The sequence below is a fragment of the Tachypleus tridentatus genome, chromosome 4 (genome assembly GCF_004210375.1).
Source record: "Tachypleus tridentatus isolate NWPU-2018 chromosome 4, ASM421037v1, whole genome shotgun sequence".
Taxonomy (NCBI): domain Eukaryota; kingdom Metazoa; phylum Arthropoda; class Merostomata; order Xiphosura; family Limulidae; genus Tachypleus; species Tachypleus tridentatus.
The window spans coordinates 30,083,633-30,204,310 of record NC_134828.1 but is presented as its reverse complement, the minus strand read 5'-3'; the positions used below and the strand labels follow the sequence as shown (position 1 = coordinate 30,204,310).

General features: G+C 33.4%; 5 long non-coding RNA genes across 10 annotated transcripts; 3 read left to right on the top strand and 2 right to left on the bottom strand.

The window, feature by feature from the left end:
• Positions 1-11,706: 11,706 nt before the first annotated feature.
• LOC143248783 (uncharacterized) lies at positions 11,707-80,570 on the top strand. Of its 4 annotated transcripts, none has more exons than XR_013027177.1 (5): positions 11,707-12,034; positions 12,562-12,620; positions 14,701-14,805; positions 17,075-17,142; positions 17,611-17,779. It is a non-coding gene; the product is annotated as an uncharacterized LOC143248783 (long non-coding RNA). The 4 variants fall into 4 exon arrangements; XR_013027176.1 differs by lacking the exons at positions 12,562-12,620; positions 14,701-14,805; positions 17,075-17,142; positions 17,611-17,779 and adding exons at positions 77,348-77,406; positions 78,189-78,293; positions 79,491-79,558; positions 80,321-80,570 and having other exon boundaries at positions 11,853-12,034; XR_013027175.1 differs by lacking the exons at positions 11,707-12,034; positions 12,562-12,620; positions 14,701-14,805; positions 17,075-17,142; positions 17,611-17,779 and adding exons at positions 76,688-76,871; positions 77,348-77,406; positions 78,189-78,293; positions 79,491-79,558; positions 80,321-80,570.
• LOC143248289 (uncharacterized) lies at positions 33,560-34,355 on the top strand. The gene is made up of 2 exons (XR_013026877.1): positions 33,560-33,841; positions 34,297-34,355. It is a non-coding gene; the product is annotated as an uncharacterized LOC143248289 (long non-coding RNA).
• On the top strand, positions 35,428-37,889 carry LOC143248288 (uncharacterized). The gene is made up of 3 exons (XR_013026875.1): positions 35,428-35,523; positions 37,134-37,201; positions 37,716-37,889. It is a non-coding gene; the product is annotated as an uncharacterized LOC143248288 (long non-coding RNA).
• On the bottom strand, positions 54,001-57,992 carry LOC143248287 (uncharacterized). The gene is made up of 5 exons (XR_013026874.1): positions 57,813-57,992; positions 57,277-57,335; positions 56,109-56,213; positions 54,855-54,922; positions 54,001-54,522 (listed from the first exon to the last, which is right to left on the bottom strand). It is a non-coding gene; the product is annotated as an uncharacterized LOC143248287 (long non-coding RNA).
• On the bottom strand, positions 64,548-118,477 carry LOC143248782 (uncharacterized). Of its 3 annotated transcripts, none has more exons than XR_013027173.1 (5): positions 118,290-118,470; positions 67,714-67,772; positions 65,814-65,918; positions 65,397-65,464; positions 64,548-64,725 (listed from the first exon to the last, which is right to left on the bottom strand). It is a non-coding gene; the product is annotated as an uncharacterized LOC143248782 (long non-coding RNA). The 3 variants fall into 3 exon arrangements; XR_013027172.1 differs by lacking the exon at positions 118,290-118,470 and adding an exon at positions 68,907-69,094; XR_013027174.1 differs by lacking the exons at positions 64,548-64,725; positions 65,397-65,464; positions 65,814-65,918; positions 67,714-67,772 and adding exons at positions 114,683-114,792; positions 115,304-115,371; positions 116,606-116,710; positions 117,776-117,834 and having other exon boundaries at positions 118,290-118,477.
• Between the last annotated feature and the right edge of the window lie 2,201 nt (positions 118,478-120,678).

Genomic DNA, 120,678 nt, shown 5'->3' with positions numbered 1-120,678 from the left:
ATGTTCATCTCTCCTTTTTCTTTTCTTTCTTTCTTTCCTTGTATAATAATCAAAAAAAGAGAAAAATTGTGGTGGGAGGATACAAAAAAGAAAGTGGACGGGTCACTTTTTTTTTTAATCTGACCGTACATAAAATTACTATATCATCACTCAATTATCTTTACGTACTGGGAGAGCTTATGAGGTTTATTTAAGCAACCTAAATATAAAGAGTATTTTCGAAATATAAATTTATGAGTGTGCATCATACGGTATTGTATCTCGTAACAGGTTTTGCATATAGCTGATTCCAAAGAGTTTCCCTTGGGTACGTTCCTGGCACCGAATTTTTTATGCAGATAAAATCGTGTAAAGATGAATAATCTTGGTCTTATGCTTCCACTTTAATACGGAATATACACACCCACGCATGTCTCGGGGGAGGGGTTAGGTCAAGAAATCGACCCCTATCTCATTTCATGGGAGCATATGAGAGGTATGAGACAATCGGTTCAAACATTCGTAAATTATTAACGGACACTGACAGACATATAGGTTTCCAACAAACTCGCCAGTACGCAAGTAGTGCTGTCGTTTGAGCTAATGGGGGGTGGCGGCAAAGTTGGTCCCTAATTTCCATAAAATTCACGAACTGTCGATGATGTAGCATTTTTCTGTGCTCGTGCATCAATTGTAATAACTACGTAAAAGCAAGGAGAAGGAGTAGGAATAGTAAAAAAAAAAAAAAAAAAAGGCATATAGAAACTTCAATTTTGTATTATTAGTGTAAGTAATATCCCCTAAACCATACATTTTATATTTCTCAAAAACAAGTTTTTGAGATTAACGAGATTCCCACTGTCCCTATCTACTATCTAGCGAAACCACAGCCAAGGGAACGGGCTTGGAGAAATCAGCGGATTTCTGTAAGGAGAACTGAGTTACGTTGTGTTGTATTTCATTACATCTACCAATTTACTTTTGTAGTTGTTAACACAGTCCACGTGAAAGTAGGAACGTAAGACCAAGAAAGTGTTCTATACAAAATTCCATCTTTGTATAAAGTTCTGTTGTTTAGAAAATTAAGCTATAATCTGAGATTATGTTCAGCGAGATAACCATTAGACGTTTTTTGAATTCCATACCGCTATACACACACGGTTAGCTAACTTAATCTGACGCTGTTGTTACCTCTAACAAACGTGACCACTTGCTTCAGAACTTTGAACTTAACGCCATCTTCTCATGCTATAAAGATAAATGGTGGCATGGAATAAAGTGTAACGAAAATGGAGTAAAAAATGTAACTGGTCAAATATTCATTCGCATGATTCCACACAGCGTAGGCACATTTAAGAACTTACCTTTGTTTTTTGTAATGTTTTGCTTCCTGTGAATTAGCGTTTTTGATAAATGCGTTCTGTACATTTCCAGGCTTGAGTACAGCTTCCATGTTGGTTCCACACTTTTAAAACTAAAGTATTGGACTTGACGCTAAGAGTTTTGAAGAATTCAATTTGTTGCTATCGTGTTTCCGCTTTTGCTATACACTGTTGTTAAGTGTCTCTAAAGGCACAGGAAATCTTGGCCGCTTCCTATACATATACAGACCACGTAAACTATGAACTTGTCGTTTTAGAATGCAGTCTGTTTGTTCAATCAGTTGTAGAAAACGTCAAGCTTCATAAACCGAAACGAATTTGTCAGAATTATTCGCACATGGTAAGGTAGGGGCTCGCGAAAATTCATTCAATTATGAACTTCCCCCTTCTTGCTCGATATGATTTCTTTTCAGTTGCATTTTGTTCTCGTGAGCTCTCCTTCCCCGCGTTAAAACATGTGACGAGCAAGCAGTGTACAACAATACCAAGACAAAGCAGCGACATAATGGTGCTGTCGGTTGATTATACGTGAATTAGTTCAATGCAGATATATATCATGATCGTTTCTGTATGGATTCACTTTGCTGTTGATGGCCGATGAAGATGGTTATTCACTCGTGTAATGTTTTCACTGTGCACAGTTGTCACGTGTTGCGTGGTTTTTGTTTACTATATGTACCGTGTTTACTCGCTTATAAGACGGGATTTTTCCTCGAGATTTCGGGCTCAAATTGGGAGGGCCCGTCTTATAGGCGAGGTCTACAGACATAGAAAATAAATTTAGTTCACTCAGTTTATCAGATCGTTCCTCAAATGCGGAATTTCGAATTCCATTGACGGCAGTGAGGATGATGAACTTTTCAGTGAGTTTATCGGCGGCAGAGATGACGTAGAGCAGGAGGAGAACACGGAGGAATGTGACCTCTACGATGATGGATTGTCCGAGGAGCAGTTTTATGAACTGTTTGGAGATAGCGACAACGAATAATTTGAAGGCTTTTGAATTTCATAACTTGCATACTGATTTGCTGTGTTCTATTAAAGTGCAGTTTACGTAAACTCTTTTAATACTTTGAAGAAATGTGGTTTAAAAGTTAGCATAAACGTACTTTGATACTGAAATATGTTGTGATAAGTTTTGTGCGTTAGATTGTTCTTTGTTATGTGTTTTAAATATGAATATTTATCATACAGTAAATAAAATAGTTGATGAAATTCCATTAAACGCTTGAACACCGAGTTTGGATTTATTCATTTATTTTCACTTGTCTATCTCTTCTATTTTTCTCCTTCTAATCTGAAATCGAAATATCGTATACGAAACCCAAAATTAGGTTTCTATTAATTTCCATTTTTTTCACTTTTCTCTCGTTACCTGCTTTCCTTCCTTCGTCTTATAAACGAGTCTAAACAGAATATCGACAATCTCTCAGGTGAAGTTGGGACCCGTCTTATAAGCGAATCGTCTTATAAACGAATAAAAACGGTACACATTGTATGCATTGTTCTGTGTAATCTAGGAAATACGTGTACAAACAGCAGAGAATAAATGTGAGTAATAAACACCATTGTCGTTTAATGTCACTAATGACACACGTGAAAATATGTACTAGATGTTTAAAGATGATTGAAATTCCTGTTAAAAGTTCAGATGTGAATTTAGTCTGTACAGAACGTATATGGTATTTTGAAAGTTCACGAGGAAAAATTTTAACCAATTGCATCGTCCTCATCCACGTGCTTTGTACGTAGTAGCAGACGTATCCATGCCATGTTTGGTGAGAGGTTTATGAAACCGTCAAATCATTTATAATATTATTTTATTGATTTTAAAGAGAGGGCTGCAAGTGGTTTATATGCAGAAACTTGCCTTAATTATTTAGATAATATTATTTTTTATTTTAATTTTTTATTATGTGAGAGTAATGTGTAAAATGTGACGTAAACATTTCATTTAATATAAGTGGTTCTATCTTGAAAGTATGTATGGACTAGGTGTCTAAAAGTAATTACTCAAATGAGTGATGAGATTTGCAAATGAAATTATATTGTAGAATTAATGTTTTTCAGTTATGAATGTGACAAGTGTTTCTGTCTCAAATATACTAGTAATGATTCAAATACATAACCTTTATGTATATCGCAAGTAATTGGAGAGAAAATTGGATAAATCTTATTATTAGCCCTAGTTTTCACCCCTACCGATTGACCACGATTTAACGATAACTGTAGCTATGTAGTTTATGCAGCTTAAAATAAAAATAACTTCTTGACTCATACTCAATGATTCCTACTTCATTAAACAATTTTAACAGGTTAAAATGTAAAAGTTCAGAAATTGGAAGATAAATATCTGTTAAATTATGGTAGGATTATTTATTGTGATCACAGAGTAAAATAATTTTGGCGTGAAAACGAAGTAAATCTCAAATATAACGAGTTTAAAATTAATTTATATTTTTCGTAAGACAGTATATCAGGCCTATTATATATTTTAATACATATAATATTGTTAATGCACCCGTTTTACGATTTTCAAGAATTAGAAGAGTATCTACATAAACATAATACTACTGCCTGTTTGATGTCCAAGCAGCCCCCTAGGCCCGATATGGCCAGGTGATTAAGGCACTCGACTCGTAATCCGAGGGTCGTGGGTTCGAATCCCCGTCCCCTCGGTATGGATTCCTGTACGTGGTGAGGGGACCTCTCAGGAAAGGTTCTGTTCTTTCAGTTTACTTCCTCTGGGATTTAAACATTCACCCACGTGTTTTCTGTGTGTGGTGACTCGTGAAGGGGAGGAGAGGATCCTGGTGGTTGAGGGGTCCAACCCTAACATACCACTTTGGCCTTGAATTCCTGTAGACGGGTGGCCCCCTCGGCTGGTCTACTTGGGCCAGGGTCAACCCAAGTACTAATGTTGGATGTTCTCAACAAGTGTTGTGGACATTGTATCTGATGCTAGTGTATGGGTATAGAGCTCACGAAACCCTGGCGTTGCTGCAATTCTTGTTTGGCATTGTAATGCATACCCTCGTAGGGCTCCATGGTGGATGGGGGTCAGTGGGCACCGATATATTCCTTTTTTATTATGATCCTCCAAATGAAAACTTAAAATAGGGAAAAACAGTCCATAGGTAAACAACCACGTCTTGGAGATTCTGAGCAGCAATCTTCAACACTTATAACACCTGTTGTGCGTCATTTTCTTATACTACATCCTCTTTCATACAAACCTTTGAGATAGATGTCTCCCTTTTCATTAGGAAGGGACTAGAGGGACATGCTGGCTCTCCAAAGTCAGTAACGAAGCTTTGCTCTGGTGACATATTGGTGGAAACATCCACATCTCAACACAGTGAACTCCTCTTGCATTCAAAGGCGATTAGGGATATGTACCTATTGAGGTTACACCTAATGCTACTTTGAATTCATCACGAGGAGTTATTGTTGAGAGGGATTTGTAAAACATCCCCGAGTCAGAGATTCTCGCTGGTTTCTCCACCCAAGGAGTTTCTGTAGTGAGGCATATCTCCACTCGCAAAGATGGAATTATGATGCTGACCAGTGTCCTCATTCTGGCATTTTATCACTACGTTCACCTTCCACCATCAAGACAGGTTATCTTAATTGCAAGATACTGCTCCAAACTCTCTCGGATGTTTCCAATGTCAGTGGTCTAGTTATTTGAAGAATATCTTGTCGTGGTTCCTTGATGTGTGCTCGTTGCAGTGGCAAGGACCACGATGCCTATGAGTGTGAAACAGATCCTCATTGCATCAATTGCAATGACTCTCACCTGTCATAATTTCGTTCTTATTTACCCTGAGGCTCGAAAGTTGCTGCCCACCACTTTATTTCGGGTGTATTCTACTGATCTTCATTCCACTACTACAGTGGGAGTGCAGATAGATCTCTCTGTCCCTCCAAAAGAATGGTTCTCAAACCAAATGAAAAGTCTTTTGACCTCCATGGTTAAAAATGTTGATGAATCAAATTCAACACCCATTTCTGTCCCTAACATACATTCCAGCAAATCCCAAGATTCACTTCATTTGGTTCTAGGTACGGGCATTTCCTTGGGTACATCTTCTCTCACCCCAAGATGCAAAACAATCATTCGTTTACGTCTTCAGTCGCTAGAATCCTCCTTCAATAGCAAAGACCTGCCCAATTGACCCAGGACAGGATCCATGGAGGTCTATAGATCTCCCTTGAATAAAGATAGTAAAGAAAAAAAGACATGGTCTTAAATAGAAGGGTTCTCAATCCAGTTTCCTACACATAAATAAAAATGACCACCTGGATACAATGGAACTGTCGAGGTTTACGTACTAATCTGGATGACATCAAAACATTGATTTCTTTCTGCAATCCTGTATGTCTTTCCTTACAGTCACCTTTTGGCAGTTTTCTTTGTACAGAAGTGGCAGGTTGTGTGATGGATGAGTGCATAGAGGCGAAGCACTATTGGTTGACCAGCATGTGCCCACCCTGTCGTTGCCACTCGACACACCCTTGGAGGCCATAGCCATCTGTGCTTCTTTGGGTCATACCATCACTGTTTGTTCTCTCTCTACCTGTCACTTGGAGAAACGTATGATCAATCAGACCTTGATGCTCTCAGTGAACAGTAGCTGTCTCCCTTTTTAATCCCGGGGACTTTAATGGAGATCATTTCCTCTGGGAAAGTGCTGATATTGATGGGAGAGGTCGGTCTGTAGAGCTTATGCTCTCTGATTACAACCTTTCTCTTTTTAATAGCGGTTCTTCTACTTATTTACACGCATCTAGTCAGTTCTTTACTGCTTCAGATCTTTCAATTTGCTCCCCTTCTATATTCTCTCACCTTTCCTTGGATGGTTAACAATAATCCACGAGGCCGTGGTTGAAGCCACCCGACCCGCGTAGCCCGGTGGAATCTGGATCAAGGAAACTGGCCCTCTTTCACTGCTCTCGCAGAACTTGATCCTGCCATTGTCTGTAAGCCATCAGTAGACGACTGTGTAGCATTAATAACTGACTGTATTATACAGGCAGCTGCTCAATGTAATCCTAAAACCTCAACACGTTTTCCACGATATCCTGGGATGCTTTTCATAGGTATTCCACACTCTCACACTGCATCACTTTCCAGCAGGTCCAAGCGGTGGGTAAGGCGTCAAAGCCGGAAGGAATGTTGGATTAAGTTTACAACCAGCATATCTTCTACCATCAGTTCCAAAGTCATATGGGTCAAGATTCGAAAGGTCAGTGGGCAATATAATTTTGTTCCCCTCTTGATCCTGCTCTCTGATGGCCAGCAAATAGCTGATACCCAGAGCATCACCGATACCCTAGGTATCCTTTTGCCGGGTATCTAGCACTTCTGCTTCTTCCTCCACCTTCTTAGCCATCAAGACTCAGGCAGAGCCATCACCTCTGTCCTATCGAGCTGATTGTCTCTATGACTATAATAGTCCCTTTACACTGGTGTAACTCAAACTGGCTCTTCATCAATCTGGCAGTACACAATTCAGACCTGATGATGTTTACTATGAAATGCTGTGCCATCTATCTTTTGCTATTCTTCTGGTTGGTTTTAACTGGATCTGGTAGGAGAATGTTTTTCCTGATGCCTGGCACGAGGCTATTGTCCTACCTTTCTCTAAGCCTGGGAAGGATCCTAAGGTTCTTTCAAACCACTGTCCAGTTGCTTTGACGAGCTGTCTCTGTAAGATCTTAGAGATGATGGTTAATGCTCGTCATGTTTGGTTCCTAGAATCAAACAACCTCCTCTCGCTCACCCAGTGTGAGTTCCAACGACAGTGATTCTCCATGGACAACTTGATTTGATTTCAAACATCAATCAGAGAAGCCTTTTTGAAATGACAACATCTTGTATGAATATTCTTTGACATTGAGAAGACTTATGATACAACATGGAGGTTTGGCATTTTGCGAGTCAGTCGTCAAACAAGAGGTATATTGAGTGGCAGCTACAGACTGCTTTTAATCGTTTATTGAGGTGGACCACAGCAAACGGCTTTAACTTCTGTCTCTAAAACCGTTTGCATGCTGTTTTGCCATCAGTGGTGTATTCACCCTGATCTTGGACTCTGTATGGGTGAAGTTGTGCTGCCTGTGGTCCCTGAGACAAAGTACTTGGGGCTAATCTTTGACCATAAGCTCACGTTTATACCACACATCAAGCAGTGGGTAAAATGTACAAGAGCACTGAACATCCTCTGTGCCATTTCTTTCACCACTTGGGAAACAGATCGATGTTCTATGCTACATATATATTGTGTTATTATTCGATTGATCATCATCAAGGACTTTGGTTCTGCACTGGGGCTTTTTGCACTTCCCAGTTCACTGCTTATACATAGAGTCTCATGAACCTCCTTTGCAACTTTCTTTATTATGTGCTTTGAAACGTCATTCCTTACTAAAGCATCCCACCTGGGGATGTGTTTTCCTTCCTTGGTGGACCATACTTTTCCTGAACAGATGATCTGCCATTGCTCCTTTTGGCCTTCGCATCCAGGTGCAATTGGATGAATTGGGTCTGTCTTTGGATAACATTGCAAAATCCACTGGTCAGCCCATCCAACCATGGCTTATTACAGCCCCTTTCTTTAAGTCATCTGAAAAAGGCAGATACTCCCGATTGTAAGTACCGTCTTTTATTTACTGAACAACTTTCGAGCAATCATTCCATTCCAATTTATACAGATGGTTCGAAATCAGATGACTTTGTGGGCTCTGCCATGGTTTGTTGTAGTTCAACGGTTTTGCAGCTTCTGTGTTCACTGCTTGATTGTATGCCATTTCTCTTGCCCTGAATTATATAGATGCTAAGCAATACTCAAATTGCACTATTTATACCAATTCGATTAGTTTTCTACTGGCCCTGGAATCGCTTCAAGTTAGTTCACACCCTATTCTCGCCAATATTCAAAACCAGCTCGCTCATTTCTCTTGATCATCTACTTCTACCCAGTTTTTCTGGGTACTGGACGACGTTGGTATTCGCGGGAAAGAGCTCACCGACACCCCAGCTAAATCTATCTGTTCTGGAACTATCACCACTGTGCCTGTTCCATACATAGATTATGGTCCTGTAATCAAGGCTTGGCTCTGTGCCAGTTGACAGTCGACTTGGAGTGAGCAACGTGAAAACAAGCTTTTCCAAATAAAGCTCTATATTGGACTTTGGCTGTCTTGCTACCGTAAGGATCGGAAAGAGGAAGTTGTTTTAACTAGACTACACATTGGTCACAGTTTTTTAACTCGTCGTTTTCTTTTATCTGGAAGTGGTGCATCAGTGTGTAGTCTGTGTAACACTCAGGTCACACACAATAAGCCACATTTTACTGTCTTGCTGTCGTTATGACACTCAATGACGGCACCATTTTAAACAAGTTCTTTCCCAAGGTTTGTCCGTGACGTGAGACAGTGTTATTGGTGATGGTGACACTGTTCACCTTGGAAATGTTTTTTTAATTTTTGAAAGCCATTAATCTTTTTAATGCTATTTAATTTTTTAGTTTATGCATTAAACCTTTTTAATGTGATTCCCTTTTAAGAATCAAAGAATATCTAGTTCTATTTGAAATAAGAAAATGGCCGTAACGTCAAATAACTCGGAACAAGGACTAGAAAGCCCAACTTCAGGTGACTAACACTGCTGTTTGAGCTACCCGTTAGTCATCCTGGTGAAGTTATGATAATTACAATTATGCTACAGAAAGTCCTGTACAACTTATAGTACTGTAGTTTTTTTCTTACCGTTATGTACTAGATGTAAAAATTGGTTTTAATGCTATTTATATTTTTTAAAACTTTGTTTTACCTTAATTTAATTTTATAAGTTTTACTAGTTTTAATCTAATTTTAATTTTTTACCGGATGTTTGGCACAGAAAACCAAGTTGTTTTTTGCCATAAAACACCAAACCAACCAACCAACAAATCCCCGTCACACCAAACATGCTCGCCCTATCAGCCGTGGGGGCGTTATAATGTGACGGTCAATCTTACTATTCGTTGGTAAAAGAGTAAACCAATAGTTGGCGGTGGGTGGTGGTGACTAACTGCCTTCCGTCTAGTCTTACACTGCTAAACTAGGAACGGCTAGTTTGGATAGCCCTCTTGTAGTTTTGCGCGAAATTCAAACCAATCCAAGTAGCCCCCCCCCCCCAGTGACACAACTATAAACCGGGTTTCGATACCCGTGGTGGGCAGAACACAAATAGCCCATTATTTCCAAGTAAATACTTCAGGGTGTCGAAGGACTTCACTATAATTTGTGTGGAAGCTCATTAGGTCCATACGGATGTAAAAACAAATTTTTAGTTTTGCATTTTGAACTTTTCTGGTTTTCTTACCATTACTTCGTCCCTTTTCGATAGATCTTTACTAAATTTGGTATGAAAGTTTACTGGATCCGTGCAGGATAATACATGAAATTATACAATTTTTATACAATTGCATGTAAGGGGAGTAGCTTTTCATGTTCTAAGATGATATTTCACTAATCGCCAATTTGCATAACTTCCCGATACTTGGACGAGTATTCCAGCGATGTAATAATAGTATTTCAATCACACTGTGTTCATCACATCCGTTCCCAAGTACGCGATTCTCTGAAATCATGGCTCTTTAGGCCGTTAGGAATATAATGAACTTCATAGCAGTCGAAACACTATTTGTATATTCCATTTGTTACCGCGAAGCTGGCCAAGCATGATCGTAATTATACTCGTTACAATAAATTATGTTAGGACTATTATGTAAGCGAGCAGATCAGGCCTGCTATTTGGGTTTAGGTGTTAAGTCAAGTACTACAATATAATTTTGTTTTCTAGAAAATTACAAACCAAAATTATCTGAACTTCTTTTGATGAAACATGTAAAAATGACGTCATAAAATGGTCAACATTGTTTTTTGTGTTTTGTATTTAGTTTTAATGGTAAGTGTTTATCAAATAATACTTAAATACCGCAACCACCCAACTAAATACACTATGGTTGTATGATAGAGGTACCTATGGGATATCTGTGGATGGCGGAGTTATATATGAGACTTCAAAGGTATTCTAAATTATTTAAAATGTTTAATTTGACTTCGGCTGTTAAGTAAGAAACTTAACTGTGTGTGAAATGAGAGATTTATTTTTTGAAATTTCTCAAATGATAACAAGACAAGCGTGACCTTTCTTTCATATAAGGCTTAAAATTATCTATTTAATTTATAACAAGGCCAGATAGAATTCTAGTTTGATTTCTGTAACAATAAATTAGCTTCTTAACCCCTAATAAAGCTAAATTAAGTTGTAAAACTAATAAACTTAATTCATGTATCTAAAGCTGAAAAGTATGTAAACGTTATGGATTTTCTTATAATTAGTTTAAATGTCAACTTTATCAAAACTAACATTAATGCTCTTCGGTTTTTATGTTGAGTTCAAATAACAGAAGTTCGGTTCATCTGAAATGTAATTACTCATTAATGTTCGTAACGTTATTTTTATCTTGAAGGGACGCATAAATTATTGATAAACTGAGTTGAAATGAATCACTGAAAACCATCGTTGAATCGAAAAGTCACACGGACCTTGGCATGTAGTACAATTATAAACTGATCTATAAACTTAAGTAGTGTTATCTTAAGCAGCTCACATTATTAGTAATGCTATTATGCAGTGAAATTATAAGGGGAAAGTAAGGTATTCTTTGTACTTAAAATGCATGAACCTTATTTATAAGCTTTCTATGTGTTGTTGTTTCGAATTAAGCACAAAGCTACTTAATGGGCTATCTGTGCTCTGCCCACCACGGGTATCGAAACCCGGTTTTTAGCGTTGTAAGTCCACAGACATAACGCTGAGCCACTGGGGGCATTCTGTATGTGAAGAACGTCTTTGGAAATAACAAAAGTTCACTCCATTAAAGTCTGGACATTTTATTAATACAAGACACCGTTAAGACGACTGTAAACTCTATATAAGGATGGTGACAAAGTTTTGAAAATGCTTTTAACCAAAGCATTTTTTCTTATTATTTTCGGCAAAATTAATATCGAACATTTTTGCGAACCCTATAATTATCATTCGTTTGTTTCAGATATTTGCGCAAAGCTACACAATGGATAACTGTGCTAACTAACCCTAACTTTAAACTGATAGACTATTCAGGCTAGACCAAAAAAAAACAAACTTGAATTTAACCGTTACTCTTATAATGCACACTGGATTGTTTTCTGCAAAACATACGGAGCTCTACATGCAAATAACATAAACCTGAACAAACAGTGAAGCGATAAACAAAAGGCTGTGGTGATTCATCAGTTATGCTGTTTGAAGACAACGTTCCATCAGAAACACTAGAATAAAGAGTTCCTTGGTACTAGATCAACATGCTAAGGAAACTTCTTACTGTAATGTACGAGTCAAAATCTTTTTTCTTTTCCTTCTATTGTTAAGATTTGTATAAAAACGCAACAATTTCACCAAAATATTATCATCCGTCTGACTCAGAACATCAGCTGACAGTTTGAACACTGTAGACTTGTTCTTCTAAAACCATCAGAAATGAAGAGTCTCGCGGTATTGCTTCTGGTTACTGTTTTTATTGCGGTCGCTTGGGGCAAAGGAAAAGGACATGGAAAATTACACAAGTTAATGTGCAGTAAGTGACTTTATAATATAATTCATGTAACAGGTTATAGGATATTATAGAATAATATCATTCACACTAGTTCTGGCTAGTTTCACGAACTTCCTTGATATAACGTAATAATGAATAAAGATGAAAGGTCAATGTAAGTGTTTGTATTTTATCGTATTTATATTTACAATAAGTAACACGTTAATTGCATGTTGTTGGTTGCAAAGCCACACAATGGATTATTGGTTCTGGGTCCTCAGCGGAAATTTAGGCCAGAATATGTTATACGCTTACAAAAGAGTGACTGGTGAATAGGAATAGTAACCACAAGAAAATTTAATCACCCCATGATTTTTTTTGAGGGAATGAGGGTAGAGTTGAGGAGTGGTTTTGCTTGGGCCACGAAAGGAACGAATATATTCATTTGGAAATTTTTTATTTGTTTCAATTTTCGATGATTTTTTTCTCTTTCAAATAGCCTATAACAGAAAGAAAGAATTAATAACAGAGCTTTAGCATGTTTGTTCATTAACTTTTAATTATTACAGGCGATAATATAGAAGACAATAAAGAAGCAATGGCCATTATTGAAAGTTTCCCACAGGAGGTAAGTACTGTCGATAATAGTTATTTAAATGTGAACTAATGAGGATCATTAAATAACAATATTTTATTATTTGTGTTCACGATTATCATTATTATTATAGAAAATTATTTATATGGTTGTTTTATTTAAATATTTCATGACATGTTCTGAACAACTCGGTCTAGGAAGTTGTATATTCGTTTGTTCACTCATACAAATGACATGTTCTGCACAGAATTACCTGAGTAGACAAGTAAGAAACTTATTACAGACAGGCATAGCTGTTCCTAACTTTAAAGTGGGATCAGCAGATAATTAACCAGTCACTAAAATCCTGTACGTTGGTTAATTTTAACTGAATAACAGGATTTACTGTCACGTTTAAAAATTACCCACAGATGGAGGTGAGAAGGTTATTTAGTAGTACCGCGTCTCGAACTCCAAATTCTAGGGTTCCCAATTCCAAAAATTAACCACTGGGCCACATTCTAGTATAAACATACATCCATAAGAATAGCATGTTTCAATAAATTTGTTTCTAAGCGTAGAGCTACACGGTTGGTTGACTGTGGTGTGCTTGCCACGAGTATCTAAACCCAGTTTTTAGAGCCATCGTAGTTACTGCTGAATCACTAGAAAATTATGTCTATTTGTACTACACAAGGGGACATCTTTACTGCGCCTATTACGGTATCTAAACTTAGTTTGGTTATAAACCTTTAACCTTTCTCTTCAACTTCTAGGGGGCTTTGTATTAGTGAGCTATATTAACGTTCCATCGCAGAGCAGTAGCAGATCTCTTATATCTCTGTATACTAAATAACTTAAAAATTGAGGGCTATCTGCCCTAACCGTTCCCAGTTTGCTGGTTATTGATTAGAGTGAAGGTAGCTAGTAAACATCAAACACCCACAACTCTCGAGCCACTTTTTTACCAAGGAAAAGTAGGATTGATCGCAATTTATAATGCCCCCAGAGTTGAAAGAACGAGCATGCTCAGTTAAACTCACAACCAACAGCACATGGCCAGTCGAGTACCCTAACCATCATGCCATGACAGACCATTTTCTTCAGTCAAATAATGCATTAATATAAATAAAACAACTAAACATTAGTGCCATGGTTTGATTTTACAAATGCGTTAGATTTTACGTCCAAACATTGAGCCGAAATACAATGAACAATATGCCACACCTTGTAATAAAAATAATTGGACTCAACTCTTACAATTGTAACAGAAAAAAATCATTTTGTTTGTTACGATACATTATTGAAGTACTACTTTTATTGTAAAATAGTCTAGTAAACCATAATAACACGATGTTTCAGATTCTTCAGTGTCAACATTTGAACTAAATTCTTGAATTATATTAGAAATTCACTCCTTCTTTTTTACTTGCTTTCATATAGGTCTTTCAATAATCAGTGTTTTTGAAATTAACTATGGAGTTACTGTCGAAGTAGTAATTTACTACTTTGGCCCGGCATGGCCAGGTAGGTAAGGCACTTGACTCGTAATCTGAGGGTCAGGGGTTCGAATCCCCGTAACACCAAATATGCTCGCCCTTTCAGCCGTAGGGGCGTTATTATTGTACGGTCAATCCCACTATTCGTTGGTAAAAGAGTAGTCCAAGAGTTGGCGGTGGGTGGTGATCACTAGCTGCCTTCCCTCTAGTCTTACACTCTAAATTATTGACAGCTAGCGCAGATAACCCTCGTGTAGCTTTGCGCGAAATTCAAAAAACAAACAAACAATTTAATATTTTTGCTTTTGTTTGAAGTTAAACACAAAGCTACAAAATTGACTATTCTCGTATTGTAAGTCCGCAGATAAACCGATTTGCCACTGGGAGGCAAGTTATCTTGTCAAGTTAAGATAAAAACTTCCTGGTATTAATAAATCACACTGCTAGTGAAATATTTAAAAACGTAATAACGTTGTTTGAGCAGACAGCAACAACCTGAATCAGATGTGAATTCAGTTACTTTAATCACTTGTGGTGGGTAGTAATAAATTATGTTTCAAGTGGAAATCTATAAAACGTAAATAATCCATTGTTTTTATACCATCAGAGTATTCACGATACTTCTCGTCTTTCAGAAAAAAGATGCCTTTGAACAGTGCATAAACGAAAATAATCCAGACTCTCTGAGCGGCGAGGAGATCAGGCAGAAGATGTGTGACGACACAGAATTTGCAGAAACGGTAAGCTGTTTATAAATCAACCAATTCCTCCGAATTAGAGACGCTTTATGAAGATACCAGTCTACTGCCACACTTCAGAAACAATTCATCGACTGAACATTGTCATTGTGACATATGTTCGTGCAATAATCTAAGATTGTGTTACATTTTGAAATATTTAGTAGTATTGTCAGGATGAACATTGTACTTCAAAAACAGTTACTATGAATAGGAACTAAAATGGCGCCGTGTATTACGTACTACATATATTAGAAATAGGTACTAGTTATAGTAACTTGTGTATGTAGGTTAAATACACCGTCTCTACGCTACATAGTTCACCCCACAGTCTTTCTCTGTTACCATCTTTTATTTAAATCTGAAGATGTTTGTATATGTGTGCATGGCCAGGTGGTTAAGGCTCTAGACTCCTAGTTTCAGGGTTCAAATGCTAATCACACCAAACATGCCCGTCCTTTCAGATGTGGAGACGTTATAATTATAGGTCAATCCCACTATGCGTTAATGAGAGAATAACACAAGAGTTGCAGGAAGTGGTGATGACGACTAGCTGCCTTCCCTCTAGTGCTGCATCGTTAAGTTACGGACGGCTACCCCTCGTAAACCTTTGCGGGAAATTCAGAACTCACAAACAAACTTTACTAGTGCCACCTTTGATGCCTTTAATTATTAAATAAATAACATTTTTATTTACTTAGTTATTAGAATTCTCTTTTTGTCTTTAGTAACGTGTGTCTAAAAAGAATGAATGGTTGTGTTTACAGTATCGTATTTACAACATCTATTCATTATTCAGATCATTGTTATCGAATATAGTTCTATATAAATTGTTTATTTTCTTTCACTGTCATATTTATAATCTTTCCGCTGTTCCTTCAAAGACACTAATGTTGTACTTCATAATTAATTACATGCCACTTGTTACATCAACCTGAATTTGTTTTAGACAATATTATATAATTTTAATTGTAAGAAGTTTAAAGTTAACTAAAATTCGGTTGAAATATTTTCAAATTAATATTCAAAATTTAAGATGTTTTATATTAATAATAAACATATTGATTTTATTACATACCTATATCTCAAATAAATTACTTAATATACCACTTTTCAAGACTGAAACAGGTTATACACTGTGTCCTACATATGCGTCAATAGCAATGAAAGAGTTAATGTGGACAGTTAATTTGAACTCCAACATGGTTGTGGGATTGGGATGGATTTGGTTTTATTATCTAACTTCTCTATATTTATGTCTTCATTAATTCTATAAAGCTTCTCTGATGACAACAGTAAAAATATAGTTGTGTTTGCCTAGAATAAAAAGTTAAATGCGTTGTTACATAATTTCGTTTCTTTTAATAAGAAATTCTATAAGTAAAATATTATTTTATTTATTTCTTCCTTTTCATCATATGTTTTTTCTATATAAAAACTGTATGTATGTAATTAATTATAGTCTAACTATTACATCACATCAATATGTTAGTTCCTGTTCACACACTTTACTTTAAATGCTCATTTCATATGCACGATCCTTGGAAGAGATTTTACGGTCTGCACTTTATCCATGTAAATTATAAACATAATTCTGATATTCTATAAACCTTTTATCAGTAAAAGTAAAATAAAGGAGCAGACTAGTTAAATTCATTGTGTTTATATATGTTACCGTGGTGGTAACATATTTATTGGAACATATTCATACTTTGTGAATGTTATAAACATTGTTATAACTTTCCTAACTTTTGAAGTCTGTATTATTAATTATTATATTTTCACACTAAGTTTCTTCGAGTTTAAGATCAAAGCTACATGATGAACTGTCTTCGCTATGCAAATTACGGGTATCGTACCCTAATTTGTGACGATGTAAGTATATAAGGTCACCTTTCAGTCATAGTGGGAGTAACTGACCTCAGACACAGCGACACTAATATTGTTTATCTATATAAAGTTACAGATGTTTTCGTTCTCAATCTTTAGAACACTTAAATATTATGATAGATTTTATGTTAAGCTACAATATAAAATATTTCCTGATGAGCAGACTAAGAACAACATTGTTACTGAATGTTACATTATATACAATATGTTATTAAATATCTTTGAGTTTTTACTATTATCAAAATATAAATTCCAAAGAATTCTATAAGATTAAAATAGAAACAATTTTTTATTGTAACACCTTCCTAATAGACTGATTTACGATAAAATCTGTTTACTTGGCTTTCATAATATATATATATAATTTTCTTTTTACTTGTAGATTAAAAAGTGCGCGATGGGCAAGATGGGAAGAAACTGACGGATTTGTAGAAAACCTACATTTATCTAGTAAGTGTTAGACATGTCTTGGAAGATAATATGACATGTTTTATTTAATATAAGTTTATAATGTAAACTCTATTCACTTTAATCTATTGGAGCAACTTTTTTTTGTTTTCTTAATATTGTATTTAACCAATGTTTGAATAACTCAAATTCAAATTATATTTTCTAAGAAATTTGATCTAGAAGTTTCTCTACTTTTACCAACGTCTAATAGAATTGTTTTGTAGCTCTAATTGTAAATTTGGTTGTAATAATTCCCTAGATTTTCCAAACTTCTTACAATATATTACAGTAACTCAAGAACTGGTTACTCCGACGACAAGTAGGAGTTGAATTCGTTTAATTAAAGTATGAATCTCCAAATGTTAGAAGTTTTTAACATTCATACCATTAATACTGAATTATTTATGGAATGTTTATGTAACACTATTAATGCTGCAATAGCTTTAAAAACAAACTTTTTTATTTCAGAAATGACTTAACATCCAATGAGGAAGTCTTCACTTGATTTACGAAAATCTGACTATACAGTTGTTCTGTCTTTATTCTTCTACGTGTTATTATAAATAGTTTAATTGTTTCTAGTGTACTGGTCTTCATTCAATTTGTTTTTATCTTTCAGTGAAATAAATTCATGGATAAAAATGATTGTTATAAATTGTGTTTAATAAACATTTTGTTTGAAATGACGAATGAAGAGAAAAATTAAAACCAGGAAAAACTAATAGAAATAAATTTCGATTAATTAATCCATAAATCATACAATAAAATTAATATTTATTAATCTAATTGTGGCCAAGAACGTCTTTGCTGTAACTTAGAACTTTAGCGTCACTCAGTTTGTAATAAAACAGTTAAAATTAATCTATATCGTTTCAAAACAAGTTAAAATTATAACTGCAGTAAAACGTTCAAGTAAACTATTAAATAAAACTAAAAGAATGAATTTTCTAGAACCAGTTAAAATTTTCACTTATTATTGAAGAAGCAAAGAAATGAAATGTTTTATTTCTCATATTTTCTCTTTCTCTAAGTTTTTGAAGATATGTCGATGGCACAAAAAATACACAAAAAAAAAGTTTGGTAAAATTTTCCTAATTATTAAAGATAGAAAGAAAAGAAATGTCTTATTTCATGTATTTTTCATTTTCTAGCTTTTGAGAATATGCTGTTAGGCACTGTCTCTCTGTTTAATATTTTTAATGTTAGATTAGTCCACACTACAGACTTTAACATATATATATAAGCCCACCACAATAATCTGTGTCTGACCGTTTTTCTATTGCATAAGTACTTCCAGATCTCTGAGACAATCTCAAACAAACCAATATTTTGGCATTTTCATTGGGGATTCACAACCCTATCCATTTGTTTATTACTATTATTGAATAATTATTATTTTAAACGTCAACTACTTTCGGATATAGCGCCACCTTCCTACAAAAAACTTAAAAACATCTATTAAATTTTCTATAACACAACATACATTCTGTGCAACACAAACAGTGTGCCACCATTCTCCAGGAGGATTACAATGACAATACAATGGCCGCCACTTTTGTAATAATGCACAGATGCACATGAAGTTTCTACTACAACAGCCATCATGACACTGACATGACTGACACTTCCAACTTTACCTTGCAGCGTCATCACATGATTATTAACTTACTGATTAACTAGTACAAGGTGGAAGGACATCAAAAGGTCGGTGTTAAAAGTGGGTAACAGAAAGCACCACTACCACCAGTAGTTTTGTCTCTGTCTCTTAGTAGAAAATCGTCCTAACTTTCACACATTGTTTTAAATTTATACAAATTGACTGATTATAGGTCAAACAAACTTTTCGATGAGGTAATAAAGGATACTATAATAATTCTTTATAAACAAGTTCCATGAAACATAGGCTTTTCACTGTAAACTCCACATTGAAAAAGGCTTCTGTAAACATCTCGGACAGTGAGATAAGTATTACAAGAGCATACAATGTCTCTCACACATTGGGCATCGTTCAACCAATTTATCACTAGAAAATTATTGCACTATTTTGACATTAGTGCAAAGATAAAGCTACAGTTCTTATCCCTTTTAGCCTTGGAAAATACGGATTTTTTTTGCCTTCACAACGCTGTCCCAGATGTGATGAATGATAGCCATTCTCTGAAATTTTTTATGTACATCGCAATAAATACTAACAAAATCATTCAACGAATCGTTCAGATGATGTTTATATTACAACTGTTTCGTAAAGTCAGTACCGAAGATCGTTAAATCCCATGCAAGTCTTCTTGTGGTTTGATGAAATTATGTTCCTGGCAGCATACTCTCAATTGTTTCAGGAACACCCAAACAGATTGGTATCTCGATACCTAGCAACTTCAATGAACAACTTAGAAGGTATTCATATGCAAGAATAGTTGATTTCTGAAGATCTTGACATATAAAAAGCCGAAACTTCATCAAGAGAGAAGAGATATCTGATACACTTGAGGCTCTAATCGAGTATGTTGACAATTTTACTTTGTAAAATACCTTTCTTTAGCGTTGTTCTGTTACGTACGAGTAGTTTCAGAAAGAGTGCAGCACTATACACTTAATCAAATAGTTCCCGTTCTGGTCACTTCAATGTCAACATGGCTTCATGGAATGCCTTGACAATCACCACATTCCCTCCTAAAATAGAGACATTAACATTTATTTTGTGTGCTGTGTATATGACACTGAAATCATGTAAATATTTATTTTACAAATGTGTTCTCGACTGCCATGTTTATATATTTAATCAATAATTATATGCAGTAACTCACTTGGTAAAATGGAGAAGTTTAGAAAATTTTCCTCCTCTTGTGATAAACTTTGGTGAATTTCATACCCAGTCACCTTTCACTGGAAGCATTGAAGACATCTAAGGTGACGCCATATTGAAAAGTTTCTGAACCTGATAACATATCTATCAGGCTGGTATCCCTTTCTAATATCTCTTGTTCATCTATAATCAGGGTTTGCTGAATCAAAGGCTCCTTTGTCAAAAAGCCTTTCAAGGGCTATTTGAATTGAGTATGATACAATATTAGTTGATACATTGACATAACTTACTTAATCATTTGAGTACTTAGTTGTTACTTTTATGTATGAATGTGTGGTATTTATTTATGTTTAATACATTCTTAACATACAACAGTTGCTGTCGTCCTAAAGTGTATTCACATGAAAATTCGATTTGAGACTTTTAAATATAATAAATTAATTCTCTTTTTAATACATTAAGCTATTAACAAGAAGGCATTCCAGGTTTGTAATAATACTATTTCAACCACACTATGTTCGTCACATTCATTGCTCAGGACGCGATTGTCTGAAACCATGGATCTTTAGGCTGGGATACAATAATCTTCATAGCAGTCGAAACACTATTTATATAACCCATTTGTTACCGCGAAGCTGGTCAAGCATGATCATAATTATACTTGTTACAATGAATTACGTTAGGGCTATCGTATAAGCGAGCAGATCAGGCCTGCTCTTTAGGTTTAGTTCTTAGGTCAAGTACGACAATATAATTTTGCGGTCTGAAAAATTACAAACTAAAATTGTCTGAAATTTCTTTGATGGATCATGTTGAAATGACATCATTAAACGGCCGACATTGTCTGTTTGTTTGTTTTTGTATTTAGTTTTGATAGTAAGTGTTTATAAAATCATATCTAAATTTACTCCCCAAAAAACTAAATACACTATGGTAGTATGATAGAGGTACCATTGAACACTTAGAATTATGTGTTCGGCCTAATTTGTATATAATCTTATGACTATCGTGAAATCATAAACTCTGTGAACTATATAGAAAGTCTGTTAAAGTTAGGTTTCAGCAATTAACAGATGCTGATTTGGAAATAGATTAACCTCATTCTTTATTTAAAATTACGATTGCTTGATAGAGGACACTTTTCAAAATTGCATCTATAATAGCTTAAAATAACCAATTTTTAAAGTGTATAGCTCAATTAAATTTTCTTTCTTCATCTGGTGTGTATATATATTGTCCAAAAACTCCATTTCAATACATTTGTTAAACTATATTGTATTTGTATTCGCAAAATTACGCAAATATACACACTTTAATTATCTTACTGCTGTTCAGACTACCAGAAGTACTTTGTGCAATTTCTTCATAGTTTTTTGAATATCCACATTGTCCATCACCTTCCCAGCAGCACTCCTTCAAACAGAATAGTCCATTTTCACAGCAAAGGCAATTCTCTTTGATCGAGCATTTAGTGATACCAATGTAACCACAGTAGAAGTTCAGCATCTTGTTTAAAGCTTTTGGTTCATCAAAAGAGACAGGAACCGTGATGTTAATCCTTAATGTCGAACTGGTCTGGAAACTTGTGATTTCTCGAGATCAACTAATGTCAACGTCTTTGCTTCCATGATCTATGTTTAACGTGCTGTACAAATGAGGCTGTACAACTTTGTTATAGGTACAGTCTGCGTTGCGGCCAGGCGAACATGGAGGTCGTTAAGAGATGATTTTTTTTCTTCTAAATGTGAGTGCTTGAAGACAAATTTTGTGCCAGGTATTGTCTGTATTAGCTGCAGCACTGTCTCCTTGCCAGCATAGAATGAAATCTTAACCAATGAGAGCATGAACTACTGGCAATACAATATATACTTTTGTTGGTCTGATAGTCTGTGCAACGTCATAATGTGATGAAAACGATTCATTCGACGCATATCAAGGGTCTATTAATCCTACCACATGTGGAACACAGTGTGCTAAGAGAACCACAATCTATGTGCCTGATGACTTTACAGTTAGCTGAGGTGTTGAATTCTTGGTCAGGTTTAATGGATTTAATATTTGTAAGATTAATTTAAGTCATACTTCAAACTTGTATATATATTATATATAAACCATCTGGATATTTAAATTTTTCACTCCCAGAAACCTACACACTACCGTTGTTTAACATCTCAGATATATTGGTATGTTTAAAAATGCTCAGAAAATTTTCTATAAAGCAATTCAAGGTTTGGAAATTCAATCAATTTCTGAACAGTGGCACAAAGACTATATAACAAAAATACCTTAACAAGAGAGAATTTAAGTTATTGAAGACTGTACAAAAGTGAGAAAAACTTGAAATAATTATTATCAGAACTTTAGGTTTATTAAAATTGGAGCCTTTAAGAATGTTCATACTGAGCCATAACCATGAATTTGATGACGTGCATTTTAGGGTTTCAACGCTATTATTTTATTAAATTTCGTAATTGAAGTGTCATCAAAATATATATCAATTCTTACGTCTGATAAAAAGACATCTGAAACCATATCTATCATTCGATTCGCCACTTTCACTGAAGTGTAACCCTAACACCAGACTGCACCAGACTCGAGAAAAGAAAATGTAGTTGTAATCTGAAGTAAAACTTATTTCTTGTGTTAATTTTCTCCAAAACAGTTTCAGAAACATCATATTGTGATATTTTTCTTCGAATATTTTCCCTCAACAACTTCAGTAAGAGAAAACTATTTATGTTGCAATCTATTTTACCTTAGATTTCACAATCTAATACAAATACACATCCATATGAAAAGTATGTTTCAGGAAATTTGTTGCTAAACATAAAATTACACAATGAGCTAACTGTGCTATTGCTTGCCACGAGTATCGAAACCCAATTTTTGGCGTTATAGACAATAGTACTTACTGTTGAATTACTGGAAGGTTATGTATATTTTGCTATGTAACTGGATATATTTACTCTGCTCATTACGGGTATTCAAACCTAGTTTGGATATAAACCTTCAACCCATCGCTTTAGCGTCTATGGGACTTGATATTATTAGATTATGTTAACGTTTCACCACATAGAAGAAGAGATCTCTAATCTATTCATACGTTTATACCAAAATAACTTAAAAACTGAGTTCTATTGCACTAACCGTTCCCTGATTAGTGGTGATAAGTTACATGAAAGGCAGCTAGTAAACATCAAACACCATCAACACTTGACCTCCCTTTTTTACCAACTACATTATTATGACCCTCTCAAACTCGCACCCAGCCAGATGGCCAGTCGAGTACCCTAACCATCATGCTTTGCGAACCATTATTTTCACTAAATAATATATTAATATAAATAAATCGCATAAACATTTTTGCTATGTGTCTTTCAGAAAAAGATGCATTTGAACAGTGCAAAAACGAAAACAATCCAGACTCTGAGGTGACGATGAATTCAGGCAGAAGATGTGTGACGACAAAGAATTTTAAAAAACAGTAAGTTACTATTAACCAGTTATTAGAATTCTGTTTTTTTAAGCCTTTAGTAACGTCTGCTTAAAGTAAATAAATAGTTATGTTCACAGTATCGTATTTACAACATCTATTCATTATTCAGATCATTGTTATCGAATATAGTTCTATATAAATTGTTTTATTTTATTTTACTATCATATTTATATATAATCTTTCCGTTGTTCCTTCAAAGACACTCATGTTTGTACTTTATAATTAATTACATGCCACTTTTAATATCAACCTGAAGTGGTTTTAGACAATAATAGTATATAATTTAAATTGTAAGAAGTTTTAAGTTAACTAAAATTCCGTTCAAATATTTTCAGATTAATACTGAAAATTTAAGATGTTTTATATTAATAATAAACATATTGATTTTATTACATACCTATATCTCAAATAAATTACTTAATATACCACTTTTCAAGACTGAAACAGGTTATACTCTGTGTCCTACATATGCGTCAATAGCAATGAAAGAGTTAATGTGGATGGTTAATTTGAACTCCAACATGGTTGTGGGATTGGGATGGATTTGGTTTTATATTCTAACTTCTCTATATTTATGTCTTCATTAATTCTATAAAGCTTCTCTGATGACAACAGTAAAAATATAGTTGTGTTTGCCTAGAATAAAAAGTTAAATGCGCTGTTACATAATTTCGTTTCTTTTAATAAGAAATTCCTATAAGTAAAATATTATTTTATTTCTTTCTTCCTTTCTCGTCATATGTTTTTTCTATATAAAAACTGTATGTATGTAATTAATTGTAGTCTAACTATTACATCACATTAATATGTTAGTTCCTATTCACAAACTTTACTTTAAATGCTCATTTCATATGCACGATCCTTGGAACAGATTTTACGGTCTGCACTTTATCCATGTAAATTATAAACATAATTCTGATATTCTATAAACCTTTTATCAGTAAAAGTAAAATAAAGGAGCAGACTAGTTAAATTCATTGTGTTTATATATTTTACCGTGGTGGTAACATATTTATTGGAACATATTCATACTTTGTGAATGTTATAAACATTGTTATAACTTTCCTAACTTTTGAAGTCTGTATTATTAATTATTATTTTTCACACTGAGTTTCTTCGAGTTTAAGATCAAAGCTACGTGATGAACTGTCTTCGCTATGCAAATTACGGGTATCGTACCCTAATTTGTAACGATGTAAGTATATAAGGTCACCTTTCAGTCATAGCGGGAGTAACTGACCACAGACACAGCGACACTAATGTTGTTTATCTATATAAAGTTACAGATGTTTTAGTTCTCAATCTTTAGAACACTTAAATATTATGATAGATTTTATGTTAAGCTACAATATAAAATAGTTCCTGATGAGCAGACTAAGAACAACATTGTTACTGAATATTACATTATATACAATATGTTATTAACTATCTCTGAATTTTTACTATTGTCAAAATATAAATTCCAAAGTAATTCTATAAGATTAAAATAGAAACAATTTTTTATTGTAACACCATCCTAATAGACAGATTTACGATAAAATTTGTTTACTTGGCTTTCATAATATATATATAATTTTCTTTTTACTTGTAGATTAAAAAGTGCGCGATGGGCAAGATGGGAAGAAACTGACGGATTTGTAGAAAACCTACATTTATCTAGTAAGTGTTAAACATGTCTTGGAAGATAATATGACATGTTTTATTTAATATAAGTTTATAATGTAAAGTCTATTCACTTTAATCTATTGAAGCAACTTTCTTTTGTTTTCTTAATATTGTATTTAACCAATGTTTGAATAACTCAAATTCAAATTATATTTTCTAAGAAATATGATCTAGAAGTTTCTCTACTTTTACCAACGTCTAATAGAACTGTTTTGTAGCTCTAATTGTAAATTTGGTTGTAATAATTCCATAGATTTTCCAAACTTCTTACAATATATTATAGTAACTCAAGAACTGGTTACTCCGACGACAAGTAGGAGATGAATTCGATTAATTAAAGTATGAATCTCCAAATGTTAGAAGTTTTAACATTCATACCATTAATACTGAATTATTTATGGAATGTTTATGTAACACTATTAATGCTGCAATAGCTTTAAAAACAAACTTTTTTATTTCAGAAATGACTTAACATCAATGAGGAAGTCTTCACTTGATTTACGAAAATCTGACTATACAGTTGTTCTGTCTTTATTCTTCAGCGTGTTATTATAAATAGTTTAATTGTTTCTAGTGTACTGGTCTTCATTCAATTTGTTTTTATCTTTCAGTGAAATAAATTCATGGATAAAAATGATTGTTATAAATTGTGTTTAATAAACATTTTGTTTGAAATGACGAATGAAGAGAAAAATTAAAACCAGGAAAAACTAATACAAATAAATTTCGATTAATTAATCCATAAATCATACAATAAAATTAATATTTATTAATCTAATTGTGGCCAAGAACGTCTTTGCTGTAACTTAGAACTTTAGCGTCACTCAGTTTGTAATAAAACAGTTAAAATTAATCTATATCGTTTCAAAACAAGTTAAAATTATAACTGCAGTAAAACGTTCAAGTAAACTATTAAATAAAACTAAAAGAATGAATTTTCTAAAACCAGTTAAAATTTTCACTTATTATTGAAAAAGCAAAGAAATGAAATGTTTTATTTCTCATATTTTCTCTTTCTCTAAGTTTTTTGAAGATATGTGGATGGCACAAAAATACACAAAAAAAGTTTGGTAAAATTTTCCCTAATTATTAAAGATGGATTAATTATTAATTATTATTTCATGTATTTTTCATTTTCTAGCTTTTGAGAATATGCTGTTAGGCACTGTCTCTCTCTTTAATATTTTTAATGTTAGATTAGACCACACTACAGACTTAAACCTATATATATAAGCAGACCACAATAATCTGTGTGTCCGTTTTTCTATTGCATAAGTACTTCCAGATCTCTGAGACAATCTCAAACAAACCAATATTTTCGCATTTTCACTGGGGGTTCACAACCCTATCCATTTGTTTATTACTATTATTGAATAATTATTATCTTACACGTCAAATACTTTCGGATATAGCGCCACCTTCTTACAAAAAACATCCAACACAGGCTTTTCACTGTAAACTCCACATTGAAAAAGACTTCTGTAAACATCTCGGACAGTGAGATAAGTATTACAAGAACATACAATGTCTCTCACACATTGGGCATCGTTCAACCAATTTATCACTAGAAAATTATTGCACTATTTTGACATTAGTGCAAAGATAAAGCTGCAGTTCTTATCTCTTTTAGTCTTGGAAAATACTGATTTTTAACCTTCAGAACGCTGTCCCAGTTGTGATGAATGATAGCCATTCTCTGAAATTTTTTATGTACATCGCAATAAATACTAACTAAATCATTCAACGTATCGTTCAGATGATGTTTATGTTACAACTGTTTAGAAAAGTCAGTACCGAAGATCGTTAAATACCATGCAAGTCTTCTTGTGGTTTGATGAAATTATGTTCCTGGCAGCATACTCTCAATTGTTTCAGGAACACCCAAACAGATTGGTATCTCGATACCTAACAACTTCAATGAACAACGTAGAAGGTATTCATAAGCAAGAATAGTTGATTTCTGAAGACTTTACCATATAAAAAGCCGAAACTTCATCAAAAGAGAAGAGAATATCTGATACACTTGAGGCTCTAATCGAGTATGTTGACAAATTTCACATTGTAAAATACCTTTCTTTAGCGTTGTTCTGTTACGTACGAGTAGTTTCAGAAAGAGTGCAGCACTATACACTTAATCAAATAGTTCCCGTTCTGGTCACTTCAATATCAACATGGCTTCATGGAATGCCGTGACAATCACCACATTCCCTCCTAAGATAGAGACATTAACATTTATTTTGTGTGCTGTGTATATCACACTGAAATCATGTAAATATTTACATTAGAAATGTGCTCTCGACTGCCATGTTTATATGTTTAACCAATAATTATATGCAGTAACTCACTTGGTAAAATGGAGAAGTGTAGAAAACTTTCCTCCTCTTGTGATACACTTTGGTGAATTTCATACCCAGTCACCTTTCACTGGAAGCATTGAAGACATCTGAGGTGATGACATATTGAAAAGTTTCAGAACCTGATAACATATCTATCAGGCTGGTATCACTTTCTAATATCTCTTGTTCACCTATAATCAGGGTTTGCTGAACCAATGGTTTTCTTGTCAAAAAGCCTTTCAAAGGGCTATTTGAAATGAGTCTGAGACAATGTTAGTTGATACATTGACATATCTTACTTAATCATTTGTGTACTCAGTTGTTACTTTTATGTGTTCTACATTTCTCTTGAATATGTTGACAACTTTATGAAGTAATTGTTTCTCATTCTGAAGTATATGTGGGTCAATATCGGATACTAATAATTCCCTATTTTTTTTAGCAAATACCTTACTGAAATTGAGTTTCAATAGACTATATCTGCCATTTCTTCCTGAACGTAAAACGATAACACTGTCAAATGAACAAGTTCTAAGTAACTTATTATTTAACATGATACTGGAGGTGCTTGAGAAAGTATAATGTAGTATGATATCAACTGTGCGATACAAGAAAGTCAGTAGTTACTGCTTTTAGGTTTTCGTAAAAATTCATCACAACCAGAAACAGTGCAACGTAATTTGTTTACACCTACAACTATAATTCACGTTGTCGATTCCGAAATGTATGAATGTGTGGTATTTATTTATATTTAATACATTCTTAACATACAACAGTTGCTGTCGTCTTAAAGTGTATTTACATGAAAATTCGATTTGAGACTTTTAAATATAATAAAGTAATTCTCTTTTTAATACATTAGGCTATTAAGAAGAAGGCATTCCAGGTTTGTAATAATACTATTTCAACCACACTATGTTCGTCACATTCATTGCCCAGGACGCGATTGTCTGAAACCATGTATCTTTAGGCTGAAATACAATGATCTTCATAGCAATCGAAACACTATTTATATAACCCATTTGTTACCGCGAAGCAGGTCAAGCATGATCATAATTATACTTGTTACAATGAATTACGTTAGGGCTATTGTATAAGCGAGCAGATCAGGCCTGCTCTTTAGGTTTAATTCTTAGGTCAAGTACGACAATATAATTTTGCGGTCTGAAAAATTACAAACTAAAATTGTTTGAAATTCTTTCGATGGATCATGTTGAAATGACGTCATAAAACGGCCGACATTGCCTGTTTGTTTGTTTTTGTATTTAGTTTTGATAGTAAGTGTTTATAAAATCATATCTAAATTTACTCCTCAAAAACTAAATACACTATGGTAGTATGATAGAGGTACCATTGAACACTTAGAATTAAGTGTTCGGCCTAATTTGTATATAATTTTATGACTATCGTGAAATCATAAACTCTGTGAACTATAAAGAAAGTCAGTTAAAGTTAGGTTTCAGCAATTAACAGATGCTGATTTAGAAATAGATTAACCTCATTCTTTATTTAAAAATACGATTGCTTGATAGAGGACACTTTTCAAAATTGCATCTATAATAGCTTAAAATAACAAATTTTTTAAGTGTATAGCTGAATTAAATTTTCTTTTTTCATCTGGTGTGTATATATATTGTCCAAAAACTCCATTTCAATACATTTGTTAAACTATATTGCATTTGTATTCGCAAAATTACGCAAATATACACACTTTAATTATCTTACTGCTGTTCAGACTACAAGAAGCATTTTGTGCAATTTCTTCATAGTTTTTTGAATATCCACATTGTTCATCACCTTCCCAGCAGCACTCCTTGAAACAGGAGGGTCCATTTTGATAGCAAAGGCAATTCTCTTTGATCGAGCAATTATTGATACCAATGTAACCACAGTAGAAGTTCAGCATCTTGTTTAAAGCTTTTGGTTCATCAAAAGAGACAGGAACCGTGATGTTAATCTTTAATGTCAAACAGGTCTGGAAACTTGTATTTCTCGAGATGAACTAATGTCAACGTCTTTGCTTCCATGATCTATGTTTAACGTGCTGTACAAATGAGGCTGTACAACTTTGTTATAGGTACAGTCTGCGTCGCAGCCAGGCGAACATGGAGCTCGTTAAGAGATGATTTTTTTCCCTCTTAATGTGAGTGCTTGAAGACAAATTTTGTGCCAGGTATTGTCTGTATTAGCTGCAGCACTGTTTCCTTGCCAACATAGGATGAAATCTTAACCAATGAGAGCATGAACTACTGGCAATACAATATAAACTTTTGGTGGTCTGATAGTCTGTGCAACGTCACAATGTGATGAAAACGATTCATTCGACGCATATCAAGGGTCTATTAATCCTACCACATGTGGAATATAGTGTGCTAAGAGAACCACAATCTATGTGTCTGATGACTTTAAAGTAAGCTGAGGTGTTGCATTCTTGGTCAGGTTTAATGGATTTAATATTTGTAAGATTAATTTAAGTCATACTTCAAACTTGTATATATATTATATATAAACCATCTGGATATTTAAAATTTTCACTCTCAGAAACCTACACACTACCGTTGTTTAACATCTCAGATATATTGGTATGTTTAAGAATGCTCAGAAAGTTTCCTAAACAGCAGTTCAAGGTTTGGAAATTCAATCAATTTCTGAACAGTGGCATAAAGATTATATAATAAAAATACCTTAACAAGAGAGAATTTGTAGTTATTGAAGACTGTACAAAAGTGAGAAAAACTTGAAATAATTATTATCAGAACTTTAGGTTTATTAAAATTGGAGCCTTTAAGAATGTTCACACTGAGCCATAACCACGAATTTGATGACGTGCATTTAAGGGTTTCAACGCTATTATATTATTAAATTTCGTTACTGAAGTGTCATCAAAATATATATCAATTCTTACATCTGATAAAAAGACATCTGAAACACAATCTATCATTCAATTCGCCACTTTCATTGAAGTGTAACCCTAACACCAGACTGCACCAGACTCGAGAAAAGAAAATTTATGTTGCCTTTAGGAAATCTTCCTTGTTCTGTTACTAAACTCGAATTTTCTCAAATATATGACTATTTTTTATCTTTTGGACTTCGTATCTTAGACACACCCTGAGTTAGATTGGCATTTAATGACCCCGTTATAGTAATTTTAATATCATAATCAGCGTACCAATTGAATAAATTAGAACTATAAATATGTTTCTCAACTTTAATGGACCGCAACTTCCTGTTAAACGAAAAAAACCGTTTCGTTTTTTGTACTGAGGTCTTCTTTATGAGTACTACGCACCTTTCAAAACCTATACGTGTACAAGGACATCGTTGAAATGTCATATTCAATACAAACTGTACATTGCTTTAAATATTTAGATTGTCATAACACGCACTCGTAAAAAACAAACAAACAAAAACATGCAGTTCTTAATTGTTTGTGCACAGCTTTCGTTAAATTAACGAACTCGAGCGAGACTCACGCATATTTGTGAAAGTACCAGTCCACAGATCAAAGTATACACAGCCACATGGCCGTAATTTTACAAGCGACATTGTATTTTATCTATAAAATCTGATACGGAAAACTTGAATGGATGCAGTTTTCAATTTGTAACAGACTTTTTAAAAGTTTTTATAAAGCCTCTACAAGGCACAGCTAATTTGAACGTCCACTTTCAGGTTCTTGTTTCCTTTGTTATAAAGCAGATAATTACACTATGGGTTAATGTTATTCTCCTCACCGCAGTAGCCGAAACCAGATATCTTTTAGTGTAAGAAGCTACCACCCAGCTACAGAAGTAGACACCACATTATATCCGCTGTTCTTTTAAGGTTTTGATTAATATGAAACTGGTAGAACGAGACAGTGCTTTAAAAAGACAGTGCACCAATGTTGAAATGGTATTTCTAGACCGTGCCCTGAAAGTTAATACACCAGTTGTAACTGTTTAGAGTATCCCGAAAGCTAAAAATTAATCTGTCCTAATGAATAGTGCTCCAACTATAAACGGTGTCCTAAAGATTAATGTATTTTACGGAATATAAAATTTATTTTAATAACTGATATAAACACATTCTGTATCGAAATAAATATTATGATTTAAAGACTTGTATCGCAACCTGTCTCAAATTATACCATATGAAACAAAACAGACGTAATAGAGTCCTGAGTTACGTCATCGTAATTAAAACAAACGATTCTTTATTGAGTTTTAAGGCTGTCATACAATAAGCAACAAAGAGAACAATTTCTCTTACGGGTTCTTCGCAAACGAAACAACGATTTAATTGATTTGAAAAATATACTCAGCTTCGTGAAACAAATTTTTATTGTGGATCAAATGGAAGATTATTTGTTTGAAGATCTTCTAATAAAGACAATCGATACAAACATGACATTTTCTTATAAGGCTTAAAATGATCTATTTCTGTTATAGTAAGACCAGGTAGAACTCTCTTTTGATTTTTGTATCAGTGAATTGGCGTTTCAACCCCAAAAATGCTGAATCAAGTTGTAAAACTAATAATCTCAATTAGTGTATTCAAAGTTGAAAATTGTGTGAACTTTATGGATTTCTTTATAAGTTGTTTTAATGGCAACTTCTTCTGTTGATTTATCTGTGACGAGATACAGACATACATGATGCCAGTAAGTCATTGTAGGAAATTATATAGCAGGAAAACTCATTAATGTATAGAAAATATATATAGAACTCAAATTCATCATTTTTCTCATCACTTATTCTTTTACATATCAAGGCCTTTTAAATCTGGGAGAAAAAGGTTCTATATTGAACTCTTCTTACAATTCATCACTGGTCACTTTATACTGTTTTTTTTTCTTTTAATTTCTCGAAAACTTAATTAAAAATACCAAGTTAGTAGTTGCGAAATTTGTAGTGATTGACTAGACATAAGGCAGCTTGTTAACACTACCAACAGTTTCTAATTATGATGTGTTAGAATAAACGCAAAATAGCTACTTAGCTCCACCTATCATCCGTTATCGAATACTCTTTACCAACCAATAATTGAATTGAACATCACTTAACAACGCCCTCGTGGCTGAAAGGACGAGCATATCCCACGAAGATATTCAATACCGCGACCCTTAGATTGCGAGTGGAGTGTTATCAACGCCATGTTTGTCAAGCTTACTGAAAACTGGTTTCTGAAAACTTCCCGCACCATTATCCCTGAACAAAGGCTACTCGAGAGAACAAACCTTAGCTTCATAACTCGAAATACCATAGAAACAATTCATATTACATTACCATACGAAACCTACCTATGTTATTATTTGAGTTTTTTCAGAGTTACTGGTGAGGGATGGAATTTCTCGAAACCAGTATAAATTAATGACAGCTTGAGGTTTATTTGAAATTCTCGATGTTTGGTTCAGATTTTTCCAGAATTTTGTCTTCTCGTTCGTTCTAGACACCTTTTACTTTTTTGTTTTGAAGAGAAGTGTATTCAAATACACCTATTTTGGATTGTTTTCTGTACAGCCAAACGGAGTACTACATGTTAATAACGTTCTCTAATTCCAATTAGAAGTAATCAATTTTCATCACAAACTCATGACTGACGGAACAATGAGATTTCACCATTCTTGGAAAGAGCTACAAACAATGAATGTTTCGATTACTAATACCCCACGTTCCGGTCCTGAAAAAAATAGAAGAATAAAAAATTAACATTTTCTTAACGAGCAGTTCTTCAGTTAACTGTGTGTATTCGTCCTATTTTGACTTTGTGTGACTAAACGAGTATGTAACAACAACACACCGAATTTCAGAAGCTTTGGGTGCATGCGTTAAAAATCACGTGACAGTTTTTGTTAGTATAAATACAGAAAAAACAAACAAATATTCTTCTGTAAACATCAGTTTGGTATAAAAGAATGATCTAGCAGCTTAACATAGTTTGGTTTGTTCAAACACGCAATGTTTTACTTCATAATTTTAAAAACAGCGTTTCTTAACAGTGAGTAGTATATGAGTGATTCTGTGCATAAACCTGAACAAACAAAAAAGAGATAACACAAAAGGCAAAAATGATCCGTCAAATATATTGTTTAAAGGCAATGTTTCATCAGAGATACTAGAATAAATAGTTTTCTAACAGTAGATCAACATGGACATTTCTTACTGTAATGTACGAGTGAAAACCTTTTTTCTTTTCCCTCTATTGTTGAGATTTGTATAAAAACGCAATAATTTCACCAAAATATTATCATCCGTCTGACTCAGAACATCAGCTGACAGTTTGAACTCTGTAGACTTGTTCTTCTAAAACCATCAGAAATGAAGAGTCTAGCGGTATTGCTTCTGGTTACTATTTTCGTTGCGATTGCCTGGGGCAAAGGAAAAAAACATGGAAAATTACACAAGTTAATGTGCAGTAAGTGACTTTTATGAAATAGTTCGTGTAGCAGATTATTCTATAACATCATTGACACCGGTTCTGGCTAGTTTCACGTGCTTCAATGATATAACGTAATAATAATTAAAGATGAAAGGTCAGTGTAAATGTTTGTATTTTCACAAATTTATATTTACAATAAGTAAAATTTTATTTGTGTGTATTTGTGAGCAAAGCCAACACAATGGGTCATTAATTCAATGTTTTCAGTGTTGAGTTAGAATATGTTATAAACTTACAGCTAAGATAGTGGAGAACGGGAATTGTTCATGTTTTTCTTGTTAAAAACTTGCTTTCCAAGTAGTTATTAGGGGATTTAACGGTTTTCCTCTCTTCTTTTTTTATAACCTATAATATTATATATTAACAAAGATAAACAAATAATAACAGAGCTTTAGAACGTTTCTTCTTTCATAAACTTTTCATTGTTACAGGCGATAATGAAGAAGACGTAAAAAAAGCAATGGCTATTGTTGAAAGTTTCCCACAGGAGGTAAGTACTGTTGATAATAGTTCTTTAAATGTGAACCACTGAAAAACATTAAATAACAATAGTTTATTCTTTGTGTTCACGATTATTATTATTATTATAAAAATTATTTATATGGTTCTTTTATTTGAATATTTCATGGCATGTTCTGAACAACTCGGTCGTTACTCTCAGAGTTTGTTTGTTCACTCATACAAATGACATGTTCTGCATAGAATTACCTGAGTAGACAAGTAAGAAATTTATTATAGACAGGCATAGCTGTTCCTATCTTTAAACTAGGATCAGCAGATAATTAACTAGTCACTAAAATCCTGTTAGTTGGTTAATTTTAAATGAATAACAGGATTTATAAATTACCCACATCTGGAGATAAGAATATTGTTTAGTGGTACCATATCAAGAACTCCAAATCCTTTGGTTCCAGCTTCGATGCACTAACCATTAGGTCACAATCTAATACAAATACACATCCATATGAAGAGTATGTTTCAGGAAATTTGTTGCTAAACATAAAATTACACAATGAGCTAACTGTGCTGTGCTTGCCACGAGTATCGAAACCCAATTTTTGGCGTTATAGACAATAGTACTTACTGTTGAATTACTGGAAGGTTATGTATATTTTTGCTATGTAACTGGATATATTTACTCTGCTCATTACGGGTATTCAAACCTAGTTTGGATATAAACCTTCAACCTTATCGCATAGCGTCTATGGGACTTGATATTATTAGATTATGTTAACGTTTTACCACATAGAAGAAGAGATCTCTCTAATCTATTCATACGTTTATATCAAAATAACTTAAAAACTGAGTTCTATTGCACTAACCGTTCCCTGATTAGTGGTGATAAGTTACATGAAAGGCAGCTAGTAAACATCAAACACCATCAACACTTGAGCTCCTCTTTTACCAACTACATTATTATGACCCACTCAAACTCGCACCCAGCCAGATGGCCAGTCGAGTACCCTAACCATCATGCTATGCCAGACCATTATTTTCACTAAATAATATATTAATATAAATAAATCCCATAAACATTTTTTGCTATGTCTTTCAGAAAAAGATGCATTTGAACAGTGCAAAACGAAAACAATCCAGACTCTCTGAGTGACGATGAATTCAGGCAGAAGATGTGTGACGACAAAGAATTTGCAAAAACAGTAAGTTACTATTAACCAGTTATTAGAATTCTGTTTTTAAGCCTTTAGTAACGTCTGCTTAAAGTAAATAAATAGTTATGTTCACAGTATCGTATTTACAACATCTATTCATTATTCAGATCATTGTTATCGAATATAGCTCTATATAAATTGTTTTATTTTATTTTACTATCATATTTATATATAATCTTTCCGTTGTTCCTTCAAAGACACTCATGTTGTACTTTATAATTAATTACATGCCACTTTTAATATCAACCTGAAGTGGTTTTAGAAAATAGTATATAATTTAAATTGTAAGAAGTTTTAAGTTAACTAAAATTCCGTTCAAATATTTTCAGATTAATACTGAAAATTTAAGATGTTTTATATTAATAATAAACATATTGATTTTATTACATACCTATATCTCAGATAAATTACTTAATATACCACTTTTCAAGACTGAAACAGGTTATACACTGTGTCCTACATATGCGTCAATAGCAATGAAAGAGTTAATGTGGATGGTTAATTTGAACTCCAACATGGTTGTGGGATTGGGATGGATTTGGTTTTATATTCTAACTTCTCTATATTTATGTCTTCATTAATTCTATAAAGCTTCTCTGATGACAACAGTAAAAATATAGTTGTGTTTGCCCAGAAGAAAAAGTTAAATGCGCTGTTACATAATTTCGTTTCTTTTAATAAGAAATTCCTATAAGTAAAATATTATTTTATTTATTTCTTCCTTTCTCGTCATATGTTTTTCTATATAAAAACTGTATGTATGTAATTAATTATAGTCTAACTATTACATCACATCAATATGTTAGTTCCTATTCACAAACTTTACTTTAAATGCTCATTTCATATGCACGATTCTTGGAACAGATTTTTACGGTCTGGACTTTATCCATGTAAATTATAAACATAATTCTGATATTCAAGAAATCTTTTTATCAGTAAAAAGTAAAATAAAGGAGCAGACTAGTTAAATTCATTGTGTTTATATATGTTACCGTGGTGGTAACATATTTAATGGAACATATTCATACTTTGTGAATGTTATAAACATTGTTATAACTTTCCTAACTTTTGAAGTCTGTATTATTAATTATCATATTTTCACACTGAGTTTCTTCGAGTTTAAGATCAAAGCTACATAATGAACTGTCTTCGCTATGCAAAATACGGGTATCGTACCCTAATTTGTGACGATGTAAGTATATAAGGTCACCTTTCAGTCATAGCGGGAGTAACTGACCTCAGACACAGCGACACTAATGTTGTTTATCTATATAAAGTTACAGATGTTTTCGTTCTCAATCTTTAGAACACTTAAATATTATGATAAATTTTATGTTAAGCTACAATATAAAATATTTCCTGATGAGCAGACTAAGAACAACATTGTTACTGAATATTACATTATATACAATATGTTATTAAATATCTTTAAGTTTTTACTATTATCAAAATATAAATTCCAAAGTAATTCTATAAGATTAAAATAGAAACAATTTTTTATTGTAACACCATCCTAACAGACTGATTTACAATAAAATCAATAGTTTTGTTTACTTGGCTTTCATAATATATATATATAATTTTCTTTTTACTTCTAGATTAAAAAGTGTGCGATGGGCAAGATGGGAAGAAACTGACGGATTTGTAGAAAACCTACATTTATCTAGTAAGTGTTAGACATGTCTTGGAAGATAATATGACATGTTTTATTTAATATAAGTTTATAATGTAAAGTCTATTCACTTTAATCTATTGGAGCAACTTTCTTTTGTTTTCTTAATATTGTATTTAACCAATGTTTGAATAACTCAAATTCAAATTATATTTTCTAAGAAATATGATCTAGAAGTTTCTCTACTTTTACCAACGTCTAATAGAATTGTTTTGTAGCTCTAATTGTAAATTTGGTTGTAATAATTCCCTAGATTTTCCAAACTTCATACAATATATTACAGTAACTGAAGAACTGGTTAATCCAAACTTCTTACAATATATTACAGTAACTCAAGAACTGGTTAATCCGACGACAAGTAGGATTTGAAATCATTTAATTAAAGTATGAATATCCAAATATAAGAAGTTTTTAACATTCATACCATTGATACTGAATTATTTACAGAATGTTTATGTAACACTATTAATGTTGCAGTAGCTTTTTAAAACAAACTTTTCCATTTCAGGTATGACCACACATCCAATAAGGAAGTCCTCACTTGACCTACGAAAATCTGACTATACAGTTGTTCTGTCTTTATTCTTCTGCGTATTATTATAAATATTTTAATTGTTTCTAGTGTACTGGTTTTCATTCAATTTGTTTTTATCTTTCAGTGAAATAAATTCATCGATAAAAATGATTGTTATAAATAGTGTTTAATAAACATTTTGTTTGAAATGACGAATGAAGAGAAAAATGAAAACCAGAAAAAAACTAATACAAATAAATTTCGATTAATTAATTCATAAATATTATAATAAAATTAATATTTATTTATATAATCGTGGCCAAGAACGTCTTTGCTGTAAACTAAAAGAATGAACTTTCTAAAACCAGTAAAATAGTTTGGTAAAATTTTCCCTAATTATTAAAGATGGAAAAAAAAGAAATGTGTTATTTCATGTATTTTTCATTTTCTAGCTTTTGAGAACATGATGTTAGGCACTGTCTCTCTCTTTAATATTTTTAATGTTAGATTAGTCCACACTACAGTCTTTAACCTATATATATAAACACACCACAATAATCTCTGTCTGTCCGTTTTTCTATTGCATAAGTACTTCCAGATCTCTGAGCCAATCTCAAACAAACCAATATTTTGGCATTTTCATTGGGGGGTTCACAACCCTATCCATTTGTTTATTACTATTATTGAATAAGTATTATCTTAAACATTAACTACTTTCGGATATAGCGCCACATTCTTACAAAAAACTTAAAAATTCTATTAAATATTCTATAACACAACATACATTCAGTGCAACTCAAACAGTGCGCCACCATTCTCCAGAAGGATTACAATGGCCGCCACTTTTGTAATAATGCACAGATGCACATGAAGTTTCTACTACAACAGCCATCATGACACAGACATGAGTGCCACTTCCAACTTTACCTTGCAACATCATCACAATGATTATTAACTTACTTATCAACTAATACAAGGTGGAAGGACATCAAAAGGTGGGTGTTGAAAGTGGGTTACAGAAAGCACCACTATCACCAGTAGTTTTGTCTATGTCTTTTCGTAGAAAATCGTCCTAACAATCACACATTATATGACCGGTTCTAAGTGCATACAAATTGACTAATTATAGGTCAACCAAGCTTTTCGGTGAGGTAATAAAGGATACTATAATAATTCTTTATAAACAGATTCCATGAAACATATGCTTTTCACTGTAAACTCCACATTGAAAAAGGCTTCTGTAAACATCTCGGACAGTGAGACAAGCATCACAAGAGCATACAATGTCTGTCACACATTGGGTAATCAATTTATCACGAGAAAATTATTGCACGATTTTGACATTAGTGCAAAGATAAAGCTGTTGTTCTTATCACTTTTATCTTTGGAAAATACGATTTTTTTCCCTTCAGAACGCTGTCCCAGTTGTGATGAATGATAGCCATTCTCTGAAATTTTTTATGTACATCGCAATAAATACTGACAAAATTATTCAACCTATCGTTCAGATGATGTTTATGTTACAACTAGTTCGATAAGTCAGTACCGACGATCTGCACGTGATCGTCAAAATGGAGAAGTTTAGAAAACTTTCCTCCTCTTGTGATACACTTTGGTGAATTTCATACCCAGTCACCTTTCACTGGAAGAATTGAAGACATCTGAGGTGACGCCATATTGAAAAGTTTGTGAACCTGATAACATATCTATCAGGCTGGTATCACTTTCTAATATCCCTTGTTGACCTAGAGTTACGGTTTGCTGAATCAATGGTTTCTTTGTCAAAAGCCTTTCAAGGGCTATTTGAAATGAGTCTGAGACAATGTTAGTTGATACATTGACATAACTTACTTAATCATTTGAGTACTTAGTTGTTACTTTTATCTGCTCTACATTTCTCTTGAATATGTTGACTACTTTTGTTTCTATTTCTGAAGTGTATGTGGGTCAATATCGGATACTAATAATTACCTATTTTTTCGAGCAAATGCCTTACGGAAGTTGTGTTTGAACAAACTATATCTGCCATTTTTTCCTGATCGTAAAACGATAGCACTGTTAAATGTACAGGTTCTATGTAATCTATCATTTAACATGAAACCCTGAGGTGCTTGAGAAAGTATAATGTGGATTCTTACCAAAGGTGCGATACGAGAAAGTCACTAGTTACTGCTTTTAGATTTTTTTCTGATTGAATTAAATCTATGTCAATGTATTATTCTAATACTGGGTAATCACTGAAATAATTCCTCAAGCATATAACTATACACCAAAATGTTTGGGTAAAAATTCATCACAACCAGAAACAGTGCAACGTAATTTGTTTACACCTACAACTATATTTCACGTTGTCGATTCCGAAATGTATGAATGTGTGGTATTTATTTATGTTTAATACATTCTTAACATACAACCCGCGACCCTCGGATTATGAGTCGCACGCCTTACGGGCTTGCCGGGCCCTTACGCATTTGTTACCGCGAAGCTGGTCAAGCATGATCATAATTATTATTGTTACGATGAATTACGTTAGGGCTATTGTATAAGCAATCAGGTTAGGCCTGCTCTTTAGGTTTAGTTGTTAGGTCAAGTACGACAATATAATTTTGTGGTCTGAAAAATTACAAACTAAAATTGTCTGAATTTCCTTTGATGGATCATGTTGAAATGACGTCATAAAATGGCCGACATTGTCTTTTTGGTTTTTGTACTTAATTTTGATAGTAAGTGTTTATAAAATCATATATAAATATACCCGTCTTCCTCAAACTAATTACACTATGGTAGTATGATACAGGTACCATTGAACACTGAGAATTAAGTGTTTGGCCTAATTTGTGTATAATCTTGTGACTATCGTAATATCTTAAATTCTGTGAACTATAAAGAGAGTCTGTGAAAGTTAGGTTTCAGCAATAAACAGATGCTGATTTGGAAATAGATTACCCTCATTCTTTATTTAAAATAAGATTGCTTGATAGAGGACACTTTTCAAAATTGCATCCATAATGGTTTAAAATAACCAATTTGTAAAGTGTTAGCTGAATTAAATTTTTTTTTTCATCTGGTGTGTATATATATTGTCCAAAAACTCCATTTCAATACATTTGTTAAACTATATTGTATTTGTGTTCGCAAAATTACGCAAGTATACACACTTTAATTATCTTGCTGCAGTTCTGACCACCAGAAGCATTTTGTGCAATTTCTTCATAGTTTTTTGAATATCCACATTGTTCATTACCTTCCCAGCAGCACTCCTTCAAACAGGAGGGTCCATATTGACAGCAAAGGCAATTCTCTTTGGTCGAGCATTTAGTGATAGCAATGTAACCACAGTAGAAGTTCAGCATCTTGTTTAAAACTTTTGGTTCATCAAATGAGACAGGAACCATGATCTTTAATGTCGAACTGGTCTGGAAACTTATAGTTTCTCGAAATGAGCTAATGTCAACGTCTTTGCTTGCCATGATCTGTGTTTAACGTGCTGTACAAATGAGGCTGTACAGCTTTGTTATACGTAGAGTCTGCGTTGCAGCCAGGCGAATATGGAGCTCGATGAGAGATGATTTTTTTCCTCTAAATGTGAATGCCTGAAGACAAATTTTGTGCCAGGTATTGTCTGTATTAGCTGCAGCACTGTCACCTTGCCAACATAGGACGAAATCTTAACCAATGAGAGCATGAATTACTGGCAATAAAATATATACTTTTGGTGGTCTGATAGTCTGTGCAACGTCACAATGTGATGAAAACGATTCATTCGACGCATATCAAGGGTCTATTAATCCTACCACATGTGGAATATAGTGTGCTAAGAGAACCACAATCCATGTGTCTGATGACTTTAAAGTAAGCTGAGGTGTTGCATTCTTGGTCAGGTTTAATGGATTTAATATTTGTAAGATTAATTTAAGTCATACTTCAAACTTGTATATATATTATATATAAACCACAAAAAATCTGATCTTTGGACAGTATTATTAATCACCGCCATCTGGATATTTAAATTTTTCACTCCCAGAAACCTACACACTACCGTTGCTTGACATCTCAGGTATATTGGTATGTTTAAAAATGCTCAGAAAATTTTCTATAAAGCAATTCAAGGTTTGGAAATTAAATCAATTTCTGAACAGTGGCACAAAGACTATATAACAAAAATACCTTAACAAGAGAGAAATTTAAGTTATTGAAGACTGTACAAAAGTGAGAAAAACTTGAAATAATTATTATCAGAACTTTAGGTTTATTAAAACTGGAGCCTTTAAGAATGTTCACACTGAGCCATAACCACGAATTTGATGACGTGCATTTTAGGGTTTCAACGCTATTATATTATTAAATTTCGTAATTGAAGTGTCATCAACATATATATCAATTCTTACGTCTGATAAAAAAGACATCTGAAACCCAATCTATCATTCAATTCGCCACTTTCACTGAAGTGTAACCCTAACACCAGACTGCACCAGACTCGAGAAAAGAAAATGTAGTTGTAATCTGAAGTAAAACTTCTTTCTTGTGTTAATATTCTCCAAAACAGTTTCAGAAACATCATGTTGTGATATTTTTATTCGAATATTTTCCCTCGACAACTTCGGTAAGAGAAAAACTATTTATGTTGCAATCTATTTTACCTTAGGATTTCATAAGAATCTAAAACACGAAATATCCTTAAAACACACGTTATGTGTAATCGTATATGTATTTATGCTGTCTTTAGGAAATCTTCCTTGTTCTGTTACTAAACTCGAAATTTCTCAAATATATGACTATTTTTTATCTTTTGGACTTCGTATCTTAGACACGTTCTGAGTTTGATTGGCATTTAATGACCCCGTTATAGTAATTTTAATATCATAATCAACGTACCAATTGAATAAATTACAACCATAAATATGTTTCTCAACTTTAATGGACCGCAACTTCCTGTTAAACGAAAAAACCGTTTCGTTGTTTGTACTGAGGTCTTCTTCATGAGTACTACGCACCTTTCAAAACCTATACGTGTACAAGGACATCGATGAAATGTCATATTCAGTACAAACTGTACATTGCTTTAAATATTTATATTGTCATAACACGCACTCGTAAAAAACAAACAAACAAAAATATGCAGTTCTTAATTGTTTGTGCACAGCTTTCGTTAAATTAACGAACTCGAGCGAGACTCACGCATATTTGTGAAAGTACCAGTCCACAGATCAAAGTATACACAGCCACATGGCCGTAATATTACAAGCGATATTGTATTTTATCTATAAACTCTGATACGGAAAACATGGAATGGATGCAGTTTTCAATTTGTAACAGAGTTTTAAAAGTTTTTATAAAGCCTCTACAAGGCTCAGCTAATTTGAACGTCCACTTTCAGAATTTTGTTTCCTTTGTTATAAAGCAGATAATTACACTATGGGTTAATGTTGTTCTCCTCACCGCAGTTGCCGAAACCAGATATCTTTTAGTGTAAGAAGCTACCACCCAACTACAGAAGTAGACACCACATTATATCTGCTGTTCTTTTAAGGTTTTGATTAATATGAAACTGGTAGAACAAGACTGAGCACCAATATTGAAATGGTATTTCTAGACCGCACCCTGAAAGTTAATACACCAGTTGTAACTGTTTAGAGTATCCCGAAAGCTAAAAATTAATCTGTCCTAATGAACAGTGCTCCAACTGAAAACCGTGTCCTAAAGATTAATGTATTTTACAATATATAAAATTTATTTTAATAACTGATATAAACATATTCCGTGTCGAAATAGATATTATGATTTAAAGACATGTATAGAAACCTTTCTCAAATTCACCATATGAAACTAAACAGACATAATAGAGTCCTGAATTAAGTCATCGTAATTAAAACAAACGATTCTTTACTGAGTTTTAAGGCTGTCATACAATAAGCAACAAAAAGAACAATTTCACTAACGGGTTCTTCACAAACGAAACAACGATTTAATTGATTTGAAAAATATACTCAACTTCGTGAAACAAATTTTTATTGTTGGTCAAATGGAAGATTTTTTGTTTGAAGATCCTCTAATAAAGACAATCGAGACAAACATGACATTTTCTTAACATAAGGCTTAAAATGATCTATTTCTATTATAGTAAGACCAGGTAGAACTCTCTTTTGATTTCTGTATCAGTGAATTGGCGTTTCAATCCCAAAAAATGCTGAATCAAGTTGTAAAACTAATAATCTCAATTAGTGTATTCAAAGTTGAAAATTGTGTGAACTTTATGGATTTCTTTAAAGTTGATTTAATGGCAACTTCTTCTGTTGATTTATCTGTGACGAGATATAGACATACATGATGCCAGTAAGTCATTGTAGGAAATTATTTAGCAGGAAAACTCATTAATGCGTAGAAAATATATATATAAATCAAATTCATCATTTTTCTCATCACTTATTCTTTTACACATCCAGGCCTTTTAAATCTGGGAGAATAAGGTTCTATATTTAACTCTTCTTACAATTCATCACTGGTCACTTTATACTGTTTTTTTTTTTTCTTTTAATTTCTCGAAAACTTAATTAAAAATACCAAGTTAGTAGTTGCGAAATTTGTAGTGATTGCCTAGACATAAGGCAGCTTGTTAACACTACTAACAGTTTCTAATTATGATGTGTTAGAATAAAGGCAAAATAGCTACTTAGCTCCACCTATCATCCATTATCGAATACTCTTTACCAACCAATAATGGAATTGAACATCACTTAAAAACGCCCTCGTGGCTGAAAGGACGAGCATATCCCACGAAGATATTCAATACCGTGACCCTTAGATTGCGAGTGGAGTGTTATCAACGCCATGTTTCTCAAGCTTACTGAAAACTGGTTTCTGAAAACTTCCCGCACCATTATTCCTGAACAAAGGCTACTCGAGTGAACAAACCTTAGCTTCATAACTCGAAATACCATAGAAACAATTCATATTACACTACCATACGAAACCTACCTATGTCATTATTTGAGTTTTCTCAGAGTTACTGGTGAGGAATGGAATTTCTTGAAACCAGTATAAATCAATGACAGCTTGTGGTTTATTTGAAATTCTCGATGTTTGGTTCAGATATTTCCAGAATTTTGTCTTCTCATTCACTCAAAATACCTTTTACAATGACTTTTATTTTCAAGAGAAGTGTATTCAAATACACCTATTTTAGATTGTTTTCTGTACAGCCAAACGGAGCACTACATGTTAACATTCTCTAATTCCAGTTACTAGTAAACAATATTCATCACAAACTCTTGACTGATGGAACAATGAGATTTCACCATTCTTGGAAAGAGCTACAAACAATGAATGTTTCGATTACTACTAACTCACGTTCCGGTCCTGAACAAAATAGAAGGATAAAAAATTAACATTTACTTAACGAGCAGTTCTTCAGTTAACTGTGTGTATTCGTCTTATTGTGACTTTGTGTGACTAACCGAGTATGTAACAACAACACACCAAATTCCAGAAGCTTAGGGTGCATACGTTAAAAATCACGTGACAGTTTCTGTGAGTATAAATACAAAACAAACAAATATTCTTCTGTAAACATCAGTTTGGTATAAAAAAATGATCTAGCAGCTTAACATAGTTTGGTTTGTTCAAACACGCAATGTTTTACTTCATAATTTTAAAAACAGCGTTTCTTAACAGTGAGTAGCATGTGAGCGATTCTGTGTATAAACCTGAACCAACAAAGATTTGTATAAAAACGCAATAATTTCACCAAAATATTATCATCCGTCGCACTCAGAACATCAGCTGACAGTTTGGACACTGTAGACTTGTTCTCCTAAAACCATCAGAAATGAAGAGTCCAGCGGTATTGCTTCTGGTGACTATTTTCGTTGCGGTTGCTTTGGGCAAAAGAAAAGACATGGAAAATTACACAAATTATTGTGCAGTAAGTGACTTTTATGAAATAGTTCGTGTAGCAGATTATTCTATAACATCATTTAAACCGGTTCTGGCTAGTTTCACGTGCTTTAATGATATAACGTAATAATAACTAAAGATGAAAGGTCAGTGTAAATGTTTGTATATTCACAAATTTATATTTACAATAAGTAAAATGTTATTTGTGTGTAGTTGAGAGTAAAGCCAACACAATGGATCATTACTTCAATGTTTTCAGTGTTGAGCAAGAATATGTTATAAACTTACAGCTAAGATAGTGGAGAATGGGAATTGTTTATGTTTTTCTTGTTAAGAACTTGCTTTCCAAGTAGTTATTAGGGGATTTAACGGTTTTCCTCTCTTCTTTTTTTATAACCTATAATATTATATATTAACAAAGATAAACAAATAATAACAAAGCTTTAGAACGTTTCTTCATTCATAAACTTTTCATTGTTACAGGCGATAATGAAGAAGACGTAAAAAAAGCAATGGCTATTGTTGAAAGTTTCCCACAGGAGGTAAGTACTATTGATAATAGTTCTTTAAATGTGAACTACTGAAAAACATTAAATAACAATAGTTTATTATTTGTGTTCATGGTTATCGTTATTATTATAGAAAATTATTTATATGGTTATTTTTATTTGAATATTTCATGGCATGTTCTGAACAACTCGGTCGTTACTCTTAGAGTTCGTTTGTTCACTCATACAAATGACATGTTCTGCATAGAATTACCTGAGTAGACAAGTAAGAAACTTATTATAGACAGGCATAGCTGTTCCTAACTTTAAACTGGGATCAGCAGATAATTAACCAGTCACTAAAATCCTGTACGTTGGTTAATTTTAAATGAATAACAGAATTTATAAATTACCCACATCTGGAGATAAGAAGATTGTTTAGTGGTACCATATCAAGAACTCCAAATCCTTGGGTTCCAGCTTCGATGCACTAACCATTAGGTCACAATCTAATACAAATACACATCCATATAAAGAGTATGTTTCAGGAAATTTGTTACTAAACATAAAATTACACAATGGGCTAACTGTGCTGTGCTTGCCACGAGTATCGAAACCCAATTTTAGGCGTTATAGACAATAGTACTTACTGCTGAATTACTGGAAGGTTATGTATATTTTTGCCATGTAACTGGATATATTTACTCTGCTCATTACGGGTATTCAAACCTAGTTTGGATATAAACCTTCAATCTTGTCGTTTAGCGTCTATGGGACTTGATATTATTAGATTATGTTAACGTTTCACCACATAGAAGAAGAGATCTCTCTAATCTGTTCATACGTTTATACCAAAATAATTTAAAAACTGAGTCCTATTGCACTAACCGTTCCCTGATTAGTGGTGATAAGTTACATGAAAGGCAGCTAGTAAACATGAAACACCATCAACACTTGAGCTCCTCTTTTACCAACTACATTATTATGACCAACATTTAAAAGTGCAAGAGTGTCCAATTCAGGGATTACAGGATTCAAACTCGCACCCAGCCAGAGGGCCAGTCGAGTACCCTAACCATCATGCTATCCGAAACCATTATTTTCACTAAATAACATATTAATATAAATAAATCGCATAAACATTTTTGCTATGTCTTTTAGAAAAAAGATGCATTTGAACAGTGCAAAAACGAAAACAATCCAGACTCTCTGAGTGACGATGAATTCAGGCAGAAGATGTGTGACGACAAAGAATTTGCAAAAACAGTAAGTTACTATTAACCAGTTATTAGAATTCTGTTTTTAAGCCTTTAGTAACGTCTGCTTAAAGTAAATAAATAGTTATGTTCACAGTATCGTATTTACAACATCTATTCATTATTCAGATCATTGTTATCGAATATAGTTCTATATAAATTGTTTTATTTTATTTTAATATCATATTTATACATAATCCTTCCGTTTTTCCTTCAAAGACACTCATGTTGTACTTTATAATTAATCACATGCCACTTTTAATATCAACCTGAAGTGGTTTTAGAAAATAGTATATAATTTAAATTGTAAGAAGTTTTAAGTTAACTAAAATTCCGTTCAAATATTTTCAGATTAATACTGAAAATTTAAGATGTTTTATATTAATAATAAACATATTGATTTTATTACATACATATATCTCAGATAAATTACTTAATATACCACTTTTCAAGACTGAAACAGGTTATGCACTGTGTCCTACATATGCGTCAATAGCAATGAAAGAGTTAATGTGGATGGTTAATTTGAACTCCAACATGGTTGTGGGATTGGGATGGATTTGGTTTTATATTCTAATTTCTCTATATTTATGTTTTCATTAATTCTATAAAGCTTCTCTGATGACAACAGTAAAAATATAGTTGTGTTTGCCCAGAAAAAAAAAGTTAAATGCGCTGTTACATAATTTCGTTTCTTTTAATAAGAAATTCCTATGAGTAAAATATTATTTTATTTATTTCTTCCTTTCTCGTCATATGTTTTTTCTATATAAAAACTGTATGTATGTAATTAATTATAGTCTAACTATTACATCACATCAATATGTTAGTTCCTGTTCACAAACTTTACTTTAAATGCTCATTTCATATGCACGATCCTTGGAACAGATTTTTACGGTCTGCACTTTATTCATGTAATTTATAAACATAATTCTGATATTCAAGAAACCTTTTTATCAGTAAAAAGTAAAATAAAGGAGCAGACTAGTTAAATTCATTGTGTTTATATATTTTACCGTGGTGGTAACATATTTTATGGAACATATTCATACTTTGTGAATGTTATAAACATTGTTATAACTTTCCTAACTTTTGAAGTCTGTATTATTAATTATTATATTTGCACACTAAGTTTCTTCGAGTTTAAGATCAAAGCTACATGATGAACTGTCTTTGCTATGCAAAATACGGGTATCGTACCCAAATTTGTGACGATGTAAGTATATAAGGTCTCCTTTCAGTCATAGCTGAAGTAACTGACCTCAGACACAGCGACACTAATGTTGTTTATCTATATAAAGTTACAGATGTTTTCGTTCTCAATCTTTAGAACACTTAAATATTATGATAGATTTTATGTTAAGCTACAATATAAAATATTTCCTGATGAGCAGAATAAGAACAACATTGTTACTGAATATTACATTATATACAATATGTTATTAAATATTTTTGAGTTTTTACTATTATCAAAATATAAATTCAAAAGTAATTCTATAAGATTAAAATAGAAACAATTTTTTATTGTAAAACCATCCTAACAGACTAATTTACAATAAAATCAATAGTTTTGTTTACTTGGCTTTTATAATATATATATATAATTTTCTTTTTACTTCTAGATTAAAAAGTGCGCGATGGGCAAGATGGGAAGTAACTGACGGATTTGTAGAAAACCTACATTTATCTAGTAAGTGTTAGACATGTCTTGGAAGATAATATGACATGTTTCATTTAATATCAGTTTATAATGTAAAGTCTATTCACTTTAATCTATTGGAGCAACTTTCTTTTGTTTTCTTAATATTGTATTTAACCAATGTTTGAATAACTCAAATTCAAATTATATTTTCTAAGAAATATGATCTAGAAGTTTCTCTACTTTTACCAACGTCTAATAGAACTTTTTTGTAGCTCTAATTGTAAATTTGGTTGTAATAATTCCATAGATTTTCCAAACTTCTTACAATATATTATAGTAACTAAAGAACTGGTTACTCCGACGACAAGTAGGAGTTGAATTCGTTTAATTAAAGTATGAATCTCCAAATGTTAGAAGATTTTAACATTCATACCATTAATACTGAATTATTTATGGAAAGTTTATCTAACACTATTAATGCTGCAGTAGCTTTAAAAACAAACTTTTTCATTTCAGAAATGACTTAACATCTAATAAGAAAGTCTTCACTTGACCTACAAAAATCTCACTATAAAGTTGTTCTGTTTTTTTTTCTACGTATTATTATAAACATTTTAATTGTTTCTAGTGTGCTGGTCTTCATTCAATTTGTTTTTATTTTTCAGTGAAATAAATTCATGGATAAAAATGTTGTTATAAATAGTGTTTAATAAACATTTTGTTTGAAATGATAAATGAAGAGCCACTTGGGCTACTCTTTTACCAACGAATAGTGGGATTGACCGTCGTGAGAGGGTAAATAGTTGTAACTAATTTGTATAAAAAAATTACACCACAGGCGAAAGAGTCTAAATCCATTCCATCATCATCCCATCGTTAAGTGAGTGAATGAATATAGAACAGAGATAAGTTTTATTAAGAATATTTACGAGAAAGACATGTTAAAGAGATTACATATCATTAACAGTGTATTTTTAATGAAGTCCATGCACGCTAACAAAATTATCCCACTCGATTCATTGTTGTGAGAAGGCCAAGCAAAATACATTGTAAAGTTTTGTGTACAGGCCTGTTTCTTTATAATGGGTGTCTGTGGTTAGTTGGTGGCAAGTTTCAGCAATAAAGGAAGAAGAAACAGTCTACTTGGTTTAAAATAATATATTTAAACAAGTCGAACACATATACCAACATTCGTTACACAGTTATATCCAGAGCTGGAAAACTTTAATTCTTCTTCTTTACCTCTGTTATTACAATACGATCTAATATAATTTCATTTTAAAAATCGCCATTATACATCCTTTATTGTTCGGCTCACAATCATGCATTTTATATATAACTATTTTTCCAACTAAATTTTCAACGTGTTACTATACTCCGACAGATGTCTAGAAAATTTCACAAACTACTATGTATTATAATACAATAATACTGAATTGAAACAACGAAAAAAACACAATAGCTTTTAGTAACACAACGCAAGCCCCCCAGTGGCTCAGCGGTATGTCTATGGACTTAAAACGGTAAAAACTGGGTTTCGATACCCGTGATGGGCAGAGCACAGATAGCCCATTGTGTAGCTTTGTGCTTCATTCAAAACAACAACAACAACAACACAACACAATGACATAATAATCCCAAATTCGCAGCTATTGAGCTATATAACGTATGTTTCGTAAATAGTTCCGTAAAGAAGCCAACGATAAAGTATCACTTCTAAAAATAATAACTAAATTTAACACTCGCGTTTTATGAACTTTTTAAACCATACCACACGCATTAAACTTATGATGAAACAGTCGTGTTTTTTTTCAAAATGCAGAACGAGCAGAAACAAAATGTACTTAAAAATTATTTATGGTAATTATGCAACTACTTTCATTAAACTTAATACTACAACGCAAGGAAGTTCGTAAGTTGGACTGATGTTGCCATATAATTACTGTTTTGTACCTTACGATTTTTCATATCGTTTTTCCTTAAAAGTTTCAACGACAAAGCAGCAAAAAGAATGTCACGTAAGCCGATGTATTTTTATTTGTTTAAGCTAAATATTTAATAAAGCATTAACCAGAAGAAGAGATTACTAAATTTTACTCAGAATAATGCATGTTAATAACTCTTTGGATAACATGATAATTATCGTGTTTTATATAAAACATTTAACGTCTTATGTTTATTCACCTCTCTGCATATTTGTCTACTACTTTTTCTAAACTTAGTAGAGCCTATCTATGTCACGAAGGAACCGATGCTATTTTTATTCGGTAACTTTTAAATACTTTTGAGATGTTTCACTTTCGTGTGATTAACAAAATAGGGGGTTTCACGTTTTTAAGTTTAACGCAATCTATGACAACCAATCTTTTGCCTTCAGTTGAACTAAATTTCGTGTGAATGTGCGAGACTTGTAACAAACACACTATTGTTTGATTGTTTTTTGTTTTTGAATCTCGCGCAAAGCTACACGAGGGCTATCTGCGCGACACACTATATCACACTTTTTTCTTGAACTATCTTTTTGTTTTCTTACCAACCGAGGAAGTTTGGCTGAAGCAGTGAATGGCTTGTCATGGTCAGGTAGTTAAGGCACTCGAATCGTAATATGCTTGCCCTTTCAGCCGTGGTGGCGTTATAATGTTACCGTCAATCCCAATATTCGTTGGTAAAAGAGTAGCCCAAAAGTTGTTTGTGAGTGATGATGACTTGCTGCTTTCTCTCTAGCCTTACACTGCTAAATCAGGGATGACCAGCGAAGATAGCCCTCGAGTAGCTTTGCATAAAATACTGAAGCAATGAAGCGTCTTGGTTCTGGTTTTCCTTTCAGTTCCCCGAATCAATGTTTTTATACTGCGTTAAAACAACCTTTAGTGGGGAAATTCCTATTCGTTCGCACACAATTAAAAATTACGATATTAATATGATCACTGACAGATTTTTGCATAACTCTGCAGTGAATGGTTATCTGTGAACTAAATCTCTGTTTCGTGAAAAATACAGATGTACGTTGTTACGAGTACAAGCTCAACGCACCAAGTTGCCATAAAAATACAGATGTACGTTGTTACGAGTACAAGACCAAGCTGCCTTTTTTTTTTCTTAATTCAGAGAACAGAAACAAGGAAGAGACTCGTAAACACGTTCAGTAATACTAATTTTTGTAGCCTTTCTAGAGGTTTCTTTTCAATATGGCATCACCTTAGACGTTTTCAATGCTTCCAGTGAAAGGTGACTGGGTATGAAATTCACCAAAGTGAATCACAAGAGGAGGAAAATTTTCTACACTTCTACATTTTACCAAGTGAGTTACTGCATATAATTATTGGTTAAATATATAAACATGGCAGGCGATAGCACATTTCTAAAGTAAATATTTACATGATTTCAGTGTGATATACACAACACACAAAATAAATGTTAATGTCTCTATCTTAGGAGGGAATGTGGTGATTGTCACGGCATTCCATGAAGCCATGTTGACATTGAAGTGACCAGAACGGGAACTATTTGATTAAGTGTATAGTGCTGCACTCTTTCTGAAACTACTCGTACGTAACAGAACAACGCTAAAGAAAGGTATTTCAGAAAGTGAAATTGTCAACATACTCGGTTAGAGCCTCAAGTGTATCAGATATTCTCTTCTCTTATGATGAAGTTTCGGCTTTTTATATGTTAAGGTCTTCAAAAATCAACTATCCTTGCTCATGAGGACCTTCTACGTTGTTCATTGCAGTTTTTTAGGTATCGAGCTACCAATCTGTTAGGGTGTTCCTGAAACAGTTGAAAGTATGCTGCCAGGAACATAATTTCATCAAACCACAAGAAGACTTGCATGGGATTTAACGATCTTCGGTACTGACTTCTCGAAATAGTTGTAACATAAACATCATCTGAACGATACGTTGAATGAGTTTGTTAGTATTTATTGCTATGTACATAAAAAATTTCAGAGAATGGCTATCATTCATCACAACTGGGACAGCGTTCTGAAGGGAAAAAAATCAGTATTTTCCAAGGCTAAAAGGGATAATAACGACAGCTTTATCCCTGCACTAATATCAAAATGGTGCAATAATTTTCTCGTGATAAATTGGTTGAACGATGCCCAATGTGTGAGAAACATTGTATGCTCTTGTAATACTTATCTCACTGTCCGAGATGTTTAGAGAAGCCTTTTTTCAAGGTGGAGTTTACAGTGAAAAGCATATGTCTCATGGAATCTATTTATAATAAATTATTATAGTATTCTTTATTACCTCACCGAAAAGCTTCTTTAACCTATAATAACTCAATTTGTATTTACTTAGAACTGGTCATATAATGTGTGATGGTTAGGACGATTTTCTACGAAGAAACAGAGTCAAAACTACTGATGATAGTGGTGCTTTCTGTAACCCACATTCAACAACCAGCTCTTAATGTCCTTCTACTTTGTATTAGTTGATCAGTAGGTTAATAATCATTGAGATGATGTTGCAAGTTAAAGTGCTAAAGTTGGAAGTGGCTCGTATGTCAGTGTCATGATGGTTGTTGTTGTAGAAACTTCATCTGCATTTGTGCATTATTACAAAAGTGGCAGCCATTGTATTGTCATTGTAATCCTTCTCGAGAATGCTGGCACACTGTTTGAGATACACTGAATGTATGTTGTGTTATCGAAAATTTTAAGTTTTTTTGTAAGAAGGTGGCGCTATATCCGAAAGTAGTTAACATTTAAGATAATAATTATTCAATACAGTAATAAAGAAATAGATAGGGTTGGGAACACCCAATGAAAATGCCAAAATATCATCCTACATGGTTTCTTTGAGATTTGCTCAGAGATCTGAAAGTACTTATGCAATAGACAAACGGACAGACACAGTTTATTCTTGTGTGTTTCTATATATAGGTTCAAGTCTGTAGTGTGGTTTAACCTTACCTTACAAATATTAAACAGAGAGACAGTGCCCAACAGCATATTTTTCAATGCTTAGAAAAAGAGAGAGTACGTGAAATAAAACATTTAATGAAAATTTTACAAACATATTTTAATTGGTTTTTGAAAGTTCAATTTTTTAGTTTTATTTAATAGTCTACTTGAACATTTTGCAGCAGTTAAAATCTCAACGTACCTTAGAAAGATGTAGAATAATTCTTTAACTTTTTCATTAAAATTGTGTGATACTAAAGTTATAAGTTACAGCTGATGTTCTCGACCACGATTATGCTATTACATATTAATTTTATTATAATATTTATGGATTAATTAATCGAAATATAATTGTATTAGTTTTTTTCTGGTTTTAATTTTTCTCTTAATTCGTCATTTCAAACAAAATGTTTATTAAACACTATTTATAACAATCATTTTTTATCATTAATTTATTTCACTGAAAGATAAAAACAAATTAAATGAAGATCACTACACTAGAAATAATTAAAATGTTTATAATAATACGCAGCAGAATAAAGACAGAATAACTGTATAGTGAGATTTCGTAGGACAAGTGAGGACTTCCTTATTGGATGTGTGGTCATTCCTGAAATGGAAAAGTTTGTTTTAAAAGCTACTGCAACATTAATAATATTACATAAATATTCTGTAAATAATTCAGTATTAATGGTATGAATTTTTAAATATTTGTGACGTTTTATATATTTAGAACAAAGTAAGATCTCACAGAAAATATGAAATATTACTTTGAGGTCATGATTACGTCGAACAAATACGTATTTTTCATTATGTTGGCTTACGTATCGATTCACATACTGATATTTGAGTTGCTGTAATGTACAGTGAGAAGTTTGGAAAATGTAAGTAAATATTTGTAAAACATTCAATTGTATTTTCCAGGACATGCCTTACACTTACTAGAGAAATGTAGGTTTTCTCTAGGTCCGTCAATTACCTCCCATCTTGCTTTTTGCGCATTTGAAAATCTGCAAGTAAAATGAAAATTATATATGTCACAAAGGTGAAGTAAACACAATTATTCATTTTATGTTAAATAGATTTGCAAAGAAAGTGCAAAAATAAGAATTTTGTTTTTTAATATTATAGAATTACTTTGGAATTTATATTTTGACAATAATAAAAATTCAGAGACAGTTAATAACATATTGTATATAACGTAATATTCAGTAATAATGTTGTTCTTAGTCTGCTCACCAGAATATATTTTATATTGTAGCTTAACATAATAATTATCTTAATATTTAAGTGTTCTAAGAATTAAGAACAAAAACATCTGTTACTTTATATGTGTCTAAGTTCAGTTACTCCCACTATGACTGAGAGGTGACTTTAAGTTCTCACATCGCTACAAATCAGGATACCATACTCGTAATTTGCATAACGTACACAGTTCGTTATGTAGCTCTTATATTAAACTCGAAGAAACTCGATGTGAAAATATGATAATTAATAATACAAACTTCAAAAGTTAGCTTAGTTATAACAGCGTTTATAATATTCACAAAGTTTGAATATATTCCAATAAATATGTGACCACAGTGTAAAATATATAAACCCAATGAATTTAACTAGTCCACTCCTTTATAAAAGTTTTATAGAACTAATGAAGACTCAAATATAGAGTAGTTATAAAACGAAATCTGTCCCAATCCCACAGCCATGTTGTAGTTCAAACCCGCATTAACTCTCTCATGGACCTTGACGCATATGTAGGATGCAATTTATAGTTTTTTGTTGTGTTGTATTGAGCTATAAGTATAGAATAATATCAATAGTTTTATTATTAATATAAAAAATCTTAAATTTTGGGTATTAATTTGAAAATATTTGCACCGAATTTCAGTAAAGTTAAAACCACTTACAATTAAAATTATATAATATTGTCTAAAACAAATTCAGGTTGATATAACAAGTGGCAAGTAATTAATTATAAAGTACAACATTAGTGTCTTTGAAGGAACAACGGAAAGATTATATATAAATATGACAGTGAAAGAAAATAAAACAATTTATATAGAACTATCTTCGATAACAATTATCTGAATAATGAATCGATGTTGTAAATACGATACTGTGAACATAACTATTTATTCTTTTTAGTAACTAAAGGTATAAAAACAGAATTTTAATAACTGGTTAATAGTAACTTACTGTTTTTGCAAATTCTTTGTCGTCACACATCTTCTGCCTGAATTCATCGTCACTCAGAGAGTCTGGATTGTTTTTGTTTTTGCACTGTTCAAAGGCATCTTTTTTCTGAAAGACGAGAAGTATCGTGATGGTAAAGAAACGATGGATTATTTACGTTTTATAGATTTCAACTTACAACATAATGAATTATTACCAACCACAAGTGATTAAAGTAACTGAATTTACATCTAATTCATTGTTTCGCTGGCTACCCCAACAACGTTTTCACTTTTTTCAAATAGTTTATTGGAGTGTCACATGTCACTAGCAGGGTACTTTTGATGTCAATTTCAAAAAATACTTTTCTGAAAGTGAATCCAAAGTTAATTTGGGATTTTATTTCCAGAAACGCTTTTATTATTAACCGACATCTTCGATATCAAACACACAAAAATGAAAAGGGGTAATTTCTAACTTAAATCACGAATTTAACAAAAGTAACACATGGTGTTGTTGTGGTTTGCTGTACTATTTTATGATAAAAGTAGTACTACAATAAAGTATCGAAACACAGTTAGCCCATTGAGTAGCTTTATGTTTAGCAGCAAATTTTAAAACGTGCTACTTCTATTGATGAACACTTTTAGTAGATTGTGACCTAGTTTGTGGTGAGTGTATCGAATATAGAACACGAGGTTCTCAACGTGATACACCTAAACAATCGTCTCACTTCCAGCTGTGAGTAATTTATAAACGTGACAGAATATTTAGTTATTCGGTTAAAATTTACAGCCTCAGATGATGGGCAGGTTTTAAAAACTGGATGCTATTCCGTTGATCCTCAATTTAAAATTAGGAACAACTAGCTACACCTGATCCAGGACGGTTTCTAACTGTATGCTCAGGTCCCTCCATCGTTTATATGAAAACAAACAAACTCTGAGAATCACAACTTCCTAGACCAAGTTTTATGTTCTATGCAGAACATGTCATCTGTATAAGTGAACAAACGAACTCTGAGAGTAACGACCGAGTTGTTCAGAACATGCCATGAAATATTCAAATGAAAATAACCATATAAATAATTTTCTATACTAATTATGATAATCATGAACACAAATAATAAACTATTGTTATTTAATGTTGTTCAGTAGTTCATGTTTAAAGAACTATTATCAACAGTTCTTACCTCCTGTGGGAAACTTTCATAAATAGCTATGGCTTCTTTTATGTCTTCTTCATTATCGCCTAAAACAGTAAAAAAGTTAATTAATGAAGAAACGTTCTAAAGCTCTGTTATTATTTGTTTCGCTATGTTATTACATAGTGTTATTAACCCTAGTTAGTGTCATTGGTTGTTCAAAAAAAAGAAACAAAGAATAGAAGAAAATAGTTCATCCTAACAATTGATTTTTTAAACAAGACAAACATAAACCATTCCTATTCACCACTGGTTCAACTGTAAGCTTGCAACACACGGTGGTTCAATTTCCGCAAAAAACACAGAACCAATAACCCATTGTGTGGCTTTTGTGTTCAACAACATACAATTAACGTGTTACTTTTTGTAAATATAAGTGTGATAAAATACGAACAGTTACACTGACCTTTCATCTTTATTCATTATTACGTTATATCAAGGAAGTTCGTGAATCTAGTTACAACTATTGTCAATGATATTATAGTATAGTCTGTTACATGAACTATTTCATAAAAATCACTTACTGCACATTAACTTGTGTAATTTTCCATGTCCTTTTCCTTTGCCCAAAGCAACCGCAACGAAAATAGTAACCAGAAGCAATACCGCTAGACTCTTCATTTCTGATGGTTTTAGAAGAACAAGTCTACAGTGTCCAAACTGTCAGCTGATGTTCTGAGTCAGACGGATGTTAATATTTTGGTGAAATTATTTGTGTTTTTATACAATTTTTAACAATAGAGAGAAAAGAAAAAAATCTGACTCGTACATTACTGTAAAAATGTCCTTGACATGTTGATCTACAACCAGGGAACTATTTATTCTGATGTTTGTGATGAAACATTGTCTTTAAACAACGTAACTTGCGAATCATCACAACCTTGTGGTTTATCGCTTCACTGTTTTTTTTCAGGTTTATACACAGAATTACTCATACGCTACTCACCGTTAAGAAAAGCTGCGTTTGTTGGTATGAGATAAAAGATTGTGTGTTTAAACAAAACCAAAGTACGTAAAGCTGTAAAACTATGACTTTCTTTCAAATTGATATTGACAGCAGAACAGGTGTGGTATTTTTTGTCGTTACATTGATACTAACAAAAAATGTCGCGCGGTTTTTAGCGCATGCACTCTAAGCTTCTGGAATTCGCTGTGTTGATGTACATGCTTGGCTAGTCACACAAAGTCACAATAAGACCAATGTACACAGTTATATGAAAAACTGTAAAGAACTGTTCGTTAAGAAAAATGTTAATTTTTTAGCCATCTATTTTATTCAGGACCGGAACATGAGTTAGTAGTAATCGAAAAATTTATTGTTTGTAGCTCTTCAGAAGAATAGTGAAATCTCATTTTTCCATCAGTCAAGAGTTTGTGATGAATGTTGTTTACTAGTAACTGCAATTAGTGAATGTTATTAACACGTAGTATTCCGTTTTGCTGTGCAGAAAGTAATCTAAAATAGGCGTATTTACAATACACTTCTCTTAAAAACAAAAAAGTTATTGCCAAAGGTGTCTGGAACGAACGAGATTAAAACATTTTGAAAAAACTCTGAATCAAACAAAGAGAAATATATATAAATCTCAAGCTGTCATTGATTCATACTGGTTTCGAGAAATTCTACCCATCACCAGTAACTGAATAAACGCAAATTATAACATTGGTAGGTTTCGTATAGTAATGTAATCTATATTGTTTCTATGATAATTTGAGTTTGAAGCTTATGTTTGTTCTTTCGAATAACCTTTATCCAGGGCTAATGGGGCACGGCATGGCTAGGTGGTGAAGGCACTCGACTCGTAATTCCAAATATGCTTGCCCTTTCGTCCGTGAGGGCGTTATAATTTAACGGTCAATCCCACTATTCCTTGGTAAAAGAGTAGCCCAAAAGTTGATTGTGGGTAGTGATGACTATCTTTTTCCCTTTTTCTCTTACAAATGGTAAATAAGGGATGGCTAGAGCAGATAGCCCTCGAGTAACACTGCGCAAAATCCCAAAACAAACCAAACATACCATGAGGGTGTTGCTATGTGATGGTCAGTTCCATTAATTGTTAGTAAAATATATTCCAATAGTTAGAGGTAGGTGGTATGAACTAGCTGTTTCCCATTTATTGTAGCACTTCATAATTAGGAATTGTGGGTGGTGTTGACTGTCTGATGTCTAGTCATTCACTTCAAAAGTAGCAACGGCTAACTTGATAACTTGTAATAACGTTTCAAGAAATTAAAACAAAACAAAACAGTATGGCATGACAAGTACTGAATTGTAGGAAGAGAACCTTATCCTCCCAGATCTAGAAGGTTTTGATCTGTTAAAGAAGAAGTGATGAAAGAAATGATGGATTTGGTTTTATATTTGTTTTGAGTGTTTTAAACAGTTTTCCTGCTAAATAGTTCATCGTAATGACTTACTGACCTCACGTTTATTTGTGTCTTGTCAAAGATAAAGTGAAGGAAAATGAGCTATTTGTTCAGTGCCTATTGCGAGTATCCAAATCTGAATTTCAACATGATATATCCTCAAACTTATCTCTGAATCATCCAGCGAGAGGAAGGGTATTAAGATCAATATTACATCCTCTTCAAATAGAATATAAACATAGGTTACTGATGTGAATAAAAAAACTACTAATGTATTTAAATAGCGTATAGTGAAATCTTTTGTAGCTAAATATCAAAACACTTCATATATATGTTGGGTAAAGTTGAATATTGTAGAAGTAAGGAGTAGCAGATGAATGACAATATAAAAAAACTTTATTGAAGAAGTGAGAAGATGACTTGGTTAGATTATAGTTTATCACCGTAAAATGTCTATCTTTAATGTAACATACACTATTAGAGGAGCACTATCTTTATCCAAATGTCCTGTTGATATAACGAAATAATGTCATTAACACTAATTAGTAATTAGGTTTCAAATGAACCGAACTTCTCTTATTTGAACTTGAGATAAGAAGTCGAGGACCCTAACGTCAGTTTTTATAAGGTGGCTATTGAAACTTGGCCAGGTGGTTCAGGCACTCGACTCGTAATCTGAGGGTCACGGGTTCGGATCCCCGTCACACCAAACATGCTCGCGCTTCCAGCCCTGGGGGCGTTATAATGTGACGGTGAATCCTCCTATTCGTTGATAAAAAAGTAGCCCAAAAGTTGTTGGTATGTGGTGATGATTACTTGCCTTCCCTCTGGTCTTAAACTGCTAAATTAGGGACGGCTAGCGCAGATAGCACTCATGTAGCTTTGCGCGAAATTCAAAACAAACCAAACCTCAGTAAAAGTAGTGAATCGAATGATAGGTTGGGTTTCAAATGCCTTCTTAGTACAAATACGAATTTCTCTTTGTTATCACGATTCTGTAACTACGAAATTTGAACATATAATAGCAACAGGTGTGTCATCAAACAGGTGGCTATGGTTGAGTGTAAACTTTGTCGAAGGTTCCAGTTTTAAGTGACTTACAGTCTAGATACTAAAGAAATAAAAATGAAACTCATAATTCTGAAATATTACTAAATTAATAATTGTTTTGAGTTTTTCTTAGTTTTGTACAATTTTCAAGAATTACAAACTCTCTGTTTTTTACGTATTTTTGTTATACAGACTTGTGTGAGTGTAAAACTAAATATTCAGGGGATGATGGTAAGTAATTTAGTAATACTGTTCAAAGGAAAATTATATATAAAGTTAAAGATCTATCGAGGACTTATGTTACATATAATGTATCATGTTATCAGAGTTAAAATTCACTTTAAATACTTACTTTTGACTGTAGAATTTTTATTTATAGTAGAAAACTTGGAACAAAAACATAAGAAAATGAGACTAGTATTTGCATCACACTAGAGGGAAGGCTTGATTGTTTGTTTGTTTTGGAATTTCACACAAAGCTACTCAAGGGCTATCTGTGTTAGCCGTCCCTAATATAGCAGTGTAAGACTAGAGGGAAGTCAGCTAGTCATCACCACCCACCAACTTTTATTGGGCTACTCTTTTACCAACGAATTGCGGGGTTCATTACAATTCTGTAACGCTCTTACGGCTGAACTGACCAGCAAGTTTAATGTTATAGAGATTCGAACCAGCGACCAGGCAATTGCGACTCGAGTCATTGAACTGTCAGGTCAACAAACAAAATCACTTTACTGAGTCAATTTCTATGATCATAGTCTTCTGTAGGTTTAAAACAGCCTCTATTCTGCTATTGAAACCTTATTACCCGATTGTTTTTAACAGTCTGATATTGTTTTCTCAAATGAATACTGTTTAAGACGACAGTAACTTAATGTATTAAATGATAAATAAATACCATAACTTCTGACATTTTGTGACATACAAAATGAATTATACTTTTAGGTTTAGACATGTCATTTCTCTTCTGTTTCATTTATAGAAAACCAGAAAATAAAAAAAGCATAACCCTTTTATTGGTGAACATGAAGCCGATAGGTGGTCATGAAAAAGTCTTGAATGTTGGAAGCACTATGATGAAAGTATTGTCCAAAGGTTCACTTATGGAAAGGATATTCTTGCAAAGAATATAGAATTTACACATATTTTGTTACCAAACCAACATATCTCAGAGAAACATTGACACAATGGAAAATATAGGTGAATCTACTTCCGAAACGTAGCAAGAACTGTTTACTGAGAGTTGAGGACGAAACTGGAAGCTGGAATAGCGACTGTTCTTGAAATGATAGTACTAAGAGGCATACATGGCTAATAGGGTTGTGAATCCTTTTACTGTCAAGCTAGCCAGATCATTATTTGTAGAGGAAACGTTGAACAAAATATTTGCTGATAATATATTGTTCTCCAGTCAGGAAGGACTGGAAGATATAGTTTGTTCAAGCACAATTTCTGTAAGACATTTCCTAAAAGAAATACAGTGGTTATTAAAATTTGATAACGACCCACAAATGCTAGAGAATAAAAATGAATTACTTTACAAAACTGTCATCATATTCAACAGAAACGTAGAGCAGGTTAAAGAAACGACTGAATACCTAAATTATCAACTAATTTATCTCAATGCATCAAATATTTTTGTTTCAGACTAATTTCAAAAAGCCCTTGAAAGGCTTTCTGACAAACGAAACCCTATTAGAGATCAACATAGGATACTAGGAAGTAAAGCCAGCCTGAGAGATATGTTAGTGGGTACAGAATCCTTTCAATCCGGTATTATCACAGATCAATTCAATGCTGACACGGTATGAAATTCACAAGAGAAGAAAATTCCTTTGCGTGGCTTCATTTTACCAAGTGAGCTACAAAGTTAAATACTCTATATAGTTGATTGTCTAATTTATGGATACGGAAGTCCAGGGCACATATTTCCAGCAAATATTTATATCATTTTACTGTGATATACACAACACACAAATTAGATGGCTATATATTTATGATATGAGGGCATGTGGTGACTGTTACTGCTTTATCTGAAGCAACCTTGGCATTGAAGTGACCAGAAGAGGACTATTTGATTAAGTGTATAGTGCACTCTTTCTGAAGTTAATGGTATTTCTATTCGTACCAAAGAGAACAAAACCCAACTAAGGTTTTTCACAAAGTAAAATTTGTCAACATATTCAATTAGAACCTTATGTGCATCAGATATTCTCTTTTGTTATGATGACGTTTCTACTTTTCATATGGTAAAGTCTTCCAAAATCAACTATTCTTAGATATGAGGACCTTCTACGATGTTCATTGCAGTTTTATGGTATTGAGCTACCAATTTGCTGGGTTGATCCTGAAACAGTTGAGAGTATGCTGTCAATAAAGTAATTTTACCAAATTAGAAGAGGACTTACAATGGTATTTGAGGATCTAATGCAGATCTTCGTTACTGACTTCTTGTAATTGTTGTAACATAAACATTATTTGAGTGGCAAGTTAACAGATGTTAACTGTCATCTTTGTGAGGTACAGGAGACATTCTCAGAGAATGACTATCTCTCTTCACAGATTGCTGCTTCTGATACAACTATGACAGAACCGAAGCTACTCACACAGTAGGATTGTCAACAGTTAGCTCTTTTTGAATTCTGGGACAACTTCCTGAAGAATACGGAAATGTTACTTGCCAAGGCTAGACGTATCCTAACATTCTCACTATTTGTTTATAACACATAGTTAAAATATTTTTTTATTATCTCACACTCAATTTGTGTGTAGTTAAAACATGCTATACACAATGTAATGGTCAAGATTATTTTCTACAAACTGGTAGAAGCCAAACTACTGGTGGTAGAGGTTACTCATTTTTAACACTTACTTCCTAATGTCCTTCCACAATTTTTCATGTAATTAATAAATTGATGGTCATTGAGATGAAGTTGTAAGGTCAAGGGTAAACATAATAAGAGGGTATGACTCAAGAAATAGCTTTCGTGTAGTATTATGATGACTATTGTAATAAGAACTTCGTTTGTGTTTATACATTATTACAATAGTGGCGGCCATTTTATTTTCACTGCAAGTTCCGAGATATATAAGACGTTTGTGTGCCCTCCTTCCACACTGTATATATATATATATACGTTATAAAAACTGTTATATATATTTTTTGTTTTATGCAAGGACGTAGTTGAGTCTTTAAAACGAGTTGGTGTTTAAGATAATGAATGTTCAAGAAGACTTAGGAAGGGGTAGATAGAGTTCGAATCCCACTGAAAGTGATTAATTTTTTCCAAATTATCATTCTACATTGTTTGTGTGAGATTGGCTCTACGACTCAGAAGTACTTTGGTCATGGAAAAACGTTAATCAATTTTGACATAGATATTTGTGATGTATGTATATATTTCTACAGGTTTAAATTGTAAACACGCAGCATTTTCTCCAAAACTCAGAAAGAGAGAGCATATGAGATATAAAGCTTTTGATTTTTCTACTCATCAATAATTGGTGAAAATTTTATCAAAATATTTTAATTGGTTTTGGAATGTTCAATCTTTTAGTTTTATTTAACAGTTTACTTGAACATTTTACAATAGTTAGAATCTTAACGTACCTTAGAACGATATAGATTAATTCTTTAATTCTTTTTTAAAAACTGTGTGATACTAAAGTTTTAAGTTACAGCTAACGTTCTCGACCACAATTAGTGTATTAAATATTAATTTTATTATAATATTTATGAATTAATTAATCGAGCTTTAATTGTATTAGTTTTTTCCTGGTTTTTATTTTTCTCTTCATTCGTCATTTCAAACAAAATGTTTATTAAACACTATTTATAACAATCATTTTTTATCCATGAATTTATTTAACTGAAAGATAAAAACAAATTGAATGAAGATCAGTACACTAGAAACAATTAAAATATTTATAATAATACGCAGCAGAATAAAGACAGAACAACTGTATAGTCAGATTTTCGAAGCTCAAGTGAGGACTTCCTTATTAGATGTTTGGTCATACCTGAAATGGAAAAGTTTGTTTTAAAAGTTACTGCAACATTAATAATGTCACATAAACATTCTGTATATAATTCAGTATTAATGGTATGAATTTTTAAATATTTGTGACGTTTTATATATTTAGAATTTCATACTTTGCACGAACAAAGTAAGATCTCACAGAAAATATGAAATATTACTTTGATGTCATGATTACGTCGAACAAATACGCATTTTTCATTATGTTGGCTAACGTATCGATTCACATACTGATTCTTGAGTTTTTGTAACATATTGTAAGCAGTTAGGAAAATGTAGGGAATTGTTGTAACCAAATTTATAATTATAGTTACGAAACAATTCTATGATTCACTGATTACAGTATAAACTTTGTAGATCATGTTTCTTAGAAAATATAAACTGAATCTGAGTTATTCAAACATTGGTTTAAAAATATTTAAAAAAGAGAAACAAACGATTTGAATTTCGCACCAAACTACTCGAGATCTATTCGCGCTAGCTGTCCCTCATTTTGGCTACTCTTTTACCCCGTAACACTCAGATTACGAGTCGAGTGCCTTATTCAAGTTTCTTCAATACATTTAGGTGAATAATTTTAACATGTTAACATAATTTTAACCTATGTCAAATAAAACGTTCAATTATGTTTTCCAGGTAATGTCTAACACTTACTAGATAAATGTAGGTTTTCTACAAATCCGTCAGTTACTTCCCATCTTGCCCATCGCGCATTTGAAAATCTGCAAGAAGAATGAAAATTATTTTCGTCACAAAGGTGAAGTAAACACAATTATTGAGTTTATGTTAAATAGGTTTACAAAGAAAGTGCAAAAATAAGAATTTTGTTTTTTTTTTAATATTATAGAATTACTTTGGAATTTATATTCTGAGAATAGTAAAAATTCAGTGATAGTTAATAATATTTTGTATATTGGGCTCGTCAATAGTATTAAATATTACAATATGTAACATAACCTTAGATTACACTGTGTAACACAAATTTTGTTCCTGGATAGTTTGTGTTATTTCTTAATTATTTATGTTGTAAAAGTACAGAAAATGGCCATTATTCCCTTCAAAACAGTTTACCGTTTTTGCAAATTCTTTGTCGTCACACATCTTCTGCCTGAATGCATCGTCACTCAGAGAGTCTGGATTGTTTTTGTTTTTGCACTGTTCAAAGGCATCTTTTTTCTGAAAGACGAGAAGTATCGTGAATTCTCTGATGGTAAAGAAACGATGGATTATTTACGTTTTATAGATTTCGAATTACAAAAATAAATATTACCACTGGAGATTAAGGTAACTGAATTCACAACTGAGTCAGATTCTTCCTGGTTGTTGCAACAACATAACCACCCTTTAAATAGTTTATGGTAGTGTCACATGTCACTACCAAGGTAATTTTTATGTTAATCAAAAAAATAACCACAATTCCCAATAGCAAAGCAATTTATCTGTAGTTGTCTGTAGTTTGTGCTTAACTTAAAACAAGATAAAATATTAAATCACTATGTGAAAAGTAAATGAAAAAAATGTGAATTTCTAATACAGCTGGAATAGTTGAATCCAGTTTTTTCTCTTACCGAATACGACATATTTTTCATTGTCTTTCAGCACAATGTTTGGAAGAAAAATCTGACGCAACTGTAAAGACAAAGCATAACAAAAACATTTAGGTGTTTCACTTATATTAGTACATTATTTCAGTGAAAGTAATGGTCTTGCACGGCATGATGTTTACAGTACTCATATGGCGATCTGCTGCTGGTTGCGAGTTACAATCCATTAATCGGACACATCCTTTCAACTGTGGGGGCATTATAATGTAGTTAGTAAAAGACTGGCTCAAGCGTTTACAGTGTTTGGTAGTTATCAACTGCCTTCAATCTAATCAATAACCAGCAAACTGGGAACGGTTGTTGCAGATAACCCTCAATTTTAAAGTTATTTTGGTTTATACAGATAAGAGTGAGTTGCTACTGGTCTGTGGTGGAACGTTAATACCGCTCAATAATACAAAGCCCCCTAAACGCTTAGCGATAAGGTTGAAGGTTTATATCAAAACTAAGTTTTGATACCCGTAATAGGCAGAGTTAAGATAGCCCGCTGTGTGGCAAGAATATACACAACCTTCTAGTGATTCAGCAGTAAGTTTGTTTTTGAATTTCGCACAAAGCTACTCGAGGGCTATCTGTGATAGCTGTCCCTAATTTAGTGGTGTAAGACTAGAGAGAAGGCAGCTAGTCATCACCACCCACCGCTAACTCTTGGGCTACTCTTTTACCAACGAATAGTGGGATTGACCGTCATATTATAACGCCCTTACAGCTGAAAGGGCGAGCAATTTTGGCTCGACGAGGATGCGAACTTGCGACCCTCAGATTACGAGTCGCACGCTTTAACACGCTTGGCCATGCCGGGCCTCAGCAGTAGGTACGATGGCTTATAACGCTAAAATCAGGGTTTCTATACTTGCGGAGTACACAGCACAGTTAGCCAATTGTGTAGCTTTACGTTTAGTAACAAATTTTTTATGTATGTATATTTGTACTAGAATGTAACCTAGTGGTTAGTGTATCGAAACCATAGGATCTGGAGTTGGAGTAGTGGTATGACTAAAAGATCATCACACCTCCAACAACGGATAATTTACAAACGAAACAGAAAATCCTGTTATTCAGTTAAAAGTAACCAACTTATGTTTTTCCCGATCACAGTTTAAAAGTAGGAGGAGCTATGCCTGATCCATATAGATCTCCTACCTGTCTGCTCAGATCTCTCTGTCGTTTATATGAAAACTAACTCTGAGATATACAACTTCCTAGACCAAGTTGTTCAGTACATGCCATGAAATATTCAAATAAAAATAATCATATAAATAATTATCTATAATAATAATGATAATCATGAACACAAATAATAAACTATTGTTATTTAATGTTGTTCAGTAGTTCATATTTAAAGAACTATTATCAACAGTTCTTACCTCCTGTGGGAAACTTTCATAAATAGCTATGGCTTCTTTTACGTCTTCTTCATTATCGCCTAAAACAGTAAAAAGTTAATGAATGAAGAAACATTCTAATGCTCTTTTATTATTTGTTTCTGTCTGTTAATACATGATGTTAAAGTTTACTGAAAAGAAAGAGAATTTACGTAATGTTAAAAAACAAAGGAAACTTGTTATAAAAAGAGATAGAACCCGTATTTTAATAAATGGTGATCTACCACATCACGAACCCTTATCTCAACCATTAACAACTCATATAACTATATTAGTCCCTTTCGTGACATACGGAAAACCATTCCTCCTCACCCCGAAGAGAACAAGATTGTGGGGTGACGAGCATTTCTTGTGATTACTCTGGTCTTGTGTGGCCTAGGTTCGAGCATTTCTTGTGATTACTCTGGTCTCGTGTGGCCTAGGTTAGAGCATTTCTTGTGATTACTCTGGTCCTGTGTGGCCCAGGTTCGAGCATTTTTTGTGATTACTCTGGTCTTGTGTGGCCTAGGTTCGAGCATTTCTTGTGATTACTCTGGTATTGTGTGGCCTAGGTTCGAGCATTTCTTGTGATTACTTTGGTCTTGTGTGGCCTAGGTTCGAGCATTTCTTGTGATTACTGTGGTCTCGTGTGGCCTAGGTTTGAGCATTTCTTGTGATTACTCTGGTCCTGTGTGGCCCAGGTTCGAGCATTTCTTGTGATTACTCTGTTCTTGTGTGGCCTAGGTTTGAGCATTTTTGTGATTACTCTGGTCTTGTGTGGCCTAGGTTCGAGCATTTCTTGTGATTACTCTGGTCTTGTGTGGCCCAGGTTCGAGCTTGAGCTATGGTCTCGTTCTATTAAGAGAGGAAAATAGTTCAATCTCCTAACAGCTGCTTGGAAGGCATTGTATTTTTACAAGATAAACATAAACCATTCCCATTCAATAAACTGTGGTTCAATGTCCACGGAGTATCCAGAATCAATAACCCATTGTTTTGGTTATGCGTTCACCAACATACAGTTAACGTGTTACTTATCGTAAATATAAGTGTAATGAAATAAAAACATTTACACTGACTTTTTATCTATATTCATTATTACGCTATGTCACTGAAGTTCGTGAAACTAGCTAGAACCAGTATCAAGATATTATAGAATAATCTGCCACAAGCACTATATCGTAAAAATTACTTACTGCACATTAACTTATGTAAGTTTCCATGTCCTTTTCCTTTGCCCCAAGCCACCGCAACGAAAACAGTAACCAGAAGAAATACCGCTAGACTCTTCATTTTGGATGATTTTGGAAGAACAAGTCTTCAGTGTTCAAACTGTCAACTGATGTTCTGAGTCAGACGGATATCATTTTGGTAAAATTATTTGCGCTTTTATACAATTCTCAACAATAGTGGGAAAAGAAAAAAATCTGACTCGTACATTACTGTAAAAATGTCCTTGACATGTTGATCTACTGTTAGAAAACTATTTATTCTAGTATCTCTGATGAAACATTGTCTTCAAACAACTTAACTGATGAACCACCACATCCGTCTGGTTTATCGCTTCACTGATTGTTCAGGTTTTATACACAGAATTATTCATATGCTAGTTACTGTCAAGAAAAGCTGTCTTTGTAAACCTGAAGTAAAAGATCGCGTGTTTGAACAAACCAAAGTTTGTTAAGCTGTAAGGATATCATTTTATTTCAAACTAATGTTTACATGAGAACAGGTGTGATAGTGTTTCTCGTTGCGTTTGTCCCGAGAATAAAATGTCACGTGATTTTTAACGCATGCACTCTAAGCTTCTGGAATTCGGTTTGTTGTTGTACATGCTTGGTTAGTCACACAAACTCACAACAACACGAATATACGCAGTTAACTGAATAGCTGTAAAGAACTGTTGTTACGAAAGTGTTAATTTCTTATTCTTCTATTTTGTTCAGGACCGGAACGTGGGTTAGTAGTAATCGAAACATTCATTGTTTGTAGCTCTTTCAAAGAATGGTGAAATCTCATTGTTCCGTCAGTCAAGAGTTTGTAATGAATATTGTTTACTAGTAACTGGAATTAGAGAACGTTATTAACATGTAGTACTCCGTTTTGTTTAACATAAAACAATCTAAAATAGGTGTATTTGCAATGCAATTCTCTTAAAAACAAAAAAGTCATTGTAAAAGTCGTCTAGAACGAACGAGAAGAGAGAATTCTGAAAGAACTCTGAATCGAACCACGAGAAATTCAAGTAAACCTCAATCTCTCATTCGATTTACCACTTGTTATTGATTTATGCTGGCTTCGAGAAATTCCAAATGCAACTAACAACATAAATATCTTTCTATAGTTATGGAATGTATATGGTTTTACGAAGCTTGCGGTTGTTCTATCGAGTAGCACTTGTTCAGGGTTTATGGTAAGGGAAATTTTCCGAAACCATGTTAAGGTACTCGACTCGCAATCTGAAGGTCGCTGGTTCGAATTCCGTTATTCACAACATGTTCGCTCTTTGAGCCTTGGAAGGGGGGGAGGGTACAAAGTTACGGTGAATTCCAAAATTCGTTCGAAAAAGAGTAGCCCAAAAGTTGGCTGTGGGTCGTGTGTGGGTTGCCTTTAATCTTATCTCATACTGCTAATTTAGGACTCAGATAGCCCTTGTGTAGCTTTGCGCGAAATTCACAAAAGAAAACAAACAAATCATATTATATGTTCTTCGAATACGTTATAAATATAGATCACTGCTGTAAGTAAGACACGTGAAGAAAGTACGTTAATGATGTATAGTGAAAAGTTGTAAAATTAAGCATCACAATGTTTCATATATTAATATATTGAATATTATGGCAGAAATGAATCTCTGACGAATCATTATATAAAAATAAATCTTTTTTGAAAATTGAGGAATTTTAGCTTGTTTAGCTCATATTTCTTGACCATCAAATGCTAATCTCTATTATCATAAACAGACTTCAGTTATCATAAAAAATAAACATTGCACTCCTTACTTGGCGTCTTAACTCTTTGTTTATCTACATATTATCCTGGTTACTTTATGTCCCTGTAGTGCTGAACGCGTAGGCGTGCGACTCCTAAGGTTCGCGCCCGCGTCGCGAGACTGCAGTTAGTCAATCCAAAGTTCGTTAATAAAACAGCACCCAAGAGTTGGCGGTGGGTTTAACTCTTTGTTTAGTCTTAAACTGCCATATTATCCTGGTTAGCCCTATGTCCCTTAATGAGTAAAAACAGGCAAAAAACAAACTGAATAAGTAATTGTTATGAGCCGAGCTTTTGTTATTTGAACTCAAGATGAAAATTGATAAACACTTAGTTTTGACAAAGTTACCTCTGAAACCAATTATAAGAAAATCCATAAAGTTAATTACTTCTCAGCTTTGAATACATTAATTGAAATTATTAGTTTTATAACTTGATTCAGTATTTTCGGGGTTGAAAAGCCAATTCATTCGTACAAAAATCAAAAGAGAGTTCTATCTGGCTTTGCTGTAATTAAAATAGATCGTCGTAAGCCTCATGTGGGAATTGTTTATTTTTTTAATTTCGCGCAAAGCTACAGGAGGACTATCTGCGCTAGCCATCCCTAATTTGGCAGTTTAAGACTAGCGGGAAGGTAGCTAGTCATCACTGCCCACCGCCAACTCTTGGGCTACTGTTTTACCAACGAACTCTGGGATTGACTGTCACATTATAACATCCCCACTGCTGAAAGGGAAAGCATGTTTTGTACGAAGGGCATTCGAACCTGCGACCCTAGAAGCACTAGTCAAGCACTTTAATTTACCTGGCCATGTCGGGCCCTGATGTGGGCAAAATGCCATGTTTGTTTCGATTGTTATCATTTGAGGAACTTCAAACAATAAATCTTCCATTTCACCTACAGTAAAAATTTGTTTAACTTACGTTAAAGTAAGTTGAAGTAGCTTTTAAAATCAATTAAATCTTTGTTTTGTTTACTATGACAATGTTAAAAAATTGTTCTTTTTGTTTCGTATGGTATGACAAGGTTTTAAACTTAGAAAGAAACGTTTGTTTTAATTAAAATGGCATAATTCAGGACGCTGTTACACCTTTTTAGTTTCATATGGTACGCTTTAAGAAAGGTCTTCCGTTCAAATCTTTAAGACATGACATTTGTAAAACACAGAATGTGTTTATGTCAATTACTAAAGTACAGTATATATTATAAATAACATTATCCGTCAGGACCTAACTAGTTTTCAGTTGGAGTAGCAATCGTTAGTATACATCAAATTTTAGTTTCCGGTTATGTGTTCGTCTTCAGGGTACAGTTTTACCAGTTGAATAATGGTGTAGCATCTTTCAGGGTACGGTCTAGTGTTACCACTTCAATAATTTTGTACCATTCTTTAGCGCTACCACTTCGGTTTTGTTAATTACTGAAATGTCTCGGTTTGTAAGATTAATTTTTACACTTCTTTCAGTTGGTATAAATCATTGTAGTATTCTTGTGGGAAGAAGAATTTTCAATAACACCAATCATTTCTTAAAAGGACAGCAGATGAAATTTCGATTCTTCTTTCGTGGCTCAGCAGTAATTTCTTACACTAAAAACATCAGGTCTGGACAATTACAGTGGACACAACAAAGATAAGCAATAGCATAACTTAGCACTTAACGAGAAATGAAAGACAAAGGAAGAAAATTCTACAAGTGGGTGTTCAAACTGAAGCTTTGTGGAAGCTTTACAAAAACTTTCAAAACTTCTCATACAAAACTTGATTCATATTTGTTTTTCATATCACATTTAACACATGAAATCGAACGTTACTAGTATTATTCCGGCCAAGTAGCTGTGTACACTTTGTTTTTCGAACTGCTATTTTTCCAAATACTGGTGAGACTCACAGGAATTTATTATTTTTAGCGAAAGATGTACACACCTGCATCAAATAGTGATAAGTGTGTGTTAGGTTTGAGAGTGCGTGTTGTGGCAATCGAAACAGTTAAATGTATATATAATCTGTAATGTATATAAGATTTTGTTTGACTCTTTTCCTCTTACTTCATTGAACCTATAGGTTTGGAAAGAAGTTCTCAGTAGAGAAACCGAAATGTCTTCCCATTCAACAGGTAGTTGTTATCCATTAATCTTGGGAAACACTCTGCAGTTACCAATTCAATAATTTATTCAGTAGAGGTGTTATTTATGATATTAAAATGGTTTCAGATGAGAAGAGAGGGTTTTCTTTTCAAAACCAGTAAAACTCAGAGACAACATCATATTTTTGAAGTACTTTTTAAGAATATTGATATAAAAAGTTTCATCAGATTACAACATTTTTTTTCTCTAGTTAGGTGCAGATCTTAGGGACATCACTCTGTAAAAGTATGGAATCGAATGATAGATTGGGTTTCAAATGTCTTCTTAGCACAACTAAGAATTTCTCTATATTATCATGATACTTTAACTACGAAATTTGAGAATATGATAGCGCTAGGCACGTCATCAAACAGATGATTATGAATCAGTGCAAACTTTGTCAAAGGTTCCAGTTTTAACTGGCTTACAGAGTAGAAACTAAAGCAATATAAATAATTTATGAGATTTAATTGTGACGTAATACTAAATTAATAATTATTTTGAGTTTTTCTTAATTTTGTACAATTTTCAACAATTACAAACTCTCTGTTTTTCACGTATTTTTGTTATATAGTCTTAGTGCCACTGTTCAGTAATTGTTTTAAATCTCAAATTTTCATTCACTTTTGAGAAAATATTTTGACTCTACTAATATCAGTGAAGTTTAAGAAACAAAATACTTTGAGAGTAAACTTGTGTGAGTGTAGAAATATATATTTAGGGGATGGTGGTTAATAATTAAATAACATTGTTCAAAGAAAAATTATATATAGAATTAAATATCTTTCGAGGATTTATGTTATATAGAATGTGTCATGTTATCAGAGTTAAAATTCACTTAAAATACTTGTTTTTTACAGTAGAATTTTTATTTAAAATACAAAACTTGGAACACAAACATAAGATAATTAGATAATATTTGCATCACACGGGAGGAAAGGCAGTTAGGCATCACCATTCACCACCTTTTATTGGGCTATTCTTTCACTAACGAATTGTGGGATTCATTACAATACTGTAACGCTCCTACGGCTGAACTGGCGAGCATGTGTAATGGTACAGAAACTCGAACCAGTGACCATCAGATTTCGATTCAAGTCCCTTAACCGTCTGGTCAAAAATCTAGATCACCTTTCTGCCTCAATTTCTATGATCAGAGTCTTCTGTTGGTTTAAAACAGCCTATATTCTGCTCTTGAAACCTTATTACCCGATTCTTTTTAACAGACTGACATTGTTTTCTCGAATGAATACTCTTTAAGACAACAATAACTTTTGTATGTTAAAAGTGTATTAAATGATAAATAAATACCATAACTTCAGACATTTTGTGACATTCAAAATGAATTATACTTTAGGTTTAGACATGTCATCTCTCGTCTGTTTCACTTGTGGAAAACTAGAAAATAAAAAAAAAGACATAACCCTCTCATAGTTGAACATGAAGCCGCCAGGTGGTCGTGAAAAAGTGTTGAATGCTGCAACTACTATGATGAAATTGTTGTTCAAAGGCTCACAGAGTAGAATCTAAAGAAATAAAAATGAAACTCGAAACATAATTCTGAAATATTACTAAATTAATAATTATTTTGAGTTTTTCTTAGTTTTGTACAATTTTCAACAATTACAAACTCTCTGTTTTTCACGTATTTTTGTTATATAGTCTAAGTGCCACTGTTCAGAAATTGTTTTAAATCTCAAATTTTCAGTTACCCTTGAGAAAATATTCGTACTATAATATTGCTTTAGTTTCTGGTCTGTAAGTCAATTAAAACTGGAACCTTCGACAAAGTTTACACTTAACCATTGCCAGGAGTCGAGTGCCTCAACCACCTGGTCAAGTTTCAATAGCAACCTTATAGAAACTACGGTTCGGGTCCTTGACTCTTTATCTCGAGTTCAAATAAGAGAAGTTCGGTTCATTTGAAACCTAATTACTAATTAGTGTTAATGACATTATTTCGTTATATCAACAGGACATTTGGACAAAGATAGTGCTCCTCTAATAGTGTATGTTACATTAAAGATAAACATTTTACGGTGATAAACTATAATCTAACCAAGTCATCTTCTCACTTCTTCAATAAAGTTTTTTTATTTTATTTTCATTCATCTGCTACTCCTTACTTCTACAATATTCAACTTTACCCAACATATATATGAAGTGTTTTGATATTTAGCTACAAAAGATTTCACTATACGCCATTTAAATACATTAGTAGTTTTTTATTCACATCAGTAACCTATATTTATATTCTATTTGAAGAGGATGTAATATTGATCTTAATACCCTTCCTCTCGCTGGATGATTCAGAGATAAGTTTGAGGATATATCATGTTGAAATTCAGATTTGGATACTCGCAATAGGCACTGAACAAATAGCTCATTTTCCTTCACTTTATCTTTGACAAGACACAAATAAACGTGAGGTCAGTAAGTCATTACGATGAACTATTTAGCAGGAAAACTGTTTAAAACACTCAAAACAAATATAAAACGAAATCCATCATTTCTTTCATCACTTCTTCTTTGACAGATCAAAGCCTTCTAGATCTGGGAGGATAAGTTTCTCTTGGGACCTTGGTTTGGTATGTTACACGAGGGCTATCTGCTCTAGCCGTCCCTAATTCACCATTTGTAAAACAAAAAGAAGATAGTCATCACTACACACAATCAACTTTTGGGCTAATCTTTTACCAAGGAAAAGTGGGATTAACCGTTAAATTATAACGCCCTAACGATTGAAAGGGCGAGCATGTTTAGGATTACGAGTCGAGTGCCTTCACCACCTAGCCATGCCGTGCCCCATTAGCCCTGGATAAAGGTTATTCGAAAGAACAAACATAAGCTTCAAACTCAAATTATCATAGAAACAATATAGATTACATTACTATACGAAACCTACCAATGTTATAATTTGCGTTTATTCAGTTACTGGTGATGGGTAGAATTTCTCGAAACCAGTATGAATCAATGACAGTTTGAGATTTATATATATTTCTCTTTGTTTGATTCAGAGTTTTTCCAAAATGTTTTAGTCTCGTTCGTTCCAAACACCTTTGGCAATAACTTTTTTTGTTTTTAAGAGAAGTGTATTGTAAATACGCCTATTTTAGATTATTTTCTGCACAGCAAAACGGAATACTACATGTTAATAACACTTCCAGTTCCAATGACCAGTAAACAATATTCATCACAAACATTTGATTGACAGAAAATTAATGAGATTTCACTATTCTTCTGAAGAGCTACAAACAATAAATTTTTCGATTACTACTAACTCATGTTCCGGTCCTGAATAAAATAGATGGCTAAAAAATTAACATTTTTCTTAACGAGCAGTTCTTTACAGTTTTTCATATAACTGTGTACATTCGTCTTATTGTGACTGTGTGACTAGCCAAGCATGTACATCAACACATCGAATTCCAGAAGCTTAGAGTGCATGCGCTAAAAACCGCGCGACATTCTTTTGTTAGTATAAATGCAACGACAAAAAATACCACACCTGATCTGCTGTAAACATCACTTTGAAAGAAAGTCATAGTTTTACAGCTTTACATAATTTGTTTTCTTTAAACACACAATCTTTTATCTCATACCAACAAACGCAGCTTTTCTTAACGGTGAGTAGCGTATGAGTAATTCTGTGTATAAACCTGAAAAAACAGTGAAGCGATAAACCACAAGGTTGTGGTGATTCGCAAGTTACGTTGTTTGAAGACAATGTTTCATCACAAACATCAGAATAAATAGTTCTTTGGTTGTAGATCAACATGTCAAGGACATTTTTACAGTAATGTATGAGTCAGATTTTTTCTTTTCTCTTTATTGTTAAAAATTGTATAAAAACACAAATAATTTCACCAAAATATTATCTTCCGTCTGACTCAGAACATCAGCTGACAGTTTGGACACTGTAGACTTGTTCTTCTAAAACCATCAGAAATGAAGAGTCTAGCGGTATTGCTTCTGGTCACTGTTTTCGTTGTGGTTGCTTTGGGCAAAGGAAAAGAGCATGGAAGAATATACAAGTTAATGTGCAGTAAGTGATTTTTATGAAATAGTTCATGTAACAGACTATTCTATAATATCATTGACAATAGTTGTAACTAGATTCACGAACTTCCTTGATATAACGTAATAATGAATAAAGATGAAAGGTCAGTGTAACTGTTCGTATTTTATCACACTTATATTTACAAAAAGTAACACGTTAATTGTATGTTGTTGAACACAAAGCCACACAATGGGTTATTGGTTCTGTGTTTTCTGCGGAAATTGAACCACCGTGTGTTGCAAGCTCACAGTTGAACCAGTGGTGAATAGAAATGGTTTATGTCTGTCTTGTTTAAAAAATCAATTGTTAGGATGAACTATTTTCTTTTATTCTTTGTTTCTTTCTTTTGAAAAACGCAATAACACTAACTAGGGTTAATAACACTATGTAATAACATAGCGAAACAAATAATAACAGAGCATTAGAATGTTTCTTCATTCATTAACTTTTTACTGTTTTAGGCGATAATGAAGAAGACGTAAAAGAAGCCATAGCTATTTATGAAAGTTTCCCACAGGAGGTAAGAACTGTTGATAATAGTTCTTAAACATGAACTACTGAACAACATTAAATAACAATAGTTTATTATTTGTGTTCATGAAGAGCATCCAATTGTTAAAACCTGCCCATCATCTGAGGCTGTTAATTTTAACCAAATAACTAAATATTCAGCACATTTATAAATTACCCACAGCTGGAGGTGAGACGATTGTTTAGGTGTACCACGTCGAGAACCTCGTGTTCCATATTCGATACACTCACCACAAACTAGGTCACAATGTACTAAAAATGTTCATCAATAGAAGTAGCACGTTTTAAAATTTGCTGCTAAACATAAAGCTACTCAATGGGCTAACTGTGTTTCGATACTTTATTGTAGTACTACTTTTATCATAAAATAGTACAGCAAACCACAACAACACCATGTGTTACTTTTGTTAAATTCGTGATTTAAGTTAGAAATTACCCCCTTTATTTTCGTTTGTTTGATTTCCAAGTGGTCGGTTAATAATAAAAGCGTTTCTGGAAATGAAATCCCAAATTAACTTTGGATTCACCTTCAGAAAAGTATTTTTTGAAATTGACATCAAAAGTACCCTGCTAGTGACATGTGACACTCCTATAAACTATTTGAAAAAGTAAAAACGTTGTTGGAGTAGCCAGCGAAACAATGAATTAGATGTGAATTTAGTTACTTTAATCACTTGTGGTTGGTAATAATTAATTATGTTGTAAGTTGAAATCTATAAAACGTAAATAATCCATCGTTTCTTTACCATCACGATACTTCTCGTCTTTCAGAAAAAAGATGCCTTTGAACAGTGCAAAAACGAAAACAATCCAGACTCTCTGATTGACGATGAATTCAGGCAGAAGATGTGTGACGACAAACAACTTGCAAAAACAGTAAGTTACTATTAACCAGTTATTAGAATTCTATTTTTATACCTTTAGTTACTAAAAAAGAATAAATAGTTATGCTCACAGTATTGTATTTACAACATATATTCATTATTCAGATCATTGTTATCGAATATAGTTCTATATAAATTGTTTTATTTTCTTTCACTGTCATATTTATATATAATCTTTCCGTTGTTCCTTCAAAGACACTAATGTTGTACTTTATAATTAATTACTTGCCACTTGTTATATCAACCTGAATTTGTTTTAGACAATATTATATAATTTTAATTGTAAGAAGTTTTAACTTTACTGAAATTCGGTGCAAATATTTCCAAATTAATACCCAAAATTTAAGATTTTTTTATATTAATAATAAAACTATTGATATTATTCTATACTTATATCTCAATACAACACAACAAAAACTATAAACTGCATCCTACATATGCGTCAAGGTTTATGGGAGAGTTAATGCGCACAGTTGGTTTGAACTACAACATGGCTGTGGGATTGGGACAGATTTCGTTTTATAACTACTCTATATTTGAGTCTTCATTAGTTCTATAAAACTTTTATAAAGGAGTGGACTAGTTAAATTCATTGGGTTTCTATATTTTACACTGTGGTCACATATTTATTGGAATATATTCAAACTTTGTGAATATTATAAACGCTGTTATAACAAAGCTAACTTTTGAAGTTTCTATTATTAATTATCATATTTTCACATTTAGTTTCTTTGAATTTAAGATCAAAGCTACATAACAAACTGTGTACGTTATGCAAATTACGAGTATGGTATCCTGATTTGTAGCGATGTGAGAACTTAAGGTCACCTCTCAGTCATAGTGGAAGTAACTGAACTTAGACATATATAAAATAACAAATGTTTTTGTTATCAATCTTTAGAACACTTAAATATTAAGATAGTTTTTATGTTAAGCTACAATATAAAATATTTTCTGATGAGCAGACTAAGAGCAACATTGTTACTGAATATTACATTATATACAATATGTTATATTGTATATCTCTGAATTTTTATTATTGTCAAAATATAAATTCCAAAGTAATTCTATAATATCAAAAAAAAAAAATTCTTATTTTTGCACTTTCTTTGTAAACCTATTTAACATAAAATGAATAATTGTGTTTACTTCACCTTTGTGACATATATAATTTTCATTTTACTTGCAGATTTTCAAATGCACAAAAAGCAAGATGGGAGGTAATTGACGGACTTAGAGAAAACCTACATTTCTCTAGTAAGTGTTAGACATGTCCTGGAAAAACAATTGAATGTTTTATTTAATATAAGTTTATAATGTTAAAATTATTCACCTAAATGTATTGAAGCAGCTTTCGGTTGTTTCCAGGGCCAGGCCTGGCCAAATGAATAAGGCACTCGACTCGTAATCTCAGTGTTAGGGGGTCGAATCCCCGTTATACTAAACATCCTAGCCTTCTTAGCCATGGGGGTTTTATAATGTAATGATTAATCACACTGTTCTTTAGTAAAAGAGTAGCCCAAATAAGGAACAGGTAGCGCAAATAGATCTCGAGTAGTTTCGCGCGAAATAAAAATCGTTTGTTTATTTTTTAAACCAATGTTTGAATAACTCAAATTCAGTTTATATTTTCTAAGAAACATGATCTACAAAGTTTGTACTGTAATCAGTGAATCATAGAATTGTTTCGTAACTATAATTATAAATTTGGTTACAACAATTCCCTACATTTTCCTAACTGCTTACAATATGTTACAAAACTCAAGAATCAGTATGTGAATCTATACGTTAGCCAACATAATGAAAAATACGTATTTGTTCGACGTAATCATGACATCAAAGTAATATTTCATATTTTCTGTGAGATCTTACTTTGTTCGTGCAAAGTATGAAATTCTAAATATATAAAACGTCACAAATATTTAAAAATTCATACCATTAATACTGAATTATTTACAGAATGTTTATGTGACATTATTAATGTTGCAGTAACTTTTAAAACAAACTTTTCCATTTCAGGTATGACCACACATCCAATAAGGAAGTCCTCACTTGACCTACGAAAATCTGACTATACAGTTGTTCTGTCTTTATTCTGCTGCGTATTATTATAAATATTTTAATTGTTTCTAGTGTACTGGTCTTCATTCAATTTGTTTTTATCTTTCAGTGAAATAAATTCCATGATAAAAAATGATTGTTATAAATAGTGTTTAATAAACATTTTGTTTGAAATGACGAATGAAGAGAAAAATAAAACCAGGAAAAACTAATACAAATAAATTTCGATTAATTAATCCATAAACCTCATAAGAAAATTAATATTTAATACACTAATCGTGGTCGAGAACGCTAGCTGTAACTAAGAACTTTAGTATCACATAGTGTTTAATGAAAAAGTTAAAGAATTATTCTACATCTTTCTAAGGTACGTTAAGATTTTAACTATTGTAAAATGTTCAAATAGACTATTAAATGAAACTAAAAATTGAACTTTCCAAAACATTTAAAATATGTTTGTTAAATTTTCATTAAATATTGAAGAGAGGAAGAAATGAAATGTTTTATTTCACGTACTCTCTCTTTTTCTAAGCATTGAAAAATATGCTGTTAGGCACTGTCACTCTGTTTAATATTTGTAAGGCAAGGTTAAACCACACTACAGACTTGAACCTATATACTGATTTTTTCCATCACAACGCTGTCCCAGTTGTGATGAATGATATCCATTCTCTGAAATTTTTTATGTACATCGCAATAAATACTAACTAAATCATTCAACGTATCGTTCAGATGATGTTTATGTTACAACTGTTTCGTAAAGTCAGTACCGAAGATTGTTAAATCCCATGCAAGTCTTCTTGTGGTTTGATGAAATTATGTTCCTGGCAGCATACTTTCAACTGTTTCAGGAACACCCTAACAGTTTGGTAGCTCGATACCTAACAACTGCAATGAACAACGTAGAAGGTCCTCATAATCAAGGATAGTTGATTTCTGAAGACCTTAACATATAAAAAGCCGAAACTTCATCATAAGAGAAGAGAATATCTGATACACTTGAGGCTCTAACCGAGTATGTTGACAAATTTCACATTGTAAAATACCTTTCTTTAGCGTTGTTCTGTTACGTACGAGTAGTTTCAGAAAGAGTGCAGCACTATACACTTAATCAAATAGTTCCCCTTCTGGTCACTTCAATGTCAACATGGCTTCATGGAATGTTGTGACAATCACCACATTCCCTCCTAAGATAGAGACATTAACATTTATTTTGTGTGCTGTGTATATCACACTATAATCATACTGAAATATTTACATTAGAAATGTGCTCTCGACTGCCATGTTTATATGTTTAACCAATAATTATATGCAGTAACTCACTTGGTAAAGTGGAGAAGTTTAGAAAATTTTCCTCCTCTTGTGAATTTCATACCCAGTCACCTTTCACTGGAAGCATTGAAGACATCTGAGGTGACGCCATATTGAAAAGTTTCTGAACATGCTAGCATATCTATCAGGATGACATCACTATCCCTTGTTGACCTAGAGTTACGGTTTGCTGAATCAATGGTTTCTTTGCCAAAAAGCCTTTCAAGGGCTATTTGAAATGAGTCTGAGACAATGTTAGTTGATACATTGACATAACTTACTTAATCATTTGGGTACTCAGTTGTTACTTTTATCTGCTCCACATTTCTCTTGAATATGTTGACAACTTTATGAAGTAATTGTTTCTCATTCTGAAATATATGTGGGTTAATATCGGATACTAATAATTCCGTATTTTTTTAGCGAATACCTTACTGAAATTGTGTTACAATAGACTATATCTGCCATTTCTTCCTGAATGTAAAACGATAACACTGTCAAATGAACAAGTTCTAAGTAATCTATCATTTAACATGATACTGGAGGTGCTTGAGAAAGTATGATGTAGTATGATATCAACGGTGCGATACAAGAAAGTCAGTAGTTACTGCTTTTAGATTTTTTTTCTGATTGAATTAAATCTATGTCAATGTATTATTCTAATACTGGGTAATCACTGAAATAATTCCTCAAGCATATAACTATACACCAAAATGTTTGGGTAAAAATTCATCACAACCAGAAACAGTGCAACGTAATTTCTTTACACCTACAACTATAATTCACGTTGTCGATTCCGAAAAATGAATGTGTGGTATTTATTCATGTTAAATACATTCTTAACACACAACAGTTGCTGTCGTCCTAAAGTGTATTCACATGAAAATTCGATTTGAGACTTTTAAATATAATAAATTAATTCTCTTTTTAATACATTAAGCTATTAACAAAGGTTTGAAACACACAAGTATGACTGTTTTAAACTAATAATTCATTTATAATCTCATTATACTCTAAAAATAGGGATTTAAGCAAGATTATCCAGACTAGTTTAGATGGTTACGGTACTCAAATCGCAATCAGCGAGTCTCTGGTTTGAATCTCCCTCCTACCAAACACGCTTAATAATTCAGCTATGGTGTATTATAATATGACGATTAATCCCATATTCGTTGATTGAAGATAGATTGATCGATTGAGGATTGAAGATTCTACAAAATTAGAAAAGAACACAAAATAATTATAAATTTAAAAACATGTCATAATTAAATTTATTATTTTATTTCTATTGGTTTACTTTCAAGACTTTAGAACTATTAAAATTGAAACCTTTGACATTGTTTATACTGAGTACAACCACAAATTTGATAATTTGCCTTTTAGGGTTTGTTCTTCATTCACAAATTTCGAAGTTAAAGTGTCGTGAAAGCATACATAAATTTTTACTTCTGCTAAGAAGGCATTCCAGGTTTGTAATAATACTATTTCAACCACACTATGTTCGTCACATCCATTGCTCAGGACGCGATTGTCTGAAACCATGGATCTTTAGGCTGGGATACAATGATCTTCATAGCAGTCGAAACACTATTTATGTAACCCATTTGTTACCGCAAAGCTGGTTAAGCATGATCATAATTATACTTGTTACAATAAATTATATAAGTTATTATATAAGCGAGCAGATCAGGCCTGCTCTTTAGTTATCAGGTCAAGTACGACAATATAATTTTGTGGTCTGAATAATTACAAACTAAAATTGTCTGAAATTCCTTTGATGGATCATGCTGAAATGACGTCATAAAACGGCCGACATTGTCTGTTTGTTTGTTTTTGTACTTAGTTTTGATAGTAAGTGTTTATAAAATCATATCTAAATTTACTCCCCAAAAACTAAATACACTATAGTGGTATGATAGAGGTACCATTGAACACTTAGAATTAAGTGTTCGGCCTAATTTGTATATAATCTTATGACTATCGTGAAATCATAAACTCTGTGAACTATAAAGAAAGTCTGTTAAAGTTAGGTTTCAGCAATTAACAGATACTGATTTGGAAATAGATTAACCTCATTCTTTAATTAAAAATACGATTGCTTGATAGAGGGCACTTTTCAAAATTGCATCAATAATAGCTTAAAATAACCAATTTTTAAAGTGTATAGCTAAATTAAATTTTCTTTTTTTCATCTGGTGTGTATATATATTGTCCAAAAACTCCATTTCAATACATTTGTTAAACTATATTGTATTTGTGGTTGCAAAATTATGCAACTATACACACTTTAATTATCTTGCTGCAGTTCAGACTACCAGAAGTATTTTGTGCAATTTCTTCATAGTTTTTTGAATATCCACATTGTTCATCACCTTCCCAGCAGCACTCCTTCAAACAGGAGAGTCCATATTGATAGCAAAGGCAATTATCTTTGATAGATCATTTAGTGATACCAATGTAACCACAGTAGAAGTTCTGCATCTTGTTTAAAGCTTTTGGCTCATCAAAAAGAGACAGGAACCATGATCTTTAATGTCGAACTGGTCTGGAAACTTATAGCTAATGTCAACGTCTTTGCTTGTCATGATATGTGTTTAACGTGCTGTACAAATGATGCTGCACAACTTTATTATAGGTACAGCCTGCGTTTTAGTCAGGCGAAATTTGTATACCTGAAGACAAATTTTGTGCCAGGTATTGTATGTATTAGCTGCGGTACTGTCTCCTTGCCAACATACGATGAAATCTTAACCAATGAGAGCATGAACTACTGGCAATACAATGTGTACATTTGGTGGCCTGATAGTCTTTGCAACGTCACAATGTGATGAAAACGATTCATTCGACGCAAATCAAGGTTCTATTAATCCTACCACATGTGGAATATAGTGTGCCTAGAGACCCACAATCTATGTGTCTGATGACTTTACGGTTAGCTGAGGTGTTGCATGTTTAAAAATGCTCAGAAAATTTTCTATAAAGCAATTCAAGGTTTGGAATATCAATCAATTTCTGAACAGTGGCACAAAGACCATATAACAAAAATACCTTAACAAGAGAGAATTTTTAGTTATTGAAGGCTGTACAAAAGTGAGAAAAACTTGAAATAATTATTATCAGTACTTTAGGTTTATTAAAATTGGAGCCTTTAAGAATGTTCACACTGAGCCATAACCACAAATTTGATAACGTGCATTTTAGGGTTTCAACGCTATTATATTATTAAATTTCGTAATTGAAGCGTCATCAAAATATATATCAATTCTTACGTCTGATAAAAAGACATCTGAAACCCAATCTATCATTCAATTCGCCACTTTCACTGAAGTGTAACCCTAACACTAGACTGCACCAGACTTGAGAAAAGAAAATGTAGTTGTAATCTGAAGTAAAACTTCTTTCTTATGTTAATATTTTCCAAAACAGTTTCAGAAACATCATGTTGTGATATTTTTCTTCGAATATTTTCCCTCAACAACTTCAGTGAGAAAAACTATTTATGTTGCAATCTATTTTACCTTACGATTTCATAAGGATCTTACGATTAATTTGACAGAGTACTACAGTTTGTATACTGGAGATATTAAAAATACGATTCATATTGTAATTATTTCATGTTCTTATGAATGGAGGAGTTATAGATGGGACTTCGAAGGTATTCTTAATTATTACAAATGTGTTGATTTGACATCGGTTATTAAGCAAGAAGCAACACAACGAGTGACTTGCGCAAAGCAACTCGAGGACTATCTGTGCTTTGCCCACTAGAGATATCATAACCCGGTTTCTAGCGGTGTGAGTCCGTAGACATACCAGAGTGGGGTCACATGTCAGTGGGTAACTGAGTAAGTAATTTTATTTCAGATAAAACACGAAATATCCTTACAACACACGTTATACGTAATCATATATGTATTTATGCTGCCTTTAGGAAATCTTCCTTGTTCTGTTACTAAACTCGAAATTTCTCAAATATATGACTATTTTTTATCTTTTGGACTTCGTATCTTAGACACGTTCTGAGTTAGATTGGCATTTAATGACCCCATTATAGTAATTTTAATATCATAATCAGCGTACCAATTGAATAAATTACAACCACAAATATGTTTCTCAACTTTAATGGACCGCAACTTCCTGTTGAATGAGAAACCGTTTCGTTTTCTGTACTGAGGTCTTCTTCATAAGTACTACGCACCTTTCAAAACTTATGCGTGTACAAGCACATCGAAGAAATGTGATATTCAATACAAACTGTATATTGCTTTAAATATTTAGATTGTCATAACACGCTCTCGTAAAAAACAAACAAACAAAAATATGCAGTTCTTAATTGTTTGTACACACCTTTCATTAAACAAACGAACTCGAGCGAGATGCATATTTGTGAAAGTACCAGTCCACAGAAAAAAGTGTACACATCCACATGGCCGTAATATTACAAGCGACATTGGATTTATCTATTAGGTTGAGGAATAATTCGTGAGCGTTTTTAAATAATTTCATTCAAGCATTACATGCAAGACTATACAATACTTCAATGCATGAACACATTACACCCAAAACATTTATTATGATACTTTATTTCATGTAATACCTAGGTATATAGTATGCATTGTTGTAAACGAAATTGCAAGAAATTAAATGCTTGTTTGTTTGTTTTGGAATTTCGCACAAAGCTACTCGAGGGTTATCTGCGCTAGCCATCCCTAATTTAGCAGTGTAAGACTAGAGAGAAGGCAGCTAGTCATCACCACCCACCGCCAACTCTTGGGCTACTCTTTTACCAACGAAAAGTGGGATTGACCGTCACATTATAACGCCCCCACGACTGGGAGGGCGAGCATGTTTGGCGCGACTGGGGCGCGAACACGCGACCCTCAGATTACGAAGCGCACGCTTTAACGCGCTAGGCCATGCCAGGCTTCCGAAATTAAATGCGAAAAGCAGATGGTGTCGAAAATGCTCGATTTTGTCCACTTAACAGTCCATTTAATGAGCTGAAAATGAAAGCAAAAATTAAAGACATGAAAATCAAACACACCATCTATTAGAGCAAAAAAATTATCTACCAAATGACATGAAATATTTTGCGAAAGCGTTTCATTTATGAATATATTTGTTTAACTTGAAAAAACGCTCACGAATTTTTCCTCAACCCAATATAAAATCTGATACGGAAAACTTGAATGGATGCAGTTTTCAATTTGTACCAGACGTTTTAAAAGTTTTTATAAAGCCTCTACAAGGCTCAGCTAATTTGAACGTCCACTTTCAGGTTCTTGTTTCCTTTGTTATAAAGCAGATAATTTTACTATGGGTTAATGTCGTTCTCCTCACCGCAGTAGCCGAAACCAGATATCTTTTAGTGTAAGAAGCTACCACCCAACTACACAAGTGAACCCCACAGTATATCTTCTGTCCTTTTAAGGTATTGATTGGTGTTACACAGTGTTTGCCGTCACAAACCATTCTTTCACATTTATATTTTTATTACATTTACCTTTTATTAACCCAAATCTACGTAATGAGTTATATGGGCTTTGTCACCGAACGGAGTAGAAGCCCTGGTTTTAACGTTACAATTTCCTAAACTCACTGGTTTCTCACAGAGTTGCTATTCTTAATAAGAAATGTTAGTCGGATTTCCCGAAAGCACTGGATTGTACCCTGAAAGATGCTATACCAATATTAAACTGGTTGCACTAGACTGTGCCCAAAAAGGCACTGCACCAATATTGAACTGGTACTTCTAGACCATAACCTGAAAGTTAATACACCAATTGTAACTGTTAAGAGTATCCTGAAAGCTAATATTTGATCCGTCCTAATAACTGTTACTCAAACTGCAAACTGGTTAGGTTTCACTGTGTCCAAAAGATTAATATATTTTATAGTATATATAATTTATTTTAATAGCTGATATAAACACATTCTGTATCGTGAAAGATATTATGATTTAAAGACATGTATAGAAACCTTTCTCAAATTTTACCATATGAAACTAAACAGACGTCACAGTGTCCTGAATTACGTCATCGCAATTAAAACAAACGATTCTTTACTAAAATTTAAGGCTGCCATACAATACAAAACAAAGAGAAGCATTTCCCTAACGTTGCCTTTATAAACGAAACAATGATTACATTGATTTTACAAAATCTACTCAACTACGTGAATCAAATTTTTACTGGTGGGTGAAATGGAAGATTTATTGTTTGAAGTTCCTCTAATAATAACCATCTAGAAAAACATGACATTTTTCCCATATTAGGTTTATCACGATATATTTCAATTACAGCATAACCAGGCAGAACTCTCTTTTGAGTCTTCCTGCAATGAACTGGCTTTTCAACTCCACAAATATTGAATCATGTTGTAAAACTAATAATTTCAGTTAATGTATTCAAAAATGAAAAAAGTGTGAACTTTATGGATTTGTTTAAAATTGGTTTCAGTTGCAACTTTTTTGTTGATTTATCTGTGACAAGACACAAACTTTTATAATTCTAGTCATTATAGAAAATTATTCAGCAGGAAAACTCTTTAGTTGTTTCTTTGTTTTGTTTGTTTGTTTTGAATTTCACCCAAAGCTACACGATGGCTGTCTGCGCTAGCCGTCTCTAATATAGCAGTGTAATTAATACTAGAGGGAAGGCAGTTAGTTATCACCATCCCCCGCTAACTCTTGGGCTGCTGTTTTACAAACGAATAGTGGGATTGACTATAACATTATAACGCTTCCACGTTCAAAAGGCGAGCATATGTGGTTTAATGGAATTCGAACCTGCGACCCAAAGATTAAGAGTCGAACACCTTAACCCACCTGGCCATGCCGGGCCATTACATAAGTACTTTTAGAACTATGAGCCAGTCTCAAACAAATCACGGGAGATGATATTTTGGCATTTTCATTGGGAGTTCACAATCCTATTCATCCCGTTATTACTGTTATTGAATATTTATTATCTTAAAAGTTAACTACTTTCAGAGATAGTGCTACGTCATTACATAAAATAAAAGAAATCTATTGAATTTTTTATGACACAAAATACATTCCGCGTGGCAAGAGAGCACACAACATCTTTTTTAGCTCGGACTATCTGGATGATTGCAATGTTCATAACCAAGACAAAGAATGGTTTCTTCAGCTTCAAGTAAGTAAATTTTAATTTGTTGTCCTATCCAATATGTAAGAAATCATTGTGGTAGCGACGTTATTTAACATTTAACAGAGTAAGAATCTATATATTATAAGTAGAGTCGGTTACAAACCTGGTGACTTTTATGAGAATCGAAAAGTCATTACAGTAAGTAGTTGAATTTCTAAAGTAAATAAAAACATAAGATAAATGAAGAAGAAATGACGTTTCATTTTTCCAGAGGGTAACTGTCTAAAACTCTGTTGTGGTAACACCCAAATCACTCCATATTCCCTTCAACTTTCCAAATGTTGACTGAAAACTATCCTATAGAAAATGTATTTGTGACCGTCTCAGACGGTAAAATAAGCATACACAATAGCATATAGTATCTTCCATTTGTCATTGTTCTACCGATTTACCACAAAGAAAGTAATGCAACATTTTGACATCAGTGCAGAGATGATTATGCCAGTTCTTCTCCCTTTTAGCCTTGGCAAGTAATATTTCCATATTCTTCAGGAAGTTGTCCCAGAATTCAAAATTAGCTAACTGTTGTTTATCCCACTGTGCGAGTAGTTTCGGTTCTGTCATAGTTGTATCAGAAGCAGCAATCTGTGAAGAGAGATAGTCATTCTCTGAGAAAGTCTCCTGTACCTCACAAAGATGACAGTTAACATCTGTTAACTTGCCACTCAAATAATGTTTATGTTACAACAATTACAAGAAGTCAGTAACGAAGATCTGCATTAGATCCTCAAATACCATTGTAAGTCCTCTTCTAGTTTGGTGAAATTTCTTTACCGACAGCATACTCTCAACTGTTTCAGGATCAACCCAGCAAATTGGTAGCTCAATACCACAAAACTGCAATGAACATCGTAGAAGGTTCTCATATCTAAGAATAGTTGATTTCGGAAGACTTTACCATATGAAAAGTAGAAACGTCATCATAACAAAAGAGAATATCTGATGCACATAAGGTTCTAATTGAATATGTTGACAAATTTTACTTTATGAAAGACCTTAGTTGGGTTTTGTTCTCTTTGGTACGAATAGAAATACCATTAACTTCAGAAACAGTTCACTATACACTTAATCAAATAGTCTTCTTCTGGTCACTTCAATACCAAGGTTGCTTCAGATAAAGCAGTAACAGTCACCACATGCCCTCATATCATAAATATATAGCCATCTAATTTGTGTATTGTGTATATCACAGTGAAATGATATAAATATTTGCTGGAAATATGTGCCCTGGACTTCCGTATCCATAAATTAGACAATCAACTATATACAGTATTTAACTTTGTAGCTCACTTGGTAGAGGAATTTTCTTCTCTTGTTACACACCTCAGTGAATTTCATACTCTGTCAACGTGTATTGTCAGAAATTGAATGGATCTGTGATAATACCGGATTGAAAGGATTCTGTACTCACAAATATATCTCTCAAGCTGGCATTGCTCCGTAGTATCTTATTTTGATCTCTAATCAGGATTTTGTTTGTCAAAAAGCCCTTCAACAGTTTGAAAGCAAATATTTTATTCAACTTTTCCTTTACAGATAATGATCTGGTTAGCTAGACAGTACCAGGATTTACGGCCCTATTAACCAGATATACCTTTTAGTACTAGCATTTAAAGAAGAATCGCTATTCCAGCTTCCAGTTTCGTCCTTAACTCTCAGTAACAGTTCTTTCTACATTTTGTATCTCCGAGATGTGTGGGTTTGGTAACAAAATATATGAAATTCTAGATTCTTTGCAAGTATATTTTTTCCATAAGTGAGCATTTGAACAAAAATTTCATCATAGTAGTTGCAGCATTCAACACTTATTCATCACCACCTGGCGGCTTCATGTTCAACTATGAGAGGGTTATGCCTTTTTTTTATTTTCTAGTTTTCCACAAGTGAAACAGACGAGAGATAACATGTCTAAACCTACAAGTATAATTCATGTTATATGCCACAAAATGTCTGAAGTTATGGTATTTATTTATCATATAATACATTTTTAACATACAAAAGTTACTGTCGTCTTAAAGAGTATTCATTCGAGAAAACAATCTCAGACTGTTAAAAAGAATCGGGTAATAAGGTTTCAAGAGCAGAATATAGGCTGTTTTAAACCAACAGAAGACTCTGATCATAGAAATTGAGGCAGTAAGGTGATCTAGATTTTTGACCAGAGGGTTAAGGAACTCGAATCGAAATCTGATGGTCACTGGTTCAAGTCTCTGTACCATTACACATGCTCGCCAGTTCAGCCGTAGGAGCGTTACAGTATTGTAATGAATCCCACAATTCGTTAGTGAAAGAATAGCCCAATTAAAGGTGGTGAATGGTGATGCCTAACTGCCTTTCCTCCCGTGTGATGCAAATATTATCTAATTATCTTATGTTTGTGTTCCAAGTTTTGTATTTTAAATAAAAATTCTACTGTAAAAAACAAGTATTTTAAGTGAATTTTAACTCTGATAACATGACACATTCTATATAACATAAATCCTCGAAATATATTTAAATCTATATATAATTTTTCTTTGAACAATGTTATTTAATTATTAACCACCATCCCCTAAATATATATTTCTACACTCACACAAGTTTACTCTCAAAGTATTTTGTTTCTTAAACTTCACTGATATTAGTAGAGTCAGAATATTTTCTCAAGGGTAAATGAAAATTTGAGATTTAAAACAATTTCTGAACAGTGGCACTAAGACTATATAACAAAAATACGTGAAAAACAGAGAGTTTGTAATTGTTGAAAATTGTACAAAATTAAGAAAAACTCAAAATAATTATTAATTTACTATTACGTCACAATTAAATCTCATAAATTATTTCTATTGCTTTAGTTTCTACTCTGTAAGCCAGTTAAAACTGAAACCTTTGACAAAGTTTGCACTGATTCATAATCATCTGTTTGATGACGTGCCTAGTGCTATCATATTCTTAAATTTCGTAGTTAAAGTATGGTGGAAACATAGAGAAATTCTTAATTGTGCTAAGAAGGCATTTGAAGCCCAATCTATCATTCGATTCACTACTTTTACAGAGTGATGTCCCTAATATCTGCACCTAACTAGAGAAAAAAAATGTTGTAATCTGATGAAACTTTTTATATCAATATTTAATGAAGGAGAGTGAAAATTAATCTTACAAACCGAGACATTTCAGTAATTAACAAAACCGAAGTGGTAGCGCTAAAGAATGGTACAAAATTATTGAAGTGGTAACACTAGACCGTACCCTGAAAGATGCTACACCATTATTCAACTGGTAAAACTAGACTGTTCTCTAAAAGACACTGAATCAATATTGAATTGGTAGTACTAGACTATACTTTGAAAGTTAATACACTAATTGTAACTCTGAAGACTAACACATAACATGAAACTAAGATTTGACCTATCCTAACGACTGCTACTCTAACTCAAAACTAGTTAGGTTTCACCGTGTTCTGAAGGTTACTCTTTTTATAATACATACAGTGCTTTAGTAATTGACATAAACACATTTTGTGTCTTACAAAATAATACATCTTAAAGACTTGTATAGAACACAATTCTTGAAGCCTATCATATGAAACTTAAAAGACATAACAGCGTCCTGAATTCTGTCGTCGCAATTAAAACAAACGTTATAATGTTACGGTCAATCCCACTATACGTTGGTTAAAGAGTAGCTCAAGAGTTGGCGGTGGATAACGATGACTAGCTGCTTTCTCGCTTGTCTTACATTGCTAAATTAGAGACGGCTAGCGCAGATAGCCTCATATCGCTTTGCAGATAATTTAAAACAAACAAACAAATTTCACTCGATAACATTAACCCTTTCTTTAAATACTAATTCAATAGTAAAATATTTTACCGAAAAAATGTTCGTACAAATATAAATTTTGGTTCGATTTTTATCGCTTTTAAAATAAACAATAGTTATAAGATAAAAGCGACGTTAAGAAATAAAATAATCTTCGTTTTCTTTGTCTTTTCCAGAAACTTGACAGGAAACCACATCCTACTTACCAAGCGAAATGAAACAACGCGAAATAATTCCGTTTCAAGAGGTTTACTTTTTTTTGCGCACTAATACCAAGAACATTAATGATTGGTTGAAACTAACTGCTAAATAATTCCTTACATGCATTTTATTAAATGTAAGAAAGATATATTTAATAACAATAACTTACATTGTGCGCCCTGGTAAATACGTTACTTATCCACGTTAGAATTTGACTGTTTATTTTTTGTTACGATTTAGAGAAAAAAAAAACTCTTCGTAAAGTATATTTTAAAAGTATACCAAATTATTTCTCACTCAATCGACTGGGACTTCATTTTCTAATCCTCAGAAGTTTCTCCTTGTCCTGAAGTGGAGCCGAAGCAACTTACAATCGATAAGGACCTGCATATTTTGAATCCTACAGATTCCTTTCGGTTGCATATTAAATTGATTTATATCATTCTGTAAAAAGAGCTACGCGTATCCCATGTATAGGAAGTCTGGCTTTTCCAAAAGCGCACAGTTACATAACTTTAGCATGATGCTGTTATCGTGAAGTTTAACTCACGATTGCCAAATAAAATTATTTACAAAGTAGTTAAGCAGTTGGTAAAACGAGATATTTTTAAGTCATGTTTGTGTTACGCTAACTGCCTCTTATATCTTCTTGTTTCACTAATTCATATAGATTTCAGTAACCCTGAAGGACTGTAGGGAAGTATCGTGGTATCATCAGGTACGTTTCGAATCATCATGTATGAACAGAACTTTAACCTCACCTTGCCGAAACGTAGCGATTCGTCACATCCACTGAAGCAAAAACTGCTAGTACACGTTTCTAAGCCAATGCAACAGTTAGATTATGTTTTAAAAATCCATTATTAAGAAGCACGTTTGTTTGCTTTGTTTTGAATTTCGCGCAAAGTTACACGAGGACTATCTGCGCTAGCTGTCCCTAATTTAGCAGTGTTAGACTAGAGGGAAGATAGCTAGTCATCATCACCCACCGTCAACTCGTGGGCTATTCTTTTATCAACGAATAGTGAGATTGTCCGTCACATTATAACGCTCCCACGGCTGAAAGGACGAGCATGTTTGGTGCGATAGGGATTCGAACCCGCGACCCTCAGATTACTAGTCGAACGCCCTAACCCACCTGGTCATGCCGGGTCTAAGAAGCATTGAGAAGACGGAATCCTTTTGCAAATCCGGCGTGGCTTTAGTTTGTGTGGAGAGTCTGTTTCAGCTGAGATCGTTTCTACCTCTAGATTTAAACGTAACACCTAACACATAGTTTCTGCTTAAGCGTGTACTGTAACATGCTAAAATACTTCTTTAAGAGCATTATACAAAAAGAGAAAAAGGAATGCACCGTTTCTTTATGTTGTACGTATTAGCAGAGACGGAAAACAGTGGCACAGTATGGTCAAGTGGTTAGAGCGCTCGACTCGCAATCTTAAGGTCGCGGATTCGAATTCTCATCACACCAAACCTGCTCGCCCTCTCAGCCGTAGAGGCGTTATAGTGTTACAGTCATCCCACTATTCGTTGGTAAAAGAGTAGCCCAAGAGTTGGCGGTGAGTGGTGATGACTAACTGTTTTCTTTATAGTCTTACACTACTAAATTACGGACGGCTAACGCAGAAAGCCCTCGTGTAGCTTTGCGCGAAATTAAAAACAAACATTAATGAAAGACAGCTGGGTCAGCACTTGATGGGTTTACTAAGTGTCGTAACAGAAGATTCTGTAAAACAATAATACAATGAGTAGGCGTACACTACGACATATTCATTTTTTACACCGTAAGTACTGTTAAGTATTCCTAGTTAAAGGATCAATGCACTATTGTCATTACAGGAGTTAATTTTCTTGTGTTTATGTTTGTTATATTGTTTTCTTTATGATGTATATTATTTTAAATTAGATGTAATCCGTATTGCCTTATAAGTTTTATTTTGGCTGCTCTTTTCTCATCGTAAATCTTCAACCATTAAAATACATAATTCTTAAATACTTTTATTGAAATAAAAGTAAGAAACAGAATAATTTTCAGTTTCTCCGAATTAAAAGAGTGTAGCGAAAATAAAATAGGTTGAGATGAACATAAAATAGTTTAGTAAGACAAGAATTTAATATTGATTAGAACTTAAGTTTTCTTTGACAGGATTGGTCGATATGTTGTCTGATGTATTTGTCACGTTCCGTGTTAGCCGGTGTTCCGCAAACGAAGGTACGTTCGTTTTCTTTGTCGTGTTTCAACAATCATAAACTTTCCGTATGTACTGACTGATCTCGTGCGTTTTGTTCTCCGTCTTTGCTTTTCTGTTTTATCTGCAACCGACGCAAAACATTTGCTAAATTACTTTAAGAGCACAGTCTCGTTATAAAGTAAACTTATGCTTTGTTTTGCGAGCTTTCCTTCACTGACATGCTTCGGTTCTCTATAACCTCGCTCGATTTTCTATTTCTAAAAAAGAAACCTCTAGAAAGGCTACAAAAATTAGCATTACTGAACGTGTTTACGAGTCTCTTCCTTGTTTCTGTTCTCTGAATTAAGAAAAAAAAAAGGCAACTTGGTCTTGTACTCGTAACAACGTACATCTGTATTTTACGGCAGTTTGGTGGGTTGTGCTTGTACTCGTAACAACGTACATCTGTATTTTACGGCAGTTTGGTGCGTTGGGCTTGTACTCGTAACAACGTACATTTGTATTTTTATGGCAACTTGGTGCGTTGAGCTTGAATTCGTAACAACGTACAACTGTATTTTTATGGCAACTTGGTGCGTTGAGCATGAATTCGTAACAACGTAAAACTGTATTTTTATGGCAACTTGGTGCGTTGGGCTTGTACTCGTAACAACGTACATCTGTATTTTTCACGAAACTGAGATTTAGTTCACAGATAACCATTCACTGCAGAGTTATGCAAAAATCTGTCAGTGATCCTATTAATATCGTAATTTTTAATTGTGTGCAAACGAATAGGAATTTCCCCACTAAAGGTTGTTTTAACGCAGTATAAAAACATTAATTCCGTGAACTGAAAAAAAAACCAGAACCAAGACGCTTCATTGCTTCAGTATTTTGTGCAAAGCTACTCGAGGGCTATCTTCGCTGGTCATCCCTGATTTAGCAGTGTAAGGCTAGAGGGAAAGCAGCTAGTCATCACCACCCACAACCAACTTTTGGGCTACTCTTTTACCATCGAATATTTGGATTGACGGTAACATTATAACGCCACCACGGCTGAAAGGGCAAGCATATTACGATTCGAGTGCCTTAACTACCTGGCCGTGATGGGCCATTCACTGCTTCAGCCAAACTTCCTCGGTTAGTAAGAAAACAAAAAGATAGTTCAAGAAGAAAGTAGGACATAGTGTGTCGCGCAGATAGCCCTCGTGTAGCTTTGCGCGAGATTCAAAAACAAAAAACAATCAAACAATAGTGTGTCTGTTACAGTGTCGCACATTCACACGAAATTTAGTTCAACTGAAGGCAAAAGATTGGTTGTCATAGATTGCGTTAAACTTAAAAACGTGAAACCCCCCTATTTTGTTAATCACACGAAAGTGAAACATCTCAAAAGTATTTAAATGTTACCGGAATAAAAATAGCATCGATTCCCTCGTGACATAGATAGGCTCTACTGAGTTCAGAGAAAGTAGTAGACAAATATGCAGAGAGGTGAATAAATATAAGACGTTAAATGTTTTATATAAAAACACGATAATTATCATGTTATCCAAAGAGTTATTGACATGCATAATTCTGAGTAAAATTTAGTAATCTCTTCTTCTGATTAATGCTTTATTAAATATTTAGCTTAAACAAATAAAAGACATCGGCTTACGTGATATTCTTTTTCCTGCTTTGTTGTTGAAACTTTTAAGAAAAAACGATAAGAAAAATCGTAAGGTACAAAACAGTAATTATATGGCAACATCAGTCCAACTTACGAACTTCATTGCGTTGTAGTATTAATTTTAATGAAAGTAGTTGCATAATTACCATAAATAATTTTTAAGTACATTTTGTTTCTGCTCGTTCTGCATTTTGAAAAAAAACACGACTGTTTCATCATAAGTTTAATGCGTGTGGTATGGTTTAAAAAGTTCATAAAACGCGAGTGTTAAATTTAGTTATTATTTTTAGAAGTGATAGTTTATCGTTGGCTTCTTTACGTAACTATATACGAAACATACGTTATATAGCTCAATAGCTGCGAATTTGGGATTATTATGTCATTGTGTTGTGTTGTTGTTGTTGTTGTTGTTTTGAATGAAGCACAAAGCTACACAATGGGCTATCTGCGCACTGCCCATCACGGGTATCGAAACCCAGTTTTTACCGTTGTAAGTCCACAGACATACCGCTGAGCCACTGGGGCTTGCGTTGTGTTACTAAAAGCTGTTATGTTTTTCTCAATGTTTCAATTCAGTATTATTGTATTATAATATATAGTAGTTTGTGAAACTTTCTAGAACTCTGTTGGAGTATAGTCACACGTTGAAAATTTAGTTGGTAAAATAGTTATATATAAAATGCGTGATTGTGAGCCGAACCATAAAGGATGTATAATGGCGATTTTAAAATGGAATTATATTAAATCGTATTGTAATAACAGAGTAAAGAAGAAGAATTAAAGTTTTCCAGCTCTGGATATAACTGTGTAACGAATGTTGGTATATGTGTTCGACTTGTTTAAATATATTATTTTAAACCAAGTAGACTGTTTGTTCTTCCTTTATTGCTGAAACTTGTCACCAACTAACCATAGACACCTATTGTAAAGAACCAGGCCTGTACACAAAACTTTACAATGTATTTTGTTTGGCCTTCTCAAAACAATGAATCGAGTAGGATATTTTGTTAGCGTGCATGGACTTCATTAAAAATACACTGTTAATGAAGATGTAATCTCTTTAACACGTCTTTCTCGCAAATATTCTTAATAATACTTATCTCTGTTCTATATTCATTCACTCACTTAATGATAAAGATGATGGAATGGATTTAGTCTCTTTCGCCTATGGTGTAGTTTCTTATACAAATTAGTTACAACTATTTATCCTCTCACAGTTGCGACTAAAGGTGTGAGAGAATTGTGTTCAAAACTGAAATACGCGTCCCATGAAAAGTAAAACTTTGATGTTTTACTACACGAGGGCTATCTGCGCTAGCCGTCCCTAATTTTGCAGTGTAAGACAACAGGGAAAGCAGCTAGTCATCACCACCCACCGCCAACTCTTGGGCTACTCTTTTACCAACGAATAATGGGATTGACCGTCGTATTATAACGCCCCCACGGCTGATAGGGCGAGCATGTTTGGTGCGACGGGAATTAATAAAACCCCGTTTAAGATAATTCAGCAAATATATTAAATTGAAAAAAAAAACATTTTTTTTTTACTTAATAAGCTCTGATAAATTACAGTTAGTATATAAAATGTCATATTTTTTAAAAACATATTTTTATTTTCGTAGCTAAACACTACAGGCGGCGCTATCGTAAAGTTTTAAATTGTTAAAGAGTGATGAGTGGTTAAATAATCGATGACAGTTTGAAAAACTGACCCTAAACTGAAGGACACCTGTACTAACCAATCGATATCAATGTGCTAACACGTTAGTTGCATAAACACGACTGCCTCTTTGACGATATTCTTTACATTTATATTTTTCTTTTGGCAAGTGTTGTAAAAGTGTAATTATAGTTAAAGGTAAATTGTAACGATGGGGTAAAATACAGATGGCGCTGCAATGAGTATTTTTGTAGTGCAATTTTGTCGTGCAAAGTAGTGCAATAAAGGTGCACTCGTTTAAATAACTCACGTAAATTTGAAATGTTAACATTGAAGAACTATTAGAAACAGTATTAATCGCAACGTTGTAAATGAGATCACATACGCGTAATACGTAATAATCTCTGTTTCTTTTAACCTCCACTTTGTTTCAGCTAACACAAAACATGTGAAATGAGACAGCAATAAAAACATTGGTAAAAATGTATGTGGATTTCATTAATGCCACTATGCGATAGAATAACATAATAAGTAGGTGATAACATGTTTGATATAGTTATCGGTTTTGCATATTGTGATAGGAAATGTTAAGTTTGCAGATAGGTGGCGTGTGTATACGTTTTATAGCACAGGTTATCAGTTCTGTCCATCGAGTGGACCTGGAAGGACCAGTTGGTTAAAGCGCTCAACTCGTAATCTGAGGGTCGCGGGTTTGAATCCTCGTCACACCAAACATGCTTACTCTCTCAGCCATGGAGGCGTTATAATGGACGGTCAATCCCACTACTCGTTGGTGAAAATGTATCCCAAGAGTTGGCGGTGGGTGGTGATGACTAGCTGCCTTCCCTGTAAATTAGGCACGGCTAGCGCAGATAGCCCTCGAGTAGCTTTGAGCGAAATTCAAAAAAACAAACCAAACAAACAACTGTCCATCGAGGGGAATTAGGCCCTTAATTTCAGCATCTTAAATCCACAGGCTTACTGTGTCTCAAAGACCATATAGGTGGCACGCATAAGGTGGTTTACATGTTCACAATAAATTTGAATGTTACATATTGCTTTGGAATAAGCTGGAAATGGGGGAAGTAAATACCAAAAGAATGTTTAAAACAATTCATATTTACACAATATGCAACAAAGAATGTTATATGATCAATAAACATCCGGTTTCATTTGAAACGAAATATTCTGGAAGATGTTTGTGTTTAGGTAACTTTCGTTTTATTATTTGTTTTATTTTCGTATATTTCATTTAAGGAAATCTTTGTACAATTTGGCGGAAGGTATTTTGTTTGCTTGTTTATTTTATAATTTAAGCATTTAATTAGTGTAATAGAAAACTTCTGGAAATGCAAAATAAAATATGCTGCAAAAAATTCGATTATTTTTAATATTTGCTTCTCGTGCTACTGAATAAATTTTTTTTTTTTCAGACGAGCGATATCTCGCACATTAACCAAAATATGCTATATATATACATATATTTGTTTCACTAAAATATTCGTGACTTTTATTATTTTAGTGTTTAGAAAATGTGTTTTTTTTATTAAGTTTGCGGAAAACTACACGAGAAATATCTGCACTCGCTGTCCCGATTTTGCAGTGTTAGACTAGAGGGAAGGCAGCTAGTTTGTTTTTGAATTTCGCGCAAAGTTACTCGAGGGCTATCTGCGCTAGCCGTCCCTAATTTAGCAGTAAGACTAGAGGGAAGGCAGCTAGTTATCACCACCCACCGCTAGCTCTTGGGCTACTCTTTTACCAACGAATAGAGGGATTGACCGTAACATTATAATGCACCTCCGGCTGAAAGGGCGAGCATGTTTGTTGCGACCTGGATTTGAACCCGCGCCCCTCGGATTAGGAGTCGAACGCCTTAACACACTTGGTCATGCCGGGCCGGAGTTGCATCAGGAAAACAATAATATTTTGTTAACATATAACAGCCAATCACTTTTGCTTTTCTTTACACGAGATTTATCTAAAGTAATTCTCAAACGTACATTTTTTTGCTTATTCAACATGTATATATTTATAAGACATACAAAATAATACATAAATAACATTACACAAATCTCAAATGAGTCTAGAGTTAATGAAACCGTTATTTCCTATTGGGTCTATAATATATTTACTTCACTTGTATAGCCTTTTCTCCTAAAAAAATAGCAGTATATTACATAGAAAGATATTTTCTCCAAGTCTCTTTCTGTCCAGGTACCCCAGTGGCACAGCGGTATGTCTGCGGACTTCTACTGCTATAAAACTGGTTTTGATCTTTGAACACAGATGTATCTTTGTGTTTGAACTTTGTTTGCTATATTCAGTTAATAAGGGTATTAGGGACAGTACTTATAATTTACAACAAACTTATTTTAATGTTGGTGTTTTTTTTGTGAGAAAATAAGAAATTATTTTATGAATAACTTTGCAACTACATTAAGTGTTATATAACCTAATACGTAGACGCTATTTAAAACGTATATAAAGCTAATGGAACTGTCTATTTACGACTTAATACTTCCAGAAATCCAGAAGAAAGCTTGCTCTATGTCTTCCAGTCTAACCTTGTGCTACTCGTGAAAAGCTTGGTTCGTCACAGCCTTGTGCAGAATGGTGTTACTCTTCAATACGATGAATCTCCAACCAGATCTCTCGACATCTTTAGTTTAGGAACAGTCTGTAGTCATGACAACAGGAAGTGTTCACATTTTATTCCTTAACCTTGTGTACAGTCTCGCCTAATTTTTCACAGACCCGGGTATTGCCAGTTGTTTCTTTCACATCGAGATGAGCTCTGGTGGTGACCACGTACTTCAGTGATAGCTTTATGGCTCCTGTATCATCAATAACCGTCTGTTAAAGATGCATTCGCCTGCTTGATTGATTTCTGCAAGATCGCTGAGTAGCTAGAACGTATCAATTGCTGATGGAATCCATGGTCTATACTCTTCAAAACACAAATGAACAATTGTGCCTGTAAGTGCTTTCAGTGCTCTCCATTGCTACTGAGGTTAATGTAATATATCCAACAAAAAGTAGGTGCATTCTTTGCCCAATATTTAATAGGTATTTTTATATTTCCAATCATATTTAGCTGTATAATAGTACATTACTCAGGATGTACTGGACAAGACCAAAGTATCATATGTAAGTCACCTTCTTCAGGTCTATATTCTGCTACAAATTTCGATGCATTGTTACCACTAATAGCTCTGGTTATCATGTTGTTATAGTGTAGCTGGTGTAAATGAGTTGTCGATCAGAGTCTACGTCTGTTGCTCAGTGTGCAAAGCAAAGTTCTTACTATGTATTAATGACCATGCTAGTGAAATTGCAGAATTTGCTTGCTACTGAGGAATAGTCGCATCTTATTTTGAATTTTCGTTTGGCAGGAGCTTTTTCTTTGCCCCAGAATATTCTGAATAAACATTATCACAGAGAATCTCACACAGTGTTTGCTTTGGTTGCCAAGACAGGACAGATCCTTAGTGTAGATCTTGAAGAATGATGGTACTGATGGTGATCTCATATGACGATCGGTTTTTGTGCTTCATGATGCTTCTTCTGCTAGTTAGTGCAACTATAAATCATTTTAAACGTTTTACACTGATACCTATTCTGAGTATTTTGTCAGCTGAATTGGAAACATACTTCCTATTGGTAGGAATCTTCCAGATTTAAAACTACTCCAAAGATGCTCTGACTAGCTTCAGAATCTTTCCATGTATTATCTATGAATTCAATAACATCAATCCAGGCTTTTCTTCCACCACGACAACCAATTAAAGCAAGATAAATCCTTCATAGGTTTTTAGTAAGGATTTGTTAAAGACATTGGTCTATGTCTCACGGATGCTACCTGTTGTCTAGTCAAAATAATACTCTATTTTTGCCTCTGAAAGTTTCGTAAAGATAAATATTATTACATCATCTGATCCAGGTACTACATCTTATGAAATATTGACAGCTATGTGTATCTCGGATAAAATAGGTACTGCTGTAGCTCAAGCATCTCTTGCAAACATTGTTGCCTTGACTTTACTGGAGGATGCTTGAATATAAAAACACTTTTATATAGCTTGCCATCTTGGTATTGATTTCTAGTTTACTTTATAATACTTTATCTTTCAGTGTTCGCTCGGATGTTTACTGCTGACAACATATCAGCTATGTCAGGAGGAGGCAAAAGATCAGTGTTTCCTATTGGTTCAACTCAGTTAATCTGTGGATGTCCTGTGCAGAGAAGAGTGTGAACATATTGTTGCCAAATATATTTTCACCTGCATCCCTTATGGTATTGTTTGACATTGATGTCTCCTTCTGCTAGATTCATAGGAGTAATAAGGGTATTGTTAGATAGGTCATGCAAGATCCTGCACATGTTGCACTGTAGAAACTTTGTTCGAATTCATGATCTGGATTTTTTTTCATAATTTTAGGTTAGTTATCTGAATGGTTTGTATCCTGCGATGGCTGTTGTTCCACTAAGAGCTGCCATAAAGTTAATAGTAAATTTTATTGTTGTACTCAATTACAATTGTCATCCAAGACTCTGGTTCAGCATGCTTAATTATTGTCATCCAAGACTCTGGGTCAGCATTTAGTTAACGTAAAGTCATCAGGATCTAACAATATAATTTCTCGAAAGTCTATTGTGTCGTACAATTCAGAAACCTTCTCAAGGCAACATTTGTTTCCCCTGGTGTCCCTGGCATTACAATAATATATCATAATGTCAAAATCTTGTGCATCTATTGTGTACATGTTATTTATCACTTCGTCTTTGACCTAACCTCCCAGTTCTTCTTCTCTGGCTGGTCACTCACTCTTGCTCAGTGCAGAACGTCATTGCTTATGAGGGCACCCATCTGAGCATTTTTTAAAATATTTCATTGTTTTTAGACAAGATTTTAATCGAACCTCTTTACCTCACTCTATCTGCAACTGACGTCTGGTTTCAGGTAGCCTATAAAAATTGGACTTCCATTGGTGATGTAAGTGCACTTTGACTCACATGGTACAAAAACACCTTCCAACCATCGAAAAGCCTTGCTGGTACAAATTCTCACTCTGACCCATCTCGGTTTATAAGTAGTTACTAGTAGGTATCTCTCAAAAGAAGAGGTATATTTTTATTTAACCACTACCATACTACATTACAACTTAGCTATCTTATAAGTTACACGTTGCTTAATACCATAACTATTTCCCCTTCCGTAGCTACTTCCCTACCATAGTTAGTTCCTGTACTGTAGCTACTTCTCTACCCTAGTTAGTTCCTCTACTGTAGTTAGTTCCTCTACTGTAGCTACTTCCCTACCCTGGTTAGTTCCTCTACTGTAGCTACTTCCCTACTATAGTTAGTTCCTCTACTGTTTCTCTCCCTAGTTGGTTCTCTGTGTAGCTACTTCCCTACCCTAGTTGGTTCCATGTAGCTACTTCCCTACCCTGGTTGGTTCCTCTGCTGTAGCTACTTCCCTATATCCTCTGCTGTACCTTCTCTATAGTTAGTTCCTCTACTGTAGCTACTTCCCTATCATAGTTAGTTCCTCTACTGTAGCTAATTCCCTACCATAGTTAGTTCCTCTACTGTAGCTACTTCCCTACCATTGTTAGTTCCTCTACTGTAGCTACTTCCCTACCATTGTTAGTTCCTCTACTGTAGCTGCTTACCTACCATTGTTAGTTCCTCTACTGTAGCGACTTCCCTACCCAAGTTAGTTCCTCTGCTGTAGCTACTTCCCTAAGCTGTATTTTGCTTCTGTAGTGGTTAATGTGTGTGTATTTTGCTTCTGTAGTGGTTAATGTGTGTGTATTTTGCTTCTGTAGTGGTAAATGTGTGTGTATTTTACTTCTGTAGTGGTTAATGTGTGTGTATTTTACTTCTGTAGTGGTTAATGTGTTTGTATTTTACTTCTGTAGTGGTTAATGTGTGTGTATTTTACTTCTGTAGTGATTAATGTGTGTGTATTTTACTTCTGTAGTGGCTAATGTGTGTGTATGTTGCTTCTGTAGTGGTTAATGTGTGTGTATTTTACTTCTGTAGTGGTTAATGTGTGTATTTTACTTCTGTAGTGGCTAATGTGTGTGTATGTTGCTTCTGTAGTGGTTAATGTGTGTGTATGTTGCTTCTGTAGTGGTAAATGTGTGTGTATTTTGCTTCTGTAGTGGTAAATGTGTGTGTATTTTACTTCTGTAGTGGTTAATGTGTGTGTATTTTACTTCTGTAGTGGTTAATGTGTTTGTATTTTACTTCTGTAGTGGTTAATGTGTGTGTATTTTACTTCTGTAGTGATTAATGTGTGTGTATTTTACTTCTGTAGTGGCTAATGTGTGTGTATGTTGCTTCTGTAGTGGTTAATGTGTGTGTATTTTACTTCTGTAGTGGTTAATGTGTGTATTTTACTTCTGTAGTGGCTAATGTGTGTGTATGTTGCTTCTGTAGTGGTTAATGTGTGTGTATTTTACTTCTGTAGTGGTTAATGTGTGTGTATTTTACTTCTGTAGTGGTTAATGTGTGTGTATTTTGCTTCTGTAGTGGTTAATGTGTGTGTATTTTACTTCTGTAGTGGTTAATGTGTGTGTATTTTACTTCTGTAGTGGTTAATGTGTGTGTATTTTACTTCTGTAGTGGCTAATGTGTGTGTATTTTACTTCTGTAGTGGTTAATGTGTGTTGTTTTTACTTCTGTAGTGGTTAATGTGTGTGTATTTTACTTCTGTAGTGGTTAATGTGTGTGTATTTTACTTCTGTAGTGGCTAATGTGTGTGTATTTTACTTCTGTAGTGGTTAATGTGTGTGTATTTTACTTCTGTAGTGGTTAATGTGTGTGTATTTTACTTCTGTAGTGGTTAATGTGTGTGTATTTTACTTCTGTAGTGGCTAATGTGTGTGTATTTTACTTCTGTAGTGGCTAATGTGTGTGTATTCATTTATTAACAAAAATAGCTTTTCTTCTTCGTTTAAACCATTCGGTTATAACCGTAATGTAGATGATATAATTTTTGCTGTTTAAAATAAAAAACAGCTGATAAAGTTTGTCAAACATATGAACGGTTAAAGTCCTAACACAAAATATATTTATTAATTACAGTAGTAGTCTGTTTTAAGTCTTTCTTGACTTTAATTCTCGTGTAAATCAGACATGCAAAGATTGACATTAGATAAACCAACATACATTAAACTTTATTTCTGTTGGCAACTTTTGCCTTAACATATCGTTTTGGGACAGCACGGAACCTATTGATACACATCGGCTGTTCCACACTGTAAACTAAATTAACTTAAAAAAATTAAAGCCAGCTCTTATCATTCACATAATTATTAAGCTCTTTCTTAAACTTATGTAAATTTACTGCCTATACAACATCAGAAGACAATTTATTCCAAAGGCCAACCAACCTCTTAGAAAAATAAAACTCTCTAAGTTGAAGATGACTCCTATCCTATCAAAATTTATATTTGTGTCCCTTAGCGCTACTATCCTCCCTGTTAACTATGAATAAAATGATGCATCAACACTATCAATTACCTTTACAATCTTAAACACCTCAGTCATATTGCTCCTAACTCTTCTTTTCTCAAGAGAAACAAATTGAGAGATTTCAGCTTTTCATATAACATCTCCATCCTAGGCACTATTCTAGTAACCCTTGTATGAACCATTTGCAACAATTCAATGCCGTTTCTAACGCAAGGACCCCAAGACTGAACACAATATAAATGTGGTGTAACCAGTGACCTGTGCAATGAAATTGTAACATTTTTAGACTTATATTCTACATTTGTGTAGAAACAACCAAAAATTCTATTTGCCTTACCACTAGCAATAGCAAACTGCTTTAATGGCTTTACTGATTAATCAAGTATTACAGAAAGATCTATTTCTTACATGAGACTGTTAAAATTATTTTCAACTAAATAATAATTATAATTCAAATTATGATAATCCTCATGCATTAGCTTGCATTTATTATAATCAAAACCCATCTGCCATTTATTTGTCCAATTCAGTGAAAGATCTAAATACTTTTGTAAAGCAGTAGCAATTTCTTCACAGCTAGCAACACCCAAGATGTTAACACCATCAACAAATTTAAGAAATATATTGACCATTCTTTCATCCATATCATTAATGTAAATCAGGAAGAGCAATGGTGGTAAAACTAAGCCCTGAGATTCACCACTTGCAACATTAATAACCAACTTACAACCAATTATCTACAAATGGACAGTGAAGTTACGCTTAAAAAGTTCCTAAGTTTGCACTTTGAGGTACCCCAATTGTGACACTAATCCAGTTTTATTGAACACTGTTTGTAACAACTCTCCGCTTTCTTTCCTTCAGCCACTCTTCTATTCAGTTTGTAACTTATCCCCCACATATATAGGAACAATTTTTATAGGCATTTTATGTGGCTCCCTGTCAAATGTTTTCTGAAAATCCAAATAGACCAAACCTACACCCTTAGCCTCATTTATATTAGTAGCATTCAAAGAATGTCAAAAGATTTGAAAGGTAAGATATTCCCTCAGGGACAACCATGTTGACTATCCAATATTATACTAAATTTTGTTAAATTACTGTAAAAAGCATCTTTAAAGGCACTTTCTAAACCTTTCTCCACACATAATGGTAACATTAATAGGCCTGTAATTACTGGGACCATTGTTATTATCTTTCACAACATGATAAACACGATTTAATCAAATGTCTTGTATACGGAGCTTATATTACTGTCAAAATTTTGGAGCTTTCTTAACGAGAACTGGATAACATGGGAACTGTTTTGAAAGCTGAGTGTTTTCAAAAACGCTTTTAGCCTTGTGATGAGGGCGTTCGATTCGCAAGCTATGGGTCGCAAGTTCGAACCGCTATCGTCGTACGTGTTCGTCCTTTTAGTTAAGGGGTGTGATAACGGATGTTCAATCTTTCTGTCCGTTTGTTAAAACAAAAAGTCCAAGAGTTAGCGTGGTTGGTGTTGGCCAATTGCTATTTTCTAGTCAACCTCGTTTTGTCAGTTGAAATATCGAGAAAATGGTGAAAAAAAAGCCAACAACTTTCTACTCCTTCGTAATTAATTTTTGTTGTATATCGGAACTTTCAGTACTCATTACTCTATCATATACTGGTGACCTCTACAGTCAAATAAAAAAAACACTAAAAATTGATGGTCAGTAAAAAAAAAAAAAATGTTTATACGTAAATCGTGCTACAAGTTTGTGTTAATATCTTTCATTGGGATTTCTTAAACAAGTTATCATAAAAGAATATAACTGTATTGTTTGTGATATTTTTTGAGTAATAAATTCCATGGTCCAACTTCCGAGAATGTCTGTACCAGTTCCACAATAATATAAAAACTAAGGGAATATGTAAAAGAACGTATAAATGCTTACTGTGATGTGGCGGCGTTTCAAAACATCTTGAAAGTTGCTGCAAACGTGGAGAATAAGACACTGAGGACAAAAGAGGGACTTTTGATTCGGTACAAAAAGTCAGTTTTAAATAACCTTAAAAATGTAATTAGTAATATAAGAGGATATATACATCCAGATTGAATTTCTTCTTCTGAACAGTTTATAAATGGACTTGCATTCAGTATTTACACCTTAAATAAGCTCAGAACGTTATTTAATAAAGTCTTTTATTTCTCACAATTACAAATTGATTCTTAAAAGTTGAGCCTGGAATGGCGAAGTGGTTAGAGAGGTCGACTCGTAACCTATGAATCGTAGGTTCGAATCCCCATCCCCTTAAATATTTTCGTTCTTTCACCCGTGAAGGCGTTATAATTAAACTGTCAATCCCACTATAAAATGGTAAAAGAGTAGTGCAAGACTTACTGGTGGGTTGTGATGACTAGCTGTCTTCCCCTAGTCTTGTATTATAGAATTAGATGTTCGAATCCCGGTCGCACCAAACATGCTCGCCCTTTCAGTCGTGGGGGCGTTATATGTGGCGGTCAATCCCACTATTCGTTGGTAAAAGAGTAGCCCAAGAGTTGTCCGTGGGTGATGATGACTAGTCTTACACTGCTGAATTACGGACGGCTAGCACAGAAAGCCCTCGAGTAGCTTTGTGCGAAATTCAAAAACAGAACAAAATTAGGGATGGCAAGAGTAGATAGTCCCTGTGCATCTTTGCGCAAAAGAAAACTAAATAAACCAGTCTTAAAACGAAATTTTCTCTTGTTCTCATTTGACCTGTCTCTCAACTTCTCGAGTAGAATCTAATCGTGTTAGTTTTGAAGTTTCGTGGGCGACGTCCAAATTGTATACTGAAATTTTATGGTACTCTGCAGTTACCTTCATCAGTTTTTAAAGATACATGACACGATTTTCCCGTTTCTTTCTTGAAGATTGTCATATTCGAAAAATAAACAAATAAACCAACGTTTAGAAACCTGTCTTTTGTTGTCGTTACCAATTACATCAGTAGTATCAAATAATGCTGTTCGCAACGTTTCAGCTTAAAACAATATACCACTGTTGTTTCCGTATGTCGACATAAATATTTTATTTCTATCTATTGACTGTGATTATAAAACTAGTTATAACTTCCGGTGAAGGTATTTGGAATTTAACTGGGGGTGAACAAAAGTTTTCGTATGTCATAATTTGGCCCGGCATCGCCAGGTGGTTAAGGCACTTGACTCGTAATCTGAGGGTCGCAGGTTTGAATCCCCATCACACCAAACATGCTCGCCCTCTCAGCCGTAGGGGCATTATAATGTAACGGTCAATCCCACTATTCGTTGGCAAAAGATTAGCCCAAGAGTTGGCGGTGGGTAGTGATGACTAGCTGCCTTCTCTCTAGCCTTACACTGCAAAATCAGGGACGGCTAGCGCAGATAGCCCTCGTGTAGCTTTGCGCGAAATTAAAAACAAACAAACAAATATATCATAATTTAAAAAAATATATATTTTCATTATAATGGAAGAAACAACAACAACCTTTTTTTAATTTCTACCCAGTTCATTACCCTTAAGTTACATACTTTGTATTTCTGGCGTTTTAAGCCTATTGTAACAAATATATTAACGATTTTCCTCTGCAACGTTCTCAGTTATCTAAGCATTAGACAAATCAGTAGGCGGAAGTGATATGGTAACATTTCTCCTTTTGTGATAAACATTTAGTATAATGGATTATTTTACTCAAGAACGTCGGTCTGAAGGCAGCTGTTTAGTATGAACAATAAACTCACCCTAATCCTATTTAACACTTATACTGAAGATCAAATGGATAGTACTTGTATAATAGACTCATTTCCAATACATTAAACAACGTTTCGCTTTAACCACAGATTAAGTCCCTCAGTGAGCCAGTTTATTGATTTACAATGCTAAAATAAGGGGCTCTAGTTTCTCGCACAGAAAGCCTACTGTGCAGCTTTGCAACAAGAGAACAACAGAATTAATCTAAAATTGAAATACCTTTATTACGTAGACTTATTTTGGAGCTCCTTATGTTAATTAGACATTAAAAAAGGGTTGTACAAACAATTAAATATAATGTAAGTTTGGGATTATTTGTGACGTTCTTTGAGCTTACACAACTGTGGGGAGTAGGTTAGGCTTCCCAATCTTTCTTCATCCTCGCTTCTCTTTAAAAAATAGGGTTTGAGACCTCACTTTTTTAATTAATAAAAAGTGAGTTAAGTGATAAGAGCTAACAGACGGATACACATTAAAATACAGTACGTGTTATAGTAATTACTTATTATTTTCGTTAATAAAAATATATTAAAACGTTTGATTTTGCGTTATTGCATTATTGACTCTACCCTAATCGCTTATATCTCCCTGGGAGAGCTCTCCACTCTTTGGGAAACAATGGATTATACTAAGGACAAAGAAAAACAAACAAAAAAACCGAATAGTCAAATTATTTAAACTGGTATCGTATTATAAGCATAACCACCTGACAGATGAAAGTAAACATTCATAACTGCTTTAGAAAGTATAATACACTTCACTAGACTTTCGATAAATGACTTGAACTGACCAAGGTTCGAACCTATAACCAACAAAATAGATTTGTCTTACCTGACTTTATTACTTGCCTGATGAAATAAGGATTTTAAATAATTGAAAAGTCCAACTCCCAATAAGGGCTTTTTTTTTCCTCTAGAGAGCAAATGGTTTCTCTAAGCTAACAGAGCCTCCTATGCTCGGAAAGAGATAATAATTTCATGCTTCAATAAATGTTCCAGTACTGATCTGTCTAAAGTCAAGCATAACAAAGAACACGATAAAAAGTACTTGAAGCACAGAATAAATTATTGCTGTGTAAATTATTCTGTTCAAATGTAAAAAGAAACGCGATTAAAACGTATTTCTATCCAATCATTTTACAGAACGTGACTTCTTAAAAATCGTTTGTAATAAAAATGCTTTATGTTAATTAGATTAATTATACCTTTTATAAATGACAGCTGCTCTAGTACTCTAACATAAAACTAATTCATGATTTAAATTTCGTGCTAAAACTGTACGAACCATCATCAAAGGATAACCTTTACTGATTTGTGCTCACACACACGCGTTACATTACTAAGAGTATGGTTAGTGTGCTAAAGTATATGAACCTGAGGATTTATGGTTCTCATCCCAATATTTTAAAAATATGCTATATGTTTCGGGTTCGTGAATGCGCTATAAGAGTGATGCTCAAATCCAGTTATTCAGTTAGACAATGAAAACCTAAAATGTGGCGGTGTGTGCTTCTAACTGTTCTCCTTCTAGTCTGTCATTTCAATGTTAGGAACGGCTATAAGAATATATCTCTTCGTGCAACCATGCACTAAAATCATTTTAAAAAATTGTAATTTAATCATTATTACGTATTTTAAAACCATATCCATATAGTTAAAAATTTAGTGTCTGTGCGTGCGTGGAAAGTTTTTAAAATTCACTAAACTATGTGGCTCAGCATGGCCAGGTGGTTAGGGCGCTCCCGTCGCAACCTAAGGATCGCGGGTTTAAAGCCCTGTCACACCAAACATGCTTACCCTTTCAGCCGTGGAGGCGTTAAAACGTCTCGGTGAATCCCACTATTTGTTGGTAAAAGAGTAGCCTAAGAGATGGCGGCGGATGGTGATGACTACCTACCTTTAGTCAATGCCAATATATAGCGCATATAACTCTAGTATAGTTTTGTGTGAAATTAAAGGATGTAGTTAGTACTAAGTATTGAAAAAAATTTATTTGAGGAATGTGTATATATATATATATCTCACAGTCCCATTTCAGACAGCAGTGTTTATGTGTTAAAAATTTCTGGTAACTTTCCTTACTTGTTTATGAACCCTTAGATTACCAGAATTTGTTTAGTTTTAAAACCTACCATCGACACCCAGATTTTGAAAGCGTTACTAACTCCGCCAGGTAGGTAGATCGGTTTGGCATTTTTGAAAATCTTTCGTTTGATATGCATGTCCTGTTGTAAAATAGGTCCAGCCCAATAGAGTTTAACCTCGCAGTCATTGAGAAGTCCCGCACGGCCATCGGATTTGGTTACAAATTCGACGTTTCTAACTTCATACGTAACTGTTTTAATTAAGTTAAATACACAACAACGTCTGACATTTTGTAAACCTTGTGAGTTCAGTTAGAAAATAGCACAACCACAAACAATAAAAGTTTCGAAGGCAAAGCACAAGTCCTCTATCTAGTATGTATGTATGTTTAATGCTGAATAATCTTGTGGATACTGAATCATTAGTCTTTTAAACGTATGTGAATTACATACTACCGATAAGTTGCACATGAACAGAGCTGCAAAGTTAAAAAGAAAACGTAAATGATAGGAATATTTTTAGTTGTTCTTCTCATAACAAAACTTGATGAAACCGAAACTGATATTTTAAAGTATTGTACATTACAAACGTGATAATAAAGCTACAACTAATGTATCGAAATGGACGCTTCTTTTCGGATATCCGCGGAAAACCACAGAAGAACTTTATTCAAGTAATACATTCATACTCCAACGTGGGGGCGTTGTAACACGAGGGTCAATCCCATTGTTCTGTGGTAAAGAATAGCTCAAGAGTTGGTGATGTGTGGTGTAGACTAGCTGTCTTTTCTCCAGTTCTCTTCGTAATTACGGACGACTATCAGAGCTAGTAACTCTCGAGTAACTTACTATCAGAGCTAGCCCTCGAGTAACTTACTATCAGAGCTAGCCCTCGTGTAACTTACTATCAGAGCTAGCCCTCGAGTAACTTACTATCAGAGCTAGCCCTCGTGTAACTTACTATCAGAGCTAGCCCTCCAGTAACTTACTATCAGAGCTAGCCCTCGAGTAACTTACTATCAGAGCTAGCCCTCGAGTAACTTACTATCAGAGCTAGCCCTCGAGTAACTTACTATCAGAGCTAGCCCTCGAGTAACTTACTATCAGAGCCCTCGAGCCCTCGTAACTTACTATCAGTAACTTACTATCAGAGCTAGCCCTCGTGTAACTTACTATCAGAGCTAGCCCTCGAGTAACTTACTATCAGAGCTAGCCCTCGAGTAACTTACTATCAGAGCTAGCCCTCGAGTAACTTACTATCAGAGCTAGCCCTCGAGTAACTTACTATCAGAGCTCAGCCCTAGCCCTCGAGTAACTTACTATCAGAGCTAGCCCTCGAGTAACTTACTATCAGAGCTAGCCCTCGAGTAACTTACTATCAGAGCTAGCCCTCGAGTAACTTACTATCAGAGCTAACCCTCGAGTAACTTTGTATGAAATTATAAACAAACAAAGCAACAGACGTCATATTTTATTTTTTCATATATTTGTCCCACATTCAGTTGCCTCAGTGATACGTTTTAAGGCCTATGACGCTAGAAACCGCGTTTTATTACCTGTTATGGGCACATCAGTTAGTCCATTGTGTAACTTTGAACTTAACCACAAGCAACCCGTTTGTGTATTTAGTTACATATTAAATATATGATTAAAAGAGGGTCCAGTATACACTTACTGCCCTTAGACGTCGTTATTATTGCTAAAGCCTAGAGAGTTGTAACCCATCTAATACCAATTAGTATCTTACATACTTCATATGCCGGACTGTGTAATAGGGTTTCACGGTTCGTACTCTATTACCGCCAAAAAAATAGTTGCCTTTTGAACTTGCCGGTCATGAGTGGGTCAAATCCTACATTTTGATCAGAGTAGCTACAAATTGGCGATGGATAGTGTTGACCCGTGTTTAGTATCTTACTCACAACTGAAGACACGTAGCGGAGATCGATTTCGAACGGCTTTATGTAAAATTTAATTCAACCACGTTATGAAAAGTAAAGTTGAGGTTTTTTAATAACTTATATGCGCATGGCAGTCTATGATTTTTAAATGGTTTATTAGAAGCGTAATGAACAATACCCACTCCCAGCTGTTGGTCTGTTTTTATCTGAATGATGAGTGGGATGTGACCGTAACCTATATAATGTAACCATGGTTTCACAGAGCGAATTGTATTTTTGCAAAAGAACAGTCAAGTTAGATTATTAGATAAACTACGCCCTACCGTCTCCGCCCCCCAAAGAAAAAATTCTTAGTGTTTTTTTTACCACCAATACCGTTTCAAAGACAGTGTTTTAAAAGTAACTGAAAAAAGAAGGACATGCTGCAAGAGTCCCTCTAACTTACAACGATAGAAATAGAGCTTCGATACTTGCAGTGAGTACAATACAAATGTTTTATTTTGTAGCTTTGTGCCTATCAAAAACAAACAAAAACTCCATAAAAGTCACTTGTTACCTCATCAGTAAGTCCATGAGCTTATCTCACAAAATTCACTCTTCGATACCCCAGAAGCGATGGAACAAACATCGATTGTGTATTTTTTGTGCCATCCACATATGCTCAAAAACTTGGAGAAAGAGAAAATATGAGAAATAAAACATCTCATTTCTTTGCTTCTTCAATAATAAGTGAAAATTTTAACTGGTTTCAGAAAATTCATTTTTTTAGGTTTATTTAATAGTTTTTTTAAACGTTTTACAATAGTTACAATCTTCACGTGTTTTGGAACGATATAGATTAATTATTTATCTGTTTAAGTAAAACCTGAGTGATACCAAAGTTCTAAATTATAGACAAAGACGTTCCCGACCACGATTAGATTATTATATTTTAATTTTATTATAATATTTATGGATTAATTAGTTAAAATTTATTTGTATTACTTTTTTCCTGGTTTTATTTTTTTCTCTTCATTCGTTATTTCAAACAAAATGTTTATTAAACACTATTTATAACAATCATTTTTTTATCAATGAAGTTATTTCACTGAAAGACAAAACAAATTGAATGAAGACCAGTACACTAGAAGCAATAAAATATGTCTATAATAATACGTAGAAGAATAAAGACAGAACAAATGTATAGTCAGATTTTCGCAGGTCAAGTGAGGACTTCCTTATTGGATGTGTGGTCATACCTAAAATGGAAAAGGTTTTTTAAAAGTTACTGCAACATTAATAATGTTACATAAACATTCTGTAAATAATTCAATATTAATGGTATGAATGTTAAAAACTTCTAATATTTGGAGATTCATACTTTATTTAAACGAATTCAAATCCTACTTGTTGCCGGATTAACCAGTTCTTGAGTTACTGTAATATATTGTAAGAAGTTTGGATTAACCAGTTCTTCAGTTACTGTAATATATTGTATGAAGTTTGGAAAATCTAGGGAATTATTACAACCAAATTTACAATTAGAGCTACAAAACAATTCTATTAGACGTTGGTAAAAGTAGAGAAACTTCTAGATCATATTTCTTAGAAAATATAATTTGAATTTAAGTTATTCAAACATTGTTAAATACAATATTAAGAAAACAAAAGAAAGTTGCTCCAATAGATTAAAGTGAATAGACTTTACATTATAAACTTATAGTAAATAAAACATGTCATATTATCTTCCAAGAGATGTCTAACACTTACTAGATAAATGTAGGTTTTCTACAAATCCGTCAGTTTCTTCCCATCTTGCCCATCGCGCACTTTTTAATCTACAAGTAAAAAAGAAAATTATATATATATTATGAAAGCCAAGTAAACAGATTTTATCGTAAATCAGTCTATTAGGAAGGTGTTACAATAAAAAATTGTTTCTATTTTAATCGTATAGAATTACTTTGGAATTTATATTTTGACAATAGTAAAAATTCAAAGATAGTTAGTAACATATTGTATATAAAGTAATATTCAGTGACAATGTTGTTTTTAGTCTGCTCATCAGGAAATATTTTTTTATTGTAGCTTAACATAAAAACTATCATAATATTTAAGTGTTCTAAAGATTGAGAACAAAAACATCTGTAACTTTATATAGATAAACATCATTAGTGTCGCTGTGTCTAAGTTCAGTTACTCCCGCTATGTTCCAAGGATCGTGCATATGAAATGAGCATTTAAAGTAAAGTTTGTGAACAGGAATTAACATATTGATGTGATGTAATAATTAGACTATAATTAATTATATACATACAATTTTTACATAAAAAACATATGATGAAAAAAGAAGAAATAAATAAATTAATATTTTACTTATAGGAATTTCTTATTAAAAGAAACGAAATTATGTAACAGCGCATTTAACTTTTTTTTTCTAGGCAAACACAACTATATTTTTACTGTTGTCATCAGAGAAGCTTTGTAGAATTCATGAAGACATAAATATAGAAAAGTTAGAATATAAAACCAAGTCCATCCCACAACCATGTTGGAGTTCAAATTAACTGTCCACATAAACTCTTTCATTGCTATTGACGCATATGTAGGACACAGTATATAACCTGTTTCAGTCTTGAAAAGTGTTATATTAAGTAATTTATCTGAGATATAGGTATGTAATAAAATCAATAGTTTTATTATTAATATAGAAAATCTTAAATTTTGGGTATTAATTTGGAAATATTTGAACCCAATTTTAGTTTACTTAAAACTTCTTAGAAAGAAAATTATATAATATTGTCTAAAATCAATTCAGGTTGATATAACAAGTGGCATGTAATTAATTAGAAAGTACAACATGAGTGTCTTTGAAGGAACAACGGAAACATTATATATAAGTATGACTGAAATAAAATAAAATTTATACAGAACTATCTTCGATAGCAATGATCTGAATAATGAATAGATGTTGTAAATACGATACTGTGAACATAACTATTTATTTACTTTAAGCAGACGTTACTAAAGGCTTAAAAACTGAATTCTAATAACTGGTTAATAGTAACTTACTGTTTTTGCAAATTCTTTGTCGTCACACATCTTCTGCCTGAATTCATCGTCAGTCAGAGAGTCTGGATTGTTTTCGTTTTTGCACTGTTCAAATGCATCTTTTTTCTGAAAGACACAGCAAAAATGTTTATGCGATTTATTTATATTAATATATTATTTAGTGAAAATAATGGTCTGGCATAGCATGATGGTTAGGGTACTCGACTGGCCATCTGGCTGGGTGCGAGTTTGAGAGGTTCATAATAAAGTAGTTGGTAAAAGAGGAGGTCAAGTGTTGATGGTGTTTGATGTTTACTAGCTGCCTTTCATGTAACTTATCACCACTAATCAGGGAACGGTTAGTGCAATAGAACTCAGTTTTTAAGTTATTTTGGTATAAACGTATGAATAGATTAGAGAGATCTCTTCTTCTATGTGGTGAAATGTTAACATAATCTAATAATATCAAGTCCCATAGACGCTAAGCGATAAGGTTGAAGGTTTATATCCAAACTAGGTTTGAATACCCGTAATGAGCAGAGTAAATATATCCAGTTACACAGCAAAAATATACATAACCTTCCAGTAATTCAACAGTAATTACTATTCTCTATAACGCCAAAAATGGGGTTTCGATACTCGTGGCAAGCACAGCACAGTTAGCTCATTGTGTAATTTTATGTTTAGCAACAAATTTCCTGAAACATACTCTTTATATAAATGTGTATTTGTATTAGATTGTGACCTAATGGTTAGTGCATCGAATATGGTACCCAAGAATTTGGAGTTCTTGATATGGTACCACTAAACAATCTTCTTATCTCCGGATGTGGGTAATTTATAAATCCTGTTATTCATTTAAAATTAACCAACTAACAGGCTCTTAGTGACTGGTTAATTATCTGCTGATCCCAGTTTAAAGTTAGGAACAGCTATGCCTGTCCATAATAAGTTTCTTACTTGTCTACTCAGGTAATTCTATGCAGAACATGTCATTTGTATGAGTGAACAAACGAACTCTGAGAGTAACGACCGAGTTGTTCAGAACATGCCATGAAATATTCAAATAAAAACAACCATATAAATAATTTTCTATAATAATAATGATAATCGTGAACACAAATAATAAAATATTGTTATTAATGTTTTTCAGTAGTTCACATTTAAAGAACTATTATCAACAGTACTTACCTCCTGTGGGAAACTTTCAACAATAGCCATTGCTTTTTTTACGTCTTCTTCATTATCGCCTGTAACAATGAAAAGTTTATGAATGAAGAAACGTTCTAAAGCTCTGATATTATTTGTTTATCTTTGTTAATATATAATATTATAGGTTATAAACAGAGAAGAGAGGAAAACCGTTAAATACCCTAACAACTACTTGGAAAGCAAGTTTTTAACAAGAGAAACATAAACAATTTCCGTTCTCCACTATCTTAGTTGTAAGTTTATAACATATTCTGGCTCAACACTGAAAACACTGAAGTAATGACCCATTGTGTTGGCTTTGCTCACAACTACACACAAATAACATTTTACTTATTGTAAATATAAATTTGTGAATATACAAACATTTACAGTGACCTTTCATCTTTAGTTATTATTACGTTATATCATTGAAGTACGTGAAACTAGCCAGAACCGGTGTCAATGACGTTATAGAATAATCTGCTACACGAACTATTTCATAAAAGTCACTTACTGCACATTAACTTGTGTAATTTTCCATGTCCTTTTCCTTTGCCCAAAGCAACCGCAACGAAAATAGTCACCAGAAGCAATATTGCTAGACTCTTCATTTCTGATGGTTTTAGAAGAACAAGTCTACAGTGTTCAAACTGTCAGCTGATGTTCTGAGTCAGACGGATAATAATATTTTGGTGAAAGTATCGCGTTTTTATACAAATCTCAACAATAGAGGGAAAAGGAAAAAGGTTTTCACTCGTACATTACAGTAAGAAATGTCCATGTTGATCTACTGTTAGAAAACTATTTATTCTAGTATCTCTGATGAAACATTGCCTTTAAACAATATATTTGTCGAATCATTCTTGCTTTTTGTGTTATCGCTTCTTTGTTTGTTCAGGTTTATGCACAGAATCACTCATATGCTACTCACTGTTAAGAAACGCTGTTTTTAAAATTATGAAGTAAAACATTGCGTGTTTGAACAAACCAAACTATGTTAAGCTGCTAGATCATTCTTTTATACCAAACTGATGTTTACAGAAGAATATTTGTTTGTTTTTTCTGTATTTATAATAACAAAAACTGTCACGTGATTTTTAACGCATGCACCCAAAGCTTCTGGAATTCGGTGTGTTGTTGTTATATACTCGGTTAGTCACACAAAGTCACAATAAGATACACACAGTTAACTGAAGAACTGCTCGTTAAGAAAATGTTAATTTTTTTATCCTTCTATTTTGTTCAGGACCGGAACGTGGGTTAGTAGTAATCGAAACATTCATTGTTTGTAGCTCTTTTCAAGAATGGTGAAATCTCATTGTTTCATCAGTCAAGAGTTTGTGATGAATGTTGTTTACTAGTAACTGGAATTAGTGAATGTTATTAACATGTAGTGCTCCGTTTGGCTGTACAGAAAACAATCTAAAATAGGTATATTTGGATACACTTCTCTTCAAAACAAAAAAAGTCATTGTAAAAGGTGTATAGAGCGAACGAGAAGACAAAATTCTGGAAAAATCTAAATCAAACATCGAGAATTTCAAATAAACCTCAAACTGTCATTGATTTATACTGGTTTCGAGAAATTCCATCCCTCACCAGTAACTCTGAGAAAACTCAAATAATAACATAGGTAGGTTTCGTATGGTAGTGCAATAAGAATTGTTTCTATGGTATTTCGAGTTATGAAGCTAAGGTTTGTTCTCTCGAGTAGCCTTTGTTCAGGGATAATGGTGCGGGAAGTTTTCAGAAACCAGTTTTCAGTAAGCTTGACAAACATGGCGTTGATAACACTCCACTCGCAATCTAAGGGTCGCGGTATTGAATATCCTCGTGGGATATGCTCGTCCTTTCAGCAACGAGGGCGTTGTTATGTGATAGTCAATTCCATTATTGGTTGGTAATGAGTATTCCGATAGTTGGTGATAGGTGGAGCTAAGTAGCTATTTTGCCTTTATTCTAACACATCATAATTAGAAACTGTTGGTAGTGTTAACAAGCTGCCTTATGTCTAGTCAATCACTACAAATTTCGCAACTACTAACTTGGTATTTTTAATTACGTTTTCGAGAAATTAAAAGAAAAAAAAACAGTATAAAGTGACCAGTGATGAATTGTAAGAAGAGTTCAATATAGAACCTCATTCTCCCAGATTTAAAAGGCCTTGATCTGTAAAAGAATAAGTGATGAGAAAAATGATGAATTTGATTTATATGTATATTTTCTATGTATTAATGAGTTTTCTGCTAAATAATTTCCTACAATGACTTACTGGCATCATGTATGTCTGTATCTCGTCACAGATAAATCAACAGAAGAAGTTGCCATTAAAACAACTTATAAAGAAATCCATAAAGTTTACACAATTTTCAACTTTGAATACACTAATTGAGATTATTAGTTTTACAACTTGATTCAGCATTTTTGGGATTGAAACGCCAATTCACTGGTACAGAAATCAAAAGAGAGTTCTACCTGGTCTTACTATAATAGAAATAATCATTTTAAGACTTATGTTGGGAAAATGTCATGTTTGTATCGATTGTCATTATTAGAAGATCTTCAAACAAATAATCTTCCATTTCACCCACAATAAATATTTGTTTCACGAAGCTGAGTATATTTTTCAAATCAATTAAATCGTTGTTTCGTTTGCGAAGAACCCGTTAGAGAAATGGTTCTCTTTGTTGCTTATTGTATGACAGCCTTAAAACTCAGTAAAGAATCGTTTGTTTTAATTAAGATGACGTAACTCAGGACTCTATTACGTCTGTTTAGATTCATATGGTAGAATTTGAGACAGGTTGCGATACAAGTCTTTAAATCATAATATTTATTTCGACACGGAATGTATTTATATCAGTTATTAAAATAAATTTTATATACTATAAAATACATTAATA